The following is a 134,172-nucleotide window of genomic DNA, read 5'->3' as shown; positions in this document are numbered from 1 at the left end:
AGGCTTGAATTGATTAGAATCATATACAGGCCCCTCTCCGTTTTCTTGCTCACCATACCATCCCCTCAGCACATCCCTCTGGATGTAATGGGATATAGCCATCGGGCTGTTCAAAGGCATAGCCTCAGTATAAACACAGAGGAAGGCAGAGAGAGAAAGAGAGATTATTCACCATGCTTGTCGATGTTTTGATGGGTAGATGTTCCTCAGTGATTGTGAGGTGCAGCTCAGGCAAGCTCACATCCCATGGTGTGCTTGAGCGTACAACTCCATAACAAATCTGTCGATTACTGATCTTCTGGAAATGTACATAGGACTCGTTTGGTAAAGGCACACTCATGTTCCAGCACTATTCTCTGTTTATTTTCAGTCATCTAGACATCTGTATTTCTCATAAACTACCTCAGAGGGTGTTGTGGTGTGAAGCAGCGACGAATAAACCCTGCTAGAATCAGGGTGTGTCCACTTGTGGTTTGATGATGTATAGTACTGTAAGGCCACGTTTTAAAGCGACAGTCCAGCAGTCTAATTCATAGACAGTATCAGCCCATAGCCTAATAGGCAACTAATTTCACATTTTAAGTAAAACTAAGCTTGGATTCCAGCCTGGTTCCTGCTAATGCATTAAACCTAACACAAATTTTCTGAATCCAATATATATACGCTAAATATACTCCATGGCACAAGTCCCACTACGACCAAGTTTTGCAGTCGAAATTTCTACCACAAACTGGGCAGTGCATTTGAGTTGGTAGTGAACCCTGGAGTCTTATTTTGTTGTTTGTGTGGGTCTATATGTGTGAATGTGTTCATCTATGAAGTGTATATGTGGGCCAGACTTGGACCCACACCAGCATAAGCATATGGTGGGAGCTCCAGTACATTAATACACAGACTGAGACTGAGCCCAAACCACAATCAGCTGGCTCTCATTCTGTCTGTCTGGGTAATATTGAAACACACGCGGAGCCAACGCTGCTATTTACACATTACTAAATAAAAAAAGAAAGAAGAAAAAAGAAACACAATCATCCATAGCACTGTTGCTTCCTTTAATGTGTTCTTGGCAACAATGATGCTTAGACGTGAGGGAATCAGAAATAAATGCAAATGAATCCCGGGGGCTTGCCCTGGACACAATCACTGTTTCCCTCACTGCCAGCTCGTCTGGTTTTGATTTCGAATGTTTGTATGTAATAAATTTCTGGCGTTATCTATTTTGAAATCACACTCATCAGTGTTCACATGGCTTTAACAGCCCAAACAAACACCGGATGTTGCAAAAAAGAAGTTTGGTCAGTTTGATTTAGTATGAGTTTATTAGTGGAAGAACAAACAGGCCTTTTGACTCCTTGTTTCCATGTATGGACAATGTACCACTGAACAGATCATGTCAAAGGTATGTCCCATTTTAAAAGCTGAATGAATATCTGCTGAAGGAAACGGAATTAATACCGTAGGTCTGTCTCATAGATCGTTGGTTTGGGTGTGTGTAGTACTACAGAACAAAGAGGTACATGTCTTTTACAGGTAGTCCAGGTTGTAATCTGTACAGGACATTACTTAACTCAATGGAATGTCATGCATCACTTTTACGCCTTATTTGCTCTATTGTCGTGATAAGTTCTAAAGAATCAGGGGAAATGGGTGGGAGCTCGAGTTTGTCAAAAAAGCCCACACACATCTACTGTAACCCATCATTCGGCAGACAGGCTGTCTTTTACATGCTGTATCTTTACAGCCAGTAAGGTCTAGACACCAAAATAATTGAAACTGAGCATTTCATAGCAGCATTTTATCCATTAGATTATCGTATGCACAAGATTATGGATTAAATGATGTGACATTCCTGTCTGATTGTGTTTGTTTCAGCCCATTTCCATCTAAATGCCTTTCGGCTTTGTAGTAGGGCCTCTCTGCAGATGGGATAGGAACAAGGCAGGACTTATTCTCCCAACAAGAGGCGCACTCTTTGTTTGGATCAACGCTTTGGAGAACGTAATCAAAATTATTCGTGAGACAAAAACAAAATGCTAAACACTGGTCTGGTTCACTACCACACAAGCTAAAGACTTAATCTGTGTCACACAGTGCAGGGTCCTGACAAAATATTTATTCATCTTCCCTCCTGCAAATTACATTAGTGTGTGAGCCCAAAATATCTGCCACAGTCATTGTGAATGTGTAATGTAGTGAAATGTCAGGAAATCAGAGGCCCCAGTGTGTGTGTGTGTGTGTGTGTGTGTGTGTGTGTGTGTGTGTGTGTGTGTGTGTGTGTGTGTGTGTGTGTGTGTGTGTGTGTGTGTGTGTGTGTGTGTGTGTGTGTGTGTGTGTGTGTGTGTGTGTGTGTGTGTGTGTAAGTGAGTGTGTGTGACTACGTAAGAGAAAGAAAGAGTCATAGAAAGAGAAAAAGAGAAAAAGAGAGGGGGAGAAATTCACTGTTTTTTCATAGTTCATAGTTAGAGTAGTTATAACATTAGTGTTTTCTACGTGGAAATTTACGCATCACTAAACTGAAACGGGTTGCACCAAACAAGCTAGTTTTTAATTCATTTAAGTCCAGACATACTGTAGTGGCTTGTAATAATATTCATCCTCATTAGAAGTCTCTCAGAGGATATTTGTGCACTTACAGTAACGTGTACCCCACTCTGCTTGCACCGTGTCTGGAGGCAGTTAAATTCATACCTTCATACCTCCTGCCATCTGGGTCCTGCTTGGCGTTCTCAATCTTTACTCTCTGGATTAAGAAAGTATGTTGAATCATTTCCATTCTGTGGGCTCATATTTATTCTCAGGACACAAGAGGCTTTGTTGGTTCAGTTTTTTCTCGGCCTCATTCTACATTTCTCAGCGAAAATAAGCCACTGGAGAATCACTCAAACTCTCACCTGGGAATAACTTACTGTAACAACATTTGCGGCGTTAATGTACAAATAACCCAGCTGCAAAAACATTCATGTCAAATGATGTTGTTAATAGTGAGCCATAGTCAAGAATGATTCATTCATAATTCAAAATCAGTTCACAGGGCTTATTTAGAGAGAAATGTGATCAAAGAGCAACAACTGGCGCTCAGTATGATTTTATTTGCCAGACAGTGCCTGAAGGTTAGCCAAACTGTGAGTCAGGCTGTGATAGGTGTTTCTGCTGTTCACATTTAAGCAGAGTCCCCACAGCATGCTCTGCTCATCACTTTCACTCCACAGGTTTAATGGTCTTTCACGAGCCTGCAATGGGTCCCGTTACTCTGATCCGAGTGAAGATACTGGCAAGGACACGATTTTTCCGGTAAGGCGAAGGTGCTAACAGAGCCCACAGAGGCCGATGGATAGGTCATGGTAAAGCAGCTTCACCAGAGATTGAAGGTGGTTGTTTAATCCTCATTGGCCAGGCTCAAGAGACCACAGGAGGCAGACAGATTCTGAAGAGGACCCCTCTGAGTTGCCCACCAGCTGCCTGACAGATGGGACAAACAGAAACACAGACAGAGACATCTCACATCTCACTCTCACTAGCTTCTCACTTCCTTTATGAACAATGATGAATTTAAAAAAAATGTTTGGATGAGTTTTTTTCTCTTTAGTTCCGCCTAGCAGGAAGGGATGAATTGCACTAGCATTGACAGTAGAAGAACTTACCCATGTGATTATCCAGTGTAATGAGCTTGAAAATGAAAAAAATATATATGAAGAAGTATTTATGACGAAGAGTCTTGTAAGTGGCCCTTACCCACAAGCAATGGGAGCTTGGTAACTCTTTTTTATGGCTCTCAGTGATTGGTCCGTTCCACCACAATGACTTATCCAATAATGGTTTGTACCAGTAAAAGAGATTCAAAAATCCCAGAGTCAAACCCCAGAAACTTTTAGGAAAGAATTTTCCTCTGTAAAAGTTATGGGCAACTTGATCACACTTATACGTAAGGGAAAGTTTTGACACATTCATGAGAGGTCACATGCAAAGTGAATCTGTGTGAACATTAGTTTTAAAAAGAGAGTGAGATCCCTACGTTTTATGGGACTCCAACAAAATAAAAGAATACTGGAACGTATTGTGGAAGTGGTGGACAGCCAAACTGTCAAAGTATTTGCCATCACTTTGGGGTTTGCAGTATGTGTGTGTGTGTGTGTGTGTGTGTGTGTGTGTGTGTGTGTGTGTGTGTGTGTGTGTGTGTGTGTGTGTGTGTGTGTGTGTGTGTATGTGTCAGACAGTATGTGTGTTTGGATGGCGGGAAGACGTGTGGTCACATATTACCCTCTTCCATTTCTCTGATTTCAGTAGTTCAGGATGAGAACATGGGCTTTATGGTGGTTTCCAGTCTAAAGTCTGGGAACTGGCCTGACTGGACAGATTTTATTCATTAATCACTGATGGGAGCCAGTCATGACCAAGTACACCTGTAATTAATTTACTGAAGTTAACTCTATTATAGGTAGAGAACAGTAGTATTACAAACTGCTGCATGGTGAATGACGGTATACCACAAGCAAATGCAAATGGAGTTTGACAAAACTCAAAACTCAAAGCTCAAAACTTCCAACTGCCAGTAATATTTGTTTCATCTGGCTATATTGTATTCCAGAGTACAGCAAGAAATTTGTAATGCGCTTAATTATTTGGGTAGATTCTTTTTTTTTTTAACAGTAGAGGCAGAAGTATTTGTTACGTCACTTCAACCTGCAGTAAGAAAACTTTCGGCCACTTGGGGGCAGTGAAAACAAGATATGAACAGAACACCGAGATATCATCACCTTTTAAGTTGATATGGCAAATTTGTTAACACTCAGTTGCCTATTTACACATCCAGCAGTTATAGAGCAACATTAGTGTTCATTTGAAGTTGTGTTTCTGGCCACCTGGTGAATATCTACTCTACTCTCGTTTCAGCTCTGTGTTTGGTCTCCACCAACTCTTGAGGGAAATATAAACTTTGTCTTTCTGCTGTTTGGTGCTGTAGCATACAATGGGTTCTTAGAGCTTTTTCTCTGAAAACAGCTGCCTGCCTGGGGGATATTTCACTATGGGTTCATCACTGCAAGAGACCTCTTTCACATTATACATACACTACACATAGTCATTTGATCTATTGTTATTATAAAAACATTGATTTGAGCTGCTTTAAATATCAAGTTACATCAGGAAAATTCATTTGCATCGCTAATATGTAGGAACACAAATATTGGAAGTACTAAACAAGTTCTACAGTCTGTCCCTGTTTACAAGCTGTTTTGTCTCTCTCCCACAATGGTGAATGACAGTATACCAGTTGCGCTTTGCCTGATTTATCCTACAAAGCTGGACAGACTTTTACATTCCCAGCAGAGGGAGGATATATTGAAATGACACTGATTATCTCTGTTTGTAAGTGTTGGCTCTCAGTCTATGATTACATCCCAGAATCTCTATCTGGCTAATTTGATTTATCAGCTTTATATGCCTTCGTGTTTTGGGAGGTGATATTACTGTCGGCTCATGCTGAAAGGAATTAGCTTCTGTGGTGTTTAGTGTCCTCTCCAATCTTCTGTCAGTGCCAGTCACAGCTCAGTGGTCTTGTAAGCACTGATGGCATGGTGATTGTTTATTAAAGATGCAGTTCATAATTTATCTCACACTGCACAAGTATATTCGCAAAAAGGTTTACTTGTGTGATCATTACAGTAGACTTTTCTGACCAGGAAATTTCTTGGTCAAAAGACAATTCTGTTTTAGTGTTGTGCTCATGATGTTTTATTTTTAATACAGTCTATTGTCAGACTCTGCATGATTCATGAATATTCAATATAGTTTTTTTTATAATGGTTGCTATTGATCAATATGGAAACGAAGCCAAAACAGACCAAAGTATGTCCTGCATTACTGTATATACCAGATTGGTACATAACTAATAACACATAACTTAATTAATTGATTTAATTAATCAGCAGTTAGTCTGGTCTGTGCAGTATCATCATAACTGATAGAACCGATGGCAGGAGCTACAAAAACAGCTGTTTTATTAGGCAGAAGTTTTATTTTAATTTAGCAAATAACCTGGCCTTTTGTCTACTTACCTAAAAAACTTTATATTTTTTCCCCACTGGTGGGAAGGACGTAAGAACAGCAAAGTCTCCATATCTCATCCTTCCAACTGTTCTGTTTTCTGGTGTGTAATGAGAATTGCAGCCTCACAGGGCCAGTTGCAAAGTGACACATTTTTAGTCTTGTTTTTTTCTTTTCAAATACAGTAAGAGTAAAGAGGCCAGTAAAGCTCTTCCTTGGTTTGACTCCATCAACTTTGACTGTTAATGACACATAACTCTTTAAATTGCTCACTTGGGAAACTAAATACCAGACAGGACTGAAAACATTCTTAAAACCCACGGGTGGGTTATTCAGTCTATAAAAACGCAATGTGGAGGAACATTAATTCTCTGAAGTTGGTACACCTCCTTTCACTATGCCCTCTGGAGCCATGATCGATTCTGGCCAGGTAATTCAGATCAGCTTCACTCTACACTCTATGTGTGCTGGTGTATGTGTGTGTGAATACATGTGTACTTGCCCATGGATGCACGCACACACACACACACACACACACACACACACACACCCCCACACACACACACACACACACACACACACACACACACACACACACACACACACACACACACACACACACACACATATACACACTTTTACCAGAACTGTTAAATCAACCTCATGTGTATTCAGCCTCCTGCACCTTACTGACAGCAGACATGGCCTCGGCCGGATGTCTGGAGAAGATACTGCTGCTCTGACATCCTTGTCTCTTCCCATAAATACCAGATCTTCCATCATGTCCCCTCCTGCACCTGACCCCTGGCAGGCACTTAGCAAGGCAGGGCAATGTAGAATCAATACCCAAAATATTCACATGGCATGCAGAGGAAGTGTTCTTTCCAATTCAAGGTGAACTCATTTGTTATTGTAAAGAGGAGGTTACACCTTAGGCCATCCAGGTTTTTTATTTATAACTGCCTGTGAATTCTGCTTGGGTTTAATCCCATCTGCTCAGCATATGGGTTTGAGAAGAAAAAAACTCTTTGCTCTTTGCAATGACCAATTAAGAAAACATGTTCTTTCACCTGATACAATTTGTAATGGAAAACCTATCTACGCCTCGAGAAAGCCCTTCATCCACTACTGTTACCAGCCACCCACCTGGATGATGCCACTGTGGCCATTCCATGCTTAGAAATGCAGCACGCTAAATGAAAACAGACACCAGAGGATCTTTTTTTTTTTTAACCATCTCACACAAGCTTGTTTTTAAGCTTTTGCCCCAATGGCATGACTGAGGCGAAATATAGTTCATGCAAACTGCTGAATCCTCATAACCTCTCTAATGTGGATGCCATAGCCTGCAGCTTTCTTGATTATTGCTCTTTTAGTCAAATGCAGGCATTCCAGACAGCAGCAATGACTGTGTTGTAAATAGACACAACATGCTTCGACAGGCTTCCTACATGGTCCCCTATTTTTGTGACAGCTTCTTTCTTTTACTTCTATCTCTATTTTGACTTCTTTCTCTGTTTTTCCTACTCCACCCGTTTTATTAGTACTCTTACAACCACAGATATTCTCTGTGAACCAAGCCAGTTTGGTTTAGAAAATGGAGTGCAATGAAAATGTCCTTTTATAATCAAGCCAAGGTCTGAGCCGTTAGAGGTTGCTTTCCCATGAGTTCTTTGTGCATGACCTAGGGTTATTTTATGTTAATGGGAGTTGAAGTCACAGCTCGGTGGTTTGCCTGTCTGTGAGAGTCAGAGGGATGCAAACAAAGCTTCAGAAACAGTAAAGGTCACCACAGAAGAGAGTGACCCCGCAGACTGGCAGATGAGTGACAAATTAAATATGCTGTACTTTCTTAGGGATGTTTGGCATGCTGCATAATATGTGCAGGTCTGTCAGTCTGTGTGTCTGTTTGTACACGTGTAAGTTTTACATTGTGTTTTTTATCTCTGTGTGTGTGGTGGCATTTTGTGTGCACTCGCAAGCATACATGAATACAATGCGTGTCTGTCTGTGTGTGTGAGTGTGTTTAGTCTACAAGCAGAAGAAAGGAGCTGGTGGTTTGACAAAGACGAATAGCCCAGTTTGTTCCTCCTCTGTGAACGTGTATCAGCACATGATCTCATCACTTCCATTTACATGCTGTCGGCTGGCTGGTGGTCAGTGTGCTCTGGGCATGCTCAGGCACTCAGATATACTGCATAATAAGTAGGATGATTGAAAAACAGAGAGATAGTGGGAAAAAGACAGAGCGAGGTTGGCTGCAGTGGGTGATTAGATAGGCGGTATGCCATTGTCACAGGACAGAGCAAGCTACTTTGTGGTATTAGCGTGTTAACTACATGTGCAACATCAGCGCAAAAAATATGCTGAGCAGCAGTAGCCACTTCTTTTGTGGAGAGAAAATCATTATATTGAAATTATAACACACACTTGGAGGTGGCAGAAAACGGTAAACAAAAGCTATGAATCCAAATGGAGTTTGACAGTTACTATCAGTCAAAACTCAAAGCTCAAACTTCCAGCTGCCAGTAATATTTGTTTCAGTCTGGCTTAATTGCTTTCCATAATACAACAAAAATATGTCATACAATTAATTTTTTTTTGTTAGATTCTCTTTTTTATTAGTAGAGGCAGAAGAATTTGTTATGTCATTTCAACCTGCAGTAAGAAATTTTTCGGCCACTTAGGGGCAGTGGAAACAAGGTATGAACACAACACTGGGATATCGTCACCTTTTAAGTTGATATGGCAAACTTGTCAACAAACAGTTGCCTATTTACATATCCTGTAGTTATGAAGAAACATTAGTATTCATTTGAAGATGTGTTTCTGGCCACCTGGTGAATATCTACTCTATTCTCGTTTCAGCTCTGTGTTTGGTCTCCACCAACTCTTGAGGGAAATATAAACTTTGTCTTTCTGCTGTTTGGTGATGGGCAGCTAGCATACAATGGGTTCTTAGAGCTTTTTCTCTGAAAACAGCAGCCTGCTGCAGCTGAAAACAATGTCATGAGAGGCGTGAGAGTGAACCATTACAGTAAAGTTATGGGTTAAAAAAACAAAATAATGAGCTGAAAGACACTAAAATGCTTAGTAAAGCTGTGGGGAACTGCAGAGTCGGGTGATATTTCGCTTCGGGTTCATCACTGCAAGAGACCTCTTTCAGATTATACATACACTATACATAGTCATTTGATCTATTGTTATTATAAAAACATTGATTATGGCCGCTTTAAAGACCAAGTTACAAGGACAATTAATTTGCATCGCTAATATATAGGAACACAAATATTGCAAGTGCTAAAAAAAGATATACAGCCTTTCCCTGTTTACAAGCCATTTTGTCTTTATTCCCAGAATGTACAGCACCTCATAAATGGCATTTAACACCACCATATGACCATGGAGGGAAAATCAACTCTAAGCCTACAGTAAATTTGTTAGTTGGCTCTGAAGTCGAGAAGTGTAATTTGTTATTGTAGTTTGAGTCTTATCACAGTTCCTGTAGTCCTGTTTCTCCTTGCTTGTGCTCTCTAACATTTCCCGCCATATTCCTTTGATTAGGAGGAGCACATCTGACTCCTATTAAAACTTCCACATGCAGATCCAGGGGCTGTGTTGGAGCTGGAAGGAAAAGTTCTTTTTTTCCTCTTTGTTCCCTCTTTTCTTTTTTTTTCATCCCACCAGAGGCAAAACTGAGCATTCAGGAAAGAGAGCAGCATCTGTATCACAGTGAAGGTTTAGGGTGCTGGAATAAAGTGTCGGAGCAAGTGTTTTCTCATTAACACGTTCCAATTTTAGTGACACACTCCAGGATTTTATCACTCAAAGTTGAACATATCATCAAATGAGCAACTCAATGTTTCTTTAATGGTTTAACCAACACCATACATGGCTATGGTTTTTAAACATTGCTGGATAAGTGCTGTCTGCCTTTGGCCACACAATAAATTTCTCTGCCAAATGCCATTCAAAGCCTGGGAATTATGTTAAAATGGATGACAGTTCCATTGCACTCAAATTTCACTATTTAATTTTCCAACAGTTAAATGAGAAAGGAAAAGAAAAGGAAAGAAAATAATGTTTTTGACAGTAGTGGACATGTGCTGACTGTGGCACAACCATACGGCCATAAAAGCAGCCATAGACTAAGGCAAGCTGCAGCCAAGAGGGCCACTGCCTGGCAAGGACAATAGGAAGTGATATGAGTAATCCACGGATTCCAGGGAGGAAATGACACACTGTGGAAAGCCTCAGAGTCCTTGAATCCCACAGAACATCAGGCGATGTGGAATCCACCCCTGAAGGAGAGGAAGTTATTTCAGAAACTGGGCACCTATTCCGATTCTTGTGTAACTGTCCCTCTGGCCAGCTTGTCATTTTGACTACAGTACAGTTTGTGATACAAGAGATGAATTCTGATGGACTGGAATAGATGAAGATGACACAGCATCAGCTCAGCTCTGCACCTCCCTGCATAGTACAAGCGTCTTTGCCAAGCTTTGGAGATGACAACGTCTGTCTGTTGGCTGGCTGGTACACCACTTTCATCCAGGCTGAGATATCTCAATAACACAACTATTGGATGGATTGACAGGAAATGTTATACAGATATTTGTGGCTCCCTGATGATCCTCCTGACTTTGGTTATATCTTGATTTTTTCTTTTGGCATACGTGTGGTTTTGAGTGAAATGTCTCCACAACTATTGGATGGATTGTCTGAAAGTTTATCTAATCTTCTACCTTACTTTTTCATCTAGCGCCATCATCACATCAAAATTTCAGTTTGTCCAGTGCTTTTGTTTATGACCAAATACTTCCAACACAATTGAAATTCTCATCACCACTTTGTGTTTTGTGCAAATTTTCAAATGCTAGCATGCTAAAACGCCAAACTAAGTTGGTAAACATGCCTGCAAAACATCAGCATGTTAGCATTGTCACTGTGAGCATGTTACCATGCTGTTAGCTTTTAGCTGAAAGCACTGCTGTGCCCAAGGACAGCCTCACAGTGCCGCTAGCATGGCTGTGGAAATTGAGAAATCCGTATTTCCCCACCTGAATTTTATTCCTGACAATGTGGAAAAGGCTGTGAAACACCATGTAGAAAAATAATAATTAACAGAAAATATTATTCCATCAGTTGACTGAAAAATACAACGTGAAAGATTCAAATAATTTTACATACTTCGCTTTTGTTATCTTCTCAAATTTTTGTGAAGGGAACAATGTTGGTAGGGCCTGTAAGGGGAGACTTGGATTCGGGATCTCAGTTATCTCAGTACATGTACTCTGTGTATGTACACATGTGCATCCATCACACAAGCCGGACACCAATCTGGGTTTTTTCCTAATACAAACAGTTTATTTGATAAATGTGGGCAAAAGTCAGAAACATTTTGACTTCTCTCCCGATTAATCAAAGTGTGGCAAACCATATGGGATGTATTACCATTCAAGCCCTGTTTCATATTGGCTACCAACACCTCTGCATCATAGCATATTCATTGCACTGACAGACCAACTATTTCAGATCATGCACCCCTGCCACAACAACCCAAGCATGTTATAATTTGAGCCTTTCGCCAGGAATTAATTGTTAGCTTTTTTGCCAAAAAACATAAATCAGTTGTCTGCATCCTTTCAGTGTCAGCCACCTTTGGCACAGGGAGAGGTAGCCAGGCCTGTGCAGTCCTGACAAGTCAGCCATAACCAACTGGGGTGGGCCACAACCAACCATGAAAGCGGCAGTTCAGGATGCTCAGATAACATTTACTAGGAAGGTAAAGGTGAAGTTCAAAATCTTGTCTCTGTTCAGAGCAATAAAGTATGCACAGATGGGAAATACCATGGAAAATGATCCAACACGTAAGAGGCAGCAGAAATAAATCAAACTTATTTAGTTTTGATATTATGTTCCTCAGTTATCAATCCTCCTATTTCTAATGAATGACTTTGACATTATAATAATGCCAGACTGGTTGCTTGTTTTCATAAGTCCCTATTTCCTGCATGTCTGGCTCTTTTCTAGGATTAGCTAAGTGTTTGCAATGTCCAACTAAAACAAAGATGACGTTGGTAGCTTGAGTACTGCCCTAAACCACCATCCAATCTATCTGCTGATCTCAGCCTAGATCCTGTCCAGACAATACCCTGCTTCCCCCTGCTGCACCAATCAAAACACATGCCATTATATGGCAGCTGGGTGAGAGGCCTGGAGACGAAAAACAAGGAGAAAGGAGTGGGAAGGTGACAAAAAGAGAAAGGGAGGACGAGGAGGTATAAAAACAGAAATACCAGAGTAAGCTGTTACTGCTGAAGAGCCAAAGTCATCAAATGAAAAGAGGCATTTGTGTAGTCTATTTCAACCACCCTCTCCACCTTTGTTTAGTCTTTTGTAGTGTTCTCATGCCTATAACTCTGCTAACTGCATTGCTTCTTCTCTCCAGTGCTCTCAAAGAAAACCCCCTTCAATGGGATGGAGAGCAGTCCTCAGTCGTCGCTAGTGTGCAGACCATTGCTCTGATGAACTGAGGGGACTGGGGCTGCTGGTTGAGGGCAGTGAACTAGGCCTCCCCCGGTGCTCTCTGACTGAGTCTCTAATCCATTTAGGTCGAGTCCTGGCAGAGAATCTTAGGTCTGACAATGCCCAGCTCTGTCTTTGTGATCCAGCCCACTGAGTTTTAAGCTCTTACAGATGTGTGGAGAAAGTGGGCATGGAACAGGCCCGGGCTGGGATGGCTGACTAACTAGACGCAGGGTGCTAAATCTGCCTTTCAACAAGAGCCTGATGAATCCTTTGCGTCTGCTTCCCGTCTTTCTGCAGAGTGAGTTTGGACCCAACCAACACACAATAAACTCAGACCTGGCTGTCTGAGTTTATTTTGTGTTGGTTGGGTCCAAACACACCAGGGCCTGGTGGGTATTTCCAAAACTGATATGGCAGAATTTGTATGTGAGCATATCCAAGCCTATTGCTTTTTGTTGTGTACAGGGCAGGCAGCCAAGTGTCTTATCAGCCCTGATGTTGTCTTTCCTGGGTTCAGTCCCGATGCTCTTCAGAAGTAGGAGGGTCTGATGAGGAATGTAATTTCTTTTGACTCAGCTTTCCCCTAAGATCACTCATGAGCGATTGTCACGCTTTTGCCATCAAATAAACCACTAGAAAATCTGGAAAAATGTAACATCTCTGCGATCAGACGAGTCATAGCAGCCATTACACCAAAAAGGATATGGAGGACATCAAAGCAGGCAGGAGAAGTTGACTTTGATGACGGGCAGTACATCTAGATTATGTCACGGCAGGTGAATATAAAAAGATTTATTCAACATGATGCTGAACAGATGTCAGCTGTATGCGGTGCCATGTGAATGCCCCTTTGTTTCCTTTTCCAGTCAGGAAAATGAGTTACAGGGGGCTGTCATGGTGAAATCCACATCCAGCTACTCTTTGAATCAATTTAGTTTTGCTCTGATCAAGGCCAAATGCAAACTTGTAGAGACATGGCACATCAGGAACCTATTAAAAGGTGAAGGAATGAAAACAGCCTCCTCCACTGTACTACAGTACATTCAGAGATACACGAGCTAGAGTAGTAAATAATTATTTTGCTAAAAGCTGCGCCCATAAGCCAAGATACACTCCTACTAGAATAGAGGGGTTAGTTATAAGTGACAGCGTTCAGGGGTGAGTTGAGGTGATGAAGGAATTTATGACCCACTCATTTGAAATGGACAGGATAGACAGAGTGAGTGTAGTAAAACCAGGATGATAGACTTTGTGTGTGTGTGTGTGTGTGTGTGTGTAGAGACATAGAGAGCATGAGGATGTGATAGTTGGAAGTATAAAATAGGTGTATGTGAGGTGTGATAGCAGCACTTTCCCTATGTCATTCCCTGACCACCTGTTTGCCAGCCAGCATGAATAGGAAGGTACTGTGCTTCTCTATGTTAGCATCCCCCTCAACACCCCTCCTCACCCTCCTCTTCCTCCTTTACTCCACCTTCTCCTCCTCTCTGCTCAGAGCAGTCTAGCACCAGCTAGGTCAGACTCCATTTACGAAAAACAGTAACCCACATTAGTCATTCTGCCAAACTTTTCCTGAGAAAATGAAGCAAGGTTTGAATAATGCGTGGGCTGTATTTTCAGACTTTCGATTGGGTTGCATAACCCTTTCATGCAAACCCTAAATAGTTGGGGAATTAATGTTGAAGTAGTCACTTAAAGAGGCGTTGAAGTTTATCAGAAGTTCAGAAGCCAATAAAAAAATCCCATCTGGAGACTTAAAAGGAACAGCAAATTCAAGTGTACCTGCTGTTTAAAAGGTAGTTAGACATTTTGGGAAATATGCTTATTCACTTTCTTGCTGAGAATAAGGTGAGAGGATCAATACCACTGTTATGTCCATTCAGTATGATGCTACAGCTAGTGACTGGTTATCTAAGCTTAGCATATAGACTGGAAAACAGCTTGCCTGACTTTGTCTAAGGATAACAAAATCCACCAACCACAATCTGAAGCTCAATGATTAACCTGATGTATCTGTTTAACCCCTGCAAACAGAATTGTAAGGACGACAATTTGGAAGCAGTTTTACGAGGCATTATGTGCTGGACTGTTTCTTGGCCCGGTGCAGTGACTCCACAACCTGTTGTTCTTACACTTTGGTTTTTGTACAGGTTAAACAAAGAAGATATAAAGTGTTAATTAGAGAACTTCAGAGTTGGTGGTAGGCGGACTTTGGTAGCTTCAGACGGAGCCAGGCTTGCTGTTTCCAGTGTTTGTGCTAAGCTAAATGGCTCCTGGCTCTAGCTTCATATTTAGATATGGGATATGGTACAGATATGGGAGTGGTATTGATCTTCTCATCTAACTCTCACGGACGAAGCATGTTTCCCGAAATGTCGTACTATTCCTTTAAAAAAATTTTGGAAAATCCTTCATATAAGACAAAAAAAAAAGAAAACCATACTAAATACAGGCAATGTGTTCAATCAAGACATAAAAGCCTGAAAACCCTTACCAGTGCAACATAACAATGTTAATATTGTCTGTAGAATCAAAGAAAGGATAGGACCATTTCTTCTGGGATTTAATCGCAACCAGCATTCAACTTCCTAAATCTGAGTCAGTAACCATCATGTAAGCATGCCAATGGTAGGTCTAATTACTGGTTGCAGCCATGGTTAACTGACAGTTTGGGTTCTACCATATTTCCCCTCATAAACCTTTAGTAATGGAAGGCAACACCACAGAAGTCATTAAAACAAGTGGAGAAAGAGTATGTGACAAATACCTCTTTTTGTAGAAAGTGCAAACCCATATGTTGAAGAGGTCGAAGAATATATTCCAAGAGGAAAAGAGTTCAGCTCAGGTTATTTGACTGCAAAACTAATATCATGTCGTCACATTAAAAGGAATTGTAGCTGGAAAAAAAAAAAAAGTATTTTCTTTCTCACTAGAGAGGGACTAATGCCAGGATACATTAGTCATGGGTAGAAAACATCCACGGTAGGAAAAAACATTATTGTTGTTTAAGATCTAAAAAGTGAAAACTCAAAATTTGAAAAAGTCTTCAAGCGCAGAATATACAATCATGTCATTACAAAAAATGAACTGAAAAATTATGTTAAGTAACATCTTTGGCAGTACAGTGTTAATTGTACACTAATCAGGGATTGATATAACAGCCATGTAAGTTATGAGAGTATCCCTGGAGACACACCCAAATATAAACAGCTTGAAATACACGCCTGCCAATCTAGCCAACGGCAGCCATCTGGGCATATCCAGTTACAGTGCTGAGAGAGAAAATGAGAAAATAAATAGGCAGCAGTACCAAGTTCCTGTTCACGCTGACTCAAGAAAACCTCCCTCTCGTGTTCCAGCCCACAGGTGATCAAGCCAGTGTAAGTGCTTGTTAATAAATTGAGCACCACAGTCCCTGAGGTGTCTGGGATTTCAGGGTCCTGATTGAGGGGATGTTTGACCTGTTTTTAAGGAGGCTGTTTTAAAGCACTAAAAATTCATGCCTGGGTTTCAGTTTTGTGACCCACTTTTCGGCTATGTGCCGGCCAATGTGCCCAAAAGGCTTTCATGTCTGGCAGCCGACCTGGTTTGCTCAACTCCTGGTCGGCCAAACTCACAAGCTCAGCTACTCCACTCTTATTTTTACTCACCTCTAATTAGGGGCTGGGTTGACCAGGATGGGAGAAAAAGGAGGGATGGGCAAATGAAAAGATAGTCAAAGAAATAAATAAAAGGAGAAGAAAGAAAAGATGTCAATAAAAGCTGTGAATAAGACGGAAAATTTGAGAATACATGGGGGGAGTTGAGAGACAGATGATTTTTATTCTGGGCAGAAGGAGAAGGAATGCTTTGTTTAGCTTTGCATGAGGTCATGTTATGATAACCCCCAGCATGAAAATATTTATGAACTCAGCGAAGTGAGGAAAAAAGGGCTGTTAATAACAGATCATGTTGGACGTTTGCCGGCATAAGTTCCTGCTCACATTGTTGTGCAAGCTGCACCATAAACATGAAGTCATTGCAGTCCTAAGGTTGACACCCGCACTAAAATTCATCTCAGATATATGTTGTTTTACTCATACTCTCAATTTTAAAGGAATATCTCAGCAACAATACAAAATTCTGATTCTAATCTGTATGAAACTGCACCCCAGTGGTGGTCCCTCTTTCAACATTCAGCCAACCAAAAGTTTTCCAACACTGAACAGAGTGATATTGATCTGGTGGGGAATGTGTTGCTCTTGCTTCAGGGGGAACAAGGTCAAGTACTCAGGGGTCAAACTCATCCATCCTCTGGCAAATGGAAAAATGTCAGGGATGTATTACCACTGCACAGCCAGGAGTGCGCTCCCATATCTGTAGCCGTGGGTGAGCTGTTGTGTGCAGTTAGCAGTGAATCATGACTTTCCATTTTGTAGCCCCGCTAAGACTCACGTTGTAGATCAGATGTTGCCTACTGAATATTATTAACACAAATGATTAGTTTACAGCTGCCGACACACATAGAACACACATGTAAATTCAAATGATGTGTGTCTGAAGAAGTGAGATCCTTTGCGGAGTCCTTGTTGCTAAGTCTCAATCATTATCGGAGGATTTCCCACAGGAAAGGAGTGACAGATACTTCAGATCGGTCCCAGGCCAAAATATTCCTCTCCCCTGAAGACATATTTTCTTCCCTCAGGAGCACTATGTCCATCCCCGTCCTCGACCTTCATTATTGCAACTCTTTTTTCTTCAACCTTCTTCCACCCTGCGACCAGGCTGAGCCACTTCTGCTACACTGCAGTACAACCACTCTTTATGCAATGAGAGACATACTGGATAAAACCAGATTTTATTAAGATGTTGTTGTCAGTGGTGGTTTTAAAAATTAGTTTATGTTATTCGCACTTAATTGATTAAGAAAAATTTTGTATACACTACCACCTACACTGACTCTGTTTCTCATTTTCACCCTGTCCTATATACACTCTCCCACCAAGTCTTCTCAAGACTAAATTATGAAATTTCAAACAACAGATGTGAAAATCCAGTGAGGCCCGTCTTCCAACAGTCATGGTGGTGTGTGTGTGTGTGTGGGGGGGGGTTTGGTCTAAGGGGATCTTAGATGAAGTCATTGTGGCTCACTGAAGTGAAATTCTTCCCCCACCAAAGTCAGCGGACTGGCACCAAGTTTATCTTTCCCTTGTAGGCAGGAAATCAAATCTGTGAGCCCCATAAACAGGAAATTAAAGAGAACAACATAGTTTAGACAAAAGCCATCAAGCCCAGTCCACCCAGATCCTACCGGCAGGAACATCTACCAGTGACAAGACCTGGCAATGCTTGAGGATGTCCTTACAGTGAAACACTCCTTAGGCATGTCCAGTCGGTAGATAAACAGCAGCCAGAGCCCCCAGACAGCAGACATCCTTCTGTAAATAATAAATGTTTGGAAATTTCTACGTCAGACACTAGTGAATGTCTAGTCCCCAGCCTCTTGTCAGGCCTATCAGGGCTCATTTCATTTTTATCTCTGTTTTTGTTTTTGAAAATTCTCAGTTAATACAGCCTCTTAGATATTATATAAACTCAAAATGGAAGGAGTTTACCTACCCAGATAACAATCTGTCCTGCTGAGAAAAATGAATTCAGTTCAAACACTGTAAGAGCCGGAGAGTACACAGCTGGTTGTACACTGCACACTAAATGTGATTTTACAGATTTCTATTATAGTCCAGAGGAGCATCTGCAGTTTATAGTATAAGCGCACAAAATCAAAATCAAGTTGAATATTCAATGTAAAGTTAAGATACTGTAAAATCTGATTTTAATTAAAACCTAATGAAATGAGATTGATATTCTAATTCACAAGCAGCCTCTTTGAATACAATTAGCTTTCCCTAATCACGCAGACTGATCCCATCACAATTTCATTATACATTGCTTGTTTTATTGTTTTAGCAGGGATAACAAAGTACAATCTGCCTTAAATTATCTGGGCATGACTGAAATTTGTAATTTAGCCCTGTGATGTCTGCCGACAGTCCATGTGGGATCTTGAGTCTGACTCCGTTTCCGCAGCTGAGCTTGAGAATCTATAAAACTCTTTTAAAGACGATTTTCTCATTAATTCAATGCATGGACACATGTTTAGACATTTTAGTGTGCAGCTACAAATCCAGGTCACTTTGGACTAAAAATAGTCACTATTGAATCAAAACACAACCCAACCCTACATCTATGGCTTCATCAGTTGCTAGATAATTCATTATGCAGTGAATTGAATGAAATCTCACACTCCAAACTACTTTGGAAGAAAGTCTATAAGAATTATACAGTATGCTGTATGTAATAATAATGCGGTCAGCTAAGCACAGTTCCAAATAGAAGATGTATTCAGAAGAGTGCATACCTCAGCCAAGCCCGATTTCAAACAACATACAACAGACTTCAGGGGAAAAAATTCAAATTCATAGTAAATGATCTGGTCTGCCCCAAAATCTAGTGGGTTCTTCCCTGGTCCATGCCTTCTCCCTCCACCAAGTTCAATGCAAATCGGTTTAGTAGTTTTTGCATAATCCTGCTGACAAATCAACAAACAAACCAACAAGCAGACACGGGTAAAAAAAATAACCTCCTTGGCGGAGGTAATAAAGGCTGAAGCCAATGAGCGGCCCTTTTAAGTCCTTACTTAAAGCAATATGTGAAACTGTGAAATCACTGACTCCGAAAATCCCATGATTACAAAAGAGAAAAAGATGAAATACCACAGACGATAGTTAGACAAGACCTTGTCTAACTATCGTCTGGGAAACGTTATTGTACAGAAACTGGACTCACAAAAACAGGCTAACTGTCAAATTAGTATTAGTTACTATTATAGAGTCCACAAGAGTCAAATATATAACAGTTCTACCGCCTTCATGTTATATCATTTAAACCATAATTACAAGCAGCCAAGTGGGAAAGATCACTCACATCAGTCTCAGAGTCGGAGACATGGTGAACTTCTGACACCGAGGTGAAAAGAACTACAGATACATCACCACCGCTGGCATTTACATCAAAACAAAATCCAATATTAACACTGATGCAATCCATTCAACTCATTTTCCGGGAGCTATACGCTTTGCTCATAAAAATAAACAATGTCTGCTATGAACCCTCATCACAGGTTGTGGTGTTATTGAAGTCACTGGATATGAATAGTGATTTTTTTTTTTCTTTCTTGGATTTGTCTAATTTGAAGGATTGTTAAAACGCCCGAAGATGTGAATGTATGTATGAAAGTTACATAGTCGGTAAAAAAAAGGAGAAAAGATTAGAGAAAAGGTACGAAAAAATAAGCATTTTTCACATCAAATGGTGAGTTATTGTGGGGTTGATAGAGATGTTTGAAATGATAGCTGTTATACACATCATAAAGCCTATATTGTACTAATCTGTCAGGTGCAAAACAAAATTTAATTGTGTATGAAGCCAAGTTAAAACACAATCACTACATGCTGATATAAACACATACAACCTGTACCAATCATTCGCTTCACTGCTTTGCAGGATCAAAGGTTCCATCTGCAGCAGACTTTTACTGTGCTCTATACTTTTAAGGGGCTCTTCACCTTGTGAAATTTAACACTGATGGAGTCTACAGCAAATCCACATCTACAGTTTGTAATTTCCTGTTCCTCCACCATAAATCCAATGAAGTTCTCATTGACTCCCTGCATTGATTTAACATAGCCTCTCCTGGGTTAAATGGGAATTTGGGAATTTGTGTGCGTTCAAATACTTGATGTGGAAATCCAGTATTTGTGGTGTGGCTTCTGTGGGTTTGGCTGCACACGCAGGGACGGCTGTATAGCAAAAACCAGCCACTTCTGTCTTCTACATCAATCCACCCGTTCTCAGCTGCCAGCACACTTTCAGCAGGACCTAATGGGGCTTAGCTGCCTAAGAAGCCTCTGGCTATACCGACCACAGTAAGACAACAATAGTGCTTCTATTACAAGTGTTGCCCTAATCGAAATCCTCTATTTATTGAACTTGCGTTATTCGTGCGTGTTGCTGAATTTCTGTGGGGCATGTAATTCATTTTGGCAATTAATGAACCTCGTTTGGGTGGATACTTGCAGATCACAGAGGATTATCCTGTGCTGGGCATCACTGAATTGAAGATCTTAGTGTGGCAGGTGCAGAGATTCATGACTCTTTTCTATAAATGTCAGGAGAACTCAAGCTACACTGTGTTTGCTAATATAAGCAAATAAATTAGTTTCATTTGTGTTCCAGGGCAAAATGTCCTGGGACTAGAATTATATGTCCGTGCAAAAATAAGTCTCGGAAAGTTCAGGCCACCGTGTGACTTGATATAGGCACCTTAAAGATTAACTGCCCAAGTTGATCTTGAAGGTAGGAACACAACATTTACTCGCTAGACTTTACACACAGTGTAATTAATAATGGAATAGTATTTCGGGAAATAAGCTTATTCACTTTCGGGCCGACAATTAGATGAGAAGATGGATTCCACTCTCATGTCTGTTCATAAAATATGAAGCTGGCTCCTAACCGCACCTCTAAAGCTCACTAATTAACACTTTATATCTTGTTTGTTTAATCTGCACAAAAGCCAAAGAGTAAAGTTGTTATTGTACGTATTAAACAAATGAGATATAACATGTTAAACAGCTTTAAGCATCCTGTTTGCTTTTTCAGAAATCCTTGTCAGATGGTCAAATAGCATGGAAACCCTCTCCCCCCACACCTTTACAATGCTGGATTGGGGGGGCCTGTGAAAGACCATTTCTTTATCTTTCTGAAATCGACAATCTGACATCCACACCCATTTCATGCCATGACTGCCCTGCTGTGCAAAACACGTCATTCAAACCATTTCTCTTCTAGTGTGACCTGGCCTTTAGAGGTGTTGGTTTTGTCACTGGACAGAGCCAGGGAAGCTAAATGAACCTTTTTACAGTCTTTATGCTAAGCTAAGATAACTGTCTGCTGGCTCCAGCTTCATATTTTGCGTACAGACATGAGTGTGGTATTGATCTTCTCATCTAACTCTCATCAAGAAAGTGAAAAATGTATTTCCCAAATGATTCGGTCACAGTGCACCCTTATTTAGGAACCATCCAAGTCCTTGGACGGTGTTAATTCCTTCACCTAACAAGACTAGCCCTGATTATTTCATTTCATTTCTACTCTGGTCTTTTCATTGAGCGGGAAGTTACTGAGCAAAAAGCCGACTTTCAGCCCTCCAATGGCACTGGTGGTTCCCCCGAGGGCCCAGTCCGTGCCACTGGCCTTAGCTCAGGGTGCTGACATACTTGTGCCCTTATACATGTAATGCAGCCGATGAGCAACTGAGCAAATGGTAAATGAAAGCGCAGACTGGGCCTGCAGTCTGCATCTCCGTCAGTTAAGGCGGATGGGGGCTCAGAGGGGGTGTTGGGAGTCAGCTGCTTTCTCAGAGCGATCTTTTTCAACTGGGCGTCCAAAGTCAACATTCTAACCTACCTACAGCCATCTAAATGCAGACTGAGAGTGAAAGCGAGAGGAAATGGAGGGAGATGGAAAGAAAATGACAAAAAGAGCACTGGTGGAACTCTTTTCCCCTGAAAAGCTAAGGTTTCACAGGTTTGGCTTTCCCATCTTTGGAAGCCCACATGCCTACTGTTATTCATTAGTGTAGACATCATCAATTACCTCTAATTAACCAGATGATGGTCTGGTGAACAGAAAATGAAGGAGGTGATTAATCACTCAGGGCACCTCCAGAAGTACTGCTCAACCTAAAAAAGGGGGATTTGAATTAAAAGAGTTCCTGGGTCTTTTGTGCTTCCACTCCTCATGCTCAAAAACAGGACGTGTCCAAACCATTGTGGTCCATAAAAAGGGGAAAATAGAGACTCCTCTCTATTGGCAATATTTATCCACCTGACAAATCTAAAGGAGAAAGCACAGCTTTATCCTCATGCATGTACAGAATGCACTGCACAGTTGACCCATGAGAGGGGAAGTGCACAGAGAAATATACAGTACTGTTCAAGACTTCTACTGTATATCCCATCTTTCTGTTAGATGGAGGGAATTTACTGTCTCTGCTGAAGTGTAGCTTTTCTCTCTCTCTTTTGCTTTCTTCTGTCATCTTCTGTGTGTGAGTTACTGGTGGTTGGTCGATGACGTAGTTGTGGAAAGGTCCTGGGTGCAGTCAGACTTGTAATTCAGTGAGGAATTTTTCATCTGGTCAAGGCTGGCCAGCTCTGTCTTTATAAATAAAGATGTTAGTCTTCAGAAGAGGAAAACAGAGGAAGAGGAAAGGAGACATGAAATGACTAAGTCCTTGAGTAACCTACTTACTTACTCGGCGCTGCTGGAAAACCCTGATATTAATTTCTAATCCCCATAACATGGTCACAGGTCAAATTTCTGTGGTGTTTACAGTATAAGGTTCTACAAATACGAACAGGCCGACGCTGAGCATGAAATAATTTGAGTCTCCATCCAGGAAAATATTATCCTGACCAGAGGAATCCAGAATTTGTCTTCCAGACGGTGTTTTTGGGGAACATTCAAGGTCTGCTCATGAATCAGTCATAACGTTACTGCATAAGTCTCCCTATGCCATATGCAATTCAGTCATTTTAAAGCAGTCTTCTCTATTCATCTCAATTAAATTATGGCAGTGACTAGGCATAAAAGTTCAATATAGCAAATGTTAACCTCTTTCAACGAAATGTGATATTCCCAGCAAGGCAGCAGTCCCCCACCAGCAAGTGCATATACAGTATACCACTGGAAGTCAGCTACTTCTATCATCAGCTGTGCTTGAAGTAGGAGTCTGGGCCGTTTCAGTGGTACACACTCACCCCATGTGTGCTTTATTACCTCATCATCGGGGGTGATTTATGGCTCTCGCGCAGGCCACTCTTCTGAGCTGCTTATATCTGCGGAAAATAAAAGAAAATCATGGCTTTATTACCCAGACGGAGTGGGTCTGTTTACACGGCAGACAGACCTCATAGGAGAGCTGCAACAGGCCTGCATCACACATATCTGATCTGCCTTTCCAGACGCAATAAACCGTCCCCCGTGTGAGGAAGCCATCACTGAACAGAACTGATGTGTGTTAAATACAAAATGGTATCTGCTGGAACACAAATTCCATTACTGTCAACTCCTAATGTTGACAGACATTTTATTCTCATGACTCATCCTGAAAAGAGCACCCAGCCTCGCTTGGACGCCTGCTGATATGGTTCTGTCTGGATCAGAGTGCCTTGTGCCTTCGCAGTCAAACACATTACTATCATCAGATGTACTGTTCCAACTTGTAAAGTAATTGAAGATCACGTCGAAGAGCGCTTGTCCCTGTATGCTCTAACGTCTGCCCATATGTTCCTTGCAACTATCTAATACCGTTTGCCTATAGTGCCATCCTGTGGTGACAATGAATACAGTACGAAGCACAAGAGTATACACATCACACAATCCAGAAAGCCACGGTTCGTGTCGACCAAAAATGTAACTGCTTTAAAAGTCACGTCATCAACTCTAGATACAAAACAGTCAAGAGGTCTGTTACAGTATCACATTATTTTATTAGCCAGTACAGAAGATTAACTGTGTGGTAAGGCTCTTTTTTTTTTTACTAAGTTTACACACGTGAGACCAAAAGTGACAGCAGCTTACGATACCCACTGACAAGGGGGTCAGTGATGTCTACAAACCAAAAACATACGTTTTCAAATCAGGAAAAATGATAGTGTCTTAACACATTAAACTGATAACACTCAATGTAATTTACAGAGCTTCCTAGACATCCTCTCCTAAGTGCCAATAACAGTTACTGTGTGACTTCAGACAATAGTAATATTATGGGCAGGAATCACCTTCGACACAAGAGCAACCTTTTTGATAAGAAAACCGTACAGGATCAGTAACTGTGATGACATTGTCTAATCTGTGTGATATTTATTATATTTGAAGCATGCAAGTTAATACGATACTATTGTCTGCAGAAAAGGATGTTGACAAGGATACACAAGCTATAAGCACAGAGGTGTGTTTGTGTACGCTGCACGGTTGGGAATTGTTCAGATTGTTCTCAGATATGGTTTCTGATTCTGCTCATGGACTCCACTTAGTTATTCTCCACAGTCACTATAATCTCAATGTTATATTAATGTATAACCACTCACTCGCATCTTTGAACATAAACTGCTAACACCTTTAATAAGACAAAATGTACCTCAAGTGTGGAGACAGAGGCTGGGAGCTTGTAGTTGCTTTGCCATTTAGGAAAACACTGTATGTAACATAGTGATAAATCCTTTTTCACATTCCAGCAAGAGCAAATGTGTTATTTTTCATCAAAACAACTAACATTTTAATAAGTATATGTGCTGTATATATAAGGTTTTGTTTTTTACTGATAGAGCATACAGTGTTTAAGCTGAGGAGGTTGATAATGCAAAGAAATACAGCATATCGGCACGTTTTTGGCATCGCATTTAGCAACACCGAAAGAAACAAAAACAATCATGTAGCCAAATTAAACTTGATGCATCTATCGGCTGGTCTGCATTCAGCCATTGTTTCATATAGTTTTATGAACTGGGCAGCACAAGGAGCTATCATTCAACCACTGTTTGTTCCACAATGTATCTGATGATGCAACTTAAGCTAAAATGAAAAAACTATGAAACAGTTGTATGTCAAATAGATCCCTGATCATTCTTAAACATCAATAAGCAGAATCAGAAATCATTTTTAAATTAAATAAATCCCACAGTTTAAAGTTATTAGCTCCAAGAACCCAACATGAGACTCTCGGACTGTTGATTCAGTAAACGGAGTATTCATGTTCAGGGAGCAAGGGGTCCCAGCCTCAGCTCAACATGATGCGTGAGCCAAATGGCCTCAGCGGTGTTGTCTGCTCCCTCCTCGCTCGGCCTGATGGGAGCTGCGAGGTTGCGGAAGTCATGTCTGATCTTCAATGAAACGGTGACATCCGCATCCTCTTCTTTCTGAGGGATCACTTTGATGAAGAAACCAATCTTGTTGGATTTCCTGAATGCAACAACACTGGAGAGGACAAAGATCAGGTTAAGAGTTACCGCACGCTATTAATTCTGTGTGTGTGCGCGTGCGTGTGCATTGACTTACTCTGGGTCATCCTGGAAGTCCTGAGGCTCAGCCAATTCATCGTACTCTGCAGCAGCATCCTTTCCTGCCAAGACCAGTTCCTTGCTGGGCACTATAACCTACACAAAAATACAGTTCTAACATTCAGTGATTTTCAGAATATGTGAGGCGTCGACAAGATTTTAAAGGTGCTTTTTCCACTTCAAATCATGTTACTGAAGATTAACAGTGTCTTGTTAAAAAAAAAAAGGCAAAATATTAAGCATTTATCAACTTGGCTTTAGTTCTGCTATATAGCTATATCTGATTAACTGTACAGAGCTAATAACAGTTCTCCAATTCTAGGCTTTTAAGATTTGTTAAGTTTTGAAATTAAACAAGGTAGTTATGAAATTTGAGCACTAATATCGGTTGCCCAAAATTTTGATATTAGTATTACCTATATTTGGTTTGTAGGAAAAACTTTTGCATAGCAATACCTTTATGGCAAGTTGCATGAACAACAAATAAACTATTAAGTTTTGTTCATATTACAGGCATATTACAGTAAATAGTTTCAAAATTCACCAAAGATACAATCTTTTAAGCCTGGGGCTCTATGGATGACAATTGTTCTATCATTCAGTTATAACCACTTTTTCAGTATCTTTAAAAGTCAATGATCAGTTAGCTAATTCTGAATGAATATTTTCACCGCGCTCAAAAGGACTAGATATGTACCATATTCATCACCACATTTGAAAAGTGTCAAAAGTCTAAATTGGTTTATCTGATGTGTGTGTTCGCACCAGTGAGTCAACAGTCATTTCTGTGTTGTGTGTGCAGAAAAAAAAAAAATGATTTGAGTCCCATTTACTGGTAAAACCATGTTCCCACACAGTCATCAACAAACGTAGTGAAAGTACTGATGAAATACATAATATAAATGCAAGAAGTGAGCGAGCCCAGCCTTGGGAGGAGCTGGTTGGTGAAATCAACCGAGCATGACTCAATGTGGTGCTCACTGCCTTCCAGGTGTTTGAATAACAGATCAAGCAGAATGACAGGACAGCGCGCTCTGTCTGGCCGTAATGTGAATGGAAATGGGTCATGAAGATGCTCTGTTTTGGCCAGGAGCTCTTCCTTACCAGGCCTGGCCTTCTTCATGACTTCATCACTAAAGAGGCCAAGACAAACAGCCTGTAGTCACAGAGGGCCGCGCAGCAGCTGCTGGCAACAGGCAGCTCAGTGTAATTTTTTCCACAGGAACACGGCACTCGTAGCTGTGTGTGTGACAGCTGACAGATGGGGGTTAAAATGGGACCTTACTTCTCGGCATTTAAGATGATGCGAAGTCTAACTATTTCATAAGTAACCTGCAGTACGAAGGAGCTGACCACCCTGCACTCTCGGGTGCTCGCTGGCAAGATTGCAGCAATACCGTTTTGATATAACATGCAATATTCAAGAACAGGTAGGTGGTGAACAACTGCCACAATCTGTAACTGTTCCAATTCCTTGCATTATTCAAGATGACAGAAATTATGCTCTTTCCAGCAGTTTCAAGCTCCATTCGTGGATGTTTGGCCACCATGTGGGGCAGACGCACTCCCAACCAAGCTGACAGACCCACAGCCCTGACATGTTATTGAAACGACAGACAAATACCTTGGCCGTGCTGTTGATGTCATCAGGATCTTTCTCCTCGCAAGCCACCAATGTGACGTGGGTGATGTTCTCCACTGGGTTGGTCAGAGTCAGCAGCACTTGGCTCTCCTACATAGACAGTATGGAAAAAGCTTAACCCTTTCGAAGCTGGCTGAGTTCACTTAAAAGACTGCGGCACTTGAAGAGGCACTCAGGGAAGTCTGGGGACCAGGGATTCTTGTTAAGGAATGGGTAGCAGCATTTTGTTAAATGCTTTCTAGGCTGTCCCTACTGCAAGTACATCAATCTTTTGGCATCACATTGTTGCTCATAGCAAGTACTAAGAGATGCAATCCCTCTCATCTGATAGTTTTACATCCCAGTCTTAAAATGAAGCTACTCACTCTGACCAGCATACACTTTGATATTGGTCTCTGCACTTTGTGTAAATTAACTTTTATCATGTTGTTGCTGATGTGATTTTGTTATATTGCTTTTACTTGTTAATTGCTTATTTACTCTTTTACTGTCTTCTTGTTTTCTACAGTCTATTCATCTTGGGTATAAAGTGGTAGGCTTATACCTGGACTACAAAGTTAATTTTGCTGTAGAACGATAAAAATTGAGACTTGTTGAGGTCACGACAAAGTTGAATACTTTTTTAACAGCATGTCAGAGACTCAGGGTTAAGGGTTACATTACGAAAAGAGTAAATAAAACATGTAGAAGATATATTTCCTATGCCAGAACCAGTGCACACACTGACCTTCATGTACCGGAGATTTGGAATGGACATAATTCTCACTTCAGGGATATAACTCCTGTGGGGAAAATAGGCAGAAGGCCAATCAATGCACTGTGACACTCAAATGCAATTATAGCACTCAACACTTACATTCAAAACCATATTCAGTTAAAAGCTAAAATTAAAACTATTAAAACAACAATTAAATTGATTGGATTGGATTTTTCTTGTAATACAGTCTTTACTACAACTGAAAATTCAAATAAAAAGGTAGAATGAGTCAAATTTACCACAGCAAAGAAAAAGCTAAACAGTAAAAATAAATAAGTATAGAGAAAGCTCATATTTGCAAGGGTAAAAAAACAAACACTGTCATACTAAACCTTTCAAAACTGATGCTATATTTGGTGATTTGTGCAATTTCTGCTGGTTCTAGTTAAAAAACAACTCCTGAAAATATTATCACACTATTTGTATGGATTACCACATTACAGTTTATACAGGCAAAACTTTGTTTTGCAAAACAAATTATTGATCATGTAAAAAACATTTTAAAATAAGAAAATGTGTTTCATATGAAAGTAAATAGTCATGAACAATTTCCTGAGCATGTGCTTTAAGTTGAAACTTGAGGACCTTAGTCAAATTAAACTACATCAAGCTTGAGGTTGATTTAGATTTTTAATTATATGAAAAAATGTATTCAATAACATCATGAAACCGCGTTTTAGACAGAATCTGATGAGCAATACTCACACAGCCACCAGCTGAATTTTAAACTTGATTGAAGTAGGATTAAACTCAGGCTTGCTCAAATTGTGCTCACATTTCTGGTGGAGGGAATTAAGAAAAAAAGTTATTATTTAAATGTAATCTACATAAAAAGCAACAACCTTTGATTGATACAGAGGAGTACAACCCCTGAAGTGGTACTGACCCTGCAGCGCAGTGAGCGCTTCATCAGAAGGTGTTTATGTCTGGGGTGGAGCTGAGATGCCCCCGCAGGCTGGAAGTCGGGCTGCAGAAGCCGCTGGCGCAGCGTGGTCACTGAGAGGACACCGACACCAACACCAAAAAAAAAAAAAAAAAACAAATCAGATTGAACTCAACCTCAATTATAGAGACATGAGTTATCATTATTGTTTAATGAGTTCTGGGCAAAGATCTTACCCTCCGGTAAACTGATGGGCCTGGTATAACAATCTTCAGGCAGGGGCTCCACTTCATCAAGAGCCTGGGCAGGTTCAATGGTGATCTCCTTCTGGTCCTCACCCTCTTTAAGCCTAGTGAAGTAACACAAATACGGCTATCAACAATCTGCTGTATCTCATGAATGATTGCATTCAATGTAAAGAGTAAGCGGACTACACTGAACAGCACAGTGAGATTTTCTTATGTTTACATAACTCAGACCTCATATACATTACAACAAACGCACCAATAGTACAGGTGGTTTTGGGGGTTTCTAGCACGTTGTACTGTAAGATTTGGTTAAGTTAATGAGAGTAAGTCATTGCCACTGAGCTTTTGCAAAGGAAAGACTTGAAACAGACTTGAAGTAGGTAATCCAGGTAACAGCTCAGCAGCTATATTTTGTTTTTTTGTCAAAGAAACATTAAAATTGCAAGGTAATGCAGTTGGGAAAAGAGACATTCGAGAACTCAGTGATGGTGCATTCAAAGACGCGTCAACATCTGAGATTCTAGATTTGACTACTGAACGCCAACCTTTTAAAGTAAGAGAAAACCATATTCACAATATTGTTTTCATGGTGTCCTAGCCTGATTTACATTTGTCTCCTGGATCTGACAGAACACTTTCTCAATACAGTGCCAATTATAAATGTTCAGATGTTAAGCAGGGACCTTGAATGCATTCCAGTAAAGAGATTTAAAAATAATCCCTTCTAACAACCATATTACCACAAGGTGATGAGGTCGCTTTGAGAAAAAAAAAATAAGGGTGACAACTGATCACTGTGATGGATTAACTCTCTATCTCAAGCCAAGTTTCAAGGCTCTATAAATTGATTTTCAAGGCACTCTGAAATAAATGAAACAACAGCTGCTGGAAGGTAAATCTATTTATCTAGGTCACCAATAATATATACATACACAATGTGCAGTTACTGGGCTGAAAAAAATGAAACCCAGGGGAGGTGTCCTTTAAATTTAAAAAAGGTTCCATGTGTTGAGTCAAAAGCAGCAATAATTCCATTAAATGACAAAAGACCACTCACGAAAGGCCCGCCAGGCTTGATATGGGAGCTCCAGACCTCTGCCTCTGCAGCCTGGTTCCAAGGCCATATTTTTCCTGAGTTAATAAGGGGGGAAAAAAAAAAAAACAAGATCAAACATTTTACCTACTGAAAATTAGGAGGATTGAAGACAATTTATGAAAATTACCTAATCTAGAGCTATTTTTCTACATGACTACTTTTAACACAAGCTCTTGACTCAAAAAGAGAATTTATGACAACTTTTATAAACAAAAATGGAAAGTAATGATATTTGACATGAAAATAAATAAATAAATAAATAAATAAATAAATAAATAAATAAGCTCAAACAATTACATTTGTCTTGTGGTAAGAGACAATAACAGGAGCCCTTCTGCTCAGGATAGTGGGAGAGAATCAACTTTGACAGACTGAGGGCTCAGGACTTAATTAGTATGAAAAATATTTTTGATCTGGTTTCACAGTCTTCTATTTCTTCTCTCCCTCTAACCAACATGAAGGCTGCCATTGTGTGGATCTCAGTCTCATTTACCAAAGGAGACATTCATGTGATCTGTGAGGTCACTTAGTAACAGATTAGACAGGAAGAGATATAAACAGAAGACAGTGCTACTGTAAAGATGAGACTACCAAAGTTGTGAAAAATACAACTCACCACCACATGAATAGTGTGTTGCTGGGGGGTAAAAACCAAAATATCAGAGTGCATAAGCAAAGAAAAAAGAGAGAATAAAGAACCAGGTGAAACCAAAGCGACTTAGCAGACATTAGTGGCATTTTTGGTGACATGCAACAGCAACAGAAATGCATCAGTGATGGAAAACAACAGCAGGACATCACAGCTGAAGTGTTTAAATGGTACTGATACCCCATAAGAAAGACTGAATCTTAATAATTGTACAAACAGAATGCAGGTGGTGTAAAACATGTGCCAACAAGCCCAAGAAGCATGAAGAGCATCTCCACACCAGTGACTAAAGTGTACATTTTCTGCTCCGTTTTGGTCTTTTAGGCACACAAAGCTGGCTTTTTTTCTGTTGTCCTGAAATTTCAATGTGGATGGAGAACTTTTTGAAGCCAACCTGAGAATGTTTGTTGTCTCCACATTTAAACAGCACGTTCATATTTATCCACAAAAGTATGGACATGGTGCTAATCTTGCATTCCAACCAAAATTACAGCAGTGTAATGTGCTAATGATATAACACCCTCCATGGTACATACACACATAATGGCAGTATAACGTCTGTACTATTACCGAGATTTCAGTAGAATATCTGTATCAAATCAAACTTGAAAAATTGTTGATCTATGTTTTCCAATAGTACCTACACATTTTGCAACAAATTAAAAAAGGTTATGAAGAAGATATGGATTTTTGAACTGTTCGGCTCAGAGGGAGCAGAGTACCGAGAACGCCAGAGGCATGCACTGTCGTCTCCTGGCCAGCTTCTTCCTGTCTCTCTCCTGCTTCTCTCGATGGGCCAGCTGCTGGTAATACTCAATCAGCTTGTTGATCTGTAGGGAACAAAAATTCAATCCAGAAACTGGTCATCAATGCTTTATGTATTTTTATTTTTATTTTTTTTTTCATGAAGAGTTGGTCCAGGGTAACCCAAGCACTACATTGTCCCAGCACTACATAATATTTGGTTACACAACATTTTGAGAAGTTTGAGGTAAGTAAATAAAATTTTAAAGAGAACTGTAAAATATGACAGTATATGGTGATTTTACACCTATGAATGTGACAGACTTTTAAGTAACACAATAACCCAGGAAGGCATTACAGGTAAAAACATGATGTCTTCCTTCAAAACAACTGGTTAATGGACTTTAACTTAAAAAAGTGCAGAATATGGATCAACTACAATTTCTGAAAGAAACACTCATAACTTGGTACGATATTTTGCTTTAACAACCATTTAAGTTAAAAAAAAAAAAAAATTAAAAGGGGACATTTATAATTTGTCGTTTCTGCCATGTTTGTGGCCTAAGCAAATAAGCAGCCTCTTAGTTTGCTTTTGCTATCTGTGGGTGACACTTTTATTCCTAGAAACAAGTAATGCATGATCAGGAAACATGTGAGAAACTCGAGAGAATTTAGATGACCACAGGGGAAAACTTACCCGCTGAGTATGAGGGTTTTCTGGTTCCTGCCATCCGCCGCTGGCTGCAGTGATAAAAAAAAAAAAAGCACAAAAACATGAGACTTAAGACAGTCATAAAGAGCAAATACAACCCTAAACAACTTTTCCATGGGCTGTACTAATGAGCAGCTCTCGAGTTACAACTGAACTTTAACATAAGGTAGTGTTCTGGCACTGCTGATGGTCTTAAAGTTTGAAAATAATTATGACCATATGAATATGACTACATTATATCAGCACCCACCAACGGATTTGTCAGCCATTCCCACATCCCTGGAGGTCCAGCGACAGAAGCCACAGGCCAGATAGTAGGCCTTCTTCATGGCCGTCTTGGTAGGATCATCAGGCAAAGGAGCTGGGATGTTGGTGGCCCGAGTGGACAGTGTGTGCATGCAGCATGGACAGTCAAAACAATTCGCACACCTGCAGTATAGCACACAAATAATTGGGAATGAATAAAAATGACATCAATGACATAAATAAGTTGAAGTAAGGACACAAGAGAGATGCAAATTGACCTTAATGATGGCTGTATAGATATGTAGCTTTCTCTATGCGTCTGCACGCCGGTCTCACCTGTTCTTTTTAAGCTTAGCCTCTGCAGACGGCATGTTCTCCAGACAGCTTGGGCAATAGTGGGAGTCCACCTGATCACCAGAGACAGGGGTGTAGGAGAAGAGTCAGTCAAACTGTGCATCCACATTGTAGACTTTATTTTACACTGGCTACCTAGTTGTTGGCACAGTGTTTTGAAAACTGCAACGTAAGTAAAACTAGACTATGTTTACATATGGTTGGCATTTATTAAGAAAGTGAGATACAAGGACAAAGAGGAGCTGAATATATTTTTTATGTTGTTTCATATAAACTGTCACATGTTTACAAAGAAAAACCTCTGACCATTAATGTGAAGTTTTCACAAAAGAAAAATCTGTATCACTCTGGGTGTGGTGTCCATCACTGTGAGCCACGTTAACAGGCTGCTTTTTAACGGTGAGGACGTTAGCTGGGGTGGACCAAAGTCAAAACAAGTGTTTTGTACCTATCGGATATACCGCTCATAATCTTTATATATGAGCTAACCAGATAGTTTGACGTTAAACTCGAAGAAGAACAACAACAACTAACTAGCGTTAGCTTGCTCTAGGTATAACGCTAACTCCAACGGAAGTTAAGTCGTCGCTTACAGCCAATGAGATGAGGCTACCGCCTTGACTGACAGACAGTTTACCCATACAACGCGCGAGAAGGTTGCAGTAACCCCACCTACCTGTCAACGTTACTAGCTAGCCGGCTAACAACAAAGTAGCTGCCGGCTAAATGAGGCTAACAGCTAGCTCGTCACAACCAGATGGTAATAAGGGAAAACGTTAACGTACCTCGTGAGACACACATTCCAGAGATCGTAGCTCACTACAGTAGCGACAGAAATAAAGTTGAGATAAAGGGGCTCTGATCCTTTTCTCTCCACGAACCAGATAGATAACTCTATCTGGCTGCAGAAGGGACGCCATCTCTGAGCAGCGAAGCCGAGTCCTGGGGCTCACTGACGGCGGCGCTACTGGTACTGATGTCACCGCTGCCCCCCTCTTTTTTTTTTTTTTTTTTTTTCCTTCCCTTCTTCTTCTTCTTCTTTGCATTTAACGGAACCTCGCATTCTAAATGTTGCACTACTGCCATCTTCTGGACTTAGGTAACTCGTTATAGCGTCCAGTAAGTCAGAGTTTCCTCATTAATCCTGTTCTCATCAAGGAGCTGACCAAACATCTCCTGCCTTGTCCCATATCACTACACTCAGTATACTCTTTACTCCTGCTCCCGTTAGCCCTGGTCGCTTCATTTCTTCCACCATGCACTTTCTACCTCTTACATATTTCCTGCAATTACCAAGTACCTGCTCTACAGTTTCTGATTTCTGGCAATGATCACAAAAACCACCTGGATGCTTCCCTGTAATGTGAAGTCTACTATTCAGATTACAGTGTCCTATTCTTAACCTATTCGTGATTGTCTCCTCTTTTCTATAACTCACAATACCAACTCTTTTTTGAATGGAATGCAAATGTCTTCTTCTCGTCTCCTGATCCCAGAGCTGCTCCGAATCTCTTTATTAATTTCTTACTGTCCAATGCCCTTTCCCTCTGATTTTGAGAGACTAATACTTGTGTCTATGTTTTTTTTAATAGCTTGTTTGGCTAGTTTGTCCACTCTTTTTCATTTCCTATAGTGCCTGTATCAGCGGGAAAATAAAATGAGTATGACCCGAGCGCCTTGATTCCTTATTCTTATGTGTATTGGCACTATTTCATAGAGTGAATCCTGACGGTTACTGGCCGTACCAGACACGAGACTGTACAGGGAAGAGACTGACTCAGTACAGACTAGGACTTCGTTTGGTTTGTTTTGTTCTACCCATTCTAAAGCCATCATGGCGTATAACACACTTAGGCAGTTCGAGGGCCGTCTGCCTATCTCACCTCTATAGCTAGGAAGCACAGATGCAGCACCTGTGTTTTCTGTTATTGGATCCTTTGATCCATCTGTGAAAACCTGCACATGGTCTTTAAGACTTAGATTCCTAGTACCTATAAAACTCACTCACCAGGTCTGCACTTTTATTTTTCTTGCCTTGATTTGAAGAAATTTCAAATCTACCACCAGAGTTTCTATCATCCACACAGGGATTATAGGTCATATTACAGATGGACAAAACTCCTTTTTGTGCACTCCCAAGTCTCTTGCTGCATCTCCTGTCCAGCCAAGACTTAATCTTTGTGCTCTCTCCTATAATCTGTGCCAATCCATGTAATTAGAAATATAACTGTAAAACAGTTATATTTGGATATAGGTCTTACAGTTCTGAATCATAAATATATGAATAAAATATTTCAGTACTGTACAAAGCTGCTTCTTTTTTTTCTAAATAAGGTTAAATTACCTAGTTAATCCTAGTTTATCCTGAAGAGTTTAAGAATATGATCATTCAATTTCAAAAGTTTAACCACTAGATGCAAGACGTCTCCTACTGTAAAGTCCATTTTCAGTTTATGTGCATTGGATGCTTCAAGTTCCCACATCGTACCTGTGTAAGTAGCATATTGGACCACGATTGGTTTCCAAACCAGTTGTGATGTCACAAAGTCATACTGGAACATACATAACTTAAACCCAAATTTAAGGTGAGCACGGAGAAATTTTCCTCCATCAGCAGATGAATTTGAGAACAGTCTTATAGTGTCAAACTCTGCGTCATTCTGTACAGAGAAGCTTAAAAATCCAAGTGAGGTAACAATAAGCAAAATGTATTTTTGAGTGGAGGGGAACTTTCAGGAAAAATAACCTACATCACATGTTTCCTTTGATGGTTTCTATATATCCAGCTTGAACAAAATACTTAAGTTCCAGCTCAGTTTTCAACCCACAGCAGCACTTAGATTATTCAAAAATGTCTCTGAATGACACCAAAAAGAAGCAAAATGGCCACAAGTTGCGCAGGTACTGTGTTTGGCCCCCCTGGGGTCCTTTATGTGTCTCTACCCCAGGGGCCCATTGTCTCATAATTCATCCATGGCCAAACTGTACAATCTTCAAAGGAATGGGGCCTTTGACTCAACCTGAGGTTGTAACATTTGCAAATTCAATTTGAGGATTCTCTCCCACGAGTAAGCTAAACAAATTCGTACATTTAAACTGACAGGCCATATTACAGTAGTACAGTAATAGATGGAATCTTCCCATTTGGATGCAGTGATGCATGTGAACCAGTTCCTGCAATCCAGGGGTTATTACCAGTCAGCCCATCACATAACATGCATTAAATCAGCTGGGGAAGCTAAGATAAAAGTACATTTTCAAACTGTCTCAGAAGAATATGGGAATAAATTCAATAAATTTCAAATAAGTTCAAAGTAAAAACATTTTGTTTGCCTTCACAGCCCGGCATATCAACACAATCTTTTTTTCATTTCTCATTTTCGCGGCCTGTAGCCTTGTGGGACAACACAGATCGGAACACTGTAAAATATAGTCAATGAGGTGCTGTAACAGGGGCTGGAAAGAGGCCGGTCAGCCACCCGGAGGGCAGATGGCCAAGTACCAACTCACCATGGCAACAGCGGATCCCAGAGAGGTGAGATGATCCGTGAAAAATAAATTACACTGACAGTACTTCTCCTCTTTTCAGGGAAAGGTGACGCACATCATCTTGCATACATTACAGTTCTGTCCGGCTCAACTTGTCACTCAAACAGAATCTTTCATTTATTATTTTTATTATTTTTATAGGTCGGGCTATGTCCCTCTGTGCCCCCCCATTGCTGTTTATGAATGTTCACAGTAGGTTAAGCACCAGGCACGCTCAGAGTGACAGACACACACAGAGACCTAGTCAAGTGCGTTTCCTTGATTTCTGGCAGATTGTCTTAATTAGGAAAAGGGAATGTTAGGGAGCAATACTATTTTGTTATTTCTAATTAAATAATCATTACTAAATAAAAGTATTATCAATTGGCTCCTAAAAAGCTCGTTCAAACGCTGGTTGGTCCTTACGTGATTGCTGTGATACTAGAAGAAAAGTCATAACTATCTGGCTTTCCATCCATTTAATACCGACTAACTCTGTATTCATTCATTCATTCATTCATTCATTCATTCATTCATTTATTGATTCATCCATTCATTCATTTACTGATTCATTCGTTCATTCATTTACTGATTCATTCATTCATTCATTTACTGATTCATTCGTTCATTCATTTACTGATTCATTCATTCATTCATTTACTGATTCATTCGTTCATTCATTTACTGATTCATTCATTCATTCATTTACTGATTCATTCGTTCATTCATTTACTGATTCATTCATTCATTCATTTACTGATTCATTCGTTCATTCGTTTAGACCCATTGCGGACGCGGCTCACGTCACCAGAGGGCGTCATCTCAGCCAGCTGTGGGGCTCCCCCCCCCCCCTGCCAGAGGAGTTCATTTATCCCGTGGGAGAAGCGGACCGACGTCCACAGGGAGCGAACGCCGCGTCGGGGAGAGACGGCGCGATGTGGCCCTTCGTACCGCTGCTGCTGCTGCTGCTCGGCCTGCTCCGACCCTGCGCCGCCGAAGACGCGTTCACACAGGTACCCGTTGTCACGCACACGCGACACGTCCGCGGTGATGAACGCAGACCGAGGGGGGGAAAAAAAAAAAAAACCGCGGGCGACGACCTGGGGTCCGATCACACCGCCGTAGTCGCCGGTAATGCCCCGTTCGCGGCCGTTGAGCTCAGAGAAAGCGCAGCAGGAGAAAGGGGGCATTTGTGGGGAGATGTGAAGATTGTAACTTCAAAACAGCGGGAGGTGCAACTAGCCCGTCTGCAGGTTTTTATTTCAGTCATAATTCAACTTAAATGTTAAAAAAAAAAAAGAGAAGACAAAATAATGTACGCAATCAACGCAGCAACAAAATCACTACGTTGCATAGCTGCAAAAGTGGGTGATAGCGTGTGTGTGTAAATTTAATCCAGGCCTATACGTATAGTTAAGAGTTGTTTTGCCAGTTATAGCCCCTGTCATAACCCCTGCTGGTCAGTTTTTACCTCTGCCAGCTCATTTTTCCGGGTGCACTTTGTCCGCGCTTGACATGCTGTCATGATATTCGAGACTGTTCCTCTTGACAGTCCGGATCATTTAGCTCGTTCTTTCTTTGCCAAAAGCGCCTGGAAATCCGGTCAGCACCTGCCGTATGTGCCCCCCTGTGCTCCTGTTTCTCCACTTGCCACAGGGCTCGTTACAGACCTCTCTCATAGCGGACAGGTGCCGATGATCGGTATTTAACCGTATTCTCTCACTCCATAAGGAGGTGATGAAGCTCACGTGCACGAAATGATGTATGATTAACACCTGTAATTTTGAACTTCATGAAAGTTACATCCAATACAACATATGCCCTTCTTGTCCGTGATTACGTTTCTTCATAGTTTAGATCCTTTTACATGTATTGTTGACATTATGTGAATAGACATTCTCACCAACAACAAAAAAAAAGGTTAATAAGTAGCTGATCCATATCTATGGTTGCTTAAACTTAAACCCAAATCCTGCAGTAAGTGTATCAGCTACAACAGTCGTTATGCAATATCGGTCTCTAATGCCCTGTGATTGACATGCTTGCAAACTTGTGTATCAAGAAGTCCTGATAGTCAAGTAAAGCTTTTTGGGATCCATTTGGTTAGAAAGAAATTTCCCGATGTTTGCTCTTAAAAAAACAGGACAGACTGTAGAAACAGCAGATAAATGGTCTGGTTGACCTTCAGGGCCCTGTCAGCGTTTCCCAGCACACCAAAATTGTGTTTTCTTTCAGGAAAAACTGGATACTAAGCTTTCCTTCAGCAGGGATATTATCTCGATTGCCACACTTCCTCAAATTAAATATAATAGACTCGTGTAGAGCTGCAACCGCAAACTATTTTCCATATCAATGTAATCTGCAGATTATTTTCCCAATTAATCGTGTAAAATGTCTCAGAGCCGAAAATGACGCATTCAGAAGTCCTGTTTTGTCCAACTAACAGTCCAAAACAAAAACATATATAATTTGCCTTCGCGTGAGACAAATAAAGGTAGCAAACCTTTTCATGTGAGAGGCTTCATGATCTCATATACATATCATGAGTTTTTGTTATATTACCCACCAACTTCTTTGTCACAGAACTATGATTCAAAAAGCCAATGTTATTTTGTTATCATTACTTTCATTCATTTATACATTACAGCACATACAAACAACAGACACGTTTGTGCTTAACGTTTGTTAGGCAGCAATGTTTTTTTTTGTGTTTTTTTTTAAGTTTTTTTTGTTTCGTTTTTGAAACCATTTACAAGAAATGACTCATGAAACAAATCATTAAAAAGATTGGGTGACTGAACTGTTGCAAACACACCACCCATAATCAAACATTTGTATGAAGCGAGAGTAGTCAAAGCCATGTCAAGGCCTACCACTGGCGATAACGTTTGTGTTGCAGACACTCGTGTACAGATCATCTAAAAGCAAATAATGGACATAATGTCCTGCATGATAAGTCGTTACGGAAGGTATTTGTTTTGTACACATATGTATCTAGAAAAATAAAAATACTACACTAAAAAAGTAGCAGGTAACTGTGTTTCCTGTTTATCAGTTAAAACCAATATAACCTGATTTGACCTGTGTCTGTACCCCCAGCGGTGTGACTCATCTACAGATGGCACTATTTACACATACCGCGCAAAGACACTGAACGGGAGTCGCACCGTCAACTTGAGTGAATACGCAGGCAAGAGTGTCCTCATCGTCAACGTGGCTACATACTGAGGGTACACCTTTCAGTATGCGGGTAAGAAACAGCAGCACGGGCATCATTATTGTGTTTTATTTTGTTTTGTTTTTTTTAAAAAGGTGCTTCTCCACCTGAAGACACTTAACTTCTCCTTTTCTCTTATCAGAACTGAATGCACTACATGAGGACATGAAACCCCTTGGGCTCACCATACTTGGCTTTCCCTGCAACCAATTTGGGAAACAGGAACCAGGGCAAAAACATGAAATCCTGCCAGCTTTAAAGTGAGAAATCTCTCTTGTTCAGTGCTGGTCTATTTTTAGGTCAGCCACAATGAAAACACTGTAAGACAACAGCGAAGGCGTGACAGTGAGGTCAAAACTATGTACTATATAATTGCTATCAGTAAAAAAAAAAAAAAAAATCTTTCACCAAACATCAGCTTTTCGGGAACTTGAAAGTGTCTTCTGCTGGAAGCCTATACTAGATGTGAAACAGGAGAATCCCCTAAATGTCAGTACATATTGTAATGTGTTGTAAACTAAGAACCTTCATAGGGGAATTTAGAGAGAAATTTACAATATTGGTAAACCTTCTGTCAATCAACAAAGCTTCATTTAACCAGGGAAAACATCCCTTGGCAAGGAGTTTGGTTTCTATTAGTGGCCTCTCACACACACAGGATTTACACTATGTCTGAGGTTCCATCAGTCATCTTCTATCCCTAGCAAAGCCTCTGTAATACACTGTGTGGTTTTGCTCAGCTTGTAGTGAATTTAGGGTAGCTGCCAAGGCACAAAGAGCTCAGAGGCACGCCCGCTGATAAGCTGCCCTCTTTCTGGATTCCAGGCATGTCAGACCAGGTAATGGATTTGTTCCAAACTTCCTGCTGTTTGAGAAAGGTGATGTGAATGGAAAAGACGAGCAAGAGATTTTCACTTTCCTTAAGGTGAGTTCTGGTCTAATAGCAAAGTACGTCATCTAAATATTTAAATTCATACTGTATCTCAATAGAGGGAGCCTGTGAGGTAACCGGTGTTTTAACTAAAGGTGTCCTCCAGCTGTGCGCAGACTCTTTGGTCAAACATCAATCTCATTTTTTCCAGCATCTGTCACCTTAGGCTGGGTGCTGTTTGAGAGTTTTTAAACAGTGCATGCGTGAAAGAAACTACTGTAACTTTTGACCTGATAAGTCAAACTGAATAGTGCTAAGATCTGTTCAAACCTGGCGCAGAAGCACACACACCGCCGAAGCCAGCATGAGGTATTTCCCAAATACTGTATAGATGGCTATTAATGCCTTATGGACTCTGAATGTTTCTGATCCACTGAAAAAGTCTCACTAGGTTTGCTGGTTGTACTGGATGAACAGTACGTCATTTTACCTTCGTGTAAATGATCAATTTACAAAACAAAGTAGATGTTGTGAAAATCAAAGTCTTTGCCCATACAGATCTATCGGGTGGAGATTATTCACTTGACTGTGCACTGGGACTTTGTTGCTCTCATTATAGTCATGTGCTTTCTGCCATACAGAAATCCTGCCCTCCAGTTGGAGACAACTTTGGTAACACTGATAAGAGGTTGTTCTGGGAGCCTTTGAAGATCAGCGACATTAAGTGGAACTTTGAGAAGTTTCTGGTGGGGCCAGACGGGAAGCCCGTGATGAGGTGGCACCCGAGTGTCAACATTTCTTTGGTCCGAGTTGAAATTCATAGGTACCTGCTCCAACGCTACACCCAGGATTTTTTTAATTAGATATCAGATCCATCATAGAGGATTGTCCATCTAATGAAGTAACTGTAATGACATATACAGGATAAGTAGAGCATAGGCAGAATGTAAAAGAGTAATGTTAACAGTTTCTGATACCTGAAGATGGCATGTAGAATGAAGAGGAGGCTTGAAAACAGGATCTCTGTGGTGCCTCCTCAGAGTCTGGGGCTCAGGCCAGCTCTTCAGTGCATTCAGGCTGCCCTGCAATCCCACGGCATCATGTCATCTTCCCTGCCCAGGACCTGTTAGCCATTACAGCGTAAATACTGATTACTTTCTTTCAATAAATCCTGGAGAACAACAAACTGACGTGCAGACCTTCCTTTACGAGAAACAAGTGTTATACTGTGGGTGTTATGTCACGGAGAGGTGAAGGTGATATAGCAAATTTGTGGCTCCCTGATATTTCTAACCTGTAATAAATAATGGACAAAATATGAACATAAGCAGTGTAAGATACTATTAGACACTTAGAATAGATTTATTAAGCAAGTCAAATACAAAAAGTCTCACATGTGCTTTTGCCTACAGCAAAAAAAAAAAAAAAAAAAAAAAAGGGGGGGGGGGCTACAAACCAAGAAAATACAACTGCCAGTAATTACAGCATACCTTTCAAAGTGCAATTCTGCAAATGTCTCATTTCAGCTGTCACTCATCAGGATTCTGTTCCCTGTAACTCTGTAACTTGTTTGATAAAATGGAGCCTTTTTCAAATTAATGTGCACACATTCTGAAGCCCTTCATCTGACTACCTGATATTGACTTTACTCAGGAAATCTTAATGGGTATTCAGTTAAAACTTGATTTGAGATTAGATCTAGGTTTAAAATAGTAACACACACACAACATCTCGAGGTGTGGATCCTGTGTCTGCTATCAGGGCTCTTGACTCTCTCTCCTGACAGAGAGCAAAGCCAGACATGCTGGCAGAGGTAGTCCTCTGAGGAGCGGCTGCACTGCTGTAACACTGGATCTAGGACCTCAAAGTACTGATGAAACTCTTCCCCTTTCTGCTGTTTGAGGAGAATTTGAACGTTTCAGTTCTACTACTCATTCAGGTAATATGAAATATCAGGTATTTGAGGATGAAGAGGAGGGTGCTCATCGCTGCTGACTAAAGGTTTTAGTGCTTTTACCCTAGATACTGTATGTTGGGTTGGGGTTAATAGTACAGGATGCAGCGAGATGAGTATGAATATCGGAATGAGTGATCCAATCAGTTGTGGTCAAGTACAAGTGTTGTGTTTAATGAGATTAGGTCCATCATCATGGGGAAAAAAAGGTTGTGTATGTATTGTGCATTGTGTACTGTGTCTGATACAAACATACAATGTCAATAGCTACAATATATTGGGATTACACTAACAACATAGAAAGAACAGCATTACTAAAGACAATGATTTACACTTAGTCAATGCAACTATCAAAACAGCAGGTTATAAATAAATTATCAATAATCACAATCATGTTTTTGGTATGATACCATCAAAATTCATTTCCCAAAATTTTTGTATTTCAACAACCACTTTTGAACAGTTACACATATGGGACAGTTCTGTAACATCGATGGTACTGAAGAAATCCTCATAAATCAATCAACATTCACATTGTAAATTCTATGATTCAATGTACCTATATAATCATTCATTGTTGGAATGAGTATATGTAGTTTTAGTCATATTGGGGAATGGCTTCCTGTAACCCTACAAGTAACAAACTAAGTGTCAAGTTGTTACATATTTGCAGACCATCACATAGGTATATTTTCTGGGAAAAAAAACAAAACAAAAAACTGTTAATTATTCTAACCTATTAAACAAATGACTTCAGTTCCTGATTTTAAAAAAAATAACAATAATAATAATAATAATATTTTATGTATATATTCAGAATAGCGAAGTGTTTCACAAATAGCCTTATAAAACGCAAGTATAAACAACATTACAATAGGATATCTACAGTTCAGTAGGAAAATTATAGATCAAATCACACCTTGTCAACTCAAAAACAAACTGATTTCATGCTACTACCCAGACTCCATCAGGTGGGTACGGTGATGCTTTAGTGCTTTCCAGGGTCAATGGTCTGTCGATCCCTTTTTCCAAATCCTGCTGCTGCAGCTGCAGCTCCTGCTGCTGACTGATCTACAGATACACAAAAGGAAAAAGACTCTACTACCAGCACAGTCGCAAACTTTGCTGCTCTACACTTTTTAAATTAAATACAGCAGAAGCGGCCATTTTGTGGTGTATTTTAATGAGTAAAAAATACACAAAAAGCCCGGGAGACTGATGCTTTGCATAAAAGGATGCTGCCAATATTTTGTTTGTTTTTTTTTTTACTGTCAGCAAATCCCTTGAAAAGACCAAAACAAACAAACAATTGATCCCCTAACAAGTATTGTCTGTGTAGACAAAGCCTGATTAAGTTTATTTGTTTGTGCCACTGACCTCCATTGTCGTCATAAAACTGCTAAAAAAACCACATAAATGGGCCTCATCATTGTACTGAGTGACATAAATTCATTATGAGGAATGTTGTTTATTTTAACTCAGTCCCATAAACACTGTCATAATGCCATGAATTCAGACTAGCGGGTATTCATCCACAGCTGAAAATAGTCCCCAACCTATGTGCAGTGTTTACTCCCGTTTGAGTAGAATTTGCTAAAAACTACAGTGTCCAGCTGTTTTATGAAATTATTTAGGCCTTTTTAAAATCTTACTATACATTTGTGACTCATTTTTAAAGATTTACATCTTCAGTATGAGGAAATGGGCTTAGGGCTGAGAGCCATATACAGGGTAAGGTAATAAAAAAAGGATCGAGAGACAGACTACAACTATGAATACATTGTTGGTTTTGGTCTTTTCACAGAATTTTGTTGACAATAAGGTTAATTATAGTAACACCAGCTTTATCCTTTGACTAATAACATTGTGTACAAAAATGTCATTTATAACAAAGTATAAGAATTAAATATTGTACTTGGGTTGCTGTAAAGTACCTGCATTCTCTGGTGGTGGTCTTGAACTTTCTCCAACTGCTCTGGCCCCTCTGGGCTGTGGGAATGATGACTGCCAAGGAAAACCCTGACCAAAGAGAAAGCACCACCTTAGTTGAAACCTTTAAATATCCTCATTCATCATAACCAGAAGCCCTTAACTCTGCTGTAGCCTAACAATTGTATTGAATGTAAGCGTGGCTAGGCTGAGCCTCTTTTAGACCTAACTACTTCTGCTTGTTCCTCTCAACAGATAAGGGGAGTAAGAGAAAAAAAAGGGCCTTGTTTCCTCAGTGAACCAGTCACTCCAGAGACAGAGACAGAGGGGCCTTAGAGGACCCTTACCGGGGTAACAGGCTGGAAGTCTCGCACAGGGGGCGGTGCTGCGGCTGCGGCTGCGGCTGCGGCTGCGGCGCCTGGCGCGCGCTGGCATCCGGGGGGGGGGGGGGGGGCTGGCCTCCCCCCCCCCCTCCCCCCACCCACACTGCACAAGGGACCACAGGGGGGGGGGGCTCAGCCAGCGGGGGACTGAGGGTGTGAGGGGGGCTCTGGTCTGGATTGCCTGCGCCTGCTGCCTCAAGGATCCACACCCCACACGTGATCCCCAATCAGTGCAGCAGCTGCGCTAGCGCGACAGCGGGGGCTGCTGCTGTGGGCCTGCATGCTGCTGACTGCCTCCTCTGCCGCCGCCTGCCAGCCAGTCCCAGTGTAGATGTAAATGTGCCGATCCCAATGCACTGACAACAATGCTAGCTGCTGGGAGGGCTGGTCTGTGGAGTACTGGTTTTTGTTCACTTAAAAAACTTATTAAAGTATTCTAGTCAGCATCTGCATTCTGTCAAAAGGGGCTCTGGGCAATGTTTACCAACTCTTTTGAACTACTGCATAGGCAGCAAAAAAAGGCAAAGAAAAAAAGAAAAAATAGCTTGAAGAGCTGGAAATGTGAAAAAATGTGCGAAAAAAAAAAAAAAAAAAAAAACAAACCACCTATGCAAACTGCCAGCAACCTTTCCTTCACCGTTTCTATACGTCTGCAATACTACCAGGCTCAGACCTGAGCGGCAGCCAGTACCTGTTTGTGATGCATCTGCAGTCTCTCCAGCTTACATCTTTCTGTACGTTCTCTCTGACACTCGTTCTGTGCCTGATGAAGCTAAACAAACAACACACAATAGAAGAAACCAATACAAACCCCACATTAGAAAGCAGTTCAGTTATAAAAGTTATTCAATGCAAGAAACTAAACTAACTACTAAATCTTTCCTGATCATGCCACACACAGGAGAATACACTGTAAACACATATTTTACCTGATTGGTCAAATTAGTAATCTGACCCTGAAGTCTCTCAACTTGCCGCCTCAAGTCCTCTTTTTCTTCATTCATTCGCTCTCTGTCACTCCTCTCTTTCCTGAAGTCTTCTTCAAAGATCTTCACCTGAAGTACAAAACGGTGATTAAAAGCAGCTGAGGAAATGTATGAATAATTGCAGTAGAACTATGTGTGTGTGAATGATTTGTTGTATGTCTGACCTGTTCTTTGAGTACAGCAATTTGAGTGAGCAGTTCCTGTTTCTTCAGGTTATTGGCTGCATCTGCAAAGTTACCCTGGCCAGGTGGTTGTTGAGAGGATGAAGGGGAGTGCAGGTTTAAGGCTTCTTCTAAAGCCTGATGTGAGACAGATCAAGTATTACACAGAAAGAAATGTCTCCGTCCATCATCACTCTCTTTTTGCTTCTCTTCCACACTCACCCTGTTTAGGCGTTGGATCTCCTTCTCCTGGTACTCTCTCTGTTTGCTCAGGGGCAGCAGCTGATCCTGCAGGTAGCGAATTTTCTGCTTCAGTTCAGTGGTCTCAGAGTTGAGACACTCCTTTTCCCCCTGAAACACACCCAAAAACATTGACAACACCTTTCTTAAGGTATTCTGCAAATTTTTTTTCGGTTTTTCCTGGCCTTGAAATGTTTACACCTACTGTATTTCACCTATGCTTTGTGTCCATGTATTCGCACCTGTACATTTTCAATCTTGGACTTGGCCAGCAGCAGCTTCTTGTCGTAGTCGCGCTGCCTCTGCTCTCGCTCTGCTTCCAGCTCAAGCACGGTTTTCTGGGACTCAGCCAGCCTTTGTCTGAGGTCTGTGATCTGAGGGACAATGTAAACCATTTAGTTATGGACAGTATTCACTGAATCCACTTATCACAGGTGTAAGGTATAATTCTCAAACACAAAGCAAAAAGCAAAAGAAAAAATAAGTGATTCGGTGATTAACAACCCTCTGGTAAAAATAAACATCAGCTGGTGTATGTGTTAAGATACCGCCTTAGAAATGTGTGTTATCAAATTATAAACCAAGCCAAAGCAGCAAGGATGTATTTGCAAACACAGGCAGTTCTGTTTTTGTGTAAAATATGAACGAACCTAGTGACGCAAATGGATACATCTAGGGTTCTGCGGTTTAAACCCTAGGTTGCATGGTGTCCCTGTCTCAACAAAGTGTGAATGTTGCTGGTTCATTATTGTGGATGTGCAGAAGTGTAGGTGTGTGAGTATGAGAGTGTGAGAGTGTGTACATTTGTGTGTGTCTGCTGCCCTCTGACTGCACCACAGCAGGAAGTCAGTGGGTACCAGAGAGGTGAGGGGAATTCTTACTGAAGTGTGACAGGCCTTGTGGTAAGTATGCTCAGATAGCGAACTATTGCAAGATTGCACCTTTTCCACTGGACAAGCACATAGAAAAGAAAAAGAAAGAAAAAAAAAAACGAAAAAACACACACAAACACACAGACATCTGCTTCAATACAAACTGATGCAGGAAAAAAGTGTCCTGTGTTCCTTAAAGATATTTATGAATTACAAAATACTCGCCATCTGTCATTTCACTTACTTAAAAAAAGCTGTCAACATTAACATTAGAAAAAAATTATTAAGAATATTCCACTGACACAATTTTAAAATGTGACCATTGGTGTCACAATGCTACAACTAATAATTTTAAATCCTGGTAGTAAGATAATACTATCTTTGGCATTTTCTGACTGTATAGTCTTAAGTAATGTTCACCTATTTTATGGCGTAATTTATCCTTTTTTAGGAAAAGTGTTAATACAGAAACCTAAAATTAAATTCAACTGTTTTCAATTTCAAAATGTGTTACTAGTATAACAGTAGCAATAGTAATTCATGAACTGAAGTGACACCTAAATATTCAGAGTAATATCTGGCCTTTAGGTTAGGAGGACAGTTACTAAACTTGAAATGAGTTCAGTGGATGACACAGTTGAACAGAGTTCATTTTGAACCTAGGGAACAGATACAGGGCTGTTTATTCCAAGTACTTACATTATTTATATTGAGCAAGGACACTTTTATGGAAGATGCAGAATAAAAGAACCCTGACGTGTGGAAAAAGTCTTTGAACTCTGCACAGGCCAAAGTATACATTTTTTGAAAAGAAAAAAAAAAAAAAAAAAAACATAAAAAAAGAGATGAGTATACTTGGAGGATTGGACTGAACTGACAAGATTTCACAAAATGGATCAAATGTGTTTTGATTTTAGGTGACCTTTAACATGATAAAAATGAAAATGTTTTTCAAAGGAATTCAGAAAGAATTAGGTATTCATTCTCCTTCAACAGCTCTATAGCAGTTTAGGACAGTTCTGGGTCTTCCCACACCCTTCATACAAGCTGTAAAGTCATTACTGTACCTTCTGTTCAAACTGTGACTTCATGGAGTTCCACTGAATGTCCCACTGCTTGTTCACCTCCAGTACCTGTAAGCAGCGCCAGAAAGTGAAACAAATGACACTTAACATATTGGAAACAAAATACACAGAGACTTTCCCCTATGGCAAAAGAGGATGAGCAGTTAGTGAAAAAAAAAAAAATGAAAAAAAAAAAAAAAAAAAAGACTCACATCCTTTCTCTGCTTCTCCAAAAGCTTGATCTTCTTTTCATACACTTCAGCATCACAAGGTTTAGTTGGGGTTTTCTCTGCAGCTTTTCCACTCTGGGGGCAACAACAAAACATTCCTAAATCCACAACATTCCTCCATTGCACACCCACTTTTAAAAAGAGCTTACAAATAAGGAAGTTTTAAGTCACAAATTCATCAAGAAAACCATTGCTGAATGCAATTCTATAAAGGAAAAATAAAGTTTAAAATAAAAATGTGAGTATGTAAATGTACTTTGTTGGAACAAAGTTTTGACGTGTGTGTTCAAAAATGAAATAAATAATTTGATATGTAATCTGAACTACCTTCTGCGGCGTGGTGGCCTCCATTTTAGGTCGTACAGCAGCAGATTCCTCCTTCACTGGCTCATCTTTGGCCTCTGGAGCTTCGGTGTCAGAGGGTACAGCAGATACTGCTGATGGTGCTGCTGCTGCCGCCGCTGCCGCTCCTCCTGTGACAAGCTCCTTAAGTTTCTGGTTCTCCTGTCTATATGCAAGAAAAATGAAAATGATAGTACATGAACAATTTCCCTTACCAGAATTTGATGGAAGTTTTGGTACAGCTTCAGGATGTACTTTGGGAGGAACCTACATTACCCACTTAGGTGCAATGACACCGACAGCCCTGGAGTAATCCCTCTAATCAAAAGTGAAAGCATCTTCATCAACATCCATGACAAAGTAAAAAGAATTTAGGGTGGTGCCATCAAAATAGCAATGGGAGGCTGATTCATCCTACATTCAAAAGATCAGGAGAAACAAAATTCTCCTACTGTTTAAATTAAAAAAAAAAAAAAAAAGACTACCAGAATAATGAGAATAAGATGTGTCTGTATTTTTTAGTTACTTGTAGGGAATATACTGCACATCTCACTATCAGTTCTTTATGAACTTACTAACAATAAAGATTCTGCCCTAGCAGAAGCAACACAAAAACAAGTCAAATGAAAAGAGAAGGTTAAACATTACCTCAGCTGTTCCAGGTCTCGATTCCTGATATGATGGTCCTCTTCCATTTTCTTTCTAAGCTCATTGTTCTCCTGTCTGAGCTGCTCACAGAGAGTCTATAAAACAAAAAAAAACACAATTATCACCATATATATCATCATTCTGTATAATAACATCAACTTTTTTTTCCTGTATGTCCACACATAGCCTGAGGAAATTGCCTTCCACCAAATGGTACAAACACAAAAGGTACTTATATTGGAATACTGTACATGTGTATGAACAGAATTCTAGAGGAAATACTTCCCACCTCTATGGCTCAAAATTTCTGACACATGGTCCCATACTTCAAATGTTCATCCCACAAACTAACAACAATGATTTTCTTGAGTTTATGTGAGAGGTTTGGAAAGAAAGAAAAAAAAAAGGAAGAAAAATAAAAAAAACTCCTGTAAAAATGTGAATATGACCACTGTCACTGCTTTACTTTTGTATATTAAAATACAAACTGCAATATGTTTGATAAGTTCCAAGCACTGATGGCTACAAATTCAAAACCTACTCTTCATAGGCCTTAAAATTGATATCAAATACTTTACATGATCACTCTGCTTTTATTGTAAAGCACTTCTGAACTTTATTTTAAAAAAGCGCTAAAAAAAATAAAGTTAATAAAGTTTAAATTACAATGTGTTCAAAAATGGAAAGGTCTCTGATATCAAGTCCAACCTCAATAAACGTTTGGCTAACTTGTCATCAAGACAAGTGCTGTGCACTAGTAGATCTTTCTGTGTGTGTCACAAAATGCAGAATACAAATGCCAAGCCCACATGGACTACTGAATAAGACACAGCGCAGTGGTGAAAAAACACTTGCCAGAAAAGAATATAACTTATTACATATATCATTAGATTGCAAACAAAGAACTTTGTCGTCACTCCACAGCCTGCAAATAACATCTGCCGCAAAAAGTCTTTTCAAGGCAGCAGAGATAAGGTACATTTTATTGTAAATTATAGCTACTTAATTATTGCTTCTGGCATGTCATGAAGAATTACACTGAAGAATCTAATGCACACCAGCCTGTGAATGGTTTACAGTTAATATATTTAATATTAAAATAAATTAAAATTTATCATGATAAATCATCGTATGTACATATTTTCCCCACTTTATGCTAATTAAAAAATTCTTGGGCCATCTTGAAGAAATAGCTTAATTCTAAGGCAAAATGGTTGCTTTGGCATTTTTTTTACTTTTTTCACACAATCGTTTGTGTCGCATACCTGTAGGAGGGAGGTCCTCTGCTCATTCTTTTGGACCTTAGAGGAAAGATGGTGAAACTCCACAGCCATGCGACCAAGGTGAGCTAACAGCTGGTTCGGGTTGGACTCCTCTGCGAATATGCTGAAGGAGCTCTCTAGTCTCTTCAGCTGGCTCGCTAGCTCAATGTTCTCCTGAGGCAGGAGGGGGACTACTCCTGCCACTGACCCGGCCTGGAGATACCCACACAGGTAACCAGTCAGTCCTTCCTCTCAAGCTGACTCAGAGGGTGAGCTAACAATTACCTATGTACTTCAATCAGCGAACAGCTGAAAGAGCCATACGCTATAAGAGTCATCCTGTTACTATTTCTATGACAAGCAGCAGCTGATTTATCTGAAAAAGTCAAACCAGTTTGTCCATTGGATTTAAATTTAGCCCTCAGACTACAGTATAATGGTTATCTCAAACAGAAAGGTTGTGGTAATACTGTTCCAAATATATGGGAACTGTGTCAAGTTAGGCTACACAATTTCAAATGATGTGACAACATTAGTTTTGACAACGTGTGCCTGAAATATTCTGGTATTGTGTCCTATTAACACATCCCCTAGGATGCAGTGTGTGAATGAATCAGTTGTGTAATTCTAATCAGTAATAATCCTGGACTTTCCCCTAGCTGACTCAAGCTGGAGCTACCAGTATTGAGTTTGCTGATGAGTCACTGCACCAAGGATATGTTCCTTATATTTAGGAAATGGCTATCAAGAGGAAAGGTTGAAACTAGCCCAAATAAATGACACAATATAATTACTTCTGGGAGTTTGCGCCAAGAGCATTGATACTCTAAACATGCTAAATTGTCAGTTAAAATAAAAGAACTGCAAAAATTATGAAATCTTGTGGTAGCTGGAAAATTGTTCATCTGAATTTATGTCACAACATGTCAGGTACGTACAGTCAAGGCATCTTGAGTCTTCCCCTCCATATTCACAACTTCAAACTCTGATAAGGCCTCCTGTAAAGACCAAAAAGTAGGTAGTACCATTGTACATGCAGTGTCCACACAGTAACTGCTTCTGTAAACTTACAAGAATAAAGTAAACATCCAGTTGAGAGCTGCCAAATGTCAAATTCTAAGCCCTTGGAGGTCTGCATTTAGTGTTATTTACAGTTGTTTCTGCCTTAAACCAAAGCTCTCCCACACAGTACAAATTACTTACACTTGGCTTCTCAGGCTGCAGGGTCTTTCCTAGAGAGCTAGTTTGCTCCTCCTTCTGCTCTGCAGTGGGGTGTAAACAGGGTTTACCTGCAATATGCCATAGCAATACCAAGCTCAATCCAATTCAGTATAGCAGTACAGGTTACATGGTTAAAACACTGAATCATAATTCACAAATATGAAAATATGTCTGCAAAGTTGAATTCATCATTACCATCAAGTCTGTGAAACCTACATTGTGTCTCAGTCTGAACAGGCCCTCCCATACACAGACTGGCAGCAAAGCTGGAGGACTTGAGGGCTTCGTTGTCTCTCACAAGTTCCTCCACTCGCTGCCGAAGCCTCGATGCCTCTGATTGAGACTCTTCCAGTAAATCACCTGCAAGTTTCAGTGAGATCTTGTCTCTGTCAAGCACCATTTGACTTGAGTTTTGCATGATCTAACTTTTGACTATCTTTAAACCATCTTTTTTTTTTTTTTTTTTTTAAAACAAAGACCAAAGGCTCGAACTATCGGCACAAACAGTCATCAAATAGAATATGATAGTTCAGTGAGAAATTACATGCAAGTAGCACTCCTCTTGTGAGTCACAAGAGGAGCAATTAGCCCATTCACGTCATTGGCATGCAAGCTTTTCAAAAAACTACCAATCAATGAAGATCAGGTTTTACTACATTCCACCTCATTTGCTGCATGACATTCCATCGCACATTTGTATATTTTGACTAGAAATTCAGTTATGTAATCTGTTATATGATCTGTTATACACTGTCTCTGTGGGTACAATAAGTTAATATTAAATAATAATTCTTTTAGTGCTGCTACAAAACACAGGGTGAACACAGTTTTGTTATAGATTTTTCAAAGTACAATAAAGAAATTAATGGCCAATCTAGAAAAACAAAATCTTCAGTTGTTAAGACACACAACAGATGTGCAACGCCAAAGAGCAGCTGGCATTAAACCCTCTGTCCACAGCCTTGAGGTAACTATGCTGTATTTAGGAACCTACCTAAGCTCTTAAGTCCCTTCATCCGCTCCCTCAGTATGCTGTTCTCCTCCAGTAGCTGTCGATAGCTGCTTCCCCCTCCGGCCTCCTCTCTGGCCTTGACCTCACTCCCACCTGGATCATAGATGCGGTACGGGCCTTTCCCTTCCATCGCCGTCTCTCACTTCCTAGACATGGTCCTCTGAACTGTGGAAAGGAGACACTAAACTGTTATTTTTAACTTGATTAAAAAACATATTACACGTTACACTACTCAGCAGAAAATAGTAAAGAACACATGAAAAAATAAGGAGAAGCTGAGCTTTGCAGTAAACAAAAAGTGCTGATACTAAAGTCTCTAAACACAGAGGACTAAGGATTGTGTCTTCAACCGTTTGTGATAAAAGAAGCAACTATAGAAACAACGTTAGAAATTTTTCCATTGCAAACGGTCAAATTTGGATCCAAGATTAAAAACATACAGCTCATAGAGTCAATTTGAAATTATAGGGTACAGTATAACAGCAACCAGCATCAAATCAATACGCAATTCTTCATGCAGAGGGAGGCAACAGCTGAACAGAAGCATTGGCTGTACAGAATAAAGAAATAATAACTTCAACATTATCTCTTGGTTCTCACAATCCTAAACTAGAAATCCCCTTGAACCACAACTTATACTGTAGCAATATTACAACCACATAGAAATATAGCAAATGGTGTTTCTGGTACCTCTTAGCTGCAGATGAAATAAATATCTCCTACTCATACATCCCACTGTATGTGCTATACCCGCTCTGTCTCAGCTTACAATTTCTAGTCTTCTACGAGTGTAAAATACCGTTGACGCCTGGTGAAGAAAACAAATAACTCCCGACAGCTTTGTGAGGACAAAAGCAGCAACATCACCACAGTGCTACCCTACCAGAGACAAACATATGGGCAACAATGTGCTAACGTTTGTTAAGGCTAAATATGACAACTACAACGTTCATATCCGAGGGGGGAGGGGGGAGGAGACAAAAGCAGAGGAAAGAAAAGTAAATGTTACGTGAATCCTGCTAACAGACATCTACCCAACAGACAAGAGTAAAATACACCATAATCTATTTTATGATAGCTACCTTGATTGGCTGAAGAAAGCTAATATTAGTTTTCGCTGTTGTCATGCAAATTGCTAGCAACATCCTCGTTAGCTGTCGGCTAGCTAACACTAGATGACAGTGCGGGACAGAAGCTGCCAGCCCCTCTTATTTACCCATTACAGATACTTTTATCGATGCAGTAAGTCGGCCTGAAAGCGGAGTTAAACGATAAACCAAAGAACAAAGAGGGTTTTTTTTTTTTTTTTTTTGGCTGGGTACCTTTCAGCTCGCAGTGGCCTCTCGTCTCTCTGCCCAGACATCTATTGCGGAAGTGGTCTGCTGGTCTCTGCTGTAACCTGGGAAATTCCACCTCGCAACGTTTGATGTAAACAGCGATGACTGACAGCCCCGCGGACCAATCGGAACGCAGCTCTCTGTCAGCGGGGCATGAGCAGGAGCCACTGACCGTAATGTAAACACTGAAATGCTGCACATAGTCACTCTATGGAACTGATTTTACCAGAATTATCAAGTCTGCTCACATCGTGGACTTTTAAATATGTAAATAAATATCTATATATAGCAACAAGGGCTCTTGTGACACAGTCACACTAGGGTGAGTAAAACTGATTAGTCAAAAAAACATCCTGATTTACAGTATCTCTTGAATCTTAGTTATTTTAATTTAACAACTTCTTATTCCCCTTTTTAACCTTTGAAACTCACCCCCCATCGTTCCCGGACAAACCCGACCATTTTCACTGAATGACTTTTTTACTTCATTGATAAATTTTGAGAAGGGGCAGTTGGGGGTTTTTGTGATTGCTTCACATCTTTCCTCTGAGCTAGGTCGGCAGTAGAACCTAGTTCAAGTTACACTGCGCTTTTTAAGCCCACACTGTAGGTTAACAGGAAATATTTGATATGAGAACCCAGAGATTTGATGTTCATATTGTGATTAGGGCTGATTATTTTCATTATTGATTCATTGGACATCATTTTCTCAATTAAATATTTTTTGTCCTTAAAATATCAGAAAATAGTGAAAGATGCCCATCAGACTTTCCTATAGCCCGGATGACACGTGCAGACTACTTATTTCATCCAGCGAACGGTATAAAACCCAAAGGTATTCAGTTTAATACCAAGGAAGACTAAGAAATCCAGTAAAAATTCATGTTTGAGAGGGTGTTTTTCTAAAATCTTTTTAAAAATCACTTCAGCAGTTAATCAAATATCAAAATAGTTATAGATTAATTTCTTTGTGTCAGCTCTAATTGTGATACATTAATATCACCTTGGATTTTGTTGGACGTTTTCCTGTTTTTGAAGCCTGCATTACCCTTAAGTTTAACAATTTTCTGAACTTTGAGTGTTCCACCTGTGCACAGTGAACAAAATGCCAGGCCGTCATGCCTAAATGATTTTTTTTTTTCAGACCAGAGAGCCCACTGCTAATTTGGTAAAAATATCAGGAGCGCCCACTGGGCCTAAATTACAACATGATTGATCCAAAATATTTGTTTGCTCAGTTTTGCGCGGGCACATCTCCTGTATTAAACTGTGCACTTCTGTTACACTCATGCTGTCAAAATAAAATGTAGATAAATAGTCAATATGTTCTATGAATAAAACAGATATTATGTAAAATTATCATATACAGTTCCATGTTGTTTGACTTTATGTGTGGTTTGACAGACCTGACATTTCTCTGATGTAATGGTTACCTGGTGTTGAGATATTCAGTGTTTGTCACACATCTCACAGGCTATGGTAAAGCAAATACAACATTTTTAAAAAGGTTATATCAGTCACGGGTTATGAGGTGTTTGTTGAGGAGCCCCATGCCACATACAGTCTGGTAATAGTTACAAATAATTTTGAATAAACTGTCAGAACTTTATTACAGGCCCTGACTGACCAAGCACGAATAATTTAGAGCAATAGTGACATCTTGTGGAAATTAACAAACACGTCATCTGTGGCCTTATTTCTTCCTCGGGGATTTACAAAGACACTTCCTCGGTTAACTGGACGCACAAAGTACTTCTGATGTAATTCAGCATGTGGCGGCGAACCATTAGACTGAGCCACACTAGGGTACTCAGTAATCCCAACTGAGTATATGCATTTGTCTATAATTGGCCAGAATTATTAATTTAAATATTAAAACTTCCTACATGAATCACAAGTAAAAGTGTACCACTGCTTATCAACAAAGACAAATAAACAGCCTCCATAATGATTTTCAATTTCAGAGCATCAACCTTGCAGGTCTTATCGTAAAGCATGCTGTGTTAACACAGGAAACACACACTTTGCAAATTATTTTACACTATAAATGATGTGATTCACGATAAACCTAAACTGATCACAACCATGCCTTTGTTTTTCTCTTTATGTAGCTACTAGTACTACTTCCTGTAATGCAAAAAAGTGCACATTGAGGGTGCACACCAGTGACACTGAACCACTGAGGTACAACTAACGTTAAAGCTGCTGTAATAGAGCACAAACCATTTTAGTAATACCTTGAAGAATTATAAAAAGGGATTTAACTTCACCCTTCATTTGTGTATGTGACTTCATGTCTCAGATGAGTGAATGAAAATCATACTGTCAAGAAAGAGACTGAGTGAGAATACAAGAGAGAGTGGGTAGACAGCCTGTAATGTGTTTATTCTGTAATGGCTGTGTGTGCTTTAATAACAATAAGCCTGATTTGAAAATCCTTTCCATACGTTAAAATGCTGCTTAAACCAATTTAGATTCCCGTGACGAGTCACATGCATCCAATAAAAACCACAAACAACAACTGACAATGACATTTTAGACCTTCGACCAGCAGTGACCAATACACACTGGTAAAACGTACAAATGTTTTGTCCAGAATCATCAGTTGGCTACAGGAAAAAGCAAACACACAGCTCATAGGGCTCACACAGAGAAGTTGTTTTTTCCTCAGTCCATTGCCTGCCATCAAACACCTTGTCCTTGTTTATTAGTGCACAATGTTTCCATCTCAGACTGCTGTGATGGGCTAAAATAATAAAAAGGGTGGTGACTCTGAGCCTGCCAGCACAAAAACAAAAGCCTGAGGATACAGGAAATGCCACCCGTCATTTAGCCCTGCTGGGCAGAAAATTGGAGACTTTGTTTTCTCCTCCTGCCTACTTTTTCAAAAACATATTTAAGCACGTGCCTCATTGCACAAAGACAGGAGAGTGAGCAGGTGACCTGTGAGAGAGGGCAATCGTCAGACTGAAGCCAACAGTGTTACAAGTATGCACCTCATCCTGCTGAGACACAACAACAGTCCAGTCTCCCGTCTCGTACTAGTAGCAGACATCAGCAGCTGATAGTCATTAGCTCTGTGCTACTTAATACAAAATGTTCTTTTGTTAGCAAACTAGGGACTCCAGCTGTTCTCTCGTGGCCTTAAACCCGGGACACCCTCGCTGCAGAGTCTTTAACACTATGCAAAACATATGGAAGAGATGTGCACTGGCACCAGATATCTTTCAGTTTTAAATCTGACAGGATCTTTGTATCATTTTTTAACAGCAACTCTCTAATCTAGTCTTTATTAACACCAAGAAACCAGTGTGCCTGATTGTCAAGTGCATTTCTCTCAGGCTTACGTATAATTTATAATAATGGTAATGAATACATCTTTTTGTACTACATTTTGTGTGGTTTCATCTTCAATTGTTTTCTTTGAAAAAAGGTAAAATCTGGTTATTTTGCTCTTAACATGGATTTGGTAACATGTTCATAGAATGTGATCTGTTAATGTGTTCTAATGAATTACAAAATGAAATCAGAAAATAAATATAAATGAAAATAAAGATGTATTGATCAGGTTTTAAAGAAACACAATATAATAAACATCAACTTACCTTTATAGAGTATTTGCTTAGGATTAAATAGCCAGTCAATACCACACAGTTACAGAGCTAATGGCTTTTTTTTCCTAGTATATAGAGCAGCAATCTATATTTTCACTGTGTTACACTGGCCTTCCATGTTACGTTCCAAACATAGGACAACAAGACTCAATTCCTTGACAACATAAAATCCTTTTTAACCTGCTGTGAATTTAAAAAAGACAATGCCATTAATAATGATAGCAAGTTTAAAACCTTCTGTTACTACATCTCAAACGTTAAAACAAATAAACAACAACTCACCCACACATTCAGCCTGTGTCGGAGAGGCACTTTTTAAGGAAACTGGTGAATAAGGGGGAAGCAATTTCACTGAGACTTGGGGGAATTCCCATAACCCAGTAAAATGGCCTGTGCTGTAGCCTACGCTCAGCCTTAACAGAACCTGGTGTGTGTCCAACTGAGTGGTGCCTTGATGAGTAACACAACACATTAAAAACAAACAACAACAAATTAAATGAATCACTTTAATTCATATTTGTACATGCTGCACACATCTATGCATGACAACAAAACTGAATGCATAGAAGAGGCCAAAAAAATATGACACGACTTGCCAAGAGCAGCATTCAAGAAAAATTTGAAAAGGACCTCTTATATATACCAACTTGTAAATGCTGTGAAGTTCACGCAGTACAGTACATGGCTTGTTTGCATGATCACATCATGATGCCACCATAATCATGGAGACTGTACATGAAAAAGTCAAAGGCTAGAGCAACACCCATGACTCTCTCTGAGGACGCAACAGCTTTGACATATTTAAACTACAGTCTATTTGGTAAATGCTCTGCAAGCTGTTCTGAACGACACCACAGAACAAAGTTCCCCCAGCTATCAAAAGGGAATTTCAAAGTGTACATTTTGACAGCAACTGCGTATTAACAATGTGCTATTGAAGTAATCTCTTAATCTTTTATAATTATCAGCAAATGGGCCAATTTCAGGTTGGGTGTGCCATTAAAACTGGAGTGTGACTGACTGCTGCAGACTCTATTTGTTGCCTTGGATTTTGGCGTACTGCAGGGGATTTCCTCGCCACATACAACTTTTTTCTTCTTTCCTCTTTTAACTCAAAGATGGCCTGACAACAGCTGCACTCACACATATGCACTGAACTGAGACACTGACAAGAACAGACAGCTGTCTTGTACTTTTTTTTTTCTGCAGTAAGAAGTATACAAATCCAACTGAGACGTGAAATGAAGTGTAATGTTAATACAGCAAAGTGTAAATGACATATTTTATCTTTGCTCATTTAAATGCGTAGAAGTGTAGACATTTGTTCAGTGATGGTCGGTCGTCAGGGAGCTGAGGAAGTCATTCTATACCTCTACAGTGTGTTTGAATGTAAAGGAGCAGAGTGGTTGAAAGGCCTAACGAGACTGATTTGTTTTTTTTACATTAAAAGTGTAAGAAGGAAGAAAGAAGACAACACTTTTTAATTTAATTTATTTCATTCAGGAATATCTAATACCTTAAAATCACAGTAATCATTGGACAGCCAACAATCTAAAGGCACTGCTTGAGCACTTACTAGACTCAAATATGGTGTACAGGTGAAGCTCCTTTCTATGCTAATGTGGACATCTTAATGTTACATATGACTCTGTAAAAAAAAAAGAAAGACATCATCCAGACGGGCAGGACGATCAGACACGAGAGCAGAGTACTGGCTTGGAAGTTTGGGAGGTCATAGGTCACTTGGTTTCGGCTGAGAAGTGGCAGCAGTTGGGAACACTGACTATAAATGCTGACGTTAACCACCACAGTTTCACTTTGTGATCACTTTTCGTCTCTGAAGTCTGTGAGCAAAGCTGCAGGGACATGGCAAGGTTAATCTTCCCCTCCACAGAGCACCAGCAGGGTTTTACGGTAGTCTCCTGAGGTATCACCCTGAAAAGTGACGGGAAAAAAAAGAAGAGTTTGAATTCATGGAGAACACACCGTTCATCATGTTTATGTCTGCTGACATTTGGCCATCACAGGTTTTATACTGTAAAGCAGGGTTTACTTCACTCACAATTAGCAGAATTCTGTTTATCTTTCACTAACACTGAATGAATGAATGAGAGTCATAGGGACATGCAGAACTCTGCAAAAGTCACAAAATCAGTTATAATCGACAAGTAACTTGAAAGTGGAATTACCCTTTATATCAGCTGACACTCAGATACAGATTTCTATCTTTATAATCATCATCACAATTGTATAAAACTTTCTTTTTAAAGGAATTAGTTCCTCATTTTAGTAATTACGCTTATTTGAGAGTTAGATGAGACGGTCGATACTACTCTCGTGTCTGGACTATGTGTGTATGAAACTACACACAGCAGCTGGTTAGCTAAGCATACGGACTGGAAACAGCTAGTCTGTCTGAAGGTAACTAAAGGTGTATGTAGTTACTGTTGGTGGATTTACTGTCTAGACATGGGATTGGCATGTAACTTCTAATCTAACTCTCAGGAAGAAAGTGAATAAGTGTATTTCCCAAAATGTCAAACTATTGCTTTGAATAACTTTTTCTTTTTTAAATGCACCAGTTTGCTCTGGGATGTAAGTAACGCTAACTTTTCTGCACATTGGTTGAAATTGCCAATTTATCAAATAAATACGCAGGCTTCATATTTGACAAAATTACTTGAATCAAAGTTTTCTTTTGCAACGGAACCTGACGACCTTAAAATATGCTATTAAGAGAGCTGTCTTGCTAAACAGAACTACACAACTCTAAAAAAAAAAGTATGTACAAAAGATTGTAATTTTCACTAAATATTCACTTAAGAATAAACTATACAGTATATAGCAACCCTTGCTGTTGCACAATCTGATAATATTTCTGGTAAAGCCAGGCTCCCTACTTGCTTATGTTGCATTGGTGTCATGGTGATTTCATTTGTAAATCATTGTAGAACTGTTTCTGAGCACTTCCTGTCTCTGTTACTGTCAGCCAATTACAGCAGATATAGACAGGAAGTTAAGCATGCAAGGGAAATTCCTTAACAGCTGTGCAGTGGCCACAGACCCCATAGTCCACCGCAGAAAGATATAGATTACACTACCCCACTGCCTCACCACAGGAGCAGAAGAAGGATGTGCAACACACGCTCACACACAGTTAGAGAGTAGGACAAATGGCATAAGCCAGTAGCTCCACAAAGACACGCATGAGATAAGAACACAGCAAACCAACCAGGAGTGTTAGTAGACATAGACTCTGACTTACAATCATAGTTTCTACCTGGATGAATTCATGAAGGGAGACATCGTATGTTTCCTTGAACTCTTTACGTATGTTGAAAAGGTCGATCTCGCTACGGGACACCATGATGCGAATCAGCGCCCTGTCGTCCGTGCCAAGGCCCTGCGTGGAAGATCAATAGATACTTTCTTTATTCCAATTTCATCACAGTAGCTGCTACTGTCTGAGAGTGCTTAGCAGCAGTGCTAGCAAAAAAATACACACAAAACCTAAATATTTTACATGCACCAACAAATATGACCTTATCACTTGCTTCATCTGTGCTATAGGCCTGCAGCTACAATTATACAATAGCATAAGCTTGTCATATTTAAAACACTATGAATAAAATACCTTCATGGCTTTGTACAAACGGTCTGCAAAATAAGAGGGCTGGTTCTTTACACTGCGAACTGCAAAACAAAGAGAGAGCAAGCAGGGAGTGAGGAGGAGTCATAGAATAGATACTGTCAGCGGTATAAATTGTTATGCAACGAGTGAAGTTTAATGGTAAAGTTGGTCATTACCTATTGCGTAAAAGGCATTTTTCACATCTCCCGACATTTCCTTTTTGATAATTTGTTCAATGTCCTTATTGGTGTATTTGACAAACTCCTGGAATACTGTGAATAGAAAAGAGCAGGATCAGTTATATTTGTACACACACATGCACACGCACACACACACATATATATATATATATATATATATATATATTTTTTTTTTTTTGTAATTAGTCGTTCACTGTGATCCATCTGTCTTGACTTTTACCTCTCCTGAGATGGGGGTGGCTCCGGGTGCACAGAATACTCATGAACTTCATCTCCATGTCATCAGATTCTGCATTGCATGCAGTGGCAAGTTCCTGAAAAGTTCAGGAGGAACAACAGGAACAAACATTTAACCGCATTCATTTATTTCACCTTTTTGACACAATAAAATTTACAGTCATACACTGTATCACCTGCGCATCTGCATTTGCTCTTTCCACATCCGCAGGGTCCTCCTCTCTTGCACCCTGAACAAAATAAAGAAATGCAAATTATTAATAATGCATAGCTTTTATCTATTCAATGTCAATGGTTCACAGGGAGAATTTTTTTTCTTTTATAAGTCATGACGAAAGAAAACTAAGGAGGTGATTAAATAGACCTTTTTGTTCTCTGCTATCATCAGCAGACAGACTGCAACCAGTGAGTGGGTGTAGAAATTAAACACAGTCTAAGTTCTCATGATGATAAACATTACCTGTACAAGAGAAACAAGGATGCGGCAGAAGTGGCCTGATGTGTCTGACTGAATGGCTTCCTCCAGAGACGTCTTATAGGCTGTGAAATGATACGTTGCATGTAGAAGGTTTCTAAAAACAAGAAAGTGACTTTTAAGGGGATTTTTGGGGATCACACTCACCATCCTTATAGGCAGCACCCATGGCATGTATTTCCTTGTTGCTCCTGGTGACCAGGATCTCGATCAGAGCATGTTCATCTGTCCCAGCCCCCTGTTAGAATTAGTTTGCACAGTGAGTTCTCACCACAAAATGGCAAAGGAGTCACAAAAGCAAAAACAACAACAAAAAAACAACCACATAGACAAGCACCAATAAACAGTGCTTATGAGCATTCAAGACTTAGAAATACAGCAAATGGGTGTTTATTTGTATACTGACTCCTGATAAGCAAATTATTAAATTACTCTGAACTCAATTTGTCTGTTCAGAGTAAAGGATGAGTCAGGTTTGTACACAAGGAAATTCAGTCAGTGTTTGATAAGTTATAGTTAAAAACCTACAATGCAAAATTATTTGACTTCCAAATACTCTCTGTGTTAGGTGTTTTGCGTCAGCTGTACCTCGATTGCCTTCCTCATCATTTTGGCATCAAACTCTGCAGGGGTCAACATGAGCCCGATGATCAGCCTCTCTAAGTTCTTTGACAGTTCAGACTTCAGGTCCTTCATCAGATCCTGTGAAAATCAAGCCAATAACCAATGAGATTTTTAACTGTTTCTGAGTTTAACAGATGTACATGTGCACCAAAAAATGAAGAGGTGTGAAAAATGCTCCAACTTGAATCTTCGTTTATTGATTTTTTTATTTTCAATTATTCATCTCTCTCACCCTTCCCATCAGGGATTTGAACACCTGTCTGATCTCCTGCCTCTGGGCATTGCTTCTCTGTGCAACAATGTCAATGATTGCATCTTCATCTGTTCCTGTGGTCAATAAAGACATAATAAAAGTCTTAAAATGTGTTTTGTAAAATTGTAGTAGCAGTGTAAATGTGCTTTAGTTTTCAGGGTTGCATACCGAATCCCTTCATAGCTTTCCTCAGGGCTTGTGCATCAGCAGCAGGGTCAAAATTGGCTACGGGGCGGACTGTTGGCCTTAGCTGAAGTAGTGGAAAGGACAAAATTGGAAGAATGAGATTCCCTGTTTCCACATAGACACAAACATAATGCGAAGTGGCAGTTTCGGATACACACTCTGTTATCCTTGAATTACATACACCACATCTGTGAGCTTAAAGCAGCAAACACACAGAGGTCTGCAACGCATGCAAAATGGAAATTTTCAAATAATTGTTTATTGTTGAAAGATGATTTAGATAATACAAACTCTGAAACAGCATAATAAGCTTTGTAATAATAATCTCTGGGCATTTGAGGGGGAGTGTGCCCTCTTGGGGTTAGAAGCCATGACACCACTAAAAATGAAAAGGTGGGTAGGCGGAAACACAACTCAGTCATATAAAGCGTTAGTGAGACGGCCTTTTGTTGACAAAAATGCTGAGATCTTTTTTGACATTCACCGGCTCCTAGGACTTAGCGAAGCAAACCTTTAACAAAATCATTTTTGTATTTCAGTGAACAGCATTCTCATCCTATCTTCCATTAGACAAAACCTTCACTGTGCACTCATGGCGGTGTTAATAGCACATGTTTGTGGCACTGCAAGATGCAGATCATTGCAGGGCCAGCAGATAATTAAGATGCATGCCACTGCCAAGCCAAACATGCAATGACACATCTAAAGTGAGAGCAAATGGAGGCCCAAACCTGGACTTTGGTCATGGCACTTAATTCCCACATCTTGTAGGCTATCTGAGCAGCTTCAGGGAAGAACTCTCCAGCTAAGCTGTAATGATCAGTGTGACACAACACAGCACACTCAGCAAAGCTAAAACCTCAAGCGGTATATGTTGGGTACATTTCTAGGAAGAGGAATCTCTTATAAAACAGACTTAACTCTGCTGCTTTATTTTCGAACAGTCTTTGGAAATCAACAAACAGTTGAGGAAACAATAACTCCCGAAAGGTGGTGCTCTGGCACCCCCACCTGGTTGCTGCCGTTGTTTGTAGCAATACTGAAACTTACTCATCATCTCCTCCACACAGATTGAGCAGAGTCCTCTTGTAATCACCTGATGTATCATCCTATTAGGTTTAAACATAGACAAAATTATGTTTGTGTCAAATATTATTAAATCCTAAAAGCAGTTCATAATCTTCGTAGCTTTTTTCTAACCTTTATCATGTTATAAAGCGACTTCTCGTATCTGAGGCGGAAAAACTCTCGAATGTCCAACATGTCTATTTCAGAGCGAGAAATCATGATCCTTATCAGGGTGTTGTCAGCTGTACCGAGACCCTGGAAATGAAGGAGAGGACAAGTGTTGAGGGGAAGGTTAATGTGGCAACAATAAGTAGCCCTAACCAAGTTTAAATGCAGAAGAAAAATGTGTTCTAATGACTGTGTTGCTAAAGCATATCTGTCTACAAATCGGCTGGAACCAGACTGAATGGCTATTTTTACTTAGAGTGCGTTACCTTCATTGACTTGTAAAGGTGCTTGGCAAAGAACATGGGGACGCTCCTTATGCACTGGACTGTGATAAAATATCAGATGAGCAATAATTGGCAACTTGACATTTTACAACCCCGATCATAGAGTGGTACTTTCTGCAAAAACGGATGAAGTGTGCTGCGTAGTGAGTTCTTCTTACCAACGGCCAGCATCAGCCTCTCAAAGTCTCCAGACAGCTCATTCTTTATGCTGTCCTCGATGGACAACTCTGCAATCTTCTCGTAAGCATCAAAAACTAAACCAACAACAGACAGACGGCAAAACAACATTACGTGATGTTTGTATCTTAATGTTACGCTGACGGATTGGTGTGCAGGAACTGTCATTTCGGTCATGTTAAAGTAATAACAAGACGTGCTCACAGCTTTGAACGAATTGCATTCACAAAAAAGTGACCGGCTTGTATTGAAGCAAAATTTATCTGAAGTTACATTTCCTTCCTTCTTCTGCCATCTTTCTTCCTGCCTTCTCCAAAAAAAAAAAAAGCTCTCATTCAGTTAGAGGAATTGCATTTATTGCTGTGTTGCTCATTATCTCTGTGGCACACATTATTTAAACTTCGGTTCGGAACAGCAGGCCTCAGTAAGGCCCAGTACTAGAGGAGTGTTACGGCGTGGAATTCAGCTACAAATCATGACTCCTCAATAACACTCTTACAACAGCTTTCAGCGTGCCATTAACTCCTGGGAGACACAGGGTCACTGTGCGAATGTCTTGGATGCCTCAGTGTTGTGTTAATTTCCCTGAGAGCCTTGCTCACCCATGCGGAGGTGGGTCACACTGCGGTTTCCCAGGATCATAATGAATTTGGCCTCATCGGTCCCCCACTGCTCCTCGCCTGCTGCATACAGGTCCTACGCAGAGGTGAGAAAACACAGGATAACAATCTTGAAAAAGCAAAAAAAGCAACAAAAAAAAAGAAGAAAAAAAAAAATTATGTTACAGACAAGGTCTCTAAGTAGGATATATCTACCCTAATTAGTAACCTAATCCTACTTTGCAAATTAATATCATGTGATTTTTTTAGCCACGCTAGCAACATGGCACAAGGGATGGCAACGTTCACCAGTAGGCCCACCTTTTTGGTCCAGACAACAATTTATCAACAAATATTTGATGAGCTGTCATGAATTGTTGTACAGACATCCATGTATATTCAGATGAAGCCATTAAACTGTCTCCAATATGTCCCTTTCAAAGAAAAGTATTGCTATCTTACATTAGTGATTTTTTTCCTACTTAAGGTTACAATACACTTTACAAGTTCTATGACCTTAAAATGGAGGATGTATTAAATCAAAAAGCCCAAACATGTTGCACTTTTCTACTAGTTGCAAAATGTTCAAATTCTCACTTGTGCATCCTGCTCCACCAAGTCCGCATCCACCACTCCTGAGTTATCTCTGGTCCCCTGAAACCATTAGAACACAGTTACCAAAACAAGACGCTGCTGATCAGTCAGCGGTTAAAGGTAATGTGGCTAGGACAGTCACCGCATGGCCGACTGGATATTTCGCTGGCGAGTGAACTGACCTGAAGTAAAACAACCAGCATCTTTTTAAAGTGACCTGAAGTGTCCATGATTATGTCCTCCTCCATGTCTCTGCCATAGGCTTAAGACAGACACAGATATCACTGTAAAAAGTTTGCAGATGCTGAACAAGTAATTTGTTTATTTAAAATGACATCTCATTTAACAGGCCTTACCATTCTTGTATGCTGCAGTCATCTCATGTATCTGTTGGTTGTTTCTAGACGCCAGGATTTCAATCAGGCACTTCTCATTGGTTCCAGTTCCCTTAAAACAGAGCATGGAGTTAAACACAAAGTAGCTTCTGCTTCATTTGATGTGACTGGAGACTGAGAAAGAATTTGACTGTGAGGTAAATGTCTTACTTTGACTGCATCATGGATTTCTTTGGCATCATGGTAGGCCGGAGTTCTCATCAGACTGACGATGAGACGCTCAAATTTGCCTGTCAGCTCATACTTCAGATCCTCAATCAGGTCCTAGTGAAACAACATTATATTTTAGTCTTAAAGTGTAGCAAATAACTAGTTGGCATGACATTAAAAGAATCTGAGAAAAAGGAGTTTATATTTTAGCAAAGATGATAAATGTGATGATCAGATGTATCCTTGTACCTTTCCAAAGTTACACTTGTATGCTTCAATAATTTCCTGCCTCTGTGAATTGCTTCTGGAAGTAACCAGGTCCAGGATGGCCTCTTTGTCACTACCTGAGGAACACAAGGCAACACGCTCAACAACAAAGCCATCTCAGTCACATGTCAGAAACTGATCTCCAACTGTATTATTGTCACTTCTGCGGGGTTAAATTCTTTGTTTGATGGTCCAGCCGACGAGGGGATAGGTTGAAAGATGACCTTTGTGACTCTGTGGCCAAAAATCACGGAGGGGTGAGGCACTCACCGATGCCTTTCATAGCACTGTAAAGGGTCTCAGCATCAGCGCTGGGATCAAAGTCCGGTGCATCTACTATTGTGCCTCTGAACACCTGTGAGAAAAATAGTTCAAATGTTTTTCAGAGGTGAGACATTTCTAAGTGTGATGATTCAAGAACAACGTGCACAGTGATGTATAGGGTGTTTGGAGCTCTGACACAATACACAGAAATGCTACTTTTTCACACTAAAGTTACAGATAAAGAAGTTACAAAATACATGGTCACGTTATCCCTCTATCCGAGACTCTGTGGATACTGTAAATGTGCCGGAGGTGTGTCTGAAACAGGATTTTTAAAGATGCAGGATTTTTAAAGATGTTTGGGATATTTTGGGGGGAATGAGTCTGAACTGTGGCTATGTGTTATATTGGTGTTAACAGCAGCCAACTGGACTGTGGCTACTGAGGTGAGGTTACTAGCCACAGCTCAGGGGAGTCCAACCAACAGCAATTGTGGCAAAAAAAAAAGAAACATAAATCCAAGGAAAGTGCTGCCAGGGGAAACAACATTGCTTTTAAAAGGAATAGGTCTGTATTTCTTGGTATAAGATGAATATATTACTTTTCATTTTTTGGCACACTAGTACCGCAGCTCCAGGGATGCCAATAGATCCACAACTCTGTCATCGGGTCAAAATTTCAATTTATTTAAAAATGTATTTATCGATTACTTTATTTTTTATGACCAAATACCTGCAAAATGCATGACATTCCCATCAGCCTCAGCTGTACTTTGTGCCTAGTGCTAATTAGCAAATGTTAGCGGGCTAAAGCACTAAACTAAGATTTTGATCATTAGCTCCGCTAAACATGAGCCTGTTAGCCTTGTCATTAAGAGCATGTTAGCACGCTGATGTCAGCATGTAGCTCAGAACCCCACTGCACCTAAGTGCCTGAGCAGTCTAGAGCTTCACAGAGCCACTAGCACGGCCGTAGTGTTTATTCCTTCAACAACTGTTAGGACTTTGCAGATACTGCTCCTCCCAACCCCTGGCACCACTTCTTCTTCTTTTTCATCTTATCTTATCATCATAAAGTTGAGAGAGATGGGGGCTGTGAACCTTCTCAACTAAGGTTCAGGAGACTAGGACTCACACTACACTTGCATTTTCAGGGTCACAAGATTGCAGTGCATATCCCACAACAGGGTGCCTTGCAGGCTCTGAGTAGTGGGCTGAGTAAATGTGGCAGTGGCAGGACGCCTGGACAGGAGGTGAAGCCATTACAGCAGCTGCCTGCTTGCACCTGTCTCACCCCCAGCAGATCAGAGAAAAAACCTGCTGCCATGTGTGTGCATGCGTGTCTGTTTTTGTGTGTGTGTGTGTGTGTGTGTGCGTGTGTGTGTGTGTGTGTGTGTGTGTGTGTGTGTGTGTGTGGGCTGGGGGGAGGGATGGGGGGCGACGGTGTGTATAACTTGCAGGGAGTCAGGTTGCACACAGAGCACCTCTCTTTGCAGGGATCTGACATACAGTGACTCAAACACAATAAAAAATGTCAGACTATACAAACAAACTTCTTTGGTCGCGTAAAGCAATGTAAAGCTCTTAAATAAACACATTCTGGTAAAAAAAAAAAGGTTACTGCTCACACATGAAAATGATCCTAGGTCTGTCATTTTAGTCCTATGAAGCTGTGGTGTTTTAAGCTCGATCACTATGGCAAATAGGAATATTGAAAGCTTAAACTGCAGCTGCTGCTGTAGCAGTTGCTGCTGCATTGAGGCATTCAGCCAAAATGTTCTCTCCACCCTGCTGAGGGGCCACTGCACATGCTCTGATCCTCTGCTTCACTACAACAACGATCACTCCTCACGACAGCTGGAGAGCTTCACCCACATAGCAACAGGACCACAAATACAAGCCCCTCGCAACAGGCTTTTCAACCAAGTAATGACATTTCTCCTGGTATGGAAAAACCCTTACGCTGTTTTGATCTCACGAGCTACATTTCTACCCCTTCCTTCCTCCCTATAGGTTTGTTTCTTCTGTTGCCAAGGCCACAACTGTGCAGATTATAATCAAAAGCGAGTGTGTGTTTCACCTCAAGTAGGACCAGAACGGCAGTGCACTGACATAAGGTTTAAATAATTCTACGAAGCCAGTGACTTTGGAAAGATGTGGAAAGATGGAAAGGTGTGTCCATCAAATGTGCAGGTGCCACAGGTAGCAACGACACCCTACACTGCTGCCTTTACGATGGGGAGGACTCACATGGTGGCAGGTGGCGGAAAAATGACCTCACTCTGTCGACACCTCATTCAGTAGTACACAAAACCATCCATGTTCCATAGACACAAGATCTGGTCAGCAGTACGATATAATCCACATCATACTTACATAATGCAAGCCGAGAAACGTCCGGTCCACTTACCATTTCTATATTTGGTCTTCTGTGTCAACACTGTGCAGAAATCAATAGTTTCAGGCCTAGAGAGAGAGAGAAAATGCTGATGAAGGACTGGATAGCAGCCTTGCAAAACACCCATGCCCCAGTGAAGGTGTCATTCCCCTTCGATGTGTGGGAAATTATGTTGCAAAGAGACACGGTGATCCCTCCTTTCCTGACTGAATCTAATGAGGTGGTCTGTTCAGTCTGTTGCCTGAAAGCCTGTTCGAATTGATCACTTAAGTCTGAGCGAGAGCACAGCAGCACTGCACCAGAAACACTGCAGGGAGACCATTTTCTATCAGACTTGACATCACAGTCACCTAAAATGACATGTTGGGAGACGGAATTCGCAATAAACTAACTGGCAGGAAAAATACTTAGTCACATTTTCCATACTGACACCACTTATAATGCAGCCATTCAGGCTGCGCCTCCATAAGCATATGGAGGTGCAGCTACTGTGGAGAAATGAGTTCAGCTAACTTTCACTCCATATGTTTCATGATTTAGAATCGTAGTTTAGAGTTACAGTGAAATTACAATAAGGTTTGACTTTGTTCAGGTTTTCCACTGAGAAAAAAATACACTCCATGCAAGGTTTAGATGCTGTACTGTTTGCTTAAGACAGAAGAGAAGCTCTCCAAAAATAGCATGCACAGTTTAACTTCATGTCAGATTCAAGGTCTTGGGGGGGGACTAGGCCCCTATATACACAGAGCCACACCCTTGTTCTGAAGAAGAATAAACTTCTGAGGCTTTATATCTAACTATAGATTTTTTTTTTCTCTAACTTTAGGCTTTGCCCTGAAACAAACAGAAAAAACCAACATGTTTTAGATACACTGAACTATCTTTTTTTTAATTTTCATATTTACTCATTCGCTGTATTAAAGCAGGGGTGTCTCACTGCTTGCTGCAGCTCATTGGCACATTCAATAATGACGCATCGGCAATCTTCCCCCGGTGCATTTCTAACGCAGTCCATTGGCCCTGAAGAAGCGGTCTGAGATCGGACGGAAGAAGACTCCGATTTTTTTTTTTTTTTTTTAAACAGATTACAGCCTACCTTCTCTGAGCAGGAAGTGTCGGTGTCGGGTGAGAGTGGCCCTGCTGTCTCTGCTCCGCCAACCCGGTCTGTCTGTCTCCTCCGGTCCGACTCAAGCAGTGCCGTTACGTGTCCTCCGTGACGTAACTGTGACTGCAGCGCTCTCTCGCGCAGCTGCCCCAAAGTGTGTCTCTCTCTCGCTCTGTGTGTGTGTGTGTGTGTGTGTGTGTGTGTGTGTGTGTGTGTGTGTGTGTGTGTGTTAGGAGGAGAGAGAGAGAGAGAGAAAGAGAGGCCGAATGTAGCGGTGCAATGTCTTACCGTAAAGACAGTACAATTTAAAACCTGAGAGACCGGGCAACATCTTTTCCTGCAGCTGCTGCAGCATCTGGAAAAGTCACGTGACGCTCGGAGGGAAAAAAACAAAAAGTCTGTGAGTTGGAATTTCTGAACTTTGTCACAAGACACACTTCAAACGTGATTTTCAGGGGAGCTTGCTGGCACTGAAGAGAGAGTCTGCCTGCACTATTTCTGTCCTGCCCGGCGTCTGTTCCAGTAAGAGGGGGAGAGACACCAGCAGGGCCAGGGGGGGAGAGGGGAGAGAGAGAGAGAGAGAGAGAGAGAGAATGTCAGCATTGTGGTCTACGGAAGTCTCCAAAATATGAAAGAAATGAACTTGTAGCATTCACAGATGCCCATAAACTCCCATTGGTACTGGGATGGGAGGCACAGACATGGCTACAAACTAGCTTGATGTCTGACTGCAGACATACCCCAACACTGATACTGTGAGACTATGTATGGAGAGTGGTGGCAGGGGAGATAAGAGAGGAGAGGAGACTTGCTGGAAGAAGAACCACACTTCATAGCAGAGGCACGATGACTCATGACTTTCATCCCGGCTGGAAGTCAACCCCGGTGGCACGGCTGGGGTTTTGCTTTGTGGGCACCCTCAGCGTGTCCCTGACACCACCTGACCTCCACTCACGGCATGAATGACACTTTTTTTTTTTTTCTCCATGCCTCTATTTGAAGAGTTCATGTTGTGCCCAGTCTATCAAGGAGATATGGCTGTTTGACCTCAGTCCCCTTATTTGTGTGTCTTCATATCAGGTTATCCTGGAGCGACTTTAGTGTTCCCTCCGCCAGTGTTCAGAGCGAGAGGGGACCGTATGAGGTAAACACAGACGGAGGAGGGAGGCATGATGAAATGTAATTGTTGTATGCTGACCTCTTCTGCTTTGAAACTGCACTGCACACTGATCACGAGCGCCTTACTTTAATTCAGGTGGAGCTGGGAAAACTGCTAAATGCCTGTCGAAATGTAATCTAATGTAATCTCAGACAAAAAAACGAATCACTCTTAATCACTATTCATCACTAATCATTTTTGAAATCAATAACCCCGAGGGCATGAAATAAGGCTATTATTATTATTATATGTATTATATTCATTGTGTATTTATAACTGTTAAAATATTTAATAATAAAATATTTTGATTCAGTCCAGATTTGACCGCATCTATGATTTCACAATAAAAACCATATATTTTTACGTAAACTAACCACTGATAGGTTATTTTATCAACAATAGAGGCATCTGGCAAACCTTGTTTGTGTGATTGAAACAGACACATTTCTTTCCATTTCCCCAGTTGTTTCCTAGAAATGCTCTAAAATCTATTTATCTGTCCCACAAACTCATACATTTGAATCAAAAACTTATGAAAACAAAACAAAATAACAAGTGAGCACAAAAGCATTTCTGACATTCTGAATGGGATTTGCTGGTCACAATTCTCACCCTGTGCCTACTATGCAATAATGAGCACATTATGATCCAAACTCGTCGGGAGTGAGAAAGGCTACTTTGTAAGTAATTCCATTGAGTGGGAGGGTCACACAGGCCAGTCTTGTATATATCACAGTAAAAATCATGTTTCCTTCATCCAAGTCAACAGCACGGATATTTTTGCTTCATCGTGCTGTTTTCAGCTCAGAGTCGCCAGTCACTCCTCGTGGGACTGAAGACAAGGTAAAGAACTTGTGTATCTACTGAATATTATTTGCCATCAGCGAGGCAGATTCGAATCCGTGTCCTATGTCCTAATTTTCATCTCTGAATTTTAATGTTGGACAGCAGCTTTGATCTGTAACAACCGCATCTGAGATGTTTCTTTAAATGCACTGCAGGCGGCCATAAACAATACAAGTGAACATTAACTGAACGTCACTGTGATCAAGAGTACCTCTTTGATCATAAAAGCTGCACATCACGTTCATAGTAGCTGTTATTTAGTTAAGCATTACCCCATTGTCCCGCTGGGAACGGTATCTCAAGCAGAAAGATCTGCAGATAGGCAGCTTTGCTTTAAGTTTGGTCAAAGGTACATTGGACGTCCCCACAGGCTGCCTTCCCACTCGCCTCTTGCCTGCTGGGGTAGATGCCAGGAGGGATTAGGTGAGCTGAAATCCCCTGATGGGAGATGAGAAGGCAAAAGCTACCTCTCAAAGAGTAAGTGTGCAGCCTGCTGCATGCGTAAACCATGAAAGCTGCTTTGTCCTCCACTGTTTCATTAACTCGCAGGGCCCTTCATGTGGCAGGCTCACACCTACAGGCAGAGATGGGGACGCGGCTTCTATAAGGCAAGCAGGCAAACCCCAATACGGCTTCGGTAATAAATTCACAGTTTTGTTTCTTACCAACACGTTAAAAAAAAAAAAAAAAAAAAAAAAAAATTCGTGAAGGAAAAACTTCAAAGTCATAGAAGAATGTGCAACTTAAAGTCTGGGATTATCTTGAAGGCATAACCATGAAAAGATTATCAAGCCAACAGCTCTCTATTAAAAGCATGAGTTACCCACATGGAGCGTCACTTTTTTTTATTCCTTTTTATAGAAGAAATAAAGAAAAGGAAACAAACTGTAACCCTGTCTTTTCAATTTCCTTAGTGGGTAGTTAATTTCTGTAGTTTCATTACTTCCCTCCCCCTTTTATTCCAGCACAGTTTGTGAAGCAGTGATACAGGAGATCAGAGGAAAGGTCTCATCTCATCAATTTTATTTTTTCGTTTGGTTTTTGCTATGATTGATCCCAAAACACCCTGAGAGGAGGGATTATCTCTGACATGACACTGCTCTGATGAGGTGAGAACACACTTTGACAAATCACAAATTAATTATTTTTTAATTGCCAGGATAAGAATAAATCATAATTGAACCTCCTGCATTCCTCTGAAACGGTCAAGGAAGTAATTGTGTAAGTAGCTGAAGGTTGAGTAAAGTGCAGTTCCTGAGCAGGGCGTTGTTTTCTGCGTTGTGGGCGGCAACGAAAACTCCAGGCATCAGCATTATCATATCAGGGGGTGATAAAGAAGGGCACGTATAAAAGAATAATGTGATTTAGGGGAATGACGGATCCTATTAATTGTCTCTTCTTAGCACACCTGTGAGGCAGGGGATTACACAGAGGAGGTGAGTGAATTAATTGCTCTTTTGTGCTTGATTAAAAGTCATTCAAATATTACTAGAGCATGTCATTTGAGTTACATTGTTATCTTATAAATCCTATTAAACTTTAAGAAAACTGAGTTTGTCCAAGTCTCTATGGGTTTCTTTATTGGGTTCTTTGATACCCTGATTTTAGTGTTTTTCTAAATAAATTTTGTCTGCTTTTTGACTGTGTGTAAGGCCACTGTTAAACTAAAAAAAAAAACAAATTAGTTTGAGCTATATCATATGTTTTCTTCAAGAGGAAATGTTCTACCAGGGTGGCTGACCTGACACTTATTCACTGACATGGTCACTGTTCTCCCCACCCCCACCCCCACCCCTGCTCTTCCTGCCACTCACACCCAATTTCTCAACAACATCAAACTGGATTCCCACCTGCCTCTTCTTATATAATTCCCTCATTGTTCCATCCCGATCCAAACACCCTAGAAGCATGCCGTGCGGTGGGGTGAAGTCCTTTCTGGTGAGCCTGTCTCAGAGGAAGCCCCTGGAGCCTGAGGGGGAGCAGTCCACCTTTAAACGATGCCTGACCACTCTGGACTTGGTGGCCCTCGGTGTGGGCAGCACTCTGGGGGCTGGGGTCTACGTCCTGTCTGGAGAGGTGGCCAGAGACACTGCTGGGCCCAGCATCATCATCTCCTTCTTCATCGCCGCTCTGGCCTCTATTTTCGCCGGGCTGTGCTATGCAGAGTTTGGGTCTCGAGTTCCCAAAACAGGCTCAGCATACCTTTACAGCTACGTGACTGTTGGAGAGCTGCTGGCTTTTATCACTGGGTGGAATCTGTTACTCTCCTACGTCATAGGCAAGTGTGGTACACAAGATTTGTTTATCAATTGCAATACATTATTAAGTCCATTATCCGATGACTTAATTTAGGTGAACTAGTCCTGTTCTAAGAATTATTGTGTTGAATCAAAGGCGATTTTCCTTTTGCCTTTATATGCCAAATATGAACAGGAAAAAATTATTTCAACTTTCTCTTTGTCTTATTCTTAATATCTGACTAAAACTTGTGATTTCCATCCTCCGAAAAACGTAGGTTTCCCTCTTATGTAAAATTCACTGAGAAAACTGAAACCCATAAATGATCAACCATCAACATGAGACTCTTAAACGCTCTGTGACCTTTCACCAGCTGTTTAACAGTGAAAGTTTAAGTTTGAAAATTGACTTGGAATGTTAACAACAACGTCATAAACCAGGAGCGCAGTTTAAAAAATAACTGAGTGTGAAAGACTCTGTTTATGTTTACAGTCAAATGCTGATTTATTTGGATGATTAGTTCATTGCATCTTTCTCTCACTATATGCTCAGGCACGTCCAGTGTTGCACTGGCATGGAGTGGGACATTTGATGACCTCATAGGGGGCGTCATATCGAAATACTTTGAAGAAAATGCAGCCATGGGTCTTCCTGGTCTGGCACCTTACCCAGATGTCTTTGCTGCAGCCCTGGTCATGCTTCTGTCAGGTAAAACGAAGACACTGGTGTCACTGTGGTGGTGACAGTGATAAACACATGTAAAAAATAATTCCCTTCATTCATTTTTTTTCTGTGAAGGTGTGCTGGCCTTTGGAGTGAAAGAGTCAACGACGATCAACAAGATCTTCACAGCAATCAACATCCTGGTGCTGCTGTTTGTGGCCATCTCTGGATTCATCAAAGGAGACATCTCCAACTGGCAAATCAGTGAAGAGGCTCTAATAAACGCTACAGCAGAACTCAAGTAATATCAGAGCAATAACACACCGTCTGTGTTTGGTAGCGTGCCGTGTCCTGTCTTACATAAATACAGTAGTATTGACCTCCTGGTTATCTCACTGTAAGTAACCACAAGGTAATGCTGTCTCCCTCCGTGCAGAAACCTGAGCTCTACTGCCAATCTAACAAGTGTGTATGGATCGGGTGGATTTTTTCCTTATTCCTTCAGTGGAACCCTGGCTGGAGCTGCAACGTGTTTCTATGCTTTTGTTGGATTTGACTGCATCGCTACTACAGGTGAGAGGACAACTTGTCTTCTTATCATTATCAGGGTGTTTATATAAGATTAGTAGAGTCTAAATAGGTTCTAGCCAGTACAGTAGGTGACTGCTTACTATACAAATATGAGATAAAATATACATACTGTATGTGCACACTGACACAGTAGACTGAACTACACCAAAGTTCCATGCAATTTCAATTAAATTTAAAAGTATGTCCAACTTTGCTGTGTAGCTAGAGATTTCAGTTTGTAGCATGTTCAGTGTGCTATTGCTGAAATAGGATTGAACTGAATGAAATATTTTTGATATCAGCGTCTAATTGTGCAAAAAATTACAACAACAGGTATCAAAGAACGTATTTGCTGCGTAATGTAAAAATCCGTCAAGACTTAACAAATTGTTAAGTTAAATTATGTGAATGTAACAACTCTCCAGATTTGACCTAAAGATAAAAATTAAAAATCCTTAGCAAAATGTCCGCTTACTGGAGAATTTACTGAGCTTTCTGCCACATCGCATGGCCTTCATCAGCAAAGAGAGTTTGCTCAGTTGTCATGGAGATAGCTTAGTTGTTATCAGGTGACATTAGTATGGAATTTTGGTCATGTGATAACAGGTGGTGGAGATATACAGTGTATCATCAATGACCCCTTATCACATTACCCAAATCTCCATGATGAAGGCCATGGGATGTGGTTGAAAGCTCCAGAAATTGGGTACCCTTGTGTTAAGAATTTCTTTTGACAAACTGCTATTTCCAGGGTAAATAATAAACCTTCAAAGTCATCTATCACAAAGATGCAATAACCTCCTTTTATTTCTTTTATTTCTTATGTTGATCCTCTTGTGTGATGTAATCAATGTAAATAAATAAAAAACTATTAATAAATTATGTGACAAATTTTATGTATTATAGCAACCTTAAAACTATGTCAGACACTTCAGACATAATCCTACAATATTTTTAAAGGCTTTGTCTAAATCAGCGTCTGAATTTCACCCCAGTCACTCATCAATCTTTAAAACTGGTGGTGTGGTAGTCTCAGGATAAGGATCAAATTATTACAGGTTTTGTCATGTTTGTGGGATATTGTTCTTTTAATTTCATATAACAAACAAATGAAGGAGGATTAACATTAAAAGTGTCACGGACCACTTTGTATCTATCTCCATAGGTGAGGAGGTGAAGAACCCCCAAAAGTCCGTCCCTCTGGGCATTGTCGCCTCACTACTTATCTGTTTCGTGGCGTACTGTGCTGTGTCTGCTGCGCTCACCCTGATGATGCCCTACTACATGCTCAATGAGAAAAGCCCCCTGCCAGTGGCCTTTGAGTACATCGGCTGGGCTCCTGCCAAATATGCCGTGGCCGTGGGGTCACTTTGTGCCTTGTCCACCAGGTATGACACTACTGGTAGAACAGTCTGGGTTGTGCGATGTGCTGTTGGAAGATATAATTTACGGACTGAAATTGTAGCCATAGCAGCAGGATCTACGGATTGTTATGATAGTCTGACGGTTAGTCTGTCTATACACCACTTTGGTCCTGACTGAAGTATGTCAACAACTGTTGGATGGATTGCCTTGACATTATGAAAGATTATGTAAGAACCTGCCACTGATTTAGCTTTTCAGAGGCAAATACAAAGCTAGTGTTCAGTTAGATCTTGATCTTCAGGTTTATTGACTTCATCAATCAACAGGAAGGGCTCCTCACTTAGATGAGCCATTGCTGATATTAATACCACTTTGATGCAAATAGATGTAGATGACCAGTGAATTATAATAGATCAGTAACGATTTGGAACTCAGAGTCCCATTTCCGCAAGGTCATCAGTAAGTGTGACAAGGGAAAGAAATATGATAAATATAGGTATGCAATGAAAACACAGCCACACAGGAAGAGTCCCACATCTGAACACATGTGGTACCATAAACATTAGATAAACAGTCTGGAAAGGTGGAGCAGTGTAAATGAAACGGCCTCTGGAGAGAAAAAATGTTTACAGAGCCATCACACATCTCAGTGGAACATCTGGCTCCATTTTCTAAATCTCCGCTGTAGTTCTAGGGACCAACCGAGTGTGCTCCGCAGCAACATTGACTCAGAAAATTAATTTCTCACAAAACCTGGAAAGCTTTCAAGGCTGTTACATGGTGTGCACTTAGTGTATCCCAAGAAGATTCAGATAAGCTATGTTTCCTTCAAATAGGAAGTGTCTGACAGAGTGTAAAAAAAAGTTTTGGTGAGTTCAGTGAAAGATATTCATTGATAACCATAAAGCTGATATACATATACAATGTTGTGACCCTGCACCTTTAAAACAAAATCTGTCATGGTCAGAAGTTTTACTGTTTTCGAAGACTAGACTGATACTAATAGTGCATCTGTAGAGCTACTGGAACTATCATTGTGCCAACAAGTGGCGCTTGTGCCACCCGTATGGCTGCCACAAGTTTTGTTTTGCTTGTTTGTAAGACACAATGAAACAAGATGAGATATACATGATAAAAAAGACACATACATTTTCTCCAGCGCTGTTTGTTTTTTTTCTCTCCAGCCTGCTGGGTTCCATGTTTCCGATGCCCAGGGTGCTGTTCGCCATGGCAAGAGACGGCCTGCTTTTCCAACCCCTGACAAAAGTCACCGCCAAAGGCAGTCCCGCTATAGCTACAATATCATCTGGAACTGTGGCAGGTACAGTTGTTCCAGCTGTTCATAAGGTTCTGTGTACAAGTTGTGTGGTTTATGAACTTGAAGTGACTCTGTATTCTCTATTTTTTTTAAAAATCTTTAGCTATCATGGCTCTGCTCTTTGACCTGGAAGCCTTGGTGGAAATGATGTCCATCGGCACTCTGTTTGCGTACACACTCGTGGCCATATGCATTCTAATACTGAGGTACATTTATTTTTTTACTCTCCTGCAGCCTTCACATAGAATGTTGAGCAAAACTTTACTCACATTACATTTTTCTTTTCTTTGCAATCAAGGTACCAGGCAGGACCATCAGAAGAAAAAGACCTGCAGATCATAGAATCAAACACCAAATTTGGCTTCCTGAAGCCTCCGTCATTGCCCAACTCATCCACCGCACGAACAGTCACAATCTTGACTGTGATCTCCGGTAAATCAGAGATTATTTTAGCACTTGTGGCTTCCCAATTGTTTCTTAACCACTCCAGTTCCTTTTCTTGACAGGCAAATGATTACCTTGGCCTTTCTGGGCCACCAACTGATGTCTTTCATTCATCTTTTCTTTCTCTGCAGTTGCATGTGTGGTTGCACTGTGCGTCACCGTGACTCAAGCCATAGACGCTCTGTCCCATATGGAATTGTGGAGTCTGCTGCTTGTCTGCGTCCTTGCCGTCATCCTGTTGCTCCTCGTTTTTGTCATCTGGAGGCATCCACAAAATCCCACAAAGGCATCTTTTATGGTGAAGATTTTAATCATGTATCTGAGCATTAAGACCCAAATTTTCTGTTTAATGTCTAATTAACATCAACTAGAAAAGTCTTTCACGTCTCCTTTTTTTCTCTTTTCATAGGTGCCTTTACTCCCTGCATTGCCTGTGTTGAGCACACTCATCAATGTCTACCTGATGGTGCAGTTAGGTGGAGACACTTGGTTAAGATACGCTATCTGGATGTTAGTGGGTAAGAGTGTATTTCTGCTCGAAAGGTTTAGAGGGCTTTTATCGAGTTAGTTGCTGAACTGGAATGATCCCACTCTTCTCTCTGCAGGGTTACTTATCTATTTTGGCTATGGCATTCGCAACAGTGTTCAGAGGAGGCGCCGCATGGCCAACCAGATGAGTATTGAAACCGTCAGTGGCAAAACAGACAATTCGTTCAAAACAGACGTCCTTAAAGAGGAGAAATTCTGAGCTCGTTTGGAGCAAAGAGACACTGATTCAGATGTTACATTGAGTAACTGCTCTAAGTGTGTAACTACTGTTCTACATGCACCAGTGGTGATCTGTTTCTGCAGCGTTCAGTCTCAGTCTGAGAGTATAAGGGTGATAGGTGTATCGTTTTGAAGTGCAGACAAATGGACGGACGGACGGCCAGACCTGTTAAGATTTATTTTATACTGACACTTTGTCATATGATAATGGAGTTTGTAATTTATCTATATTTTCTATTTACCATCATTAAAACACTGCCTGGCAAATTTTTGGACCTTCAGCATATTCAAGGTGTGAAGAACAGGGAGTGCTGACGTTTCGAAAAATCACGTGTGTAGGAATCATTACCGATCTGGGGGCACACATTTCACAAAATTTCAACTTCACTCCCTACTTGTTTTCATATCTTTGTTTATATCATTTACCTGTATGTGTATCCTGTATCAATGTCAGAGCCATGTCCTGGGGCCTCTAAATCGACCAATCTATCAAAGAAGTTCTTACACCCATATTTAAAAAGAAAAAAGGGCTCAAACTATTTCCTGTAGATAATTTTTTAGATAATCATTTTATTGCACCTAAATAACAAGTTTACACTTTTGATATCAATTGTAAAATGTGAAAATTTATTTCAGTTTTTTTACAATTCTAATAATGATTATAAATAAAATAATCGTTTTTTACAAATCAGTTTATAGTGTTAGTCTGAAGAAGATGTACAATGTAGATACAGAAAACCTTTTGTGAAATGTCACATTTATTTGTTCTTAGCCTCTTTAAAGATTCACTTTATTCATTGTTGATTGTTTCAAAGTGTATATATGGAAACTGTACATTTTATCTAATAATGTGTTGTAAATGTACTCCTTAATTAAAAAGAAATAATCCTGTTTTCAAGGCAGCTACAATCTGGAGTTCATTTTCTACAGGCCATGTTGACAGAAAAAAAAAAAAAAGTCCGGTTCCACTCGTAATCTTGGATAAAGAGCCAGGGAAGGCTCACTACCCAGAGTTCACTGAGAACAAAAAGACCTTTCACAGCAGCTTACTTGTGTCCTGTTCAAAATTGTGGCTTAGCCGGTCACTCAAAAGGAAAGGTTTACATTTTTCACACTGGGTACAGCATGACATAATCAAACATCTAAAACTTCTATTTCTTTTCCTGTTCAGAAACATATATTGTAATGGGGGGTTGACAGTCAGTATAGAGAAATTGAATGTGTATGTTATTTATCGTCAAGTCAAGTCATGTTCTTTTATATACCCTAATAATTTCCGTTCTGAAGGCTTTGTACTGTCTTTGTACGGCAGATGATTGTGTTTTAAAAAGGTGGTTTGAGCTGGAGATTTCTTCAGCATCCAGCTTTATGGAATCTACCTGTAGGCTATTTGATGTATAAAACAGCAAAACATGTATGAGAGTAAAGAGCTCAGCATTACAACAGATAAATAGATGTAAGAGTAATAAATATTCTACTTACAAGATAAGATTTGTATCGTTTTTTATGTTCGATTTTGTGAATTCTATGTAGTCTTAAGTCGGAGAAGCCTGTGTTTTGTTTTACCTTTGGAACGAAAATTAGTACGTGTAGGACACAAGGTTTATTGGGCACCAAATGTTTTTAATAACCTCCCCACTGACCTGGTCCGGGCAGTGTGGTGTTACGCTGGGCCAGACTCATGCTGCTAGCACACATCCAGTCCAGCAGCTAAGCAAACAGGCTGTGTGATTCCACATGGAGGGGCCTCTGTTTCTGGACCCTCATTGGTTCGGACAGGCTTGAAAGCCTCCATTGAGCCAGTCAGGAGGAATTTGGGGTACTAATGCCACTCTCAGGAGGAGGAATTTTGTGTGATTCTGGTAAACAGCTGACTGCCCATTTTGGGAGCTCGGCCCTCCTCCTCTTCTCTCTTTCCTAGCCTCCTTTTGCCTTCTGCAGTGCGTTCTCTGAGTTGAACTGTGTGAACTAACAATCCACACACCAGAATTATAATCCACTGGTCAGTCATGCCTTTGGTGTACTTGTTTGGGTGGAAGGGGAGGCTGGTGCTGAGCACTCTCCTTATTTGTGCTGTAATCTTCGAGTTAGGTAAGTGACTTTATTTCCCTTGCCGAGCAGTTCTGTGAACATGTGTTGCTAGAACTACAAAGGAGGGGAGATTTCTGTTGGCTTAATGCATGATATGGCTTACTATAGAGATTAGCATCTGATAAAATTCTACTACTATCACACAAAGCAATGTTGCGGTGTTCTTTTATTAAGAACTACTTATCTCTCAGTTCATATCATTAAATGCTTGACTGTATCTGTACTCGTGAACTACTGATGCATCATGTGCTCTGTACCCTGTGTAGCCAATTGTCAAAAAGACGCCGAAGAACAGAGGCCCATTCCAGGGAGGAAGCCCAAGCTGAGCAAACCCACACCTGGGGAATCAACAAATAAAGGGCCCAGAGCTGTAACAGCCAAACCCAAGGTCAAAGCTACACCCGCATCCCAGGCACAGACCTTCCTCACACAGGTATTCCATCTACTATACAAAACTTTTGACATGTTCATGTAACATTAGTTAAACACAGGAAAAGTGCTGCATCTGTGTATGTAATTTAATGTCTAACTGCATGATTTTGTATCTGACACATGAAGGTGCTAGACAGAGGGAAGTTTAAGAAGGTGGGAGAAACTATAAGCGTGCGGACAGGAGATACTCTTGAGCTGAGGTGCAGGGGCAAACCTGTGCAGTGGAGCGTTCCCTCGTACCTGGAGGAGGAGGATGACGGAAGGCTCAGGTAAGTACCTGGTACCTGGTAGATACACTTTTATTTTGCACAATGTACAATTTATTCTTCAAATGACAGAACGATAAAATCTGTTGGAGATCTGTATGTTCTTTGACTTTTTTCCTGTTTTGGTGCCGCAGCACTGTCCAACATGAGCGATATGGCGTTCTGACATTGGTCAACACGACTGGTGCAGACACAGGGGAGTACACGTGTTACCCAATGTACTGCGAAGACACCGACTGCAGGAAGGAGTATGACAAAGCTGTCAAGGTCTTCGTCTTCTTTCCCGGTACAATTAATAAACTTTATTGATGCTTACACACACGCTTTTCAGAGCTGAAGGCCTCCGTTTACTTCAAAGGAAGCTTTTTTATATCCACATGATATCTTTAATATCATTCTGCCATGTCTTCTCACCAATCAGACCCACAAGAACTATTTGTTCCGTCGTCTGACTACTACGAGGTGATTCAGCTGAGGACCAACTGGCCGACAGTCCTCCCCTGCCAGGTGACGTCACCTGAGGCCAAAGTATCGCTGCACCGTGAGTTTCCACCGGTGGAGGTGGCGGTGGATGGGTTGGAGATCTCCTTTAATGTCAAGACGGGCTTCACCATCCATCGACCCCGGCCTTACCACGCCGGAGCCTTGTACTGTGTAGCCAGTCTGGGCAACCTGAGGCAGAGCTCCATCAAGTACATGCTGATCTATGTCAACTGTGAGTCATCCGTTTCCCCAGTTATGCTTTTATTTGTTGCCTTTACCTGCTATTTCCTGTTCAGGGACATGGGGGTGTGTAGCCTATCCCAGCATGCATTAGACAGAGAGCAGGGAAAAACAATGGACAGATTGATGATTGCAATCACACCATTATCATGTTGGAGTCTCCAGTCAGTCTAACTAGAATGCAGGGGTGGGAAGTAACCAATGCTAAAATGATCGGTCAGTTAGTTATTTATCAGGTAAACAGGCCAAACATTTGCTGGTTCCAGCTTTTCAAATTGGAGGATTTTTTTTTTTTTTTTCTATTTTATATCGTTGTACTTTATGTTTTTGACTGTTGATCAGCTGACATTTCAATCCCTTTCAATGCTTCCAACTACACTGATAAACACTTCAAACCCTTCCAGGTCTCAGGGTTTCACATTTTTTACACTTTACAAAAATATGTTTTCATACTCCCACCACTTTAACAATTTACTCCAACTGCTTGCAGTGTTTACACTTCAGACAAGTAATGAGCTTTCAAGTTATACACTTGAAGCGGCACTAATTTCTTTCAGGACTTCCAGTTCAACAGACAACTCAAGTACAACTTCAGCTGTTTCAGGATTTCAGCTCGTTTCAACTGCAAAATGTTCTTCAGAAAATGGAGCCTTTTCTCGTTGTACTTTGGTTTTTCACGTTACAGACTAAATGATATATCATAAAAAGGACTGACAAATTAATTAAGAATAAAAATACTTGTTAATTGGAGCATTAGAGGTAACTCTTTGTATTAGCACTCTTGTTACTGTCATTGAGTAGCTTTTTTACACACTTGTACATAAAGTGGTACTACTACTTGAATAGAGCATTGTAGTACTTCGTACCTACGTGCACTTTTAACATTGCAGGAGAAACCCAGATTTAAAAAAGGCAGAGCATTCAAATTCCACACAGCTTCATAATACCGTCTAATGTCACTATTGTTTATTGTGACTCAACACTTACATATATTTTACATTTGCCATCAGACCCCATGGCGCCTCCTGCCCCGGTGATCCAGGCCTCGTCGAGTTTGGCGGCTGTGGGGGAGAACCTGCGTGTCAGCTGCAGTGTGTTGGGAGAGCAGGATGTGGCTGTGGAGTTCACCTGGGAATACCCAGGACAGCAGGTCAGACACTCATGGAGACAAGGTTTAATTAACTTTGCAACACAGTATGCTTTCAATGGGTTCAACTCATTACTTTCACAATGTTAATAAGTCATTTATTAATGTTCTACAGATCAGTAATAAGCTATTTTGATAGATTAAAAAAAGTTGGTTGTGAGACAAATTAAGTGAAGGACCTGTGCAGGTAGTGTACGTCCTCTGTTATTACAGCTTACTTTGTGCTTTTCGCTAGTCCATTATTAGTTAAGAGGCATTCAACCTCTGGACTGAAATGCATCCAGGCCATTAGCACCTACTAATATGTAAGCTGCAGACTGACTGGCTTATTGTAAACAGGTAACTTTTCCGCCCCAGCTGTAAAGAATGTGTTTATTTCTGAACGGAGCCCCTGTGCTGGTTGCAGATTGGGAGGCCTCTGTACACACAGGAGAGCATCACTCCAGTCGGTGGAGGACTGGCCCGACAGCAGTCTCAGTCCGTTCTCCTGGTGGATGAGGTGAGGGACGTGGACCAGGGAACATACACGTGCACCGCACAGAACCTGCAAGGAGCCAAATCAGTATCCACCACCGTTAAAGTGGTCCCCAAAGCGAAGGCTAAGAAACCATGACCCACAACAGCTATATGACAGGACTAAAAGAGGGAGAGAGAGAGAGAGAGAGAGAGAAGGAGGGTGGAGATCAGGCGCAGCGTTTTCCTCTGCCACAGTATTAGAAAGTATTTTATCACCTTTGAAAACCTACTGTAATCACAACAAAAGATGAACTTTTTCCTCTGAAATAATAAAACCCACTGCATCGTTACAATCATGACAGAGATTTTGTTGTTTAGATAAATGTATGTTGTACATCAAGCTTGTACAGTATATTAAATTTTATATATACACACACTGTCGACTGTCTTTTTCTAGTTATTTCTTATTGTGCATGATCCTGCCAAAGATGAAGGCATAACAAATAGAAATAAAATTTTAAAAAACTGTTATGATAATGACAATGATGATAAGGTACATGGTTCATTTTTCCTCAAGTCAGATTTTATTCCTATACACAAGTCACAGCATCTGAAATATCATCACGTAGTCATATTATACATTTGTCAAGTTATATTGAACTCTAATTACGAGATGCTAAATTGTAATCATAATGATTATGTTTCATAAACGTCATCATTTCATATTTGTCACATAACTCAAATTATATGATCAGAGAAATTTTGAGAGAATGATGATACTATCGTTTTCTGTAAGGAAAGGAGAAGTGCTGAGTATGGTCATACTGACCTGTCAGGAGACCCCAGAGATAATATGTGATGCTGGGCCCTAACTGACCCCTTGACCTGCACCACCTGACCAAAGAACACCACCTGACCCTGGGTCTTTGCGTCTCAGTTAGTTAGTGTTAAAATTGTGTTTAGGAAGTAGATGCCATGTGAGCACCCTTTGTGGTTTTTAAAAACAATGTTTCAACACAGGGTCCCTCTATAAGAGAGGTAACTCCAGTTGCTAGTGAAACTGGACCTGCTTGAGTTGATATAATACATTACTGCTGCAAATTTGCAATTAATCCCATTTCCAAAAATGAACTGCCTGTACAGGGGCCCGGGGCCTTGGGCCCACTTTATCCCTGTCGGTAATTCAGGGCTGGTATTAAGTATGTGGTGGGTGTTTCTTCGTTTCTGTATTGCACCGGATTGCCCGGTCGCTAGATGGCGCCGTCTCGTTTCACAAATTTAAGTGTGTCAGCCCAGCAACCGGGGGACAGGCACGCGTTCCCCTGCCCCGCGTGCTTCTTCTCGCCCCGCTCTCTGCGCCGTTCAAACCTCCGAGAGGGAAAAGAGAGAGAGAGAGAGAGAGAGAGAGTCGCAGTCCGCGCTCCCTCTCGCTCCACGCCGCCAGCGGGCCGATGTCTGTCTGCTGCTCCGCACCAGGTCCGGGAAAAGATCCTGCGGAGCCACGTAAACACCGTTTGTTTCATTATATAACCAGCGAGAGACAAGACTGTTGACCAGGAGATGTCCTGCATGCCGAATATGGTGGGTGCCAGTTTTTTGGTTTTTTTTTTCAATCATCTTTTCGTGATCCGCTCCCCCGGGCACATGCAGCGCTGCAGCCGGACTCTGTGTCAGTATCGGTGCCCGGTGGGTAGTGGTCCATGCTGATGGCATGTGCAAAACTTTCCGCAGACTGCAGCTGAGTGAAATAAACTTGAGGATGAGCTCGACCGTGCAGATTAAAGCCTGTAAGTGACACGGGGTTGCTCTCAACTGGACCGCAGAGTTTATGTGCCCAGATCAGGGTTAATCCTGACCATTTGTTTCACTGCTGGCCTGGCATTTGAACGGGGTTTTCAGTCTGTGGTGTCTGTGTGTGGGAGAGAGAAGAAGACGGATGGATGAACAATGAGTTTGTTTTTGGTTTTTTTTGCCATTTAACCCCCCCAACGTTGCAGCTATGGTGGTCTGCTGCACTTCCACAGCAGTGTATTGAAAACTTTGGGTTTGAAGCTCAGACTCTAGGGTCGCCTTTGATGCACAGGAGGTTCGGGGACAAAAGCTGTATCTGTGTATGAGAGTGTGTTTGCGTGTGGGTTGAGGGTGACGTTTGAAGGTGGGGGGGGCTGGGCTCCAGCTCAGTCTTGGGGACTGCCTGGCTGTCGTCGTGGAGACCAGAGGCCACGGGTGACCTCTGACCTGAGGACTCATGGAGCGTTGCAGGAAGAGCCCTTTGAGTGTGCTGGTTACGGGTGCGTGCTGACGCAAGTGAAGGAAACAACAGGGAGACAATAGATGTGTTAGGTGTTGTTGGAGACTGCGTGGTAACCATTCCAATAATTTAGGAAAGGATTATAGGAGAACTCAAAGGCGATGACAGTGGGGTGATATACTGCTGTCTCTGCTGGTGTGAGTGTGTGTGACAGATCCCTGCATGGCAATCACTTAGACAGCTTAAGTATTGTTTAGCGTGAAAGTCACCACACAAAAATGCATTTCTCCATCCAATCCAGCCTACTTTTTTATGACACAGAGGTGACTAAGGGTTGGCGCCGGGAGGTCAGATTCTGCAATAAAAACTCCAACATCCAAAATCAGATCTTCTCATTTGCCTCAGCAGTATCAACCCATTCGGGTAGCTTTGGTTTTTTTTTTTTGTGCAGAAGTTTTCAGTTACTGGTGCCTGGAATTTCTGCCCCCAGCCCAGTAAGATGGAAATGAGTGGAGTTTAGTTTTGCGCCTAAAAAAATTGACATGTGATTCGTTAATACAAACTACAGGCATGGCTAGATACCACTAGTGTTATATCAGAAAATGTGGTTGTTTCTGTGATTAGGGTGAATTGACCCTTTAAGGCTGCATTAAAGTAAAGTGACACACCTGGTGTAGCTTCTGTAATTGAAGAGTTTTGGCATCTAATTGTATTGTTTTATTACCACGATCATTTTCCAAAAAGCATCTTATTTATCCACTATTCACTTTGGTTATTATGGGAGAAGTGGATCGACCCCAAAAAATTCCTAATTTGGATAATTGATTAGTTAATAATTTAGTAAATATAGTATTTTAAATATAGTATCTACAGCTTCTTATATGTAAAGTTGCTTTTGTCTGTGACATTGTGAATTGAACACCATTTGGTTTTTCGACATCACTCTAAATGAGCTATTTGAAAACATCGCTTTGATTCCTTGTGATGACCACATGTTATCATTTTTAATATTTTATAGATTGATGATTAATAATTTACTATTTAATATTTTCAATTATGTCATCTGTTAGTTTCAGGCCTATTGTGTGATTCACCTCTTCAAAACAGATAGTCCCCCCTCAAATATTGTTACATATCAATTTTGAGGAATTCTGTCAAAAGTGGCATGATGTTTGCTTTTGTCAATAAGTCCGTCTGCTAGCTAAAAGCTTTTGGAGACATTTTTGACGACAGCCTATTAGCACAGTCTGTCTCTCTGCTGCTCTTCCCTAAGCAGAATCAGCCGGACAGCTGATGTGATGTCTTCCCCTCAGCTGTTTGAGCTCCCAGGGGACTGACACTCCCTCGTGTGTGTGCGTGTGTGTGTGTGTGTGTGTGTGTGTGTGTGTGTGTGTGTGTGTGTGTGTGTTTGCATGCATGCATACATGCCCCTCCTCAAAGCACGGGCAGCTGATGAAACACTAATTCTGCTGACCATTTGCTTGCTGTGTTTCCTAATTGAAAGATTAGAGGATACAAGCTCCTCCTCATGAAGCACAGTGTGTTTGAATGATATTTATACCTCCGTACTCCCACAGTTTGTTTTTATATGAATACTCACAAAAAGTATACATGTTTTGCCCTGTCAGAGTCCAATAAATCCCAACATCCACTTTCGACTACAGCATGGTATGCTGTTGGTCTTTTTCTTGTTTTGCAGCATGTAAATGGATGGCAGGTCAGTCATGCGCACCGCAGTCTAGCAGATGGTGTAGCGGGGAGAGCGCGGTCGTAATGGCACTGTGTTGGTTGACCGAGATTTCCCCTCAGGCCAGCCAGCTAATCAAACACTAATCAGCCATTCTTCCACTCAGTGGGTTTAATCTGTCTCCCCTCTTCAACTCTTCTCCCTCTCCTCAGATTTTCCTCCCGTTTCTCCCCATTTTCTCACTGTTTGCTCCTAATCTTGAGCTTATCCTATTACCCTATTCTCTCTCTCTCCTGTCCGCACTCCTCCCATAGACTCTTTAAAGACAAGGCCATGCCCGATCACTCTGAGGAGAAAGTGTCTTGCTCTAACACTTCATGCTTTCACTCCTCAGTCATCCCTCAGCCTGTGGCTGGCCTGATCCGCTCTCTGGACCGTCTGTCGCTGCGATTAAAGTCCGGCCGGGTTAGGAAAATCACTGTGGGACCTGGCCAAGAGTGCAGGGCTGTCTGCCTTGATTCTGCCACCGTCGGATATAAGGCTGTTTAGTTTTCACAGCTCAAAGCTATGACAGTAAATGGTAATAGTTTGCATGCCTTTACTGTGAGTAGAATCAAAAAAAAGTGTTTGTCTATGTCAGTAACTGGCAGAACACACATTTCCTGTCTAATTCTGCACCAGATGATCAGTTGTTCAACCCCCAATGAATAAACAATTCGCACAAACATGTGGTTATCTTCATGGTCTTGTGTAAGTTTGGCAGCAGCTCAGACTGAATTACCCTCAGTAAAACAGCGATTCATTTTACAGAGTCAGCTTGGTTGCAGGACTTACAAGCTTGGACTAAGTTATTTTCCAAGTGCCAAGACAGAGAACACACCCAAGTTAATCATTATCTCCAAGTGACAGGTGTTTTGTTATAGCTTAAGATTGATCTTTGAAAGTATGTTGAGATAATAAACACAAACAAAATTTAGTAGCTTGGAGACCTGGGTGAGTGATATATAATTCTTAAAACTGCTTGAGGTTTGCCTAATTTATCTTAGGTATCTAGTCAATATTTTATATTAACAATGGATCAAACTACTTTGTATATTGTCAAAGCATCTGCTTGTAGGAACGAACCTACAGAGAATTCTTTTCCAATGGAGTGTTTTAGCATCCTTCAGCTCATTGTTTTGTTTTTTTCTGGCCCACAACTTTACTGTTTTGGTTCAGGCTCATTGTTCTCATCAATATAATCAATCTATTAGGTTATTTCATGGTGTTTTTTTTTTTAATGCAGACGAGTCAAATGTAAATGTGGACAGGTTCTGTTGGCGTTCAAAAGGTATCCTGGGTTAATGTATGTTGGAAAAACCGACTCAAGCAGAAAGCAATTTAGGCAGGTTAAGGAAGGAAAACCAGGTCCAGGTCAAGTACTGAAATAAGAAAATGACAACTGGAATTCATTCAACATTATAGACTGACGATATATGGCAGTGTGCGGGTACCTAAACTTGGATTGCATTTTGTTGGAATGTCATCATGTCTAATCCTAGGAGGTCAGAGCTCTTTCCTTTTACTCCTTCCATTGTTGTGAACTTGCAACAAACATCACATCTGCAGTCAGCCACATTAATTAAATGCCCATTATGATTGTGTAGCCATTAGGCAATACCTTTGATTTTAATTTTTAGATGCAGCTTAAACGTAGCCAATATTATCTTCCAGAAAACATTTTTTGGAATAAATAAATTAAGTCCGGTAATTGATAATATATAACAGTTTAAGCGTTTGTATGCTTGGGTGGATTTGGCTTAACGAGGAGCTAGCTTTGGGCCACACGCTTCTTTCTCTCAATCAAAAGGTGGTCTGCTGCCAGATGAACCAGATCTGCTAGATATTTAATATTCAATCATAGTGAAGTCACCTGTGCCCAGTATTTCCTGGGTTTTTACTGATATCATGGTTGGTGGACCTCCCGCCTGACTGCTGAACAATAGTTTTATCCTCATCAGACAGGTGGGAACCCCTGACCTTCAGAGGGGAAAGGTCTGAGAGTGTAGGAGGCTGGGCAGACCCCGTTTGGGGGCCTTTGTCTCTAAATGTCACCAACTCAGAGGTCAGACAGAAATAGCCAATCTCTGCCACTAACTCTGGCAGAATTTCACCCTGGGACTATTGTCCTGCTAACGAATGAAGCCTTTTTTCCCTTTCAGTCAGCCGTAGTGTGTTCACCTCAGCTCAGCCTTATTGTTCCCTCGTGTTTTTTTTATTGATCGGGCTTATCTCCCCGTGAGGAGCTCCCGCAATCACCTTCCTTCTATAGATATCAGCAGCAATAGTTACCCTGTGTGTTGTGTGTGTGTGTGTGCATGTCTGTTGGGATGAATTGTGTGTGTGCAAACTATTCGGCCCTTGTCTCTTTTATTTAGTCTGAAGAGTTGTAGCATTGCAGAACAAAAGGCCACAAGTCGAAGCCCTCCTTTGTGAGTGGGCATTGTTGTTTATTTATATCTGCGTTTACAAGTAGCAGTCGTCGAGGCAGCCGCAGTTCTGTTCTCTCCGACAGCATCTCAGTTTGCTGTCACATCCTGTTCCTGTACATAAAATCAATACGGTGGTTTTAAAGGTTAAAGTCATTTACTGTGACCTGCTCATGTCTCACTTTGGTCAAACAGGTAGTAAAGCAGAACAATGGATAAGACTCACGGGCACTGTAATTTTAAATAAACCTTTTTTTTTTATAAGCAGTGGTTTTGAGATAAATAAATATGAAGTTAGAGCCAGCAGTGGGTTAGCTTAGCTTAGCACAAAGACTGGTAACAGGGGGAAACAGCTAGCCTTGCTCTATCCAAATGGAACAAAATTCGCCCAGACAAAAACTATTGTTTTATGCTTTGGTTTTCGTATGAATTAAACGATTAAATGTAACATATTAATTCATGAGTTTTAGAGGTGCTGGTAGGTGGATTTTGATAGGCTAGGTGTTTCCCTCTGTTTCCTCTCTTTGCGCTAAGCTGGGCTAACGCTATGCTGGTCCGGGCTTCATATTTACCACACAGACACGAGAGTGGCATCAAGGTTTAAATCTAACTCGGCAAGAAAAATCATATTTTCCAAAATGTCAAAGCACTTTTCCTTTATGAACGGAACTATTCTCTAATTCCTATTTTGTTTCTGTTAAGTGAAATCTGTCTCTACGATGGTCCTGCCAGCTACCTCTAAATCCTTACTGACAGAATTTCAAAATGTCATGTCATGTTTTTCTAAAAGAACTCATTCAAAATGGACAGATGCGCCGAGCTCAGGTGGGTGTCTGACCCAGGATAATGTTATTTCTCAAGAACCAGACAGCCAGCATGCCTCCCATAGCTGCTTCCCGTAATGTTATTGTCCAGAAGAGCTTAGGCAGAGGAAATAAGTCTAGCCCAGGTTGTCGTCTAGGCAGGTACAGTATGTGTAAGCAGGCTCCAACTTGTCCGTCTCTGTTGTTCCTGCCTCATATCTCCATCTCTGGATCTCCAGAATCCCTCCACTCTTTTTATCCTCTCCTTCCTCCCTCTTGCAGTCATTCTTCCATCCAGTCACACACAAATGCACCACCATCACCAATTTCCAGGTTACCAGAGCTTTCTTGTTGGAGCTGCTCTCTCAACCAGCTGGGAAACTTACAACTGAGAATCTGTGGAATCCAAGACTGGATATGCCTGTGGGGCCCAGAAGTAATGACAGGGGTACAGCAGCACCTGCTCAAGTTTTAGACTGGGCTGCCTAGCTTTGATGGGGTTATCCCCTCTTTTCATTTTTCAGCTGATTTCTTCAGATTGGGCTCGGCAGGCCAAAGGGCACCATAAAACATCACATTCTTTCTCTGGAATGTCTTTCATAGCTTGCCAATCTCTACATAGTGCATCTCCTAGTTGGCAAGGTGCTTTATTAGCTGGGATTCTTGTGTGCCCACCTATTGGTGCCAGCTTTAAGAAGTCCAGATACCTCCTTCCCTCCCATCAGCTCTGCGAGCCCGCATCACATGGTGAAGTCAAAAGAAAGGAGTCGCTCTCTGCTGGTTAAGGAGCAGAGAACAATGTCCTCTCTTGTCTTCCTCCTCAGATGCGAGTTTCTCCAGTTTGAATTATGTAACTTGATACGATGCAGAGCCTGTCCAGTTACCCAGCCTCAGGAAGGGAGACTTACACTCAGACTATTGTCCAGACGGTCCACGCTGAGATGACCCCCACATGCTCTCATTTTCCACTTTGCCATCATCTGCGCTGTCTTTATTTTTTCCATCCTCATCCTTCTCTCTCCTTGTTCCTGCTGTCTGTCTTTTAACCCCAGTCTGATCCCTCATTATTGTCTTATTATCCGTGAGCAAACAAGAAACATTGCGCTGTTGGTATTTGTCCCGTGAAGCTGGCTCTCATGTGTCAATGCAGGGTCTCGATTGACAGCCTCAAAGCTGGTTCACATGCGGGGCTTTTGTGTCTGGAACCGGGAGAACAAGTCCAACCACACTGGTCCCTGATAGGTCTCAAAGTGCACAAAAAGATGAACAGGTGGGGAGGGGATGACGAGGAAAAAGAAGAGGGTGTAGAGTGAACAGGAGAGTACCAGGCTCTCCTGGTGGCCAGTCGAGGCTGACTATAGAGGACAACTTAGGGATCTCCCCCAGCTTCCTTCATAAACAAGAAAACAGGCACATCTCCAGTGATGCTGCTGTCTCGATTGAAACTGTACTCACACGCAGCTTAAGATCAGCTTAGTCCTCTATTTAGATCAGTGCAAAGTCGTCCTGTTGTGGCCATCAGGTCAGTGGCTAGGATCAGGCAGCTCCCTCCCATCCACACACCTCCCTACTGCCATCACAGACTGGGAAACAGGAAGTCATGTGGCGTGATAATCAGTAGCGCGAGCATGAGAAAGAAAGAGAGAGAAATAGAGTGAGCATGGGATCGGGACCGGAGAAGTGAATTTTTCAGGTGGGCAAACAGACAGGTAAACAAGTGGTTTTTTTTCCTACCTGAAATCATATTTAAACATATCTTTAGATTCTGTGAAAAGTTAATCTTTGTATCACTGTTGACCTCATGTTGTCAGATAATTTGGGTTTTTATTTGCATAGAAAACTCAGTCCTATGATACTTGAAGTGCCTAAACTCCAGTCTACTGTGTGATACCGGGCTTCTGATCAGAGGAAGAACTTTACTAACCTCTGTGTATATTTTATACATTCCTGAGACCTCTGCCGGGGAAGTTTGACTTGTTTACATGCCGGCAGGCTCAACGTGGTCAGAAGTCATGCTGTGATTTAAGGAAAAGCTGTCAAAGAACAGCTTAGGATGCAGAGAGAAGAGGAAAGCAGCCTGATTGTTAATTACTCAGCACACAAAGCATGCTTGTTTGCATCGGAGCTGAATTGGAATTAGCTACCTTCTTAACAAAACCTTTTCTCCTGGGCAAATGACGTCACACTGAGCAGCAGCCGCAGCCTCCCCATTCACTTCCAGCACTGAACAAATATGCTAATTAACTGTTACTTATTGAATGTCCCAAAATCAAGCCACATGTGCTTAAGTAACAATATATATAGGATTATCTGCCCCACTGAGTGGTGCATCTTGCTTTCTTTAATAAACCCTCTTTGCATTACATGTGTTGTTTTTCTGTGGGATTTTTTTTTCGGATTGCTGGTCTGATGGTTTATTTGTGTCCCTGGAATTCCCCCTGAGGACTATTCATGGTCTTCTGTTGTACCCAAGCTGAGTAACAGGATTTCATTGAAGTGACTTTGTTCTTCCACTGTCCACCAATTGTCTTTTGAGAATTTGCAGTCTCCAATTTCTCTGCATAGCCGGAGGCAAAATGTCACAAACGCACACGATGAAATTCTCCCCTTGTTGATGTTCCACTGTTGTTTCTTGTTGCTTTGTTGTTACTGTAAACTCTGTACAGCAAAGTTGTGACCTGAGTTGGCTGAACAAGGCGATTTGCAGTAGTTCCCACCGTGCTTCTTCTCAGCATGGACAAACTACAAACGTTCACTTTATTTAAAGAGAAACTCCAAAGGGGGAAAAAGTGCTGATCGTCTGACTCGGCATCAGCATGCGTCAGCATCAGTGTTTACTGCCTGACACGCAGGCTGCTCGGCTCTTCCTCTGGTGTTACAGTGCAGACGAGATCCAAGAAAAAGTTTGATGGGATGCGATCAGTAAAGCTTTTTATCTATGCATTTTTAGGCCTTGACCGGAAAGCATTAACATTTAAAGCAGTCATACTGTGGCTTATACCGTATCTGTGTCTGCCTTTGGAATCCCAATTAATTTTCAACTGCAGTCCACAGATTTCCCTGTTTGTGCTTTTGCTGAGTGCGAGGTCGAACATGCACGTTCACTGCATCTGTTAAGTAGAACAGGTTCAGGTGTGGGTCGAAGTGGGAACCACTTAATGTCTATCACTGAAATCACAGAACAGTGACTCCTACATGAACCGCTCCAGGAAACAAAGAAGCCACAGAGAAAAAAGAGAAAATAGAGTCTCTGCCTACCCCCACCCCTACTTTCGCTGTAATTAATTTAATAAGAAGCTAGCTCTCTCATGCTTTTGTCTTTATCAGCTCAATTTAACACTTCACGGCTCCCCCGCTCTGAGGTATCAGTCATTAAATGTCTGATATTACCAAGATGGTTCTCATGGGAACTAAGGTGCTTCCGATAATAGACACTGTCATTTTGTTTCATAAAAATGACCCACAACATTTGAGGGCCTGTTGCAGGCAGGGGCCCTCCACATCACACCTATCAGTGTTTTATTGCTCATGTGAAGGCACATTAATAATTACCCAGTGAGAAATGTAAGGAATGTGAGTTTGTTTCCTCACATCGCTCTCTCCCTTTACATTCTTCACTCTGAACGTCTGCTTTGTGGTCAACATGGCTCTGCTGATAGCAGCAGTTGGCAAACACTGTTCAGGCTTTGCTTGCTAACAAGGTGAACAGAAACCAAACAGAGAACTTGAACTCGATTAAAGATTAGGGGAAATAAATACCATGTCATTCTGCTGCTCCCTCACAAATTCCAATGAAGTTACGCGAGGAGATATTTTGGTATGATGCGGTTTTTCCAGTTCCTGACTTCCTTGGTGACTAGAAGTCTGTGTGTCTATCCCGTGTGATATATCAGACATTGCTGATGGAATCAGGCAAATATATGATCTGGAAAAATTCTGGAGGAATAATCAAATCGTCGCTGTAATACTCTCAAAACATGTTGGTTTTTAAATATACTGTTATCATGACAGGCACTGCACTTTATGTATTAACGCCTGAACACAGTGACAAAATCATCATCCAATGTAAATGTATCAAAACAAAAGATACGTGTGTCAAAATGTCTCATGCTTCCAAAATTGGTCAAAATTGCACCTGCTGTGTAAAGATGGTATCATCCCTACTAGTTTGGGAGGGATGACGCTTAAGTCTTGACGCTGAAGTCATCAGATTTTGATTAAACATTGTGAAACTTCTGTAGTTCTGTAGTTCATCTCAAAAATATACAGACTGTCCCAACTATGACGTTAAATCCATATTCCTCTTTATATTGTTTGTCACAGAGTGCAAGAAACTACAGTAGTTGTCTTTTTCTAGAGGATTTGGTCCTTCAAATGGGCCAAACCGTACATAAGGAGCTTGTCGGCAACCCCAGCCAACGTTACCGGGGATAAAAGCCTTTTCTCATGTTACCTTAAAACAGAAACATACTTTTTGAAAATATGAAAAAGAAAGCTAAGCAGCCAAACAGGGTTATGTTACAACAAAACAACAGTGCCATCTTACATTTTTTTACTCTTCGTAGTCTCATAGGACTAACTTGTTCTACACTTCAATACAAGAACTTTGCACTACACAAAACATAATTTTATGTAGCCATCATGTGCATATTTAAGTCCCCTTTTATGGGGCTATGGAGCTGGCATTGACTTAATTAGCTAGCTAGCTACAGCTGAAAAAAAATCTGCTGTCGACAGTTGTCATTTCAGTCGTCAACTTCCGTCTGAAATCATGGATCTGTTGCTTCACTCGAGGATTTTGAGTGAAAAACCTGCCACCATTATGATTGTAAACTATATTAGGTGCCATGCAAGAATAGAAGGATCGACAGGCGTAGCAACAATATCTAATGGGGGCAGGGCTTAGTGAACAGGCAATTGTTAAATTTCTCCAGAGATTATTTCCTTCAGTTCAGCCTTCATATTACTAATGCAGGATTCACTCTCTCTTGTTATCGTAGAACAGATGGATAGTGTGAGATGCGCAGTTGTGCCTGGATACATCTGAATTAGAAAATCTGTTTTAGTGAAGGAACATTATGCTTTTTTTTTTTATTTTAGGAGTTTAGGAAATTGGTCTGTAACATATTTATCCCTGCCAGGAGGTTATGTCTTCAGCCGTGTCTGTTTGCACCAAACTTGGTGGAGGGATGGGGCATGGGCCAGGGAAGAAGCCATTAAATCTAGGTGCAGATCTGGTTAAAGGGATGGATCCAGGAAATTTTTATTACTTTCTACTGAGTGCCATTCTAGTTTCCACTATTATTAGATGTATTCGGTTACCAAGTTGTTTTTAACACTCAGTGTGTTTGGTAGATTAGTATTAGTACATTGTGCGTATGTACCTGTATTTCTGTCTTTCTGAGGACCAGTTTGAGTTTTAGACCTGGGAGTGAGGACACTTTGGCCCGTCCTCACAACTTTAAATGGCTGTTTGAGGGTTAAGACTTGGTTTTACGGTTCAGGTTAAAATTAGATTTAGGTTAGGGTTGGGGTAAGGGTTGGGGTTAGGCACTCAGTCAATGAGTGTCCTCGCTAATGAAGTACAAGTGTGTGTATGTGTGTGTGTGTGTGTGTGGGATGAGTGAAGGGTAAGTGGATGTCACTTAAAACAACACTGAGGTCATGTACTTATCCTTATGTTGCCAGTACTAATCCCCCTACACACACACACACACACACACACACACACACACACACACACACACACACACACACACTCACTCATGGAGGTTGAACTTGTAACCTCACAGAGGGATCAACACAGGCATTCATCTAAACAAAGTTTATGATTATGGAGGATTATGCAATCAATCCTTTTTCACATCACAAATGGAAGATTAATACTATAACAAAACAAACTCATTGTACTGTTGGAAGAGAATTAGGACAGTGTTGTTGTAGAATAAATTTCCCTATAAATAACAGTAATAATTCATTTTGCGGTAAGAGGTGGCCCTGTGAACACACTCCCTTGGGTGTCGTCTTCTCACACTGAAGCAGCCTTACGTAACAACAGTCAGATCCACATCAATATTGTTCCATGAAACAGCAGTGCAACCAGTCACCCCAGATAACCCCAACATGGCTACCGTGGTCAGAGCCAGTAATTGAATTCTGCGCAGAAATACAATACTGCAAAGTCAGCAGTAAAGTCCAGGGCACACCGTGCAGACTGCCGTCAATAGGCTAACAGATGCAAAGTGAGGAAATCCACCTCAGCTGGTCTGTCTCAGAGGAAGTCTTGACAGCTGATTTAGTGGAGGGAGTCCAGGGCAAAGCCAGCCAGTCAGGACTATGACACTAATAAAAGCTAAACCTTTTTTCTAAGTTTCAAGGTTTTTTTTTTGATGGGTCAGTAACTATGGAGGCTGCTGTGGAAATTATTAATGAGAGTTTGATTGCATTGCATTGCATTGATAGTGTTCAAATTTAGGATTGTCATCTCCTCTCCTCAGCATGGAGAGCCATTTACGGAAGTAGCCAGTTCAAATCCATTCAAAGACCTAGCTGTCAAAAAATAATGAGATGGAAGACATGCATGGAAGGATTTTGTAAGGGAGAATTTGTCTTCAAGAGGCTCAGTATTAACTTACTGGACAGGCTAATTCTATGTTATTTTACAATTTAGTCATATCCAGTGATCAACATTAGGATTTTATCACTACATTTATGCAAAATATGGACTGTTTATTCTGTTGTTGCTGTCCTGTGAAAACTATTTATCTCCAAAATGTCAACTTTTTATGTAACAGTCCTGCTTTCAGCTTTTTGAAAATGCATTTTTCTTGCTAATCCAAAGCGGGGTTGAATGTTTATTTAGTTAAGCGGTAGAAGAATTTTTACAACCCATAAGAAAACATTGAATCTTTCACTTCGTCTGAAAAATTTAAAATCCCCACATTTGGAGATATACGGTTTTCACTGGACAGCAGCACTATCCAAAAGTGCTACATCAGTACTCCCTTGTCAGAACGTCTCTTTGCTCAATAGCACCCTGTATCTACAGATATGACCAAATAAGACCTTTGACCTCTGTAAAGACCAGAGAGTTTGTCATCAATGGAGACAGTGTGAGTCCGAACACTGGGCCTTCAGCTTTCGCACCGCCACATCCAACCGCCAGGGAATTATGAGCCGCGTCATGTCACCCTGAGTGTCATGAAAAGAAAGTCGACCTTTTATTCGAAGTTCTGTCAGCTCTTCCATTCAGAAAAACAAGACGAGAATCGCCTCGAGGCCGTTTCGCTTGAGGCCTCTGAACAGATTTCCATGTCTCTGTGTGTGTGTAGCTTGTATCTTGTCAGATTTCACAGTTTTACGATGCACGACACACAGACCGCCTTCAAACACAAAGGAGAGGGAAGATTTCATGACCGTGCTTTTCAACATCTTGGCTCCTCTGAATGGCCTCAGGGTCTGAGGAGAGGAACGAGGTCTGTCTGCCTGATTGTCTCCCATCCATAATGAATAACCAGCTAACAATTAGAGGCTGCTGCTGAGCACTCCTCTGCTGTCATGCCCCACAGCCAGAGACACTCACACACTCACTTATTACGCGCTAGCATGTAATAGTCAGTCAGAGAGTGGAGCTCGGCCTCGGGCACAGCTCCCCTGCTGCTGCTGACAAATTAGGCCGTCGAATTTCACTCTGTGCTCTCTGTGGTAGAAACAGATCCCCATTCATTATTATTTCATAAACTTTGCACTGATTGGCCTGAGAGTGGTGATACAGCATTTGTTTCAAAGATTTTACGCCTTAAAATGTCTTAAGTGGCACCTTCATCTTTTGTGGGGGATGATGCGTTTACTTCTTTTATTTTGGCAACTTATGTGGGAGAGGAGAAGTCATTGCTGTGGTTTATTTTGTGCTAGATTAAGTAAGGCTGGTGGCAGCTTTGGTTATCGTTCTATAGTGTTTCACACAACAAACAGCTGTGAAAAACCAGCGAGCGCAGCTTTGACAGCGCTTATATAATGTAACAGAGTGTGTGCTCTGTGGGAGTTTTAGATGTAACCTGCGAAGTTACCCCACAAACGTAAACAAACTTTGATCACAGAGAATGGGAGGAGAGAACGCCAAAGGAAGAGGGCAGAGGATCTGGAGCTGCGAGCCGTGCATATGCTTTTCTCTGGGCTGTGTTGAGTGACCCGCACACGCACACACACACACACCCGCGAGTGTGAGCGAGGCTGCGTGGGAGTGAGCGTTTTTCTGCATCAAAAACTGACGAGCCCGAGCTTGTGTTCTGTAAAGCATCTTTGGAATTTGGCTTCCCTGTCCCTCTCTCCTTTGTCTCAGTCCCAGTGCTGACCTGTGTTTCTCCGAAGGTTTGAAATGTCCTCCCTTCACGCTCGGGCATTTCATTGAAAGCTTTGTTATCCCCACCGGAGACCTGATTACTGTGTTTCAGGAGGGACCGTCCTTGAAACCCTCCTCTCGAAGCTTGCATGTTTTGTTTTCTTTGTCATTCTAGTAAAATGGTAGTTTTATGCTTTTCTACATGAGTTTCGAGAGCATCCTGAGAAGACTCGAGCCAAAACCTTCACTGTAAAGGCTCACTAAAAATCTTTAGAGGAGACTCACACCTCTGAGCAGCCTTTTCACATGCATTGCTCTAGACCACCGGGACTGTACAGTATTAAGAAAAATAATATGATCCTACATCATGACCTGTGGTACATACTGAATGAAGAGGGGAAAGATGCGAGACACACAAATTAGTCATTTGTTTCAGGTCAAATAAAGAAATTATACTTCACAAAAAAAATTTTTTTTGCAAGATATCATAAGCATATTTCCATTAAACAGAGAAAAAGAGAAACACATTTAATATTAATACCTTTTTCAGTTTGGGAAATACAGTATTCAGTATTAACATTTCACAATTTCAAGATATACTATACAGTCACACAATGTAGTTATACTGAGGCTCAGGCAAATTCAACAGCCTGACACTGTGTGTGCTGGCTAGATATAGTCAATAAATCTGTGGAAGGATTTCATTCATGTACGACTTCACTTGCAGTTTCAGTTTATTACGTACCCTGGTTATGCATCCAGTATGTTTGTAACCCAGCAGATGCAAGTGCAGGTGTATAAGAGGGATTGAGTGTCATCTGTATCTACGCGGCACTTTGAGCCACTCTGTATGATCAAACGTTTTTATGGTTTTGAACCAAGTTAGCAACTTTTGAAAAAGCTCATCACTGCTTTAAAAGAAGCATAAATCAAGAACGGAGCAGTTTTCAATTAGACTGTAACTCTTCATGGCTTGTAGTAATCACGGCTTTGATGCGTGTGTGTGTGTGTGTGTGTGTTTGTGTGTGTGTGTGATTTTAAGGAGGTGTGTTGTGTTTCAGGGCTCCTCGGCTAGTCAAGGCTGGGCTATAAATCTTGCTGTGTCTCCTGGTTTACTCAGGCCCATAAACTAGATGGCAATTATGGAAAACAACTTGATGCAAGATTTCTTCAGTCTGACAAGATTTGTGGTTGCAGCCTAAGAGGATTTTACCCTTCTATCTACCCAAAAGGAATGGCTTTGCCTCGCCCGCCCTCACCCCAACCCCAGCTTCCCATCTAGCATCGATTGGCCTCTCACGTCTTTGGTATATACAAGACACAAGCTGAGTAAAATACCAGACATAAAAAATACTGTCAGACCTTGGCCAGTAGCCATTAGGTTTGGCACACTCATGATTTATTCATATGGTGTCAGACACATACACACATACACATGACCGGCGCCGAATCGTACCCGTCACGTCTTACTCTGACCCAGGACACAGTAAGACTTCCCGGTCGGACGGCACCAGAGCTGATACACTTGTTCAAAAGAGCGTCACATTATATTTGATTATAGTCATCATCATTGATTATCAGGTTTCTGTCCTCAGCCTGAGTTCGGCCTGTGTTACACTGGCTTATTAGGAGCCGGATGCTTTAGCGGAAAGTTCTTCATTGGGGGAAATTGTACCTCATGAATATAAACATGAGCAGCTTGGGCCGCTTTGATCTCGGCCTGGCTGAGAGTCCTGAGTGGAGTGGGTTGGAGCTGGCATTGCACAGCTCTCTCTGCCTATTTTAACCATTTGCATAATTGTTATAACTGTCGAGACCAGCAGTGCAAAGCACTTGATAACGTGGATGGTATTAGAAGCAAGGGGGAGATGCCAGAGTGTCACTGCGGGTGTCTGTTCTCATACATAGGATATTTGTTTGTGTGACAGTGAGAGAGAGAAATTGCTCTAAGGTGGCATGTGTGTCATGCCTGTGTACTGACAGCCAGGCAGCAGAACGGCCCAGTCATTAGTTGGGATGAGCCCAGGTTCTGATATCCCGTGCAGCTATGCACCTGCCAAAGCACTGCTCAGCAACCGTGTTTTAGCATGTTTCTGCCTACAAATCATGCACACAATGTACATATTATTAAAAACAGTTTACAAACCTTTATTACCTGAAACTATCCAAATTTGCCTTTACCTTTCCATAACGTTGGTCCTTATTGTGTCCTAGTAATGGAGGGACCAGCAGGAAGAGTTTTGAAAACTCATCTCGTTGGTGCGCTTAAGGACACTCAAACAGCAACCTTTCTAATGCAAGGAGTCATCGGATACACATAACTTTTTACAGCATTCGTGACCATTTTTCAGCGGTCTTTTAGGTTGACTATTTGTTACAACATACCTCTACAATAGAGTGGTTTTTGACAGCCGTATCTCAGATATCAGATGTCTCAAGTCCTTGAATGCACAAAGGAGGAAAATGCATTACCGCTAACAATAACATATCATTGACAATGAAATGTTCTCTGTAATGGGTTACTTATCTGAATCAACTTTGAAGTCTCTCTGGTTCCTTTTCATGATATAATGAAATTAGTGCAGAATCAATAGTTGCCTTCAAGGTAGGAAACTAATATTAGGGTTTGTATGGTGGTGGTAGTTTTCAAAATTGGTAGTTAATGGGCTTAAAAACAAGGAAAATTTCTGGTATAGGCTCTTTAAACTCTACCTGTTCCAGGGATGTCACATAAACAGGCTGAGCGCAAAAGGAGAATTGGCCTCCCTCGGGTCCTGTTTATAGTCGGAAAGATGGCAGCGAGTTTGTGTGTTTTATGGTCTTGAGGATTTTTTACGGCTGCTGGGGGTGTTTAGGCACGGGAAGGGAGAGGGTCAAAGGGGTGAAATCAATAGTGATCCTTAATGAGGTTGTGTGAAAAGAGGGAAGGGGAGGGGATGTGGGGGGGGGGGTCAAATGATGATGGCGCTGGGGAAGTTGTAGAGAGACGGATTGTTGTGTGGAGCTTAAGTGGCTCAAACTCAGGTTAACAAAACAGTAGTGCCTCTCAGGCAGGTGTTTTGGTAACTCTGGTTTAGTTTTGTCAAAGTTGAGAGGATCATTGTATTGTTACGTTGCTCTACAGAATGTTGCCTGCTGTGACTGACAGGAAACCTAATATAACCCAAACCGCCATCATAGGTGACTGGTACATTGGATGCACATGATTTTCATGAGCGACAGGAAATGTGCAAACTAAATAAGATGCCACAGCGTGGCCACCGTGTAATGTTTACCAAAGCTCTTTTGTCTTTTTTTTTTTTTTCTTTTTAAGCCGTCGTTTTAACCTAGTTGGATCAGAGTTATGTAACAGGCTTGTAATGTGACATATGCTGCCTTACCTCAGAAAAAAACCACATAACCCTCACAGAGGACATGTTTCACCTAATCCTGTCGTCTTTTGATCTGCCGTTTGGACAGGCTAATGTGAGATTCTGAGAGGCAAAGCTGATTCTGTAGCAAGTGCATCATGAGATAGACATTTTCAAATTTGTTTGGGATTTGTCCTCTTTTAAAGCCATTTGCAGTTCTCCTATACCGGGGGGTGCGTGGCGGTCGGTTTGAGTGTGTGTGTTTATTTTGTAGTGAAGTGCCGTGACGCGATGTTGTGGGAAGCTGAGTTATTGTAGCTGTGCTCTGAGACAGCTGTCAGTACAGAGGAACACAGCTGATGAAACGTCTGTCAGCTCACACTGTCCCTCCAGAGATCAACATCCACTCAGGGTAGTAAAGGGGCAAGAGGTGGAGTTTATTTCAGTAAAGGAGGAAAGACACAAATGTTTTTTTTTTGCCACACTAGCAGAATGGCTTTATGGTTGGCAATGTCTAAAAATAAAATACCTCAAAAGCTACTGGATGGATTGCCATGAAATTTTAAAAATACAGTACATCCATGGTCCCCAGAGGATAAACTGTGCTGACTTGGGTGATCCCCAGACTTTTCATCTAAAATCAGCATGCAACTTTTTTTTTTTTTTTTACCCATTTTTTGACATTTTATACACAAACAAATAATTGATTAATGAGAAAATCATCAACAGTATAATCAATAATGAACACAGCTGTTAATTGCAGCCTTAAAGAGCTCAGAATGAACTGGCACGTGGCATTTAAAATGTTAAATGTTCCTAAAACACAGTTCTAAAAGGATCTACCTACATCACCTTCCTCTGAGCACTCAACTCATTATGTACTTTACTTCTGTTCTACAGAGCACCTTACCCCCCCAAAGAGCCCTGTAACCAATGGCAACCTCAGTCCAGACTTTTCCTCTGACCCGTGGCCCCGACAAAAACTTCCAAAACCCTTTCCCAGCCACGCCCCTCTCCTCCCGCTGCGGCATGGGAAGCGTCGGCAGCCTGGTGGAGAGGCCGGATGTGTCTCCATCTAAAGGCAGCCATGCAGTCCCCCAGGTGAGACCCAAACAGACCAATGGCCTCCTGAAGAAAGGCTTCACCCAGAGAGAGCTACTCAACTACCTCAACATCACCAGGTGGGTGCCGCTGTAGAAAACTGGATCCCTTTTGTAGAACGTTTCACATGTGGAAATTTTGAAGGCAGAGTCGTCTGCAAGGCACCATAAAATGTGACAGGACTTGACCTCAGTCGACCTGCTGTGCTTCCCAACAGAAAAGAGCCTAAAGCAAACCCAGGCAGTGATGGTATGAAGGATATAATCTCTGGCCTCAGCTCTGCCAGTGGCCGTGAGGAGGACAACTTATACGCCAAGGTCTACCATAAAGATGGCACCGAAGTAGATTTGACAAAGAACTCACTGCCAAGTGGGGGCAAGTATGAAAAGGTGAATATTGTTGTATAAAGCACTGCCAAAAGGTAAATTCAAAAAAGTTATAATATCTTATTTTTGGACAATTAAATATTATATTCTGTCAAAGAAACATCATTATGTTAATCATCATTTAGCATTAGATTATTAAACCTGTTTCAACGTAAGAGCGCTAGATTTGGTTTAGGAAGCTATTCTACCTTATTTTCAGCAATGGCTGACAAGAAACAAGTCTGTGTATTACATGGCCACCAAACATCTATTACTATGAGAAAACAGATTGCTTTAAGAATTCAAGAATGATGAAAATCTTTAAGCTACTTGAAGTAAAAGTACTTTAAAGTATCCTTTAAAGCAGTAGGTACGAGGAGAACTGAGTCTCAATCACTGATTCAGACAGAGATGTGGATGGATGACTTTCCATTTTGTTCTTTTTATAAACGATATATAGCCAGTGACTGGCTGCTGGGGCTGTGTACAATTGTTCAGCATAACATTTATACATCTTTGGCAGCGTGATGCAGCACGCCCATGCCCTGTAACCTGTATAAATCAACATAAAATCTCTTGCTCCCCCTCACAGCGTGAGAAAATACCACCTGCTGTGTTCTGAATTTATAGCTGCAATCAAATCTCAATTATTTTTTATTTATTTATTTTGTTATTTTGTTGAATTGATCAACGCTTAGAACACAAAGGAAACACAGGGTAGAACAAAATAGATTTAATGTTAACACTGGGATTTATGTTACATAGCTCAGCCTCATTTGCTATGAGTAAAGTCTTTCCTGCCCCTTCTCAACCACTTTCGACCATTTCGTCGGCTCTTGCTTCTCCTACTCTAGGCTCGTTTTAGATCATCAGCCTTCAAGCCTGTCACCCCCAAAAACTTCAGCTCCATGCAAAACCTCTATCCGTCTTCCAAGTCAGAGGATGTAGATCATGGCCTTTCCAACGGGTTGCACCGAGCTTACGCCCATGTCCCTAAAGCTGTCTCCACCTCCTCTTCTTCGTCCTCGCCCTCCCGTCACGGAGGACCGACATCCATTGGTAACAAGGTATTTGAACATATGACCATAACATTAGGCCTTGATCCAGTTCCCATGAATCGATATCCATGCCCAGTTATTACCACAGTTACCACAGGTATTTTAGCCTTTAGTTAAAGTTTAGCCATGGGCCAGGGAACAGCCTTTGTACACTGATTACAGAAGCAAAACGATTACCCACTCACGATTCTTCATTTTATTCAGCTATTATTCGTCACTAAAATGAATCTTTTCTCAACCTATTAATGTGAAAGCGATGAATAACTCTATAAATTTGACTGTGTAGGCCCTCTCCTCGGTGCGTGGAATGAGTCAGGAGGACGATAACCTGTCAGACTCGGGCCATAACTCCATGAGCAGCCTGCCGCCATACCGGCCTCCTTTCCGCCCACACCTCGCTCACATCAGGTCTGCCGCATATTTATTGTCTTCCCTCTACTTTATATTCAAATGGAGTGTTGTTAAAATTGATTTTTCATACTTAATGACTGTGTAATGACAGAATAGATTTAAATTGGTGTTCATGGTTTCTTTTTTACTCTAGTGCATCTATGGGCCACATCAACACCATTGGCTCCCTGGACCGCACCTCTCTTGGCCCGAAGGCTGTGGGATCAGGGGGTGTGGCTATGGGGGAGATGGCGTGTCGGAGCATGGCAACCCTGAGCCGTCTGGCTCCATACGGAGGGGAGGCCCCACCTCCTTATGAATGGACACTCTCCCTGTCTGTGGAGGAGGTGGTGAGTACTGGGCGGACGGATCGATAGGTGGGAGGATGAGCAGGTCAGTACGATTTACAGATTGCTAAGTCATGCATTCTGCTGTCCTCTCCAGGTGCGGGATCTGGAAGAGCGCCTGGTGGAGAAAGAACATGAGCTGAAACAGATGAAACGAAACCTGGATGAGAGTGAGGGTGCCATCGCTCAGGTGAATCTCATTGTATTAGTCTGTTCCTCACCATCAATCTATATATCCATCGGCCTCTCTTTTGAAGTCTGACCCTCATCCACTCGCCGCATGCAGGTGTTTGAAGGGAAACAGCGTCTGTGGGAGAAGGAGGTGGAGGAGCTGAAGCGCCTGTATGCCGCCAAGCTGCGCCACATCTCCCAGCATGCCCAGCTTTCCCAGCGCAGCCTGCAGTTGCAGCTCTTCAAGGCCCAGCAGGAGAAGAACCGACTGCGAGAGGAGCTCGACAGCCTGAAGAAGGAAAGGAGCCAGGAGGCTGGAGCCATAGCAAAGCGGACCAGCCCGACCCTGGAGGAGACACAGTGGGAGGTAAGGCCTTGGAAGAACAGGGGAGGGACAGTTTATGGCTAGGAGACGCACCTTACACAAGTAATTACAGGGAACAGACAAGATAACTGAATTCCTTCCTTGTTTGTCCTGTAAATATGATCACAAGACAGTCTGTAAAATCAGTTAAAAAAAAAAAGGAGTTTCTCCTGCTCCAATCCCTTCTTTTTCCATTACTCTATCCCTCAGGTTTGCCAAAAGTCAGGGGAGATTTCTTTGCTGAAGCAGCAGCTGAGGGACTCCCAGGCAGAGGTGACCCAGAAGCTGAGTGAGATCTTCCAGCTGAAGACGCAGCTCCGGGAGACTCGCACGGAGCTGCGTAGCAGGGAGGGCCAGATAGATGCACTAAAGCTAGTCCTGCAGGGGATCCAGCGTCGCAGATGTCCCTCTCAGAATGCAAATGAAGATGGAAAAGGAGCTGAAGAGAGTACTTCTGCTGGGGCAACAGGTAGCATTACGAGTCTGTCTCTTGCTTGTGGGTATAAATCTGGCACTGACAGCGTCTGGATTGTGTGCTTTGATGGTTTAAACGTACACACCTCACTTGCTGCCAGGAGCACAGATGAGAGTTGACGTTTGTTGACGTACCGCTTTACCAAACGCAGGTCTCAAGGGACTTTACATAGATCTAACGAGATCTAATTGATCAACAGTAAATCACAGAAAAAAATACAGTTTTTGCAAATCTTGTTGTATTTCAAACCTACTTAAGCCTTCACGAGCAAAATGGACCAAAAAAAGAGTAAAAGAAGGAAGATATTGATATGCCACAGATATCTGTTTAATAGTAATCTAAGTTAGGCGACTGGGTTTTGTTTTTTTTTTGAGTTAGGATGGTTACATGCCTAGACCCAAAATCAGGTCATTTGAGTAACCAGGTCAAGAGCAGAGTTCTGTGTATGTGTGTTTTAAAAGCAGCCAAAGTCTTTCATTATATTTCCCCTACGGCACTGCTGGATTGTAGTTGAAGCCATGTGAACCTCTGCATTACAGGAGGGTGCGGGGGCCCCACAGAGGAGCGTCTGCGCGCCGAGCTCCTGCTGGAGCGACGCCAGAGCGAGGCCCAGGCCATGGCTTTCGAGGAAGAGCGGCACACATGGCAGACAGAAAAGGACAAGGTCATCCGCTACCAGAAGGAGCTGCAGGCCAGCTACTTAGAGATGTACCACCGCAATGAAGCGTTGGAGAGGGAACTGCACCAGCTGAGGGCAGGCAGAGAGCAAGGAGCAGGAGCAGGAGGAGGAGGAGGAGGAGGGAGCAGAAATGGGACATTGGAACGAGAAGTGCCACAGCTGAGGAGTGAGAGAGCGGGGGACCAACAAGAGGATAGACTTTCGTCTGGTTTGCCGTGGATAGAGAGGATTGAATCATCTGAAATTTGAATGTGACGGACGTGTTTTCGATGCAGACTGTTTTCCCCCCAGAAGTATGGCAGCTGTTGAAGACCATGTCTGCCAGGAAAAAAGAAACAAAAATTGACTCAGTAAGTCAAAATTATAAGATAGTAAGTCAAATTTTTATTTGTTGAGACAAAAGTATGCGATGCAAAATCAAATTTTTGAACTAATAATAATTAATGGTAATAATTCATTAAATAATAATAATTGATAATGGATCGAGTCTAAATTTTTACCTACTGTCAAAATTATGAGATAAGTAGAAATAATGAGATGATAGTTCAAAATAATGATATAGACTAAGTGTAAACTATGAGATAGGTCAAAATTTCAAGATAACATAAGTCCGAGTTGTGTTATAGTGAGTCTAACATTTGACTTAAGTCAAATTAAGTCAAATCTCATAATTACGACCAGGAAGTCAACATTTTGACTTACTATCCGAAACTTTTGACTAATTACCTCATAATTTCGATGCCGTAAGTCAAATATTTTCTTTGATGAGTATTTTTGTTCATATTTTTCTTCTTCTCTTGGTGGACATGGGCTTCCACAGTTCCTGCCCGTCTCTGCCCAAGCACCCTTATTGAGTGTTTAATGCCCTTTTCCTGCAAAGACTGGACCCATAAGCTCGTACAGAAACACAGTAATGCTGAGGGTGACTGCACAGAAATACTGTGTCTGTGCCTCATCTATCTTTGGCAGAAGAGCTGTGTCAGTTTTGTATGAAAAACAGCCAGGCTCCAGCCAAGCGCCTAGACTTCCCCTGCTTAAATCCCAGTATAAACCTGTAAATGACCAAATTGATATGCAGATTGTGACTGCTTTGTGTTCATTTGGTAGTTACTTTTTGGTTTGGAATGCTGTATAGTCTTGACAGTAAACAAAGGATTCAAAGGGATTTAGTGTGGCCCGGTAACATCTCAGCACCTGCGTGTACAGACGGTGCTGTGGATTCAGGGTTCACCTGGGCTCCGGGAGGGAAGCTGCATCTCTGGGTTAAGTATCAAGGATTACAGCTATCTGGTGCCAAGGTACTAATGCTTGTTCTTTGCCATCAAATAAAAACCTTTTACCCTACTGAAGAAACTGGAAATGTTGGACATTTTTCTCCTTCAGTTTGCTGTCAGGTGGTACCAATATATTTCTTACATAACTGTAATTTTTCAGTTGATTTGCTTACTGTCATTTTATTCCAGGCACACTGTTGTCTTAAATGGGCATACTTCCATAACTTTTGATGGCAACGAACACGATCAAAAGATGCAGATGATGAACATGACTGCCCTGTTTACTGGTGCAATTTGCTGTACATACCCAGCCAATAACATCAGGTGCATGACGTAGGTGACGTTCTTCTCTTATATCGTGTATTATTAATATATGAACGTTCAAAAGCCAGCTCTCAATCGACCTTTCAACATACTGTGACTCTTGTCTGTTTACTGGAATCAAAACTGTACAGTATAAATATATATGTTTGCTTTGGATTCATAATAAACATTTATGAAGTGGTGTAACAGCTTTTACGTTGGTGCAAGCCCCAGTGGCATTTCTAGTGTAAATCAAGGCTGCGGGATGCTCTATCATAGGCTTTTCTGTCTACTCTAGTTTGAACGTAAATGCTAGAAATCCCTTGTCAAAATGTTAGAGGTGTAACCGATGGCATTCACCCGAGGGCTCAGACGCCTGCCTGCTCTGAAGGGGCTTAAAATCTCCACAGAGCGTGCCAATAAAACCCAAGGACAGGAGCTTTATGACAGAATGAACAACAGAGCAGCAGAGGCTTTTGGGACTAATGTGGCTTTTAGAGGTTTAGCCTTGGATCCTTATCTCTGCCTCTCCCTAAGGCCCTCCCTGCTCTACCCCAGCCAGCCCATACATACCATCTCCCGCTGTAGAGACAGCTGAGATGGAAACACAGGAGGATCCCTGTTTGCTCAAGAAAATACGCACTTCTATGGAAACCGGCAAATGTTCAAACCAGAACAGAGAGCCGAGGATATCTTGGCAGAAATGGAGATTTAACACTTTTTTTTCATCTAAATGTGTCATCTTTATGGTAATGCATAAAGGAGAGCACATACTGTATATAAAACAGTGTGCAAAGTGAGAATCAGCACATGCACGTCCATAACGCAGATTTTATGTTTAGTTTTTTTTTTTTCTTTTAGGGTCTGGTAATCTGAATAGTTACGAGCTGCGGCTGACTCACAAGGCCCTTACCTTGGCATTTAAAACATTATATAAACTGGGGCTTAATATAACTGCACAGCTCAGGAGAGGTTGAGTAATTTACTGAAGTGGGATGAGAAAAGATTCTTACCTCACATGTTATCACTCTGTAGGAGGATTGCAACGCTGAATGCCATCAGCAAGAATGCTGTTCATCTGATGACGTAACGTGATTAAATATTAGTGAATTATTTACGATTAAAAATGAGAAACTCATTCAAATTAAAACCTCTAATGGACTTCAAGGCTATTTAGTTTCAGAGCGGTTAATGTAGCACTACCGCCGCCAAGTGGTAATGAAAAAAAAGGGCTGAGCAGCTGCAGCCAGAGCTATGGCAGAAGCAGTCCACCACCAAATGCCAGTACAAGCCTCCAAAACTGACTTGGAGTATAAATTTTTATTTTAATTTCAGATGCAAGTATATGAAACATGTTAGAGGATAAATATTTACAATAAAGGTTGCATAACACACAAAAGCAGGAAATGCAAAACATTCAAAAAAATTAATACAACAGAAGTACGCAGCGCTAGCAGTCAATCCGAAGGAACACTCAAAGAAGCAATGAATGAATGATTGTCAACCAAAGAAAGAAACACAGAGGAAATTCAGTGAAATTCAACACAAAACATGTGCTTTAACCCATTCCAAATGAAACCAAGATAAATGTTTATCTTAAACTCTGACCTAAAACTGAGTGTAATGTTGCATTGTCAGTGTGAGCTATGCTGGTGCAGTGCTTGTTGAACAAATTAGCCTCACTCCAGTATGAGGTGACATCACCATTTTCAAGAGGACACCGGGAACTTGCACTATTAGTATTAATCACCCAAACATACTGTATTGTACGTCCAAATGCCTTGGACCTTGTGACACGCTTTCCCCAAGTGTATGCTTACACATCACCAGTTGAGTAACATATACAATCTTCAGTACAACTTTTTAACACTAACTGCAAAGTGTGGTATGAACTGTTACAATGAGCCCTGAGGAAATGTATGGATTTTAATGTTTCTATTCTGACTCGATCTCAAATAAAAGACAAACCTATGCAGCAGAGGCATTTTTCTAAGTATATATTAAACAAAGCCACAATGACCACAGGACTCCCCCCACCCACGACGAGTAAAGCTGAATCACAAGCCTACAGTCACTGCAAGTCAGACCATACGGCTACCATCACACCACTTTACATCTCCAAATCACATGGCGTGCAAGCTTAGGAAACACAATGCAGGGCAGAGTGAGGCGATGGCACAACTGTGATCTGAACTGTCGAGTCGTTAGTTCTGATAGTTACGCAGTAGTGTTGATTATGCATGTTGCTTTTCAGTTTAATTTAGTATTTTACACGAGCCGCCCTGGCAGTTGCAATGAAAAATAGAAACAAAGCACATTTCACAGTAGTATATATTTTTAGTTTCCTTTTTGTCGTTGTTTGTTAAATACATACATAGAACAAGACAAATGGCTTCTATAATGAGGAAAATCTTGCTGGTGCATTCAGTCACAGAAAAAGCTGTTCCACCATTGATAAGTTAGTTAATTGTTCTACTGATCAAATGGATACATCAGCCAACAGTGACTTTCAAGCTACGTGAGGCCTTTATTACATTATGGAGGAGTAATGGGTCACAATCAAGAGTTCGATTCAGGACAGACCTCCACAGTTTCCCTCACCAGCAAATAATAAACCTACTACACAGTTTGTTACTCTGTGGTTTTTCTCATGTATAACACAATTTTATTACCATCCTGAATTCAAAAACTGCCTATCTATGCCATTTACCCACACTCATCCATCCATAATCATTTAACTGCTTCTGTCAAAAAAAGAAAAAGAAAAAAAGAAGCAGTCATCCAACTCAAGCAGTCGATAAAACCGGGAAAACAAACACTATAAAGTATTACATATTTAAAAAGATAAGCCTATAACTCTGCAGGCATTTGCAAATGAGTTTCAATGAATTATCCTTTTTCAGAGGTGCTTCTTCGTTAAGATGTTCTCATTACTGATAGACTCCTCACTTTACTACAGGTTGTAGTTGGACCATCTCCGCTGGACTCTGTACTACGCAAGTTGGAGGGTCCAAGGTGGGTTACGGGATGGCCAAGGCTGTCCAGAGGAGCACTGGGATAAAACCTTAATGCTTACAATAACAGGCCAAGTGGCCAGGGACAGAGGAAAAGGGCCAGAGCAAATGGTCCTGGAAATGCGAAGAGCTCCAGGGAACTTCATCCTTACTCATGAGGAGAGTGTGCGGTATCAAAAGTAGATCTGCTTGGCATGTGACGGATTCTGCTCCATGGGGCAGTACGGGCATTTCAACCTGGGGATGATGAGACCAGGAACAGGATGTTATAATCTTGTACACTTGACATCAAAGCTGGTCATTTCCAAAAACATAATATTACGTTTTTCGGTTTATTTTTTTTACGTTCTATAGAATATTTTGCCAAGTCTTCCTTGTTGGTGCAGTCAAAGAGACTGTGACATCCATATGTTAGGGTTTCCCGCCCTAACTGTCTTCCAGGTTTAATTTCCTAACATTATCGCTCCTAGATTAAACGCAGGCCCAGAAGCTAGCTCTCAAATCTTGGATATTATTGCTTCATTCATTTATATTTGGTTAATTAGCTTAGAATATTTCACCATGAATGAGCACACAGGAGTTGAATATTTTGATCCACAACAATGTAGAACAAGGTATTTTATACCCCTGCTAACTTGTACATATAAATCTTGCTGCATTTCCAACTTACTTTCCAGCATTAGTCAATTTGTTGAGGGCATCTCTGGAGATGACGTGGCCACAGATGAGCTTCATGGGAGGGTTGCTCTCTGAGGTCTGCTGCCGAAGAATCGGGCAGGCGAACACAGAGTGGTACCAGCATTTCTTCCCAAGGTCAATTTCAATCTAAATGAACAAAAAGGGTGTAAATTAAATGAATACTGAAAAAGAATTAAAAGTGATGCCTTTTGGAAATTCAAAATGGACTCACAGGGAGCTCATCTTTGTGTGTCCAGACTCCGCTGCACTGTCTCTGCTCTATCACCTGCTTGATGTTCATCAGCACTGGCAAGGCCATACAGCCTGATGCAAAACTGCAGAGAAATAGACAGTATTGATAAAGTTTGACTGCAGCTGAAATCTTTTAGGCCCGCAGGGCTTAAATAATACAACCTCGTGATGCAGTAGCATTGTTTATACTTGAAGTGAAACAGAATCTACTAGTTAACTGTTTCAACTTTAGTCTCAACCTTGGTATAAATGTAAAGATATTAAAGGAGATCAGGAATGAGGTCTTGTGTGTTGTTCGTGGTTTTCTAACCTAACACTTAGTGGAGACTCTACGGAGAGGCCCAGTAAAGCGCAGGCATCTCTGGTGAATATGTTACAGATCTCTGCCCACTGATTTGTCTCCAGCAAACTGCGGTACGGAGAGTTCTCAATGCCATGACGCAGATACACCAGACTGCCCATCAGGATCTGGATATCTGAAGTGACAAAAAAGTATAGCGGTGGAAAATAAGAAAAACAAACAATACTGCTGCGTAATGTGAGGTAGGCTTCATAATATGTATTTGCCTTAAAAGCACATGAATTTTTCTTCTTGGTTACTTTTATACAAATCCTCAATCATTGGTAGGGTCTCTTCTTAAAAGAGTCAGAGCCTCAAATTCTTTCAAGTTTAAGAAAAACCGTGAGACAGAACTGAAGTTAAGCATCTTTGTGTGTTTGTGTCAGGAATGTCACAATGATTATGCCTCTGTATCATGCCTACCTCTCTGGTGCTGAGAGGCGAAGGGCTGAAAGTGCCTGGCATACTGCAGGGCCTCCATTTGGTTGCTGATTCCTCCACTGAGCAGACTGATGAAGTACAAGCGGTGCAACTTGAACTCTAAACTGCTGTTCAGGTCCAGGAGGCGCTGTCGATTTGTCACGGCCCACCTAAGAAGTTACAGACACAAACAAGTACAGTCAACTTTTATCTCAACACTTTTTTAATGCTGAACACTAATATTAGTTCTTTATCATCACCATCATCATGGGTTCAAAAGTAATATCCTTGACATAACCTAAGTATCACAAATCTCAACAGAAATTCCTCAAATGTATTATCATTATGTATTAAAAAGAATTTTAGATGTAGAGACAACTCCAGAAAGTTTTCCATGTTTAGAGCAGTCATAGGAAAGTAGCATAGTATTTTCGCAACTATGTGTTTTTTTTTATACTGAGAAAGTTTCCTTTTACTTTTCTGAAGCAGTGCATTTTAAATTAAGAAAACTCTAACATCCAACTCATCTCTCTCTGCCAGTGTGTGGAAACACTCAAATCAGTTTATTTTCTTTACAAAGCTGATGAATGAGTAAACATGGATAAAGGTTTAAAAAAAAAAAAAAAAAACATACTCTAGTGCCGGCCTAAGGTCCTGCATCCTCAGAGCCTCAAGGATCCTGTTCAGCTCCAGGAAAGGCTGTTTCATACTCATATCTATAACTACACCAGACTCCTGGAAAATAGACAGGTTTTTCAATGAAGTTATTCCAATAATTATCTTGACAAAAAAAACTACATTAGATTTGAACTCATTTATGAAATTCAGAAGGAAGTGTTCACACAGCCTTTGAGGGAGGATTACAACAATAACATTAGATTGAAGGTTTCACAGTAATTTACCTGACACAGATCCTCTGCTACACTGAGCATCCCTTGTCTGTACAGGTGCTCCACAATAGTCTCACTCAGGTATTTCTGTCTCTCTGGGGTGTCCCACACTGTCTCTGCCACCACAGCACTGATTTCTGCATCAAAATTCTGTAGAGAAGCATATCAGACATGATGTTTGTGTTTGGAAAATGTTAAATGTTAAAAAAGTTGCTGCCTTTCCTTACTCTGTCAATGGCTTTGCCAACTTTTGACACACTGCCATGGATGTCCTTATGTCGGGAGGCTAGCATCTGCACTGTTTCTTTGATATTCTTACAACACTGGGCCATAGTCTGAGATAAGACTGTTAAGTCTGCATCCTGTACTCCTGCAAAAGACAAAAAGAAAAAAGTTTGCACTTTGCATGTCTACAATAATATGTGCCTGATGAGTTATGATGAACAAAGAAATCTCCATTTTAAATTATGATGGGACAAAAAAATTAAAACTACTATAAAAATAAGATTTAATTCACTTAACTTACAAATATTGCATCTTAGTAGTGTTCAGTCCACTTATGCGTATCAGTTTTATTCAGTTCTTACCAAAAGCAACTAGCTGTCCTCGTATCTCACAGACACTGCGGAGGAGCTCGTCTAGCCTTTCCTCAGACTGGTGGCCGTACATTACAAAGCGATGGAGCACTTTCTCCAGCTCCCGCTCCACACATGCACACTGTTCCATGGTTCAGACTGGAACACTCACACACACAACACTGACACCTAGATTTGAGAGAATAATAGTTTGTTGAATTATCAATATAGCCCATCTGATGCTGGATTACTGATGTTTTTCAGTATTTGAAAGTTTGATATAATATCTGCTGATGTTCATTGTTGGTGGGGCTGCATTTTATTTTCATTAGACAATAATCTGCCAATTATTTTCTCAATGAATCAGAATGTTGGGCACAATTTCCTTCATTTCTAAAGCCCAAGGTGACGTGATCCATCTCTTTTTTTTTTTCTGACCAGCATCTCAAAACCCAAAGATATTATGTTAAAGATTACATAAAACAGGTTAATTTTGGTTTAAATATGACATAAACCGATGAATGATTTTTTAAATAGTTTAACACAGCTTTTACCTTAATACACGAAAAAAATCATTTTCGATAAGAATCCATAAAATTTATTTTTAAAGGCCTGTGACCAAGATTTGTGCTAAGCGGGACCCTTTACAGTTGAAAAATAAACTTGTCAGTACTAAATAATGAAACATTGTTTCTAAAGTACCTCAGACATATCTTTGGCAATTTCTTCTTACCAATCCAAGCCAACAGACATGTCAATTCTGATTAGCCCAGCTGACGTTGTGGTCAGGCTCTAATTATTGATGTTATTGTCTTCTCTTTTCAGTGAAGTGTTTAGTTTGCAGATGTTTGTAGTTTCCTGCAGTGAACTCAACACAAAAGAAAATCCTACACATTTGGACTGTGGACGTACTAAAAGGATGTGGGATCCCATTCCATTTTCCCAGTGTCACAAACAGTGTTTGTCAAAAGCTGATATCATACTGACAATCCCATGACTGTCATACAGCTGCCACAAGCGCTTAGGCACAATGATGCGTTAAAAAGACCTTTGACAGCTGGTGAGCTTTCATTATTTATCGAGATAAGAAAAAAAGCAAGCCTACCCAGTACTGCCCTGCTTAAAAGTTTGGCCTGGTATGACACTGCTAACAACTAGCAAGGCCTTAACATTATGAGAAGCAGGCACACAGTGTACTCTGCGGCCTGGTGTTTACTAACGTCAGTCGCCGCTAGCATCTCAACTATACAAAAGTTTAATTCAATCACAAGGTAACGGACGGAAATGTTGACCAGGGATTTTGTTTGAGCAGCTGGTCTGCATTCTACTATCATTACTTTCTTACAAGAAAAACTCCAAATCATTGTCAGGCACAGCTTTGCTATAACTCACCGCTTATCAGCTGAACACAGAAAATGTCCACCTACCGCAACAGAGGTAACAACATTAACGCAAGCTGCATTTGTATTTCAATAATAAAATACCACGTTTCGTATTTTTTGTTACTAACTTACAATGATAAATATGAAGTGCCAACAACTGTTAACTATATATTTTGATTCGATGCGGTAATTTTTGAAAATTAATCTGTCGCAGAGCTAACATAAACAAACGCTAGCACAGTCTCTGGCTAGCCACAAAAGCTCGCCATTGCTAGCAGCTAGTTGGCTAGTTGATGTTAGCCTGCTGCTCACTGACAAGGCCCAAATAATTTCAGGGGAGAATGACAACCCACTATTTCGTATTTTTCCAACACTTCAAACATATATCGTCGTTTAACAGAATTTTAAGATATGTTAAAATAAACACCACTCACCTATCGTGCTAATTAGTTAGCAAACATTAGCGTTAGCAACTTGCCTGTTATGGCAACACTTGACCAGCAGTCGTAATGCGGAACTTCCTGTGTCGCATTCTGGCTTAACTGGACATTTCACATTAAAAGTCATTTTCTCCGCGACTTCCAAGGGTAGCATCTCGCAGTGTACCATATGATTTTTTTTCGCTTCAATGAAATGTATCTCTTGGACAATGGAGTTTTGAAGCTGTAACAAGTCACGATTCAGGATACTGATGCATCAGTATGTAAACAACATTTTAATGTTGTAAATAGTCAAGGTAGAACAAAATTTTGTTTTATGTACTCTTGGGTAGTTTCATCTGTAGCAAATGTAATGAATCATATTTTTATTTTTCTGACCTCAAGTCTTAATCTAAAATCTTAATCTACAAAGTAACTAGTAAGTACTGCAGTAAAACCTATGTAGTGGAATAAAAACTACAATATTTCCTTCTGGCATGTAATGGAGCAAAAGTAACGTAATATTCACGCATAGTACAAGTACCTCTAAACTGTCAATCACTGATAACCAGAAAAATTAAAATATAACTAATATTAGAAATGTGTAGTAATATTGTGTTTAGCTTGGTCACGCAGAGTTAATCACATCCTAAAAGAGCAACTAGGCCAGTTCAAAAAAGATTGATTTGAAATGTGATCTAATGTTTATATTCTTTCTGTTTGCCATAAATACTAGCACTTAAATAACCGGTTTTGAGATTAGACCCTTGTTGACCATCATATCCCCCAGATAGAAAAGCAGAAAATAGCAAGCAGAAAAAGCAGCTGTGATGAATTTTAAAAAGTAAGTCATGTTTATTTATCTTCACACTTAGGGAAGTGCTTAGCCAGGCCCCATTTGCTCAACATGTGGTCGGTGAACATCAGCCTCTCTTCCAAGCCCCTTGATGTACAAGGTTCATATGTTTGTCCACTTATAGATGCCCATGCAGTATATTGTCTATGCAGGTCTAATTGGTGTGGTGCATTGCTAAGGGTGAGGTTGTAAGAGGTCTGTGGACTTGAGCAGGCTGGTGTGACTAATCTATCAGTGATGTAGACTAAAGCCCTCCATTGCTGAGGTGCTGATCATTCTTTCCCTCTGAGTCCCCCTCCAGTCTGCTGTGCTGCCATAACCGCAGAGGTTCAAATTTATCAGCACCTCTGAACACTTTAGTCTGCACTCTCACATAGCAGGCACACGCATATGCATTCACATATGTATGCATGTCGTTCTCTGCAACCTTTTTAACTTTATGGTTCTCAAAGGCTATGTTTTACACTTTTACTCCACGTTTCCCAAGTGATATCAGAGTGTATTTACAAAACATAATGAAATAGTGTATGACAGTTTACCTTACGAGCTCTAAACCAATCATATGATCCATCTTCTCTCTGGTGCCTGTTAAGAGTTCAGAGAAATGATGATCCACGCTTGTCATACCATTGGAGCCTCTAGTGAAATCTGAAATCACTTACAAGATATCTAAAAAAAAAAGATACGTAGCTGTTGCATAGTTCTGTGAGTAGAGCTATATTGCGCTAACTCCATCAAGGTCATAGACTCAGTTCCCATTTTGCCTAGCTACACTAAAAACGTCTTCACTTGTGGCAATGTATGACTCTTCAGACAGAAGAGTGGGCCAAAGTACATATACATGATGTCATACATAAAATAGCTTGTTGACTTTCCAGTATTGAGAACAATCTCTCAACCCCCTGGATACTACAGATGTAATATACCCTCAGTGACAGCCTTATGCAATATCCAGACGGGGTTGCAATCAAAGATTTTCCATTGGCTTGCCCTGAATGACTTAATGACTGAGAATGAATGGTAATCTCATGAGGTATTAGGTTAGGGACAGAGGGTTTATCCAAACTCTCTGCCATCAAACATGCCCAGACAGTCTCAATGTGGCTCAGAGAGTACTGCTATTGTAGCAACAGTAATGCATACAGTAAAGGACACCTTTTGTTTTGACAGTTTTGATCATACTCTTGTCATGTGCTGTCATTTGAAAGGCAAGCTTAAGTGTGAGTTGAAAGTTGAAAACTTTCATTGGCTGCAGCGTTCGTGGGACATGAAATATCCAGACACAAAAAGGAGAAACATGACCGAAAACATGGGAGAGCACCTTACCAATGTTATGCAATTGTTGCTGCCTAACGCACAGCGCACAGGAATTTTGCATGTGTGCTGGCAAAGTCGGGGGTTCTGAGTAAACCTTTGACCTGTTGTACCCCAGCTGCACTATAACAGTCACACACACATACACACAAACACACACATATATACACTCTTACATACAAGCATACATTAAGTACACTGTCAGTGTTAAGTATAACCTCATTTAGTGGTCAAGTGGACAATGTGTGGGCTGTACTTCGAGCTCTGTATTTCCCCTTTCTTTCCCTACCAGTGAGCCCAACCAAACAGCTAAAGCTTTGGCTATCTGGCCCTGATAGTACTGGTCTATATATAGAGGAGCCCTGTGACTGAGCTGGCTCGAAGTGTCAAATTCCAGGCGCACTCATTTGTCCTGTCCGGATCAGCACCTGCTGCTAACTATAAACCCCCCCACCCACCCCCCGTGCCGCACCCCAAGCCAGCTCACACAAAGCCAATGCCCAACCAAACCCCAGTCTGGAGGAGAAACAGATCCAGGTTATATTCAGTAAACGCTTTCCTGAGGCCAGCTCAGAAGGGAGGGCAGAAATAGAGATGGGAGCATTAAAGGATGTAATGTGTCAGAGTGAGATGCCCTCTTTGCTTTTTTCTATTCAAGTCTGATACATGGCAGTAGCTTTGACAGTCTGAAGTTGCCTAGCCAGGATGGCAATGACGGACTGAGCTGTGCAGAGCTGCTCAGTCCTGGATTCGGCACATGCACACAGGAATTTTGCATGTGTGCTGGCAAAGTCGGGGGTTCTGAGTAAACCTTTGACCTGTTGTACCCCAGCTGCACTATAACAGTCACACACACATACACACAAACACACACATATATACACTCTTACATACAAGCATACATTAAGTACACTGTCAGTGTTAAGTATAACCTCATTTAGTGGTCAAGTGGACAATGTGTGGGCTGTACTTCGAGCTCTGTATTTCCCCTTTCTTTCCCTACCAGTGAGCCCAACCAAACAGCTAAAGCTTTGGCTATCTGGCCCTGATAGTACTGGTCTATATATAGAGGAGCCCTGTGACTGAGCTGGCTCGAAGTGTCAAATTCCAGGCGCACTCATTTGTCCTGTCCGGATCAGCACCTGCTGCTAACTATAAACCCCCCCACCCACCCCCCGTGCCGCACCCCAAGCCAGCTCACACAAAGCCAATGCCCAACCAAACCCCAGTCTGGAGGAGAAACAGATCCAGGTTATATTCAGTAAACGCTTTCCCTGAGGCCAGCTCAGAAGGGAGGGGCAGAAATAGAGATGGGAGCATTAAAGGATGTAATGTGTCAGAGTGAGATGCCCCTCTTTGCTTTTTCTATTCAAGTCTGATACATGGCAGTAGCTTTGACAGTCTGAAGTTGCCTAGCCAGGATGGCAATGACGGACTGAGCTGTGCAGAGCTGCTCAGTCCTGGATTCGGCACATGCACAGAGGTCTTGTAAGCTTGGAGTGTGCTGTGGATTTTGAGAGGCAGTTCGCTGGATGAGGGGCAAATATTGCAACATAGAGGAATTCAATGCCCTTGGGAAAGCCTCATCATTGGCCAGGTGCGGTACCAATCATTCTGTCTCTCTACTTGCACATTGAACAGGCTTTCTCTCTCTAGATATTCCTACACCAAGGCAATGTGGAAAGCTTAAAAACAGGGTATGTATTGGGCAGAGCTAATGCAAATATTGTCACTTTCCATATATCTAAGATGAATAAATTTCAGTCCTTTTGATTTAAAATAAGTTGCACTTCATATATAATGTCTTGATGAAATCTTGTGAGCTTTAAAGCACATGTGGAAATAGACTACAATTCTTGTATGCAACTAAATTTTTGTCAACTTAAAGTGAATGTTTGTTCTCTTGTGAAAATTTCAGGATGCTTGCTACTGCTTTTTAAGGCACAGTGACAGAGTTATATTTATGTTCTGAACCCCTTTTGGAGGTTGCAGGTATTCTCAGAATATTTGAGGTTTAAAGGATACATTTTGCTGTTGGCAAGCTAACAAAGAAGAATCAAAACACACTTTACCCTCCATATTTCAATTTGTACAGTTTTTCCTGTCATTAAATGTTACTCGTGGTATAAATGAATGAGATACCCTCCAGGTGACAATATCTTATTTCCAGTCCAGGAACAGACCCCAGAGCAGACTAAAGAAGCGAACTGGACGGGCCACAGTGAGAATTTGGAGCTTGTGGACTAGCGATGGACAGCTGGACACTCCAGGGGGACAGCTACTCCTTCCTGCGCAGTGCGCCCCGCACCTTTTCCCTGTGCCATCGTGACGGCACCCCCAACCACGTTGAAATCTTTGACATCATCAACGTCCCTAATCAGAGCAGTGCCATCTCTGAGACCACTTGCCTGTGTGACATTTTTGGAGACGACTGTGAGTCATCCTCCCTCTCAAGCAGCCCTGCTGTAGGGGCTTTTGTCCCTTCCCAGAGGGAGGCGGACGGGATAGCTGCTGCATCACCCCTGGCGGATGATCTAAACGACTCCTCAGGCTCTTACCACACTGCACAGGGCTCCAGTGAAGGAGAGGACGGCTTTGAAGACTCAAGAGAAAGGCTTTGCAGCCCCCTGTCAGACAGCGAGGGACTGAACTCAGGGCACCCAACCTTTTTTGAGGACAGCAGCCCAAATTTAGAACGAAAAAGCAAATCACCAGTACCTCAGCTTAGTACATATAGCCCACCATCTAAAGTCCTCAACACTGGTGAGAGGACCCCCTCTCCTGGACATAATAGCTCCTATACCATCAGTCCAGAGGGAAGAGTATCACCCTTGTCTTCTTCATCGGTTGAAAAAAGACATTCACCAGCATCACCTAATCCAAGGCAAGCTAATTCAGAAGCTGAACCGGGGAGAATAACTCCTACTTTAAAAGACAGACATAACAGCCCCTCGCATCAATCATTAACTCCAAGTCCCCCCTCTGAGCCTTGGACCTGTCTCAGCTCATCTTCCTCTGAGTCAGTGAACACCGAATCTTCACCTGAGTGCCAGGTAGCACAAGACTCGCCTGTGCCAAGGAGCAGCTACTTTAACCAACACAATAGTCCCTCACCTGAGCCCACACCCAAAGATTTTTCTCTAGATTTTACAGAATCAGCTTTTGAATCTGGAGCCATTCTTTCATCTCCTTTACGTTCATCTAGTAGAACAGAGTTATCATCCCAGTCAAGAGAAACATTGGTCTCCCCTGAGCTGAACAATAGGCCTTACTCACCCGATACTCAAGCATCATCTCCTCTTCCGGAGCTAAGAGGGAGGGTCTCCCTGCCTGATCTTTTGAGCCGAGGCTCCACACCTGATATAGGAGAGCCTCCCTGCTCCCCTGAGCTGATTTCAGATCCTTCCACTGCAGAAAGAGGCACCACACCTACTACTGAGAACCAAAACACAGGGTTATCAGTTGAACCAGGCAGTACTGTTTCTACACCTGCCCCACGATACACACCTCCCTCTCCTGTCGTTTCAATATCAACATCTCCTGCGCTTGTGGAGAGTAGTGTCTCACCTGAATTAAGACACACAGCTCCCTCACCTTGCCTGCTCAGTGCTGCCTCTCCGGCTAAGACAGGGACAAAAACTCCCTCCCCTGGCCCCTCACCTAAAATAAGACACATTTCTACACCTTCTGAAATCAGGAGCCAGGTGTCTTCGCCTGTGGTAAGTTATAGTTTATCTCCATCACCTGAAGTTAGGAGCAACTGCTCTCCCATAGAGCAAAGACATACTGTTCCCTCACCTGAAATCAGGATTACAGCATCCTCACCTGAGCTTGACTTTGACTCTGCCTCATCAAGAAGCCCCACTTCATCCCCTCATATCACAGGGATTTCTTATACTGTTTTTCAACCTGAGGACAGGGACACTTCCCCATTTCCTGAGCTCTCTCGTCTCTCCAGCCCAGACCCTGATAGGACACTTGTGTCCCCTGAAGCAAGGAGCCCTACCCAAAGCACAAACAGTATACAGAGCAGTATAGCAGAGTCCATTGGTACACCACAAGACTTGACTCATATATCAGGCTTAACAAGCCCTGTTCTGCAGCCTGAAATAACTTTGCCGCATCGACCAGGCTACCAAACACCTTCACCTCAGCCAAGGCATCACACTCCCTCACCTGAGCCAAGATATCAAACCCCTTCTTCTGAAAAGAATCAAAGTCCCTCATCTCGGCACATCAGAAGTGGAGATCCATCACCTGTTTCCCCATCTCCTGTGCAGAATTCACCAACAACCCTCTCCACAGAGTACCAACCTCAGTATACACAGACTACCCCTCCTCTGAGAAATACACCTGAAGTTGAGAGAGATTCCTCTTCTGTTGATTTTACAGAAATACAGTGCCCCACACATTTGTCAAAAGACAACGTGTCCCCCTCATTTGAATTAAACAGTGGAGACAAATCAGTTCTTGCTCAAATCAAAAGCAGGTCACCAGTGGTTGCAGTTTGTTCACCTGTGTTTACTTCACCTTTCTTAGCAGAGGAAAAGATAGAGAGTTCACTTAAACAACAAATCACAGAGAGAGAAGCAACACCAAAGGAAGTAAACATTCAGGATAACTCAAGGTTAGACTCCTTCTCTGAGGAAAAACAAGACACTGGCCATACTTTTTTTCAGAAAGAAGACACTTCAAAACATCCCCCCATGGATATCAAGTCTCCCTCCCCAAATCTTCCAGTCTCTATGGACAGGAATCCAACCACATCACCTGTCCACAGGGCTACATCCAACTCACCTGTGCAGAACATGGAAAAACCACAGCCTCAGTTCACTACTTATTCCCTGACTTCTGAAAGCAGGAGCTCATTAAAGTCAGCTTGTACACCTGAGCACTCAAGAAGACATCTGCCAACCAAAGTTAGACCTGAAAACAGAGAGAGTTTCACCGAGAACATGGCCCACCATGTAAACAGAAGGCGGACTCCCTCTCCACCACTCACCAGGTTTACACCTGTCCACATCATAGCCCCTGAGAAACCATACAGACAGTGGCAGAAAAGAGGCCGTAGCCCCTCTCAGGTTGTAGCATCCTCACCAAGTGGTAATTTAAAGACAGCAGTGACAAATAGGGAAAGCCCCAATGTTGCCCCTGTTGACAATAATAGCCAGGCCCCCTGGCTCAGACTAGGAGGGCAATTAGAGATGGGGAGGGAAATGCAGCTGGAGGACGAGAGAGAGGTAGGTAGGGAGAGGCAAAGGGATAAGGAGACAGAGAGAGAGAGAAAGAGGGAGGAGCGGGTTCCTGAAAAGGGGGAGGGATGGCATGGGGACGGCAGTTACAGAGGGGAACAGGTTGAGCTGTCATTCAATGCCAGGAATAGAAAAGGGCCTGCGAGTCGCAGTACAGCTCCCACAAGCAGAGAGATCCGTCAGGGACTGCCAACAGTGCATTCCTATTCAGAGAGCTTGCTTCCCACCAGACAGCTACAGCAACAACAGAGTCTTCTGAGACTTGCTTCCCAACAAGACACCAGGGCTGGTGGTCCTAGCAGACGGCTTCAGCCTCCTGCACAACAGAACAAGAACAGTGCTCTTGGACGCTTGGTTGCAAGCAGACCCTGCCGGAGTTCCAGCTCCAGCATGGGAAGTGAGCTTGATGAGGCAGATAATGAGGTGAAGTGGTTTACAGACTTGGCTTTCCGCAGCCTGTCAAGCCCAGAGTTAGATTATCTTGACATGTACAACTCCAGCCACCGTTCATCTACCAATATTTCTCAACCATCTACCCAGGAGAGCCCTGCCGGGGTCAATCCCGCCTGGCTGGCCTATGCTGACTTCAGGGGCTCTGCTCCAAAGCTGGACAATGATGAACTCTCCTTCCAGCAATCATCTGCATACTACTCAGATGGCCTAAATCCATCAAGGCGCTATGAGATGGGCAGCTTTGAGTGCGTAGATGTTGCCGTGGAAAGAGAGGACTCCAGGAAGGTGAGAAGAGGAGTGCCAAAGAGAGAGATCCAGCTGAAGAGAAAGAATAATGCTGAAGGGAAGCAGGATGAGAGTAGTGAGAATAGCACTCCTGGGATACCAGTGATGGTGGAAAGCCCCTCTCTAGAGAGTCACTCCAGAGAGACATTTTTGAGACAACACAGTACACCAGCAGCAATGCAAGGTTGCTACCCTTCTGAGCTCAGTCCTGAGCCCAATCAAAAAAATGAAGGAAAATCCAAACTCCAGAAATCTGCCTCCCTGGATGAATCATGCTCTAAAACCAAGATGGCCACTTGTCTTATCAAGAGTGTATTGTCCAAGAAGATGCAAAGTGTTGATAAACAACCAGATGAGCAGGCAGAAGAAAAGGTGAGCCTTGCTTGTGAGGAAAACAGCCCAGCATCAGAGAGTGCAGTGGTACCATTTAAAGTTTCCCCAAAACCTCATGCACGTAATCTGAGTTCCAGTATTCAATCAGATTATGGTCTTTCATCTGAGGGTATTCCTGTTAGAGGGGAACCAAGCACAAAGGATGAAGCCCAACAACCAAAAAGCTTTGGAGTGAGATCCAGTAACAGGCCAAGTTCATCTAGCAGCAGCAGAAGTGTAAATTTTTCACAGACTGACAGTGAAGAGGCTGATTCTCAGAGTAGGAATGCAACCTCATTAAGATCTGAAAGGAGATCAGAATTGAATGTGTCATTTGATAGTAAACAGTCCAGAACTGGAGTACAACGACCAGATGATGTTAAAACCTGGGACGAAAGGGAGGGTGGTGACTCAGCAAATGCCACAACAGGGAACACAGGAGCTTCTTCTGACACTGGATCCAGCAGCACACGGGCCAGGATGACAAACAGAGACCAGGAATGTGAAAACACAGAGGACCATAAACAACTGCAACAGGGTGACAAGGGTGCCTACATGTCAAAAACACAGGAGATTACACTCAAAGCAGTGGAGACAAAGAAGTCCTCTCTAAGTGTCTGTCTCACACCTGAGGCAGAAAACAAGCCTGAGGCTTGTTCACCGGATATGTCATTCAGAGAAAAGGAGGAAAGGGTAGCGACCAGTGTGGATGAGAAAACAGAGGAAGACGAACGAAAAGGCAATAATAAAATCAAGGCCCCCATTCACAAAGTTAGAGATGTGAGGCGGCTTGTAAAAAATACATATAATCTCTCTTTCAAGCCAACTAGTGCTGTAATGCCATTGGAGGTGAATGAAGAAAGGATGGAAATTTTTCATGAGGAAAGGAGCGAAGAAATAAAAGTTAAAAGGGGGAAAGGGGACATAGCAGGGGAGGAGCAGGAATTAAGGCAAGAAAGGAGGAGGGAGGGAATGGAAGAGGAATACAGGGTGGAGAGGAAAGAGGAACAGAAAGAGGAGATGAAAGATTCACAGCTGCTGACCTTATCTCTGCCTCTTCAAAGCAAAGGAAATCCTCTGTCTCATCAACAGCCAATGCAAATAGAATACAAGGCTGTTTGCTGGAAGGAAGACAGAAATAAAATGTCATGCAGCAAAAAAGACTCAGAAAACCCAGGTGACAAAACCCAGGCTTCTCCCGAGCTTGTCACAGAGGAAAGCAGAAAATCACACACATCCTCAAATGCAAACACACAGAATTACCCAACAGGAGTAACAGCAATACCCAAGCCATGTCAACATGGTCTAAACATGGAAGCAGAAACACATGATACTGTGACAGAAATGCAAAACATTTCAGACAAAGAGGGCAAACCTGTAGTGATTAGAACAGACAGAAAACCTCCCATGCTCGGAAGTCTCCCCAAACTGCCCAGTAAGGAAAGAGAGGTATCCACTGCTGTAGTATTGATAAGGGATGGATCCAGCAAGACATCTGCATCTCCAGCCCAGGAAGAGATCCCCATCCCACTCCAACTCTCAACTGCTTCACTTTCACCTGGGTCCACTAGCCCTGGCAGTACCCCTGGCAGCAGTGGCAACTCAGTTTCCATGTTATTGAAGGAGAAAGGCTACCAAGCGGACATTGGAGCAGTGATGAGCAACGGTAATGCAGCAGGAGGCAAAGGGCCTCCCCGTAAGCATGTGAACTGCCTGGAGATACCCCTTCAGACCATATCTTCTGATGGTGGGCGAATTGAGTCTCATAGAGAGAGGACATTCTCTTCATCATCCACGACGTCTGGCCCCTCAGCAGTGTCTGAAAACACAGACACCCTTGCAAAGACCACAGTAGACGACGGAGTTAGAATTAAGCCTACAATAAAAGACGCAGCAAAAAAAAAAAGTGCTCCTCCGCTAAGGAATACGCAGGAGCAAACACCTCCTCTCACCAAACAGAAGGATCAAGGAGATTTTGAAGCTGTGAAAAGATTAGATCCAACTTTCCCCCCGAGGTCCCCTGCAATAAGAAGATTCAGACCACAGCCAATTGAGGTTAAGTCACTATCTAAAGACACGCAGAAACACGAGATGCCAGCAAACTCCACAGGAAACAACAGGCCTCAAACCATTGAAGTTAAATCTATAGCTAAAAATTCTCAAAAGCCAGCTGTGCCTCCAAAACCAAGCTGCAAATTTAAACCTGCAGATTTAGAAGCAATGCCTAATGAAGCACAGAGACCGTCAGCAACAACGTCACCTTTAAAACCGCAAGGTGAGGAGAGGGCTCAAACAATTGTGGTCTCCTCGCCAACCATCTATAGAAAGATCTCCAATGAGTCCACATCGACATCAAACTATACAAAAAAAATAGCTGTGTCTGCAGTTTCCAGCTTCAAACCTCCACCTAGCAAAACAACAGCAGCCACCCTCTCTAATCTCTCAAACCAGTCAACAGCACCATCAGAGACTGTGGCATCTAATGAGAGAGGACAGCAGCAACAACCAGCTGCCTCTCCTCAAAGCTCCAGATACACACAAAGACCTATAACCTTAGCTCCAACATCAGCCACCTGCACAGGTTTAACCTCAGCTCCAGGTCCAGTTTCTGACCCCTTAGCAAACCAAGTCACTGGACTTGCCTCAGCTGGAGCCAACCAGCCAAGCCAGCCAACTGTTATGGATCCAGACAGCCAACCACAGTGTCACAGGGTGGCATGCCCTCATGAAGAAGCTATGTCACCAACTTCAAACAATACAAAACAGCCCGTTACTGTTCCCACAACACAAGTGCCAGGATACACAAACCAGCCATGCCGCAGATCACTGTCAAGGGAGCGCCAACAAAGGATAGATGACCTGCATTTTTATGCCTCAGATGACCCTCCAAGTTACGATGAAAGAGAGAGCTTCAGTCCGCTGATGGTCCTAGATCTGACCCCCAGGAGGGCAAATTGTTATCAACCCTCCTCCCGCCCTCCTCCCTGCTCCTGCACAGCTGGCTGCCCTTCCCACCCTGGTCTCACAACTCCCCACCATCACCGCAGCCCTTATAACCTCACCCCCCCTGCCCCTCCACAATCTCCAGGCCAGACACTACCTTACCCAGTGGCTCAGCCCCCTCTTCGTCCCCACCAGTGCAGATCTGACCCTCAGCCAATGAGCTACCAACCCGGCTCTCCCAAATCAAGTCCTCTTGGTCCAAGCCAGCCACCAGCCCTGTACCAGCCTCTCCACCAGCCTCCTCCTTGCCCTTCCCACCACTCACTTATGCAGGCCTGCACTGCTGACCGGCCATTGCAGCCACCTCAGCATATTGACCCTCGACGACCCCCTGTCCACAGATCCCCACAGCAGCAGCCACCAAGCTTGGCTGGGGCTCCTTACAGCGATCCTGGCCACGGCCACTCTCCTGGCCTTCCTCCTATGGATCCCCAGTACTTGTGTGGCCCTCAAAGCCTGGGGCCTTCCTATGGGTCTGAGTATGGGGGTGACAGCTCCAGTTTGTACTCAGAGAATAGCTTTGGACAGACACCTCGCAGAGTGCTCCTAGATCCTGAGACTGGGAAGTATTTTTATATTGAGGTGCCTGTACAGCCACTGAGGAAAATGTTGTTTGACCCAGAGACTGGCCAATATGTGGAAGTGCTCATCCCACAGCAAGCAATGTCACATTCTGGCCTGTATCCTCCTTCAGCAGCCCCTTACCCATCTCTCCACAACACCAACATGTATGCCCCTGCTCCGCAGTACTTGCCCTATGCAGCTCCTCCTCCCCCAGCTCACCCCCAGGCTCAGCCCCAGCCGCCCCGCTATCCTGAGGCCTCTGCTGCAGTAACAATGCATCCAAGCGGGCCTGGGGTCAGCTACAGGAATCAGTCTGGTCAGGGATCCAAGCCAGAGCCCCAGAATCTTCCACCATTGGACCAGGGCTACCTGGAGAGTATGTATTATGTCCCTACAGGGATGAATGCGAGCCCCAATCCCACCCCACCAGACTATTACCACAAACATCCCCCCAACCTACCCCCAACAGGGGGGAAAAGGTCCTGAAATAGAGGATAGAGGCCGCCTTCCTGGAGCCTGTTGGGTTTTAAATACACAGTGTATAAAGGGGGTGTCTAATGTTAGCCTTTACGGTTATTTGAGTTTTCACATTGCAACTGAAGACAGCAATTCTTTGGTTGTTGTTTATTTGCTGCTGCTTGTTCTGTGCTAGGCTGCTTAAATAGAAGGATTAATGAATGCCTAATTTCAAAATGATTAATTGAAAGTTTTGTCATTTTTGATACAGAGTAAGAACATCATACTGTAACTTCAACAGTAATGCACAGTAATGCAAATCCATAGGTTTACCAATTTACTGTGTAATTTAATAACAAATATCTCCAAAAAACTTGAAAATACTGTTTTAAAAGAACCTCATATTTATTTTATTATCGTTTTTCTCTAATATTGGATGAGTGAGTTTGTGCACATGATGTCTGCAACAACGATGCAAATAAAATGTGTCACATATGCATTGCTCTTTTTTGTCATTAATTAATCTATTTTTCTATAGATCCTTCCTATAGTACACTACCTTCATACAAAATTTTATTACTGTGGTTCTGTTGTTTTAAAATACTTATTGGTGAAATCAGTAACTACTTTTGAGATGGCATTGTTTTCAGAATACATCTCTAATGTATTCTCAAGCAGTGAGAGATCTGGCTGCAATGGGAGTGAGTATAATTAAGTCTAATTTTAAGTGACTCTCTATAGGCAAGTGTCACATGGGGCACGTGCACAGACACTGTCTCGAATCCTCATCTTGGGGTTGGCACAATACATCAATGCACCAAATCTAGAAAAAAGGGTGCAATGCAGTTTATGTTAAACCAAGTATTAGTTTCAACAGTCCATCAAACATGCTGACATCTGATTGTGACAAAAAATAGTCTTTGGTGATAAAGTCTTTAAGAATGATTAATTATTCATTATTGCTAAATATTATAAATATAAAATATTAAATATTGGCCAATTGCTGCTTTGAAACTAGCTTTGCAGAGAAGTACTTTATTTAGCTGCATCCCTCAGCTCTTTCTCTCTCTCTCTGCCTTTAGAGGGCTCTGTAACTCCTAACAATGCCCAACAGCTGTGAAGCATAATTTATGATACCACTTCATTACAGTGGGGGTTTGGAACTGAATGAGGAGTCACTTGGTCACGTGACATGAAAGTTACTGAAATAAAATTATTATCTAACCATGACTTTTGTAAGACATAGTCAGCACTAATATTTAGAATAAAGAAGTGTGCCCAATTTGCATAAGATGCTATGAATTTGTAGCAGCACATTGTACCACTTTGACCACTGGAGGGTGCCACAGACCACTACAGCAGCTCAAAAAGTCCCATCCTAAAGGTACAGTATCTGCTAACCTTTTCGTGACAAGACCCACTAAAACACAGTATGATGATTTCCTATTCAGATCCTGGCCCTTCTAAATGAAACCAGATCCTAATTTGTTAGTCCAGAGGAACAAAATTGTCCTCCCCTTTCTTTGATGTGAATGGCAGTAAAATTAATGAGAGGTCTGACCAGTAGCTATGAGGGGCTTTAGTGTGTATGTGTGCGGTTGTGTGTGTGTGTGTGTGTGTGTGTGTGTGTGTGTGTGTGTGTGTGTGTGTGTGTGTGTGTGTGTGTGTGTGTGTGTGTGTGTGTGTGAACAAAACAAGGTTTCATCTGGAAATGGCAACTCAAAGCCTCACAGGAACACAAGAGCGTGTTCATTCACATCTGGAGGGGATATCACACTTCAGCACCTGGCAAAATGTGTCTATGTAGGTCACTTTCAGCACTGGAAAACTGTTTTACCGTGGTGTTGCCTACATCTGCAACTCTTTGTTGTCAGTAATGTCTACTGAGCCAGAAGTGATGCCGGGATGTCCCACTCATTTCACTCATGAAAGAGACTGGCTTAATCACTACAATGTATGGTACTAAGGAGAAGACTGAAACAATGTTATTACGGCAACTCATAAAAGTGAGAGGAAAGGTGTCTACCAACTTTATCAGTAAAAAATGTAATCATTGCACAGCAACAGCATGTCACAACTAAAAACTAGTGATATCATACAGTTTGAAAAATAATTTCAAATTTAAAATGACCCCCTGTTTATGTTCACACAAAATAAACCTGGACCCAAACCATCTCTTTACAACTTCCTCTTTTGAAATGGTCAATGGAATGCAGTGCTTAATGATTCGAGACGCACCTTAGGAACACACAGTAATCTTTATAAACCTCCTGGCACGCCTAATACAAAGTCACTTCCAGACAAACACACACACTTCCACACACCTAGGGCCTGTTCGAAGAAGAAGCTGGACTGAGTTGTCTAATTTATCCGCTCAAATCTGATGTAAAAAGACCTGTTCTAAAGTGTGTTTTAGATAATCCGGCAATCCTCCTTCAAACATTAAAGCACGGTGTTGCTTTACTGTTCAGTGTGCCAAATGTCACTCAGGTCTGAATACCATTTCAGACCGCAGTGAGAGAGTCAAGCTCTGCCAGATTCTGATTGCAAAGAGAGCACATGGGATGCTCAGAATAGGGAAAATTGCAATGCTTTAACTTACCGGTGCTATAAGAGTGTTTTTGATTGGAAATAGCAACATAGTAAATTTAATAATGTACCTTCTTCTTAATAATTATATAACATTGATCAACATTTTCCAGACACATCCTCCCCATTGTGTGTG

General features: G+C 41.5%; 9 protein-coding genes across 25 annotated transcripts; 5 read left to right on the top strand and 4 right to left on the bottom strand.

The window, feature by feature from the left end:
• Window positions 1-24,522: 24,522 nt before the first annotated feature.
• Window positions 24,523-34,051, bottom strand: dctn4 (dynactin 4). Its single transcript, XM_040120424.1, has 13 exons — window positions 33,850-34,051; window positions 33,047-33,117; window positions 32,715-32,893; window positions 32,450-32,493; window positions 31,731-31,838; window positions 30,321-30,394; window positions 29,252-29,364; window positions 29,019-29,128; window positions 28,838-28,911; window positions 28,103-28,157; window positions 27,358-27,465; window positions 25,732-25,829; window positions 24,523-25,650 (listed from the first exon to the last, which is right to left on the bottom strand). Exons 1-13 carry the CDS (start codon window positions 33,982-33,984, stop codon window positions 25,431-25,433), a joined length of 1,389 nt encoding a protein of 462 aa, XP_039976358.1. The 5' UTR covers window positions 33,985-34,051; the 3' UTR covers window positions 24,523-25,430.
• Window positions 34,052-37,464: 3,413 nt separating this feature from the next.
• Window positions 37,465-41,866, top strand: gpx3 (glutathione peroxidase 3). The gene is made up of 5 exons (XM_040119546.1): window positions 37,465-37,605; window positions 39,692-39,842; window positions 39,952-40,069; window positions 40,635-40,734; window positions 41,322-41,866. Exons 1-5 carry the CDS (start codon window positions 37,528-37,530, stop codon window positions 41,541-41,543), a joined length of 669 nt encoding a protein of 222 aa, XP_039975480.1. The 5' UTR covers window positions 37,465-37,527; the 3' UTR covers window positions 41,544-41,866.
• Window positions 41,867-42,122: 256 nt separating this feature from the next.
• Window positions 42,123-54,407, bottom strand: tnip1 (TNFAIP3 interacting protein 1). Of its 3 annotated transcripts, none has more exons than XM_040119543.1 (17): window positions 54,307-54,407; window positions 52,967-53,149; window positions 52,168-52,332; window positions 51,955-52,040; window positions 51,690-51,749; window positions 50,755-50,964; window positions 49,490-49,584; window positions 48,827-49,007; window positions 48,482-48,574; window positions 48,273-48,338; window positions 46,576-46,707; window positions 46,316-46,444; window positions 46,097-46,231; window positions 45,876-46,001; window positions 45,638-45,718; window positions 44,569-44,653; window positions 42,123-43,705 (listed from the first exon to the last, which is right to left on the bottom strand). In XM_040119543.1, exons 2-17 carry the CDS (start codon window positions 53,112-53,114, stop codon window positions 43,623-43,625), a joined length of 1,875 nt encoding a protein of 624 aa, XP_039975477.1. In that variant the 5' UTR covers window positions 53,115-53,149; window positions 54,307-54,407; the 3' UTR covers window positions 42,123-43,622. The 3 variants fall into 3 exon arrangements, with proteins under 3 accessions (XP_039975477.1, XP_039975479.1, XP_039975478.1); XM_040119545.1 differs by having other exon boundaries at window positions 52,189-52,332; XM_040119544.1 differs by lacking the exon at window positions 54,307-54,407 and adding an exon at window positions 53,675-53,914.
• A 4,115-nt stretch (window positions 54,408-58,522) lies between these two features.
• Window positions 58,523-71,180, bottom strand: anxa6 (annexin A6). Of its 3 annotated transcripts, XM_040119517.1 has the most exons (26): window positions 71,001-71,180; window positions 70,842-70,937; window positions 69,917-69,972; window positions 67,514-67,598; window positions 67,226-67,320; window positions 66,977-67,090; window positions 66,788-66,878; window positions 66,614-66,693; window positions 66,435-66,491; window positions 65,841-65,934; window positions 65,220-65,315; window positions 65,044-65,102; window positions 64,742-64,864; window positions 64,592-64,650; window positions 64,273-64,351; window positions 63,524-63,605; window positions 63,335-63,429; window positions 63,067-63,180; window positions 62,626-62,716; window positions 62,464-62,543; window positions 62,180-62,233; window positions 61,987-62,080; window positions 61,743-61,838; window positions 61,570-61,628; window positions 61,201-61,338; window positions 58,523-59,870 (listed from the first exon to the last, which is right to left on the bottom strand). In XM_040119517.1, exons 3-26 carry the CDS (start codon window positions 69,917-69,919, stop codon window positions 59,811-59,813), a joined length of 1,998 nt encoding a protein of 665 aa, XP_039975451.1. In that variant the 5' UTR covers window positions 69,920-69,972; window positions 70,842-70,937; window positions 71,001-71,180; the 3' UTR covers window positions 58,523-59,810. The 3 variants fall into 3 exon arrangements, with proteins under 3 accessions (XP_039975451.1, XP_039975450.1, XP_039975452.1); XM_040119516.1 differs by lacking the exon at window positions 70,842-70,937 and having other exon boundaries at window positions 71,001-71,179; XM_040119518.1 differs by lacking the exon at window positions 70,842-70,937 and having other exon boundaries at window positions 61,216-61,338; window positions 71,001-71,179.
• Window positions 71,181-74,348: 3,168 nt separating this feature from the next.
• On the top strand, window positions 74,349-80,962 carry LOC120785127 (cationic amino acid transporter 2-like). Its single transcript, XM_040119521.1, has 12 exons — window positions 74,349-74,450; window positions 74,919-75,292; window positions 75,805-75,960; window positions 76,051-76,216; window positions 76,352-76,488; window positions 77,651-77,873; window positions 79,035-79,171; window positions 79,272-79,374; window positions 79,467-79,600; window positions 79,744-79,910; window positions 80,022-80,130; window positions 80,218-80,962. Exons 2-12 carry the CDS (start codon window positions 74,923-74,925, stop codon window positions 80,358-80,360), a joined length of 1,845 nt encoding a protein of 614 aa, XP_039975455.1. The 5' UTR covers window positions 74,349-74,450; window positions 74,919-74,922; the 3' UTR covers window positions 80,361-80,962.
• Window positions 80,963-82,371: 1,409 nt separating this feature from the next.
• On the top strand, window positions 82,372-85,652 carry LOC120785126 (platelet-derived growth factor receptor-like protein). Its single transcript, XM_040119519.1, has 7 exons — window positions 82,372-82,471; window positions 82,738-82,904; window positions 83,030-83,172; window positions 83,304-83,455; window positions 83,591-83,884; window positions 84,903-85,042; window positions 85,446-85,652. Exons 1-7 carry the CDS (start codon window positions 82,390-82,392, stop codon window positions 85,650-85,652), a joined length of 1,185 nt encoding a protein of 394 aa, XP_039975453.1. The 5' UTR covers window positions 82,372-82,389.
• A 1,277-nt stretch (window positions 85,653-86,929) lies between these two features.
• n4bp3 (NEDD4 binding protein 3) lies at window positions 86,930-111,347 on the top strand. 3 transcript variants are annotated; one of them, XR_005706526.1, is made up of 11 exons: window positions 86,930-87,076; window positions 105,296-105,576; window positions 105,714-105,885; window positions 106,716-106,928; window positions 107,206-107,327; window positions 107,464-107,659; window positions 107,754-107,846; window positions 107,943-108,194; window positions 108,402-108,660; window positions 109,206-109,695; window positions 110,809-111,347. XR_005706526.1 is itself a non-coding variant. In XM_040119150.1 (10 exons), exons 2-10 carry the CDS (start codon window positions 105,329-105,331, stop codon window positions 109,592-109,594), a joined length of 1,944 nt encoding a protein of 647 aa, XP_039975084.1. In that variant the 5' UTR covers window positions 86,930-87,076; window positions 105,296-105,328; the 3' UTR covers window positions 109,595-111,347. The 3 variants fall into 3 exon arrangements, 2 of the variants coding, with proteins under 2 accessions (XP_039975084.1, XP_039975086.1); XM_040119150.1 differs by having other exon boundaries at window positions 109,206-111,347; XM_040119152.1 differs by lacking the exon at window positions 86,930-87,076 and adding an exon at window positions 94,335-94,413 and having other exon boundaries at window positions 109,206-111,347.
• Window positions 111,348-113,235: 1,888 nt separating this feature from the next.
• On the bottom strand, window positions 113,236-119,000 carry rmnd5b (required for meiotic nuclear division 5 homolog B). 6 transcript variants are annotated; one of them, XM_040119372.1, is made up of 11 exons: window positions 118,952-119,000; window positions 118,484-118,514; window positions 117,104-117,280; window positions 116,744-116,886; window positions 116,529-116,666; window positions 116,261-116,361; window positions 115,630-115,796; window positions 115,177-115,342; window positions 114,847-114,949; window positions 114,607-114,761; window positions 113,236-114,173 (listed from the first exon to the last, which is right to left on the bottom strand). In XM_040119372.1, the coding sequence occupies exons 3-11, from the start codon at window positions 117,240-117,242 to the stop codon at window positions 114,110-114,112; spliced, it is 1,176 nt and encodes a 391-aa protein (XP_039975306.1). In that variant the 5' UTR covers window positions 117,243-117,280; window positions 118,484-118,514; window positions 118,952-119,000; the 3' UTR covers window positions 113,236-114,109. The 6 variants fall into 6 exon arrangements, with proteins under 6 accessions (XP_039975306.1, XP_039975304.1, XP_039975307.1 ...); XM_040119370.1 differs by having other exon boundaries at window positions 118,908-118,999; XM_040119373.1 differs by lacking the exon at window positions 118,952-119,000 and adding an exon at window positions 118,606-118,860.
• Window positions 118,449-131,914, top strand: si:ch73-43g23.1 (mucin-5AC). 6 transcript variants are annotated; one of them, XM_040119365.1, is made up of 3 exons: window positions 118,468-118,528; window positions 122,719-122,759; window positions 123,233-131,914. In XM_040119365.1, exon 3 carries the CDS (start codon window positions 123,312-123,314, stop codon window positions 131,475-131,477), a length of 8,166 nt encoding a protein of 2,721 aa, XP_039975299.1. In that variant the 5' UTR covers window positions 118,468-118,528; window positions 122,719-122,759; window positions 123,233-123,311; the 3' UTR covers window positions 131,478-131,914. The 6 variants fall into 6 exon arrangements, with proteins under 6 accessions (XP_039975301.1, XP_039975299.1, XP_039975300.1 ...); XM_040119366.1 differs by lacking the exon at window positions 118,468-118,528 and adding an exon at window positions 119,134-119,172; XM_040119367.1 differs by lacking the exon at window positions 122,719-122,759 and having other exon boundaries at window positions 118,449-118,528.
• Window positions 131,915-134,172: the final 2,258 nt, after the last annotated feature.

This window comes from Xiphias gladius, chromosome 23, assembly GCF_016859285.1.
Source record: "Xiphias gladius isolate SHS-SW01 ecotype Sanya breed wild chromosome 23, ASM1685928v1, whole genome shotgun sequence".
Lineage (NCBI taxonomy): Eukaryota > Metazoa > Chordata > Actinopteri > Istiophoriformes > Xiphiidae > Xiphias > Xiphias gladius.
This window is presented reverse-complemented; position numbering and strand designations above follow the sequence as displayed.

What these genes read in the sequence shown, in the direction of transcription:
- dctn4 (XM_040120424.1), bottom strand. Translation starts at nt 33,984, where the DNA reads ATGGCGTCCCTTCTGCAGCCAGATAGAGTTATCTATCTGGTTCGTGGA. An exon ending in AATGGCTGACAAATCCGTTG is followed by an intron (nt 32,494 to 32,714) that starts GTGGGTGCTGAT and finishes TTATCACTGCAG; the next exon opens with CCAGCGGCGGATGGCAGGAA. An exon ending in AAAATTCAGCTGGTGGCTGT is followed by an intron (nt 28,158 to 28,837) that starts GTGAGTATTGCT and finishes TTTTCCCCACAG; the next exon opens with GAGTTATATCCCTGAAGTGA.
- tnip1 (XM_040119543.1), bottom strand. Translation starts at nt 53,114, where the DNA reads ATGGAAGGGAAAGGCCCGTACCGCATCTATGATCCAGGTGGGAGTGAG. An exon ending in GAAGGGACTTAAGAGCTTAG is followed by an intron (nt 52,333 to 52,966) that starts GTAGGTTCCTAA and finishes TGAAACTTGCAG; the next exon opens with GTGATTTACTGGAAGAGTCT. An exon ending in TTGCTGTACTCAAAGAACAG is followed by an intron (nt 46,002 to 46,096) that starts GTCAGACATACA and finishes TTTGTACTTCAG; the next exon opens with GTGAAGATCTTTGAAGAAGA.
- anxa6 (XM_040119517.1), bottom strand. An exon ending in TCAAATCCCTGATGGGAAGG is followed by an intron (nt 63,181 to 63,334) that starts GTGAGAGAGATG and finishes TGATTTTCACAG; the next exon opens with GATCTGATGAAGGACCTGAA. An exon ending in TCCAGGTAGAAACTATGATT is followed by an intron (nt 59,871 to 61,200) that starts GTAAGTCAGAGT and finishes GTCACTTTTCAG; the next exon opens with GGTGATACCTCAGGAGACTA.
- LOC120785127 (XM_040119521.1), top strand. Translation starts at nt 74,923, where the DNA reads ATGCCGTGCGGTGGGGTGAAGTCCTTTCTGGTGAGCCTGTCTCAGAGG. An exon ending in CCTGGTCATGCTTCTGTCAG is followed by an intron (nt 75,961 to 76,050) that starts GTAAAACGAAGA and finishes TTTTCTGTGAAG; the next exon opens with GTGTGCTGGCCTTTGGAGTG. An exon ending in AATCTTGACTGTGATCTCCG is followed by an intron (nt 79,601 to 79,743) that starts GTAAATCAGAGA and finishes CTTTCTCTGCAG; the next exon opens with TTGCATGTGTGGTTGCACTG.
- LOC120785126 (XM_040119519.1), top strand. Translation starts at nt 82,390, where the DNA reads ATGCCTTTGGTGTACTTGTTTGGGTGGAAGGGGAGGCTGGTGCTGAGC. An exon ending in GGTCTTCGTCTTCTTTCCCG is followed by an intron (nt 83,456 to 83,590) that starts GTACAATTAATA and finishes CTCACCAATCAG; the next exon opens with ACCCACAAGAACTATTTGTT. An exon ending in CATGCTGATCTATGTCAACT is followed by an intron (nt 83,885 to 84,902) that starts GTGAGTCATCCG and finishes ATTTGCCATCAG; the next exon opens with ACCCCATGGCGCCTCCTGCC.
- n4bp3 (XM_040119150.1), top strand. Translation starts at nt 105,329, where the DNA reads ATGGCAACCTCAGTCCAGACTTTTCCTCTGACCCGTGGCCCCGACAAA. An exon ending in AACTACCTCAACATCACCAG is followed by an intron (nt 105,577 to 105,713) that starts GTGGGTGCCGCT and finishes GCTTCCCAACAG; the next exon opens with AAAAGAGCCTAAAGCAAACC. An exon ending in GTGAGGGTGCCATCGCTCAG is followed by an intron (nt 107,847 to 107,942) that starts GTGAATCTCATT and finishes CGCCGCATGCAG; the next exon opens with GTGTTTGAAGGGAAACAGCG.
- rmnd5b (XM_040119372.1), bottom strand. Translation starts at nt 117,242, where the DNA reads ATGGAACAGTGTGCATGTGTGGAGCGGGAGCTGGAGAAAGTGCTCCAT. An exon ending in AGGACAGCTAGTTGCTTTTG is followed by an intron (nt 116,887 to 117,103) that starts GTAAGAACTGAA and finishes TGTCTTTTGCAG; the next exon opens with GAGTACAGGATGCAGACTTA. An exon ending in CACACAAAGATGAGCTCCCT is followed by an intron (nt 114,762 to 114,846) that starts GTGAGTCCATTT and finishes TTGTTCATTTAG; the next exon opens with ATTGAAATTGACCTTGGGAA.
- si:ch73-43g23.1 (XM_040119367.1), top strand. Translation starts at nt 123,312, where the DNA reads ATGGACAGCTGGACACTCCAGGGGGACAGCTACTCCTTCCTGCGCAGT.